Source organism: Panthera leo, chromosome C2 (genome assembly GCF_018350215.1).
Source record: "Panthera leo isolate Ple1 chromosome C2, P.leo_Ple1_pat1.1, whole genome shotgun sequence".
Taxonomy (NCBI): domain Eukaryota; kingdom Metazoa; phylum Chordata; class Mammalia; order Carnivora; family Felidae; genus Panthera; species Panthera leo.
Window position 1 is genome coordinate 4,397,922 of NC_056687.1, and position 112,260 is coordinate 4,510,181.

Here is a 112,260-nt window from a genome sequence, read left to right on the forward strand (position 1 = left end):
CCACTGCATGGTGGTTGGGAGCAGAGGCACCAGCACGTATGGAAATACCACGGTCACGGGCAGCCTTAGAGGCATCGGGGGAGAAAGGCAGACGCCGATTTTCAGGTGGGAGTGCGGGCAGTCATGTGGACTATGAACGGTGTGAACTTTGAAGAGGGAAGGTGGCCCAAAGACATGCTCGTAGAGGCGAGTCCAGGAGGAGGAGGACAGGGCTTGCTGGGTAGAGACTCAGGGCATTTTGTTGGTGTGGATGGAGCTCAGCCGTGGGCGTCCCCGCTGTATGAGGGTGCAGGGGTGTGGTAAGGGAGCACAGGACGTTTGAAGGGCACCACGTGTCGTAGCGGCATTCTGGAAACTCGTGCGATGGCAGGAGAGATTGGGGGCTCAGGGGAAACCGGCAGGAGGCCGCGGCGTCCAGCGGACTTTCGACAGAGAGATCTCGTCAAGCGAGAGCTGAGCTGGAAGGAGACGTGGCCTGGGCCTCACGACCACTGATTGGTGTACGAGGCAGGAGACCCAGCATCAGAGTCCCTCAAGGTCACTGCTCTGCGAGGGGCCGTCCTGGCAGGACCCCACACCTGAGCTCATTTCAACCCTTGATCTGAACTCCGGGGACGTGGGGCCTGTTTTCCAGGGGTGCTGGGTCATTCTTCGGGTGTCTGACCTCAAGCAATAAGAGTTCATCGTCCCTGGCCCCCCCAGTCAAAGCTCAGCACCCTTCTAGAATACGCGTGGACCAATACACGTGGAGAGCCCACCTGCCAGTCTCAGATCAAACATGCTTCCGTTTGAGGAACTCTGTTCTCTCCAAGGCAACTAGTTGACTATTTAAACTTCCTCACTGTTGGAAATTTGGTTTCCCGGGATTGGGTTACACCTGCCTTTCTGATACCGCTGACCGCTTTGATTCTGGCTGCGTCCTTTGGATTTACACAGACTAAACTGAATGTCTCTCGCACATGACAGTCCCTTCGCTACAGGCAAGCAAATCTTAGCTGCTGTCACGATGTGATTGTTCAGTGCCTAGCGTGTGTTGGCCACGGTGTTGGAAACGGACACACTTGGTCCTCGAAACAACCCTATTACTTTATTATCCCATTCCACAGATAGACTTGGGCAAGGTCTTCAACCCTAGCCGGGGCCTTTGCACGTCTCGGGACTCCTCTCTCCTGCAGGGACCCGGACACCTCCCCAGCCGTCCTGTCACATTAGGTGTGCACTCAGTCTTGTGCACCTGGGCCCGTGAGGTCCCCCACGTCCTCACCTTGGAGGCTGGTTTTGTCCAGGTGCAGACTTTCCGGTTTGCGCTGTCCCTCAGATTCCGTCTTACTCCTTTGGCCTCTGGAACTCAAGAACTATCGGAACGCTTTCTTGTATGCTAGTAAGCTAACAAAGCTTAGCTGTAAGAAAAAAGACAGAAAGAAAAAAAGGGACCCGACCCAATTCCTGCCCTAAAAAGTTTGTAATCTCAACCGGGACAATGAGGCATTCATAGAAAAAGAAGGATGCGGGCAGAACCTCTCCTGAGGTGATGACTCTGCCTCTGTGTGCCTGCACTGTTCCTGTGTGAATCACCACGTAGGCCTTTTGTACGATTGTCTTATACTCGTTCATGTTGACTTGCTTCTTAAACCCACCACTGTCCGATAATTTGCACCTAACAGCGCTTTGGATTTGGGGAGGGGGGGGTTAAACATTTTTTTAAGTTTATTTATTTATTTTGAGAGAGAGAGAGCATGAGCAGGGAAGACGCAGAGAGAGAGAGAGAGAGAATCCCAAACAGGTTCTGCGCTGTCAGATGCGGGGCTCGAACTCGCGAACCGCGAGGTCAGGACCTGAGCCAAAACCAAGAGTCGGACGCTTAACCGACTGAGCCACCCAGGCGCCCTATAACGGCACTTGTGATTTGACGCAGTGGTTGAGGCATAAAGGGGCTGTCCTTGATCATTTGTTCATTGGATAAGGAGTGTCTGTCAGTATTGCTCGCTTCGAAGTTTGAAGAAAGGGGTACAGGGGTCAAGGAAGGGGGGCCTCAGAAAGCAAATGCTTTCTGAGATTTCCAAAGAAGAAATGTATCGCTTGGAAATAGCTTCGTCATGTCACGGGGTGCAGGCAGGACTCCACGGCACGGTCCTGCCGAGCAGTGGCCGGGCAGGTGCTCGGGGTGACCCAGCTCTCTGCAAAGAGAGCCCCGAGTGACCGAAACCACCGTGTCGTGTTGTGTGACTCAAGTGGACCTTTCGGTGCCGGCGTGGGGAGCTGGCCGAGGACAAGGAGGGGCTAGGAGCTTGGTCACACATCTGCTCTTTGGTCACTTAAAGAGAAAAGTGCTTCGTTATGGCTGGGTTTCCGGAATCGAGGACAAGCATCTGTGTCCTTTAAATGATAGGAAAGGATGTTTGAGAAACCACGTCTCTCCCCATCTAGGCTGTCTTGCTCGGCTCAAAAACCAGTTGAAGAGCTTTGCTTGGCTGTGGAAATGCGTAGGGGTTTGTGTTTGTTTTGGTTTGTTGTGTGTTTTTGTGACACGTAACCTTATTTCTACACGTGCCGGTTTTGAAGATGAACCCGACCCCGTGTGGCCTCCGGGGCGGGGCTTCTTAGAGATCCAGTTCCAGAGTGAGACCCTGCCCCTTCCTTTCTTTTCAGCCAGAGAAAAGTACAGGCAGTGTGACTCCTGTCTTCTGTTCCAAAGTCCGGGGAGGCTGGTCTGGGCGCACCGGGTGTTTCTGGTTCTAAGGTTGTGTGGCTCGTGGGATCTCTGGATGAGATAGGATTATCCTGTCGTGACTTCTGGGTCCTGTGGCTTTTACGGGATCATTCATGGCTGTGGCCGCCTGGGCTCCTTCCTTCCCTGGCTTCCTCGTCTCTCTCTGTTAGGGATCTCGAATGAACAAGGAGCATGGATTTCGAGCGTTGAGTGATCATTCCTTTCAGAGGGCTCTCAAACCGGGAAAGACGCCAGAGGGATCAGATTTTCATTTCCTGAAACTTCACCCAAACCTATAACCGGTGAGACAGCTCAGAGGCGCGGGGAGCCGGAAACCAGAGGGCTGAGAATGTTTGCTTAGGCAGAGGGCTTCGCAAAGTAACCTTGGGGATGTGCTGTGATTTTTTTCCCCCAACTTGGACCAGAGGGGAGCGGGAGACACTGTATGTGTTGGGTCTTAGAGCCCTTGTCTTCAAGGGGCACACGTAGGACAGGTGGATTTTTTTTTTTAAGTTTACTTATTTATTTTGAGAAAGAGCCAGAGAGAGAGAGAGAGAGAGAGAGAGAGAGAGAGTCCGAGAGAGAGGGAGAGAGAGAATCCCAAGCAGGCTCTGAGCTGACAATACAGAGCCCAACTCGGGGCTCTGACTCACGAGTTGTGAGATCATGACCTGAGCCGAAATCGAAAGTCACTTAACCAACTGAGCCACCCAGGCGCCCTGGACAGGCGTTTTAATATGTGATCATCACACCATGTAGAGGCTTCCATGGGGACCCTCCCAAGTGTATACTGCTCAGGTTTCTTTCCTCGTATCTAGAACAGCGTTGCCCCCTTTTGATTTTTTAAAGTGAAAAAATCCCACAGCTATCCCTGTGGACTCACGCGTGTATTTTGGCTCTATGTGAACAGTAAAGAAATGACGTGGTGCCTGTTTATCGTGACCCGCTCAGGGAGGTTTCCCAAGATTACAAAGCCACCCTCACATTTTCCTTTACAGCAAGTTAACGTGCGTTTTGAGTTTGACAAGTCCAGTGATGATCGTGGGCCGGAGTGTCGCATCTCGCTCCCCTGGGGTTTCGGGGCGGGCGGACTTGGCCTTTGGGGAGAAGTACCCAAGGCAAGTCTGCAAATGCCTCCTCTCAGTCCCCAGCCCCCCAGCCCCCCAGCGGCAACATCTGTCAGCTTTATAATCACTTTTATTTAACAGAAATGTCTGCATCTCTGACCTTGCTGCAGACACCGAGGGCTACATCGGTATCCACTCATTTCACAGCTCATCAACCCGGTAGTGGGGGCTGCTCTGATCTCCTTTTGTGGATGAGGACGCTGGGGCATGGGAACGTTAGCTGAACTGCCCCAGGTCCCAGGTCCCGGAGGGGACGGGCTCACCCACTGCACTGTGCTGCCGGCCGCCGTTTGAGCACCTGCTGTGTGCCAGGCACTTTACAGGCCGTGTGAAGGCCAGAACTTTCTCACTGGGAGCACGGTCTCGTGGGTGGAGGGCTTGGAGGGCCATTTCTTGCAGTGTTCTTTGGCCATTCCGAGACAGCAGGGAGGGGCCCAGGGCAGCCCTTCCTGTGCCCACAAGAGGGAGGGAGTGATGGCCGAATGGGGGCTTTACTATAACGCATCCCGTGTGGATGGTGTTTCCAGAAATTGCTGTCACAACTGTTCACAAACCTCTGCAAACAAAAGCGCCTTCTTTTCATTACCGCCAACCTCAGAAACGATCAAAATGGTCAGTTCCGAAGTGTTTTTTTTGGATTCGGGGTAGTAGGTGGTGTAATGGGCGTGTGGAGGGTTTTTTACGTGTGTTTATTAAGAAGTGGGAGATTCCACATGGCTTATTTGGAAAGTCCGGTGTGACCTCCCTCGGGTACTAAGTTCGGGACCACGTGCTCTCCGGGGGACACCTACCTCCCCAACCCCCACCCCGTCCGCATGGGCGCTCAGCAGGAGCGAGGGAGGGAGCCTCTCCTGGCCAGCTGTCACTTGCTTGGGCCCCCTCATGAAATCCTCACGGGGGGGGGGGGGGCGCGCCTGGGTGGCTCAGTCCGACTTCCGCTCAGGTCACGATCTCGCGGTTTGTGAGTTCGAGCCCCGCGTCAGGCTCTGTGCTGACCGCTGTTCCGGATTCTGTCTCCCTTTCTCTCTGCCCCTCCCCTGCTCATACTCTGTCTCTGTCTCTCTCTCAAAAATAAGTAAACGTTAAAAAAGAAAAAAAAATCCTCACCGGAACGGGACTGTGCCCGACTCCATATCCATTTCTGTGCCAGATTCAGAGAGGTTCAGGCGCTGATGCAGTGATACCTCCAGGAAGGGGTATTGCCACGAGCTGACCCCAGGTCTCTGCCCCCCCGTTAACCTCGCCTGAACTTGAGGGTCTGAGAGGCACCTCGTGCCTGCTTCTATTGCTGGGATCCTCTGTTGCAAGAGGCAGCCTGGGAATGTCTGGCCAGAGCCATGTTAAGCGTCACTGGCCTTGGACCCTAAAGCAGGCAAGCACCAGGCTCCTTCCGCCCGTGCGCGGGGAAGAGGCGGGCGAAGGTGAGGGCCAAGGTGAACGGGTAGAACTTCTGTTTCTTCCGGAGCTAACTCTCACCTAGAAAGCCTTCTGGTTCTTTCCCCATGGGTCTCCTAAAAACTCACCGGTATGGAAGTACCACAGTCTTATCATTCTGTCTTCTAGGTCGTCTTGAACGTTCCGGATCTCTACCATTACCTGATGCTGCTGATAAACTCAGGATGGCTTTAAACTCAGTAAGTGGTTAATAATTACCTCCCCAGCCTTTTCTTCGTGCCCTTAATTCCTGCTGTTATTTTCTGAGGTGTGTGCTGGGCAGCATTTTAAGAGCTGGCCGCAGGGAATGCGTGTGCTCCATGGATGCTGGTTGGGCCTTCTCTCGGTGAGGCTGGGCGGGAGTGCGGACACAGCAGCTGCACCCCTTGAGAGCGCCCCAGAGCTGTGGGGCGGTTGTGGGGTATGTGCACTGCTCACTGGGGCCACTTCTTTTCCTGCCCTGCGGGTGGGTTTCAGGATAGGATGTGTGGAAGGAAAAGGGGCAGGAGGGTGCCGGGAGGGAGGCAGTCCCAGGGAAGGACAGCAGACCCCTGTGCAGCCGCGTGTCCTGATGACCCGGGGGAGGCTGTGACCGAATGGACCACTGGGCTGACCATCCCTCTCTCTGGACGCCCCCACCGCCAGCAACTCTGGAGACTAATGCAGTGTCCTTATCCTTGGTCCCCATTATCTCTCACTGATTTATCTTTTTTTTTCAATATAATAACTTTATTGTCAAATTGGTTTCCATACAACACCCAGGTGCCCTCCTCACTACCCATCCCCCACCCACCTCTCCCTCCCACCCCCATCAACCCTCAGTTTGTTCTCAGTTCTTAAGAGTCTCTTATGCTTTGGCTCTCTCCCACTCTAACCTCTTTTTTTTTTTCCTTCCCCTCCCCCATGGGTTTCTGTTAAGTTTCTCAGGATCCGCCCAAGTCTCACTGATTTATCTTATACCTGGGAATGCACCCGTTCAGGGCAGTTGTGTGTCATAACAGACATTTCCCGTATCTTCTATCTGGAGAATAGATCTTTACGCTTTTTCCCCTTTAGCCATTGCTGGTAGCTACTGTCACTGGATCCATTTAAAACTTCCTATCCGCTGCACAAGGCTCTGCGGGGACAGGCCACTGTGCCTGCTACAACCTTCCCTGGGTGGGACAGCATGTTCTTAGATGCTTCCGATAGAGACCAAACACGTGTGCTTTTTTTTTTTGCCTCTGGTGCCCCATTTAGATTAGAGATTACACTGTTTCCCTTTCTGTGCACTGCTCTGGTTCAGAGTTACAGTCTTTGAACTTCTGAAGGAGAGCGTCAGTGAGTTATTAGGCAGAGGTGAACCCTGAGAGCCCGCCTTTGGTGCATCGCTGTATAATCTCGCTTCCCTGGAGGCCCCGCTTAAAATGCTAAGCGTGGTGCCTCCTCTGCTCAGAATACCAGTCCTGTCGGAGACCATGGTCCACAAGAAATGGAAGAAATGAATGAGTGGGAAGAAGGCTAGGGGGGCACACGTGGCCTCCCAGCGTGGCCCAGCCGGTGGACGATTAAGGAGGACGGATACAGAGGACACGGTGGGGGTCCAGGCGGGGTCTTGAAGGGGCAGCCGGGAGAAGGCGGCGTTTAGGCAGAGGGAGAAGAGAAGGGCATTCGGAGAAGATGGAGGGAGCCGGAAAAAAAGCTCGGGCTGGGGCAGCCCCTTGCACACCCTGTGCGCTGAGACCCAGCGGTTGCCCTCAGGGCGACAGAACCCCTCAGGCTCCCTGCGGACGTGCGTGCCCACAGCCCCCATCCACAAGCTATTTAAATGTCCGTTAGTAAACAGTGACACGTCTCTGTAAGAGACGAGGAGATAGAAAAAGAACTTTTAGAATAGCATGTATAATGTGGACCCTTAGGTAAATTTCTTAGCCTCCATCGTTCACGTTCGTCTCTGCAAAATGGGCGCATCCGTCAGTCATCCCTGCACCATCGTCGGGGGGTCCTGCTTCCAGGAGGTCGTGAATGCAGGTGCCTGGCTGCCGCTCAGATATAGCCGGTACTGTTCCCCTGAGAATCTCCGTCCCTGGGTTGGGGTATTGACCCATTCCCAGACTCCTGCACGTTTTTTGTTTAATTCATATTTTATTCTTCACTAAATTGCGGCGTTGACTGTTACTCGCTCTTTACTTCAAAAAATGACTAGTGAGCAAATACAAAAACCGTTGACAACTAGCTGGAAGTTCTGGCTAGCTCTTACTGCAGGTAAGTTCCGTGTTCGGCCCGACAGGAGTCTGCAGCAGCCTTATCAGTACCTTGTCTGAGGACGCGGGTGGGCGTGTAACCTTTAGGGCAATTGGGGTTTTATGTGATTCATCTTCTTCTTCATTGTTCAGGGGCCCCGGCCAGGTGTCGGACCTTTCTACGAAAACCATGGATACCAGCCTGAAGGCCTGTACCCCCCGCGGCCCGCCGTGGTCCCCAGCGCCTACTCGGTGTATCCGGCTCCCTACTACCCGCCCGCGGTGCCCCAGTACGCGCCGAGGGTGCTGACGCACGCTTCCACGCCCAGCAGCCACACGCAGCCCAAGTCCCCGTCGGGGACAGTGTGCACCTCAAGTAGGACCCCTTTGCATCTACTTCCTACAACAGTCCAGGCGCTGGGGCCTGTCTTCTCCGGTGGCTCTGTCACTCACCGTCCTCCGTCTGCCGGGGCTCCCCTCTCCCTCGCTGTCCCTGCCCTTCTCGCCTCAGCCTCAGCCTGCTGCAAAGCCCTCTCTTCACTTTCCTTAACCCTCCTGTCGCAGCCTTGTCCCCACGCAGGGCCTCCCTGTCCTGCTCTTGCCTGCGGGGCCTGTCGCTGGGTCTTGCGGAATGAACGGTGAGCTAGGCCACGGGAGTCACCACCCACCCTGTCTTTGTGGTGTGGTTCCCTGGAACAGCGAGTCGTGTTTGAGATGCGGGACAAGGCCTCTGTGCTCAGCGAACGAGGTGGCTGGTGTGGTTGTATCTCGTATCTCGTGGCTTTAACGATCTCGTGGAGGGGGGGCGGGGGGCGGGGGCGGGGTGCTGGGTGGCTCAGTCTGTTAACTGGCCGACTCTGATTTGGGCTCAGGTCCTGATCTCACAGTTTATGGGATCGAACGCGGAGCCTGCTTGGGATTCCCTCTCTCTCTCTCTCTCTCTCCCTCTTTCTCTGCCCCTCCCCTGCTCACACACACTCTCTGTCTCGAAATAAATAAACACATGGGGCACCTGGATGGCTCCGTCGGTTAAGTGTCCGACTTCGACTCAGGTCACGATCTCGTGGTTCGTGGGTTCGAGCCCCGCGTCGGGCTCTGTGCTGACAGCTCAGAGCCTGGAGCCTGCTTCGGATTCTGTGCCTCCCTCTCTCTCTGCCCCTCCCCTGCTCACATTCTGTCTCTCTCTATACATATATATATAAATCTCAAAAATAAGCTAAACCTTAAAACATTTTTTTAAAGTACACATTTAAAAAAAAAAAGTAAAATAAAAAAGGATCCCGTGGACACAGCAGAGCAGGTGTAGACCAGGTAAACGAGTACGGGTATTAGTGACGCAACAATTCGCATTTTTGTCGACAGGGTTTTTGTTTTGCAAGCACGCATGTGCACACAGCTTGTACGGTCAAAGATTAGCAACAAAGTGCATTTCCACCTGCCCCCGCAGCACATCGCAAAGCACAGAAGTGAGTCCCCGTGGCCTGTGCTGCTCGAGGCTCCGCGTGCACGTCTCTGGACCCCTGTAGCCCTCAACCAGCGCCGTCACCCTTAATTCCTCCCCGACGCTTCCGTCTGCTTCCCCCACCCTTCGCAGATGGTTCTTGTTCCTTCCTCCTCTCGTCAACCTCTACTTTTTTTTTTTAATGCCAATTGTTGAGAGACAGAGACAGAGTGCGAGCGGGGGAGGGGCAGAGAGAGAGGGAGACACAGAATCGGAAGCTGTCGGCACAGAGCCCGACGCGGGGCTCGAACTCAAGCCATGAGATCGTGACCTGGGCCAAAGTCACATGCTTAACCGACTGGGCCCCCCAGGCGCCCCAACCTCTACTCCTTTTTATTCCCACATCTCCTACCCTTCAGTCCTCCTCCTCCTCCTCAGTTACCCCTTCTCCTTTCCTATACGGTTCCCTCTTTCCCTCCACTGGTTCTTCTCGGATCAAGGAAACGCCCGCCTCTGCACTGATGTCTTTCTGGTGGTAGTTGGGGAGGTTGAGACCGTGGTTCTTAATCGGGGCTGATTTTGACCCCCACGGACACTGGGCAGGGCCTGGTCGTTATAACTGGGGAGAGGCTGTGACTGGCAGGTGCCACGGATGCTGCTGAACACCTGTGGTGCACATGACAGCCCCCCGCCACGGAAGACCCGGCCAAGATGTCAGTAGAGCCGCGCCCAGAAGCCCCGGTCTTAGTTCATCATGGTGGTTGGAAGGAAGCCAGGGTGTAGACGGCTAGGGAACTCCTGACAGTGGTACCTGCCTCCCGGAAAAAAGGGGGTGGTGATCAGAAACCAAGGGTCCCCTCTTGAGGTCAGCACCTTGAAAGGGCAGGCAGACAAGGGGCGCCCACTCGCCTGACACCCACATTTCCACTGTTCTGGGGGGAAACCTGGTGATGACAGCCAATTGGACAGGAATCTGCATCGTCCTTATCAGTGACTTTATAAGGGAAGAACATGAGCCTACATGTGTGACTTTGCATTACAAAACTGCCCTTTAAACTCAAAACCAGCTGAGTGAACCTACCTTTCTATTTTTAAGACCTTTTTTATTGGCTTCTATAGATGCAACGGACATTTTATAAGTCTAATGTTTGGCCTTGGAAATGTTTTTTTAATTAGCAGACAGTTTTTTAGAGTAGTTTTTAGGCTTACCCAACAGCAGGGCGCAGTCCCTCTTACCCCTCTTACCCCCAAGTCTGTCCCCTCATCTTGCCGTAGCGGGCCCCGCTCGTTACAATCGATGAACCAATATGGATACATTGTCATTAAAGTCCATAGTTTTACATTAGGATCACAGTCTTTCCCTTGTGTGTCCTGTGGGTTTTGACAAACGTACAGTGGCCTGGCCGTCATCACAGGAAAGAACGGAAGTTTCAGCGCCCTCAAATAGCACAGATTCGGGAGTGCAAGGGCCATTTGGGGACATAATGCATCTCTTTGCTGTAGCAACGGTCCTAAATGTTTCACGCTGCGTCCCAGTGCGTGCACTGCTTAAAGACTGGGTTTTGGAGGAATCGAGGCCAACAGTCAGTGATGCACATGCTTGGTCCTGGGCTCGCTAGGGCCGAATCAACGGCAGACCGAATCGATAACGACGAAGGGGCATGGGCAGTGAGTTGTAATTAAACCCAATAGTAGCACGGTTGCAAACCAGCCCCGAGTCAGGTCTGGACCGACCAGACGCTGACTGCAGGATGCCTGTCCAGTGAAGGTGGGATCGGGGGTCCCGCTGCGCACCTGCTCCTAGTGAGAGGGGGGCAGGTTGCCCTCTGCCCCTTGAGAGGTTCAGAATACTTAATAGTGCCTAGCTCACCGGGCACGTTATTTTATCCTAGATCAAACAGCATACAGGGAAGCTCCCCGAAGCGAGAAACTGTCCTTGGCTAACGGGTCAAACTGGCCATTTGGAATTTCCCCTGTGAGCGTCCCCTGCCTCTCCGCCCTGCCCAGTTCTGGTAACTTCAGGGCTCTCCTCAGACCAGTGGCCTCCGCCTCCCTTGTGAGCCTGTTAGAATTGCAAATTCATGCCTCCCAGCCCCCAGTGGAATCCAAATTCCTGGTGATCTGAGGCCAGGAACGCTGGTCAGCAGGCTCCCTGGTGATTCCTAAGAACATGATAACAAGGTGAGAGGTGTGGCTTTGAGCCCAAACAGATGGGTCAGCCCTAGTCCACCTGACTCCAGAAGCTGAACTCTAGCCCCGGGTGACTTCCAGAAGCACAGACGTGTACAGGTGGGGTTCCCCGGGCCTCCCCCACCCTCCGGGACACCCAGGTGTCCCATAAACAGAGGGGGTCGGAGGGTCTGTTGAATGCCCTCTCCGCCTCCCTGCCCTCTGCCTCTCTACCCTCTGCTCCTCACCCCCCACCCGGAGCCACTAATTACTGGGTGTGCCGTGTCTGGCCCTGCCCTCTGAACCTTGGCTTACACTCTGACCAACAACGGGCCCCTCGTTTTGTTTTGACTAGAGAACGCTGATGACCCTCTGCAAATGACTTTATTCGTAGCTGAGGTGTGAGCTCAGTGCTCCTCCTCCAACCAAAAGGCTGATGTCAGCACTGCCCAATGGAACGTTCCGCAGTGATGGGAATGTTCTACACCTGCCCTTTCCGTACAGCCGCCCCCGGCCCCGTGTCTGTTGAGCATTTGAATTTACGGAACTGTTTAATACCCCTAATGATACGTAACTGAAGTGCAAACAGCCACGTGTGGCTGGTGGCTGTCGAACGGGACGCTGTGGGTCTGTGGCATCCATTCGCTGACCTGCCTTGAGTAAGACAATTTATTCTACCTTGAACACCAGCGCCAGGGAGGTGATAGTTTGGGGACATTATTACTGCTATCTTACGCTTGTATTTTTTAAAAATTTTTTTAAATATTTATTTTTTGAGAGAGAGAGAAAGAAAGTGTGCAAGCAGGGGAGGGGCACAGAGAGAGGGAGACAGAGAATCCGAAGCAGACTTCAGGCTCTGAGTTGTCAGCACAGAGCCTGACGCGGGGCTCGAACTCACAAACCGCGAGATCATGACCTGAGTCGAAGTTAGTTAACCGACTCAGCCACCCAGGTGCTCCTATGCTTGTAATTACTAAAACAAGGCATTTTCCCTCTTTGGGGCAATTTTTTACATTAATCACTTATGGGACTATTTTAAGAAGATACTTTTTTTTAAAAGAGCTTAACATAAGTGTATGTTACTTCATATCATGGCTTCCTGGTTTGCTTTTGTGCCCTAAATCGCATAAAATTGAGTGCGCGGAAGAGGTTGAGACCTCCCAGGATGCGTTCTTAAAATTAAAAGCCTCATTTTTAAGTGGATAAAAAGTTATCATGGGGCACCTGCGTGGCTCAGTCGGTTGGGCATCTGACTGTGGCTCAGGTCACCATCTTCTAGTTTGGGGCTTCGAGTCCCACAGCGGACTCTGTGCTGACCGTGTGGAGCCTGCTTGGGACCCTCTCTCTCCCTCTCTCTCCGCCCCTCCCCCACTTGGCTTTCTCTCTCCAAATACATAAATAAACTTAAACAAAGTTATTATCGCATGATATGCTGTACTATACAAGCAGTGGTGAGATGTGAGAGTGTACCTTCTAAGAAATGCTGTAACCACATGGTGTGCCCACCCCCCTTTCCCCAGAGGCGAAGAAAGTGCTGTGTATCACCTTCACCTTGGGGGCCGTCCTGGCGGGAGCCGTGCTGGCCGCCGTCCTGCTCTGGAAGTTCAGTAAGTGCAGGGGGGCATCCTCGTGGGGTGTCCCGCTCTCCGGGGGTGGGGCTCGTTGCTTCTGTTTGGTGACGGGGACGCAGAATCCCCGTCCTCCTCCTCCAATCTCACGGTCCCCGTTGTTAGGAGTCACTTTCCCGCTTCCTCCTACCCCATGGGTCGCGGGAATCCCATGCTGTTGGTGGAGTACTGACCACGGTGGGTTTACGTGGTGCTCTGGGGCGCTAGCTGCCGCCCCGGGGCCACCTATCCCCTGGATCTCTGTGCAGCATCACCTGCTACGTGCTGGGGCGGGTCTTGCCTGCAGCAGCTCTTTAACCACAGCCCGGCCTTTCCGTCCACCCGGGGCAGGGGACTCAGGGCATTTACGGATCCAGAGGTCACCTGAGGAAGGCGGGGGGTGCTGTCCAAGCCCAAGGCTGGGAGCCCCTCCCCGCCCCCCTGGAAGTGATGCACCAGGGCCCCCCCTGCCTCTGACGGCCAGCCCTGTTTCCTTTGGTAGATGATGGGGTCAAGGACGCATCCGCTCCTTATAAAGACAAAGGGGGGACGTGCTCTTCTCTCCTGCCGCTTGGGGCTCGGAGAGCGGACGTTGGCATTCGCAGTGGGTGTGTGAGGTTTTCCTGGTGTCCCCAGCTGACTGGGTCTCCCTCCCGTCTCTCTGCAAGTGGAGAACAAGTGCTTGGTGTCCGGGATCGAGTGTGGGTCCTCGGGAACCTGCATCAGCCCCTCTCACTGGTGTGACGGGGTCCTGCACTGCCCCAGCGGGGAGGACGAGAACCGATGCGGTAAGTCGCAGGACTGCGTGCGCCTGGGGACGCGACCGCTCTGCCCGGGGTGCCCCGGCTCCTGGTGTCCACCGCAGAGACCGCGGCCCCATCCTAGGCAAGATGGCCAGGCCTGTGTCCGGCACGGCCACCCGGGAGGTCACTGAACCGCTACCTGGAGGCTGTAGCTTTGATCTGACCGCAGATGAGGACCCAGGCTCAGAGAGGGTGTGCTCCTGGCCCAGAAGCACACAGCGGGGACAGAGGGGGACTGCAGGGCTGGGTCACTGTGACAGGGCGCCCCCAGCTGGCCCGGGGCGACACCTCACAGCCACTGCAGGAGCGAAGTATTTAACGTGGAGATCGGGGGGCGCAGTATGTACTTTCAAAGCCGGTTCGCCTTTAGAATCGTGTGTCTATCATCACAGAGCGGGCACCTGGCTTTGCTTTCGGTATTTTCTGTCGATTGTTGCAAGTGATTTCAAGGGTGGTGGCGTGGCTGTAATCGGAGATGGGGCCTGAGCGGGAACGGTGCTGCATCCACCGACAGCCACCCGCAGAGTGAGTCTGACCTCAGTCCGCACCGGCCGAGGGGACAGCACGCCGGCTGGTTGTTTCCCGGCCGTGCCCGTGTGGCCTGGGTGGGCGGAGATGGAGGAACGAAGCATCGTCTAAGGTGCAGGTAACTGAGCTCCACCCCTGGCTGGAGCTGGCTTATTTGTCTTGAAAAGCTTTTACGTTGCGGTCCTCCCGCGGAACATGTTAGGCAGTGTGACCCAGGCACGCGGGGACCACGGCCGTGGCGCTGTGATGCTACGTCCCCACGCCCTGGATCCTGCCGCACGCTCTGACACGTTTATATGACAACCACTTGTTTTTAAGCAAACAGAAGTTTCGGCATTGTAGCGTCAGGGGCATCGCCAGAAATCTCACGAGCGGCTTTACTCCTCTCCCGTCCTGTTTCTCTTAACTCCCGAGGGTTCCATTTAAACATGAGGCAGACTAGGGGCGCTTGGGGGCCTCAGTCGGTTGAGCGTCCGGCTTCGGCTCAGGTCATGATCTCACGGTTCATGAGTTCAAGCCCCGTGGCGGGCTCTGTGCTCACAGCTCAGAGCCTGGAGCCTGCTTCGGCTTCTGTGTCTCCCTCTCTCAAAAAAATAAACATAAAAACATTTAAACACAGGGGCGGAGGATGTGGGTCCCCTTTCTTCTCCTGGGCCTTCCAGGGTGAAGACAGCTTTCCTGCATGTCCTCTGAGCCAGGTCGTGGCACCTGTGCGGGACACGCCGCTGGCCCCGGCTGGTGGGACCCCCCCAGTGGGGAAGGCTGGGCCCTGGGCGCCGGCTCTGTGTGCCCCGTGGGGTGGCCTGTGTCCATGGCCGACACCTCGGTCCGTGAGCCCCCACAGCACAGCCTTGCCGGTATCCCAGAGAGCGTTTGCACTTGGCAGTGACCCCCCCCCCCCGCCCCCCAGCTCGTTAAATTTTCAACACACTGCCTTGCCTGTGTGTTGGTGACATATTTGTCGCCATTTTCCTAAGTAGGGGGCGTTGCGATTCAGAGCGTGGTGAAGCGATCCGGTGTGATCGCTTTTGGTGTTTTCATACGCGTGGACGGGCGCACATGGGCAACCCTGAACTCTAGCAAGACGAATTGTTCAAGTTCCTCTTCCTCCCTGTCTTCTTAATGTTTACGTTGTGTCTGTTTCCTTCAACACGTTGAGCTAACGTACCCGGGCAGATCAAAATCAGGAAGTACCCGAGGATGTGCGGGAAAACACAACCTCCCCCACCCTGCACGCACACGCGCGCGTGCGCGCACACACACACACACGGTCATGTGCCCATCCACCAGCCAATCACGTTTCTCTCTCAAGGGCAACAGATATGCATCTCTCGCTTCTCTTCCTGAGAGTTTTTAGGTGAAAAAGCAAATACGTGTGTGTGTATTTTGTATTGTCCTCACTTCCCAGTGGTCACTGCCCCGCTGACTGCACGGGCCTTGATGACACATCCTGGGACCATTTCTGATTGGGACGTGAGCCCTCGCTTTCCCACAGCCACACACTCCGTGCTCCTGGGTGTAGACATGCCTTGGGAGGCCTCTCTTCTGGGGGACCCAACATGCATGTTCCAGGCACAGGAGAATATTGGTAGGAAATACCTCCGGAAGCAAGATCGCTGGGTCAGATTTTGTAATTGGATAGACCCACCTTAACTTGGGATTATTTAATTTCCACATTGATCATTTATATAAAGCAAAACAGGTGACCGTGACATCGTGCGTGTCTTCTGCGTCGGATCAGAACACACATTTGATGTGCTTGCAGTTTGTCTACCTTGTGGGGCGGACATTATTTTCACCAAAATGCACATCTTCTGACACTAAAGAATACCGCCCGTCCGGTTGAAAACGTTCAAGTGTAGGCAGAGAGCGTTCTTTTTCCAGGGGTGCGTGTGTTCTTGAATATATATATCGAACGTATGCGTATTGTTAATGCTAGTCCGCTTTCTACATCCGTCGCCCTGGTTTCTGTGGCCATTAAATGTCGCCAGGGAAACTGGAGAACCACTCGAGGTGACCCAGTTACCGTACTGTTCTGTGCACTTGAGATCGGCTGAGAGGGGAGACCTTAGGTGTTCTCACCGCAGGAGAAAGGAAGGAAAAGAAAGCTGGATCTGTGCGAGGTGGTGGGTGCGTTTGATGGTGGCACCCGGTTCCCAGGGTACACACGTCTCAAAACACCAGGTCGTACCCCTTAAGTATGTGCAATTGTTATCTGTCCTTTAGACCTCAGTAAAGCCGAGAAGTTCCTGATACTTAAAAAAAGAAAGAAAAGAACTTGAGCTTGGGACCGTTTCCAGCTCTCTGGGGCGTCAGCTGTCGTGCTCTCCTAGTTAACATTTGTCTAAGTGTTTATTTAAACTGCAGTTGGTGCACATACAGTGTAATATTCGTTTCAGGTATACAGGACAGTGATTCGATAGTTGCATACATCGCCCCGTGCTCATCATGACAAGTACCCTCCTTAATCCCCATCACCTGTCCTAGTGAGCATTTGACTGCAGAGACACGAGATGGAAGGAAAAAAAAAAATCCCTAAAATTACCACAAACCAAAAAGGAAACGTCTCCTTCACTTTCTGCTATGCCACGGTGTCAGTTTTATTTTTAATTTTGGAATTATTTTTAATTTTGTTTCATGTTTATTTTTGAGAGAGAGAGAGAGAGAGAGCAGGGGAGGGGCAGAGAGAGAGGGAGACACAGAATCCGAAGCTGGTTCCAGGCTCTGAGCTGTCAGCACAGAGCCGGACCTGGGGCTCGAACCCACGAGCCGTGAGATCATGACCTGAGCCGAAGTCAGACGCTTAACCGACGGAGCCCCCCAGGCGCCCCAGGGCCCCCTGCCCTGCACACAGTGTGCCCTTATTTTTAACACCTTACATCGGTATGGGACTTTCATTTCAATTGATGAGCCAGTTATTAGTATGTCATTATTAACACAAGTCCTTAGTTCATACTTGGCATTGTGGACAAACGTGTAATGTGTTTGCATTTGGACAGCGGGTTAGAACAAATGTGCAATGACGTGTACCCACCAGTACAGTATCACACAGAGTATCCTCACTGCTTTGAAAATCCTCTGTGCTCTGCCCGTTCATCCCTCCCTCCCCCACCCCCTGCAACCACTCCATTGTTGTGCCTTTTCCAGAATGTCCTATGGTTGGAATCATACAGTTTGTAGCCTCTTCAGAACGGCTTCTGTCACCTGGTGATACGCATTTCAGTTTCCTCCCCGGCTTTTCCTGGCTTGATAGCTCGTTTCTTTTTAGCACTGAGTGATGTTCCATTGCCTGGATGGACCACGGTTTGTTTAGCCACCTCCGGGAGCTCGTGGCTAGCTCCCACATGGCGCGTGGGGATCACCCATCCAGGAAGCATTAGGAAATTATCAGACCACGGCTGGTCACGTCACAGGGAATGAGCCAGAACGTCCACTGAGTTGGGGCCACAGAAGCAGGGCAAGAATGAGGTCTGCGATAATCAGGTCCTCATTTTATATTTTAAGTCACATGTATTCCCCCGGAGCTCAGAGCATGGGCTCACATGCTTTTGCGCATCAGTGAACGTCGTACGTCACACAGCGTTTAGCAGCCTGCCCTCCTTCACGGCATGCCGTTTTCAAGGTCATTCGTATGAATATGTGACACCAGTTAATCCTCAAGCCATATGGGCGGGACCCGCTCTGTGGCTGTGCCCCTCCTGATCCAGCCGTTCATACATGGAATGTTCTCAGAATTCTGGATTGTGGTTACCCCTAGGGAGGGAGAAGTCACTGGCATAGAGAGAGGTTTAGACGATGTCTATGGTGTTTCATTTCCTTAAACACAAGCACTGAGGTCATTTGGGCAAAGTGTGACTGAATTTAGAGGCAGAACCTTGCACCAGGGGGGTGTGGCATGTCTCTGGTGCTCTGCCAGGATCCGGGGTGTTGGGCAAGAACGGTTGATCTGTTGTTCAAAATGATTGTTTAAAGATCATTTCTGGGGGCGCCTGGGGGGCTCAGTCAGTTAAGCGTCCGACTCTTGGTTTCAGCTCAGGTCACGGATCTCACAGTTCGTGAGTTCGCGCCCCGAATTGGGCTCTGCGCTGATGCTCGGAGCCTGCTTGGGATTCTCTCTCTCCCTCTCTCTGCCCCTCCCCCACCCACTCTCTCTGCCTCTCTCTCTCTCTCTCAAAATAAATAAATAAAACTGAAAAAAAGAACTTTTTTAAAAAAAAAAAACCCTTTATCTTTTTCATTTATTTTTAAATACTAGCTTTATCCAGATATGGCTCACATACCATAGAATTCATCCCTGAGAACATACAGTTCGGTGGCTTTTCTACGATCACCCCCTCCCCCCACCCCAGGGGCCCCCGCACCCACTAATCCACTGAGTGTTGCTCTGGATTCCCCACTCTGGGCCTTTCATACAGCGCATGGGCCTGCGTGGGCCTCCTTTCAGGGCCGATGACACTCCGTGGCGTAGATGGGCCACCTTGTGTCCATTCATCCGTCCACGGTCGCTTACGTTCTCCTGCCTTCCGGCTCTTGTCTGAACACCCGCTGCCAGTGCTTTGGGGGTAAGAGCACTTTAGAGCCGGGAAGGGGTGCGTGGTCAGTGCCGTGGGGACAGGACCCTTCGTGTCGCCGCCTCTGAGCCTTTGTGTGGGGGCGGGGGGGGGTTCGGGTGGTGTCGGGACGTCCCCCAGAATCTCACGGAGCGTGTCCTTCGCTGCAGTGCGCCTCTACGGACCGAACTTCATCCTCCAGGTGTATTCGTCCCAGAGGAAGTCGTGGCACCCCGTGTGTCAGGATGACTGGAGCGAGGGCTACGGAAGGGCCGCGTGCCAGGACATGGGCTACCGGTGAGTGCGGCCCCACCGCAGAAGCGGAGGGAAGATTCTCTCCGCCCTCCCCGGAGGGACCTCTGGCTCCTTCCCAGAGCTGGTCAGGGAAGCCAGCAGGTGCCCACCGCATCCCCCTGCCTCCCTCCCCTGCACCTGATGAGCAAGACTCACTACCCCCCAGCCCTGCCGCCTCCTGGACCTCCATCCACTCCCGGTTCCCCGTCCGCTCCCACCCAAAGCCAAGGTCGCCGAGGTCCAGGGTGCTGGCCGGGGACTCCTTTTCTCAAGGAGCTCTTAAGGAGCACTGAGGCCTCACCTCCTCAGGCCTCCCTGGCTGGGGGGGGGGGGGGGGCGGCGGGGGGCTGGGGGAGGTCAGAGGACACAGATGTGCAGACGTTCACTGCATACATGCTTGGGGGACGCACTGAGCCTTTGAATGGGGGACAGGTGGCATCAGATTGCCGTGGAAGAGAATTCAGTCCTGCCTGTGGCCACAGGGATGGGGGGAGAGGCAGGAGGGACCCTCCCTGGGGCTCCCAGCCAGGGGCTCCCCAGGGTATCCCTTGGCATGCATGGCAGCCGTCTGGCCGCACGGGGAAAGGCTGTGTGATTGTATTGTCACTATGTCTTCCTCGGGGTGTCTCTGTGTGACTTCTGCGCGGCACTGGGGGGTTCTCCATATGCCAGTAGTCAAGATTAATCACTGCTTGATAAGAAGCGTGACATCTTTGGGGGTGGGGCAGAGGGGGAAATGGGTGATGGGCATTGAGGAGGGCACTTGTCGGGATGAGCGCTGGGTGTCGTATGGAAGCCAGTCTGACAATAAATTATGTTTAAAAAAAAAAAGAAAGAAACTTGGCATCTTAGCCAGCGAAATCTCTCCAAATGCCATCCCCAATGGACATAGTAACGCCCCCATCGTGTTCAGGACCCGACGGGATTTTATAGCGGGGGAGTGTTTTAACATCTGTAAATTCTCTTAGGTTACATGTACTCACATCCCCTCTGTCCTTATTTCTCTATCCTCGCCCAAACTAGATTAGAAAAAGGCCCACGGAGGGCTTTCACCTGACGCTTCCGGGTTATTGGGTCCAAAGAGGATTATTAGACAGCGTCACTTGATCAGACCTTGTGGTTTTGTTTCCCACATGCTAAGGTGTCCCCCCTAATCCGAACACCGTACGAGAGAAGTATGGCGATACGGCCCAAGGATTTGCCGTCGCTTATCATGAAGCCATTATTTTAATTAAGGTTTTCCGTCTCCTTTAGGAATAGTTTCTATTCTAGCCACGGAGTAGCGGATGACAGTGGGGCCACCAGCTTTATGAGGGTGAACGCAAGTGCTAACCATATGGATCTCTATAAGAAACTGTACCACAGGTATTTGGTGATTTCTTTATTTTTCCTTTAAGAAGTTTTGTAACGAGAGCGAGCAGGAGACACCATGGGGAGTCACGGTCCCGAGGTGGCGTTCTTGGACTGAGATTCCAGTATCGCTGAGAGTTTCTCTCCGGGAGGAGATCGGACTCGGAGTGGGGGTGGTTCATTCTCGGGGAGCAGCTGAGGGTTATTTGCCATTGTCTTCGTGCCCTCTGCCCTCGGCCCTGGTGGCCCTAGAAAACATGGTAAAATGAAAACGGAGAGTCCTCCTGATCGCATTAAAATACTCCCCAGACATTAGAGACAGACGGACTGCGGGTCAAAGTATGTCTCCACGAACCCCCGAGAAACTCAGCGTCCCAAGGGGGGTGACCAACCCATCCCGCTTCGCCCGGGATGGTGCCCGTTTCAGCCCGGAAGTCCTGCTTCCCCAGGGGCCCCCTCGGTCCCCAGCAGCAGGGATGGCTGGTCCCCCGGCCCCCAAGCCACCCTGTCAGATGGCACCCGGCCGGGCGTGCGCGGCATCCCGGGGGGCCCGGGAGGGAGCAGCTAGTTCGGTTCAGCCCACGTGTCCTTTAGCTCGAAGCCAACTTGTGGCCTGTGGCGGGTCTCAGTGTGTCCAGTGGGTGGAAGAGAACCTGAACAGCAGATCGCAGGATTGGTGGCCTAGCTGGTTGGGAAGATGGGGGACAGGGGGTGCTTGAGCTGCTCGTTTTGTCTCGCGCGTGTTTAAAATGTTCACCGTCTCCCCAGACCGTCGTTGCTACCTGCCTGCTCTTTCATGTGAAAGTCGCACGGCGTCTTTGTGTGCGAGCCCTGGTCAGCTCCCAGGTCCCTATCGCTCATCCCCAGGTGACTGGCCAAGCCGTCACCTCCCCGTGGGCCAGGTGCCAGGGGCTGCCCTTGGGATGGGTGAAGTGATGTGGCACCCCTCCTTTCCTTTGAGCAGGCGGCCGGCGGCGGCTTTGCATTCCTGGTGGCCACTGTCCGTGGTGGCTGGGGGGCCGATTTCCGCCCAAGCTGCCCAGCCTGGCTGTCCCCAGGAACGTGACAGAGTGAGCCCAGGAGGAGGGCTGTGCTCACCAGGTGCACATCAAAACCGCAGGGCCGCGGTCTGCCTGCCCAGGAAGCTAAACACAGCTGCCTGGGCTCTTTGTCGACGCTGAGTGTTTCTGTCCTTCCCGGCGACACTCCCATGCGGGATCAGGGCTGCGCGGGGAGGGAGGGCCACCACCTCCGGGACTCACAAGGTGGCTGCCGGGTGGGGGTGGGGGGGCGGAAGGCTCCCTTCTCTTCGCTTTGATCCCCGAGTCGCAGACTCCATGTGACCACACGCTGGTGGCCGGACGGCGGCCCCTCCACATGGAGGAGAGTCAGCCTCGTGACCCTCAGAAAACATTTTCTTTTCATGGGAACGTGTCTTCTCTTGGCGTTGCCATGCCGCACAGCCGACGACGCCTGGGACACACAGTGTCCGTGGAACCGGGGGGCATCTCGATGTGAGGGTGTCAGAAGCTGACTTTATGTGTAGAACTCGGGCTTGTGTCGAGTCGTTTGGGGGAGGTTCAAGGAAGCAGGGCTCTGCTCTGGATTGGATGCTGTTGGGAAGCGAGGCGATTTTGCGATTGGGATCTTAATGCCTTTTTTCCTTCTAGAAGGGGGCTGGCATGAAGCCAGGCTACACGGAGATTGGCGGCCAGCAGAGGGGGCTGTTGGTCACTGTGGTCTAGACTAAGCTTCCGGTCAGGCCCCGGGGGGACCCCCTGAATGTGGTTACGTTGGGTGCAACCCACGACCAGCTACCTCTCTCCTCCACCATCTGTCAGGGGAAGAGTCACTCTGAGACGGAATGCGCTAGTTACTTATTTTTCAGATGTAACTTCACTTACCTCCCAAATGAGTGACTTAGCTTTTCTTTGGCTCCTGAGCCAACGAGGGGTCGTCTCGTTTTTCTGTGCAATACGTGTAAAGCAGTTACAGGAACCCGGAAAGTTACAGATGACTTCCTTACAAAATTAGAGGGTGATTTTCAGTTCTGGAAATAAAAATAATAGCTCATGTTATTGGGTGCTTACCCTCACAACCAGTCTATGGCCAGGCACTGTTATCCCACTCTACAGATGGGAGAAACAACGCACAGAGAGGTTAAGTAACGAGCCCGGGGTCACACAGCTGTGACTTGAAACCCGGGCTGGGACTCAGTGTCTGCTCGATGCCAGTGTCCCCCACGTGGATGTGCTCTCCTTTTTTGACTCTTCAATCGCGGGCCCTTCTGTGTCTGGGGAGGCAGGGGGGTGCGACCATGGGAAGAAAATGTTTATTTCTAAGTATTTTGAGGGTCAAGCATCTCGTGTATTCTAGTGACCAGAACACCCCCTGTTCTTTTGTAGTGATGTCTGTTCGTCAAAAACGGTGGTTTCTTTACGCTGTATAGGTAAGAGATTCCTGGTTTCCACCCCCCCCTCCTTTTTTTCTCCAAAGGGAGCACCCTGTACCTTCAGAAATGCATCCCCTGCGTCTGGGGAGGCGGGGTGATGGGGTGGGATGTGTCTGAGCCTTGCGCCCGGTCCGTACCCCAGCTCCACTCAAGGAACACCTTTCTGGAACTGCGGTGTCCTGGAGATGCCTCTGGCCTCGGGGCCAGGGACGCAGCCGTCCTGCGGGGACAGGCAATCTCAGGAAACTGACGGGGCGCTGGAGGCCGTGGGTCTCCCCGTCTGGTGTTTGGCTTGCTTCTGGCTTCCCAGCCTCTATCCGTGTGGAAGGCACCCTCCCCGTGCCCTCCTCTTTGGTCCTGTTTTCGAATGAAACACCGGTCCTGCAGCTCAGCTTTGCAGGGTGAACAGGTCAAACTAGCCGATGCCCCCGGGTGGACCGCGTGACCCGGGATCCTGGCCGTAACTCCCCAGCCAGGCTCAGCTCAGGCTCTTTCAGGCACCAGGAGGGCATGGTGCTCGCCCTGCCCTCCGGCCCTCACCGTCCTCCTCGTGGGGCAGGAGGCCCACCCCCTCGAGCAAAACCTCCAGGCAGCCCCCATTTGATGGACACTCGTGGAGCCCCGCCTCTTTTGCCCTGGCGGTGACGGGGACAGGGCAGACACTGGAGGGGCTCGGAGATTTACCCAGGGAAGCCCCTGGGACGTTAGCATCCCCTCCAACCTCCCTTTCTCCCTGGGTTCGGGTCCACTGTGAACTTCTGCCTGTGCCTCTGAGGCCCCTGCATCACCCGCCCGCACGACCAGGAGCCTCTGTCCTGTGGCTCCTTCCCCGCCAGCGCTCAGAGTTTCCAGAGAGGAAGCCTCCTCTCCCTTTCTGGCAAAGAACTTGTCACAAGTAGCAGCAGGCCAGGCCAGGCATTGAGGACTCACACTCGCTCTCCGTCCTCCTTCTCCTTCCTCCCTCCTCCCTCTTCTCTTCCCCTCCTCCTGCCTTCTTTCTCCTTCCTCCCTCCTCCTCCTTCATTCTCCCCCTCCTCCCTCCTTCTTCCTTCCTTCTTCCCTCCTTCTTCCTCCTCCCTCTTCCCCTCCCTCCTCCTCCCTCCTCTCCCTTCCCTCCTCTTCTCCCTCTTCTCTCCTCCTTCTCCTTCCTCTCTTCCCCTCCTCCTCCCCTCCTGCCTCTTCCACCCTTTCTCACCCTCCTCTCTTCCCCTCCCCCCTCCCTCACCTTCCTCCTCCCTTTCCCTCCTCCTTCTGCCTCCTCCCTCTTTGTTCCTTCCTTCTTCCCTCCTTCTTCCTCCTCCCTCTTCCCCTCCCTCCTCCTCCCTCCTCTCCCTTCCCTCCTCCTTCTCCCTCTTCTCTCCTCCTTCTCCTTCCTCTCTTCCCCTCCTCCTCCCCTCCTGCCTCTTCCACCCTTTCTCTCCCTCCTCCCTTCCCCTCCTCCCTCCCTCACATTCCTCCTCCTTTTCCCTCCTCCTCCCTCCTTCCTCTTCCCTTCTTATCCCTCCTCCTCCCCTCCTCCCTTGCCTTCCTCCTCCCTTTCCCTCCTCCTTTTCCCTCCTCCCTCCTTCCTATCCCTCCTCCTCCCCTCTTCCCTCCTGCCTCTTCCACCCTTTCTCACCCTCCTCTCTTCCCCTCCTCCCTCCCTCACCTTCCTCCTCCTTTTCCCTCCTCCTCCCTCCTCCCTCTTTCCTCCTTCTTATCCCTCCTCCTCCCCTCCTCCATTGCCTTCCTCCTCCCTCCTTCTTATCCCTCCTCCTCCCCTCTTCCCTCCTGCCTCTTCCACCCTTTCTCACCCTCCTCTCTTCCCCTCCTCCCTCCCTCGCCTTCCTCCTCCCTCTCCCTCCTCCTTCTCCCTCCTCCCTCCTTCCCACCCTCTTTTGCAACGTTCAGGAGTCTTGGGGCCCCTGAGTGTTCAGTCTGTCCACGACTCCAGCAGGCCCCAGGGCCTTTGCTCCCCAGGATGGCCGCCTGGGTGCGCAGGGGACACGGGTGGTGTCTGCGCTGAGCGAGAGGGGGCGTCAAGTGCCAGCGGAAGTGCTGCTTCCTGGGGCGGGGGGGGGGGGGGGGGGGGGTTGGGGGAGCGTCCCCTCCTCCCCTCAACCGGAAACAGACCAGGACGCATTCTCTGTAGTTCAGACCCCAAACGCGTGGGGTGGTCCCCCAGCCTGGCCGGACTTCGGGTGGAGGGGCCGGGCCCACCCTGCGGGGGCGGCGGGGCGGCCCCGCCCGCGCTCACCTGCTCCGCGCTGGTCGCCTTCAGAGTGCGGGGTCACCGCGAAGATGGGCCGCCAGAGCCGCATCGTGGGCGGGACCAGCGCCTCCCCGGGGGACTGGCCGTGGCAGGCCAGTCTGCACGTCCAGGGCGTCCACGTCTGCGGAGGCTCCATCATCAGCCCCGAGTGGATCGTGACGGCCGCCCACTGTGTGGAGGAGTGAGTCCCCGGGGGTGGGGGGAGGTGGGGGGGGAGGGGCGAGGGTTTGGAGGTGGCTCTGGGGCCGCGTGACCTGGGGCGGAGTCTCCGATCTCTTCAAGCTCCGGTGTCCTGGCCCGTGCGTGGGGCCCGGCGCCCCCTTCGCGGCGTGACCGGGGGGCCTGGTGGGCTGGAGCGCGGGGAGCGGGACCCCTTCCTGCCGCCGGCTTCGCGGCTCCTGCCTCTCTCGGGAGCCCCGTCCTTCTGGGAGGGCCGGACTCCCTGGAAGCCCGTCCTCACCACCGGAAGCCAGGGGGCTTCCCGCTGCCCTGCCCCAAGGCTCCCTGGGACCCACGGTCAAGCATCCCTGGCCACAGCGTGGCCCTCAGGACGGGGCAGCCGTAATTTACAGCGTCCGCTTTTGTGGACGACGCTGCCCCCTCCTTTCTCCTTAAACACAGACTTTTTTGGCCACACGCCTCCTTTGGAGGAAACCACTCGGCAGAGACGTCTTTCCGACTTAGCGTGACCTCGTGCAGGCTGCCGTCCTGGCCATGCCGTCCTCTGGCTGTGTGGCCCCCGACCGTTCACGAAAGGTGTCTGACTGCAGTGTCCCCTTTGCACACCTGCAGGACAGGTGTACCTGCCCCTCCCGAAGGCCGTTGGTGGGGGGGGGGCAGGGGGGAAGGAGCGACGTTTGTTACCCACTGGTGTTCCCTCCCTGACTTGCTTCCACCGGATTCCGATAGCTCCCGGGATCTGGGGTTCTCCTAAAAGGGAAACACCTAGACGAAGCTAATGCCCTAATGGCTGTGAGGCCTACAATCTAGCTATCTGTATGCACTTATTAAGCACCTGTTGGGTGCCAGAAGATGCCCTGATACATGAAGGCAAGTAAGACCCAGTCCTGCAAGAACGAGGTTTGGAACCTCAGGGAGGCATTCAGGCCAAGAAACAGCGTTCTTCGATGTTCTGAGGGTTTGCGGCTGGTACAGAAGTATGGGGGTGGAGGGGCTGGGTGGCTCAGTTAAACGACCCCCTCTGGATTTCGGCTCAGGTCACGATCTCACGGTTTGTGAGTTTGAGCCCCCCATCGGGCTCTGTGCTGATGCCCACAGCCTGCCTGGGATTCCCTCTCTCCCTCTCTCCCTGCCCCTCCCCTGCTCTCTTTCTCTCTCTCTCCCAAAATAAATAAAAACACTAAAAAAAGAGAGAGGCACAGGAGGAATGGACCTCATTGTCGAGGTGCAGGGGTGGGTGGGGCCACGGCGCAGCTCGAAGGGACAAGAGCCCGAGACCTCGCCGGCCTGGCCGTGTTGCTTCCAGAGGGTCATGGCGCCTCCGGGATGCCTGGCTCCGGCTTGTGACTTTGGAAGTCACCAGAGGAGTGTTTCCCATTTGCGTTTCTGAGGTGCTGAGTGGTCTTCGGCTTTACCTTCCAGACCACTGAACAACCCACGGCACTGGACGGCCTTCGTGGGAATTTTGAGGCAATCTTTCATGTTCTACGGACACGGGTACCGAGTGGGAAAAGTGATCTCCCACCCGAACTATGATTCCAAGAGCAAGAACAATGACATCGCTCTTATGAAGTTGCAGACGCCTCTGACTTTTGATGGTACGTGACCGCGTCCGTGGGGCTCGGGGGCGTGTGGATGACTTTGACCGCGCGTCCAGGGAAGATGGAACCAGAGGGAGGGGGGTTGCGCTGCGTGCGGGGGGCGTGCGGGAGGGCCGCACCTGTGTGCACCTGTGACAGGCTGGGGGAGGGAGTGAGCGGCACGCTTTTCCTCTACCGTCCAGAGTCGTGATTTAATCAACAAAGTCCAGACGGGCTTTCCAACCACAGCGCTGCTGGCCTTCGGGGTCGGACGGCGCTTTGGGGCCGTCCTGGCCTGGTCTCCATCCACCAGATGCCACTGGTGCCCTTCAGTTGTGACACGGATGTCTCCAGACGTCGAGAGACCTGCCCTGGGGGTGAAATCGCCTCTAGCTGAGAACCGCTGATCTAAAATTTGTCAGGACTTTACTTTTTCACATAAATCCTGAAAACAAGAAACTTAACAGTTTACAACAACGAAAAGCAAGCCATGGTTTCCCTTAGCTTGGGCCCCCATTCTAGTCCATCCAAGGGGTCCTCCGGAATGTTCCAGCCCACACGGGCAGAGACAGACCAGACCCTCATCTGCCACCACCCCCCCCCCCATCAAGGTGTTTGCATTCAAGTTGGGACACAATGTGGACCCAGAAGAACCGGTCCATGGGGGCCGCGTCCAGCATGGCCTCCGAGGCTCAGGCTGGGAGTGCCCGCCAGCTTCTCGAGCCTCACGTGTGTCCTCTCTGCCCCTCGTCCCCTGCCGACAGTGTATATTGTCAAATTTTTGTTCCTTGAAGGTTTAAGTTTGAAAAAAGCTTCACTACTGGCAGCCTCTTTCTTAGTTCTGTTTCTTGAAGAGATCAGTGTGAATTTCTAGAAGCAGAGCTAGCAAACAGTTCTGTTTCTAAGCAGCTTAACTTCCAGAGAAGGGAGCACCTCGCCTGTGAGAAGGAGGGGCCCGGCAGGGACAGAACGTGGGCGTGCGGGGACAGGTCGGGGTCTGGGACTCTCCTGGGTTGATGGTGGTGGCACCGGGCCCCGCGGCGTGCAGATGGGGAGGGTCCGGGCTGAAGACGGTCGCTGCAAAGCCTTCAGTTAGACTGGACTGGCTCACGCTGTTTTCTCTTCTTGGAACAGACAAAGTGAAACCGGTGTGCCTGCCCAACCCAGGCTTGATGCTCGAGCCGGAACAGCCGTGTTGGATTTCCGGGTGGGGGGCCACCCACGAGAAAGGTGAGGCTCTTGGCCACGCGGGTCCCACGGAGCCCAGCACCGGGCTTGGAAGTGGGGGGGGGCCGGGGGGTTGATCCCGGATCTGCTCCCACGCGATCAGATCACTTCGGCCACGTCGCTCAGGCTCCATGCCTCAGTTTCCCCATCTGCTAAATGGGAAAAAAAAAAAAAAAACCCGTGCCTGCCCTACCTGGCACTGTGTCCTTACTAAGACGCAAGGGAAGCAACGTGTGTGGAAACTGCTTTTCGAAGTGTAGAGGCCGCATCACTGTGCGATCGCGTCCCCTTGTTGCTAACGGCTTGCCCCGGAAGCCGGCCGTGCCCTCCGGGGGCTCAGGGACAGTGGGCTCGGTGAGGGTGGGCTTTCATGACCCGCGATGGCCAGCCGCAGGCCGCTGGAGCTGCGTCCGTCTGCCCCGACGCCCCAGAGAGGGGGGGAAGCTGCACAGTCGTGGTGCAGACCCGCTCAGCGGGCTTTGCTACGATTGACTTTCCTCTCCGAGAATACTTTCCCGAGAAGGGGAGCTTAGCGGTTCCACTTTTACGAAGCGTGAGAAGCGCTTGGTGGTACAAAGAGGCCTCTCACGCACTGTCTACGTCCTTCTGAAAAGTGTTCAAGGCAACACCCAAGAGACCCTTTAGAACAAGGCGGAAAGTACAAGAGCTGGGTGATGTGGGGGCAGATCGGGGCGACGGTGGCCGAGCCGGGCATCCAGGCACCTGGTGTAAAGGAAGTTAGCGCAGCTGAACCTTACCCTGGGCTCACAGTGGGAAAATCGACACGTGTTTGTGGAGCACCTCCTATGGGCTGGGAGGGCATCACCGCACAACATAAGACAGGAACATCTGCCCTCAGGAATGTCGCATTTCCTCGTGGATGTCTGGGGGGTGGGATGTGGTCAGCCAGCAAACAAAGAGCAGAACTGGGTGCTTTCAAACGGCAGAAAGTTGTCACGGCAGGGGCCTGGCTGCTTTGAAGGGGTGATCAGGGAAGGCTTCTTGTAAGAGGCGACACTTGAGATCTGAATGATGACACTGTTTAAGGAACAGAAGGGTCAGTGTGGCGGGGTGGGGGAGATGGCGAGTCAGGGGTGACCGTGTAGGCTGTGGGGAGGCCTCACAGGCTTTGGGGAGGACCCTGGCTTGTATTCTGCGTGAGCTAGGGAGCCGTCGGGAGCTTTTAAGGAGAATGGCATGAGCTGGCAGGCTTCTGGGGAGTCACAGGAAGGATGCAGGCAGGAGGGGGCTGACCCCAAGTGCAGGGGAATCATGTCTGGGACGCGCTGGCGGCTCAGCTGTGGGAGGTGGGCCTGGAGGCAGGAGACCATGTCTGGGGCAGACCCACCCCACCACCTTGCAGGTGGACTGAACATCAGCAGGGGGAGAGGGAGGCATCCAGGGCGGTCAGCTTCTTGCTTGGGGATCTGAGCCCCAGGGTGGGTGTGGTGCCGCTTTCCGAGCCAGGGAGGACGGGTGGTGAGGACTTGGGGTGGAGGGGTGCGGTGAGAGGCTCTGTTTTGTCACGTGAGGCCCGTGGCGCCTGGAAGAACCCCACGCGGAGGGAGCGAGATGGGAGGGAAGAGGTAGATGGACACAAAGGCCCACCCTGCTGTGGAGAGGTTTAATGGGCAGGGGAGCCGGGAAGCGGGACCGGATCGTCGGTGGAGCCCCGTGGGGTTACAGAAACACAGCCTGACCCCTGTGGGCCCGAGAGCGGTCTGGCGAGGATGGAGCCCCAGAACCAAGGCGCTGGGCGGAGAGGGAGGAAGATTCTAGAACACAGAGCGTTCCGTAGCTCCAGGGCCAGGAAGGCCTCCCTGATTGGGAAGAGCTGTGCCAAGTCCGAGCCGTCAGCTGTCGGGATGACCCGGCCTCCCTGGAGGAGGAGAAGGAGGAGGAGGAGGAGGAGGAGGAGAGGGGGGCCGTGGCCCCCGGTCTCGGGTGCGCACTGGCGCATCCCCAGGAGGGAGGCCACTGTTCCACGGGAGCCGCTGGCTGCACGGCCGCCCGATGCTGTCTTCCGTCTCAGGGAAAACCTCGGACCAGCTGAACGCCGTCATGGTGCCCCTCATCGAGCCCTGGCGTTGCAACAGCAAGTACGTCTACAACAACCTGGTCACGCCGGCCATGATCTGCGCGGGCTACCTGCAGGGGACCATCGACTCCTGCCAGGTGACTGGAGGCTGTCCTTGCAGCCCCCACGGACACGGGGTCCATGTCCCTGGCACGCGGGGGGTCAGCTCCGGGGTGGCCGTGGCCAGCCGCCATGACACTGACGGTGTAAAAGTACGCGCGTGCCCGGCCACCGGCCCCGAAGGGTTTTATTTTGTCGGCTTGGGAGCGGAACAGAAATAAGTTTTGCAACCGTTTTAAAATACGGCCAACAATTTACTTAGTAACTAACTGCTACCTGATGCAGGCTAAAAGTCGTCACTGGAAGAGTCTCTTTTGGGGATTATATTACTGTCCCTCTTGGTGGGGGGGGGGACACAAAACCCGCACACTGGGTCATAACTGCCACGGGGACCCCCACTCCGACCCCCGCCCTGACCCCATCCCCATCCCCCCGGGCGTGGCCAGTTGTGTGTGCGGGCTGTGGCTTAAACTTCCGCCCTTGCCGTGTCCCCCAGGGTGACAGTGGAGGCCCCCTGGTCACTATGAAGAGTCACATCTGGTGGCTGATTGGGGACACGAGCTGGGGATCAGGCTGTGCCAAAGCCAACAGACCAGGCGTGTATGGAAATGTGACAGTATTTACGGACTGGATTTATCGACAAATGAGGGTAAGTTCCTGTCCCCCTCCCCACCTTGCTCTCTACTCTTGTCCCAACGCCCAGAAGTCCGCGGGGTGTGGTGTGGCTGCCGGGGGCTCAGGCTGGCCAGGGCACGGAGGGACAGGGCCGGGTGGCGGGACAGACGGCAGAGGGAAGCCGGCACTGAGTAAGCATTTGCACCTTCATGGGCTGCGGTCGACTTGCCCCTCCCAGACGAGGCTACACGGCTCACTTGCGCACGTTCTCGCTCCTGCCCCGTCCTGCCCTGTCTGCCTGGAGCCCCTTCCTTCGGCAGCCTGAGTCCTTGACCGTTGCCCTGTAGGAAAAAAAAGTCTCTTGGCCCCGCTAAGCTTGCTGCTTCGGTTATAAGTCAGTCTAGGAGACAAAACGAATTTGCTGCCTTTTTGTGTCTTGAGAAAATAAAGCCGTTTCTTTTTTTCTCGTTTCCTTTTTGAACAGGCAAACGGCTAATCCGCGTGGCCTTTGTCCTTGACACCGTTCCACAAGAAAATGAAGGGGCTGATTTTTAATTCCCCGTGCGTGATGTGCTGTATTTTTAGAAATGATTCGAAGGTCCTTTCGTTGTTATTAAATAGTGTATTTGTCTGTCTTCGGCACTCTGCATAGTTCTGTGCAGGCCACAGGCCCACGCTCCTGGACCCCTGGTCTGCAAGGCGTGACCAGGCCCAGCGGGGTGTGGGCGCCCAGGGCCACCGCAGGGCAGAGGGATAGAGGCTGCCCAGTGGGGTCTTCCTTCTAAGCCCACTCGGGGGGCCGATGCACCTTTTGGATGTACCTGAGGCTGGTAACTTCTCAGCTGCTGGACGGCTTGAGACAGAAAGGGAAGAAAGCCGGGTGGGACTTTCAGGGTCAGCCTGCTGGGGTCACTGCTAGGGAGGGCCGGTCTCCCCCCGCCCCCCGGGGGTTTTCGCTGACCATTTTTTAGTGCCTTCTTAGCAGCCCTGGATGGTGGCTGAAAATAAAGGGACCAGCCCTTCATGGGTCAAGATGTAAAGGCAGCAAGAACCTTCTCTCCAGCTCAACAGGGTGAGAGTGTAGACAGACCCCTCGGGGAAAGGGAAGTCCTTGCAAACGCAGATGCCACTGTGTGCGGGGCTGGGCGCCCCCAGGGAGACCCAGCCCCACTCCCCCACCCTCTTCCCTTCAGATTGTGGGGTGCGGCGGAGTGGGGTGCTGTGCTGACCCTCTTGGGGCCTGCTGATTACATGGAAATTGAGGTCACCCCCTGGGAGGGGGGGCGGGAATCAGGGATGTGTGATTAAAGATACACTGTTTCCATGTAAAGTTCCTACGTGTTACTACCTCAGTGCTCCCGGAGACTTGGCTGTGATGTCTCTAAGTAGTTGCTACATTGGCTCTTTGACACTCTTGGCCTTGCCAAGTGGGCCGCGCGGGGGACTTGAGGCGCTTTCCAAAGTGTTCTGTGCCCGGGTGTGGCGTGTGCTGGCCACAGAGAGGAGAACTGTGTGTTCTGCATTCCCTGCGGCCCCTTCCAGCCCCTTCCAGCCCCTCAGGCTTCCCCGGGAGGGAAGGGCTGGGGTTGAATTGCCAAGCGTGGAGCCTAATTGTGTGCTGAGTCCTGCTTTGGGTGGGGGGGGGGGGGGGTGGGGGGGGGAGCTGCCTCCTCTCAAGCGCACTGGTTTCCAAGAAGGAAATGAACGATCCCACCGCTTAGGGCTTAGCCCCGAAGGGCTAGGGCTTAACCTTGAAGCGGGAGGCGGTGGCGGCCCCACTCCCCGGATGGATGCTTCCGTTCTGCGTGACCCGCCACACCGCGAGGTGCCCGCTCCCCGAGCCGGATCTTAAAATGCATTGTCGTGGCGAGAACGTGTTGCGTCCCTGGCTTCTTTTTATGTGACGCCTGTTTGTCCTCTGTTTTGTACCTTTTTTAAACTGTAAAATTCAATTGTGAAATACTGTACAAATAAATTATACATTTGTTTTCCAAGTATTTATGGAGTCTCTGCAAATGGGGATGGTGAGCAGAACCAGTCTGCACCTCCTTGGAGGGCGGTGATGCTGGGGGGGGGCGGCTGGGGGGCGGCTGCGTGGCGGGGGCAGGGGGGAGGGGGGCGGGGCTGAGGTGAGGTGCGGGGCGGGGTGGGGGGGGGCTGGTGGATGTGGTCCCGTCGGAGGTGTCCCATGGTAACTCCTTTTTTTTTGTTCCAAGTTTATTTATTTGAGAGAAAGAATGAGCAGCGCAGGGGCAGAGAGAGTGAGAGAGAGAATCCCAAGCAGGCTCCGAGCGGTCAGCACAGAGCCCGACGCGGGGCTCAAACCCACCAACCATGAGATCATGACCCGAGCCAAAGTCGGACGCTTAACCGACTGAGCCACCCAGGTGCCCCCGTCCGTGGTAATTCCCGCATGGCTGTCACCCATGGCTCCCGCTTCCCCCTGACTCAGACCCTGAGACCCGACTGTCTTCCAGATCTCTCTGCCCCGTATCCCACACATCCTCAGCCCCAGCCTGTCCAAACCCGCGCCCAGCATCTTGTACCCTGAAGCTGTCTCCCCAAAGTCCCTGTTATTTCTGGGTGACAGAGCTGCCTCCTCGGCTCTCTTGGGCGCCAGTCCCATGGAGTTGGGACTGGGACTGTGGGCAGGAGAGAAACACTGAGTGAGTTTTTTTCTCTGCCTGAGAACAGAACTCCATTCGGATCCTTTGCATCCCCCAAATCCTGCACCCATGATGGGTGATTGTTTTCATTATGTGTTAAAATTATGGAAAGACACGTGGGGCGCCTGGGTGGCTCAGTCGGTTAAGCGGCCAACTCTTGATTTCAGTTCAGGTCACGATCTCAAGGTTGGCGCGTTGGAGCCCCGGATGGAGCTCTGTGCTGGCAGTGCTGAGCCTGCTTGGGGTTCTCTCTTCTTCTCTCTCCCTGCCCCTCCCCCCCCCACTCGTGCTTTCTTTCTCCCTCAAAATAAATAAGTTTAAAAATTTTATGTTAAGACGTGTTAAAATTATGGAAAAAGTGCTCCTAAAAACAGGGAAAGCACACATTTTTGCTAGACAATACCCTTAAATACAGTGGATTCTCACTCATGGTAATTATGTTCCATAAACCCATCACGAACGCTGAATTCGTGAATGGGGAATCGTTGCTTTTGGGGGACAGAGACAAGGTCAGGTGCCGACGAGCCTCCGGTCTTTGTCAACCAATGGGTTCATGACCTTGTTTTGTGGGTGCTTCTGTTCAGAGACGCCTAATTGGATATATAGCTGCTGCACCAACACTGAGCCCGAGCAGATGGCACCATCACTCCCGAACTTGCTTATCTGCACGCGTGTTTTCCCCGTGAGGCACTTCACGGAGACCACGCTTCTCCACGACACCTGGGGCCGTGTCAAACCCAGAGATCACCAGCCAAAAGTGCAAAAATGCTGGAAACCTGGCACCAACCAGATCACAAAAGGACATTTATTGACAGCGAGAGCTGAAACGAGAAGGAGGACTCCACTGGGTGTCCTCGGCGAGGCCCCTCCCCTTTTTTTGCCGCCCCGCACGCCTGTCCGGCACGCCTGTCCGCCGTAGCACCGTGAGTGCTCGTTTTGGAATTACGAATAAATGTTAGCAGGTAGGGGGACTCAGAAATAAAGGATCTGCGAAGAGCAGTGAACCGTATACCTAGAGAGTCCACTTGGGACAAGGCAGTTAACAATCTTCAGTTGTATTTTTCACGCTAGAGTCGCCGGGTGAGTGGTTTTACCTTTGGATGAGGCTGATTGCACCTCAAAGATCTAGCCAGAACGCTGGAGCTAGGGAAATATTGATATTTTTGTCTTAAAGGCTTTATAAAAGATGTAAGTTAATTTGCTTGATGTAAATGAACCCCAAACACTCATCATTAAAGGGAAAACACAAGTATTAATAAAAGTGAATCATTTGTGCTGATTTGTGTCTCTCCTTGCCACTGGGTCAGTGGGTGGGTTTCCAGCACTGAGACATGTGCCCTCCAGGGGCACCTGGGTGGCTCAGTCAGTTAAGCGTCTGACTTCCGCCCAGTTCATGATCTCACAGTTGTGAGTTCCAGCCCCGCGTCGGGCTCTGTGCTGACGGCTCGGAGCCTGGAACCTGCTTCGGATTCTGTGTCTCCCTCTCTCTGTGCCGCTCCACAACTCGTGCTCTGTCTCTCTCTCTCTCTCAAAAATAAACAAGCATTAAAATAAATTTTAGAAGCATGCACCCGCCTCAATTTGTGTCTGGCTGAGCTGTCAATGGGGGACAGTCCTGCCTCGAACCCAGGTTCCGGGTCTGCTCCCAGCTCTTCCTCTGTCCCCCTGTGGCTTCCTTGCCCCCACTCCGATTTCAGTCTCTTCCCCTTCTGATCGACGCTTCCCCTTCCCCAGTGTTTTAAGAGAAGTGCTAGAATAAAGTGACATTTAAAGATTCACTGATGTACCAGCTGCCCCATGTTTAACGAACCACCCCCATAAATGGTGTTCGTCAGTCACTGCGACTACAGAGATGCATCTTATAACCAACCGAAATCCCACAGAACCGCTTGGACCTTTCTTCCTTGGAGAAACAGAACAGGTCTGACGGAAGCCGCGCTGGTGCCTCATTCCCTGCGACCTGGTGCAACATTCGCGGCCTGGATTCCTTTCCTCTGAAACAAAACCTGACATTTGGGGGAATTCTCTGGGTGCCTGATTGTTTGGTCCGCCTTTCCTCGAGAAGGACAGTATAACGGCAGGTGCTCTGGGGGCGCCCGGGGGGGCTCAGTCGGTTAAGCGTCTGACGCTTGACTTCAGCTCGGGGGGTGACCTTGAGTGGGGAAAGGGTGAACATTAGGCAGGGGGAGGTGAGGGAGAGGCAGTGGGCAGCTGCAGGTGGAAGGCTAGAGCGGCAGCGGGGTTTGAGAGGGACAAAAGGAGAAAGGTATTCCAGCCCCGCCTGGAGCCTCACGGACTTCCCGATCAGGTCCCCATAAAAAGTCAGGGACAGAAATGCTCGGCGGCTACCCAGTCGGGACCCCTCTCCCTCTTGAGAGCTTCGTGCTTTCTCTCATTGCACTCTGCCACTCTGCTCACTCTCTGTCGTGTGCGGGACTCGTGCTTCGACTCCGTGAGACCAGAACAAGCTCACAGCTCGGGAGTTTGGGGCTGTTGTGCTGACAGCGGGCAGCCTGCTTGGGATTCTCTCTCTTCTCCTCTATCCCTCCCCCGCTTATGAGCCCACTTGTGTGCCCTCGCTCTCTCTCTCTCACTCAAAATAAATAAACTTAAAAAAAAAACAACAGGTGCTCTGAAGCATCTTAGAAGATAGTCACGAATCCAGAAAGCCATTTGAACAAATGCCCAGCGTGTCCCGTGCCCCGCTCCCTCTCATAGCATTTATTAAGCACCGACAGCACATCAGACCCTGTGTTCTGGAAAACCCAGGCTTTCTATGTCAGTCTGCTCTATGTGGCCCCTCTCCTTGCTCTGCTCCAGACTCAGTGCTATCCTGTGGGCTCAGTAGAGCCCCAGACGTACCGAACGTGAAGGGTTCAGGAGTGGGCATCACGGATATTCTAGCATAGTCTTCACAGACGGATGGACCTTCCTACTAGTGCTGTAGGGTGGGCAGCAGAATCTGGAGACGCAGGGAGGCTCTAATCCTGGCAGTGTCCCTCATGGGTGGGGGCAGGGATGGTGGAGGGGAGATCGGGGAGCACGTGAACCCTTTGTCTGAGGCTGGCTGCCCTCGGAGCAAAGAAGTGACCCAAAGTGGACTCCAGGGCTCTCTCTCCCTGGGTCCTGAACACACGGGAGAAGGGACCGTACACTTCCCCCTTGTTGGTGGCGGCCTAGGACAAGCCTGGGGGAGCCCTAGACACCTGCTCTCTGGGGCCAAAGTGAAAGTGACCGCCAGCACCTCGTGAGTCCGCGGCAGGTGGGCAGCCCGGGGAGGTCCCTTCTTTGGAGCACATAGTCAGCCTTCTTCCCCCATCCCCCCTTCAGTCCCCTGCCAAATTGGAACCGCAGCAAAGAAGACCCCTTTGCGACTCCGGCGCCTCTGGCCGTCCCTGGTCCCGGCAGAATCTTCCTGTGGGCGGCGGGAGAAGTCACTCCGGCCAGGCCTGCGAGGGGGCCGGCTCCAGCCGGGGATTGCTGCGGTGGCTCCCGGCACCCCCGTGAGAAGCCGCCCACATCCCCCCTGCGCCAGGGGCACACGCCTCGTGCTGGACTCGGAGCGCCCGCACCACGCGCCGGCCTTCGCTCTTCCAAAAGCCCGTGCGTATTGCCGGAGCGTTTCCTTTCGGCCCCAGTGAAACTGCGCCCTGCGAGCCTGAGCGGCCGTGAGCCACCCCTCAGGTGTGGGGCTGACAAGAGGGGTAAGGCGCCGCGCCACAGTGGGCGCCGGGGGGACCCCGCCGAACGCCCTTCATGCTCCCGGCAGCCTCTGTCGTGTACAGATTCTCGGACGGCCCCTGAAACTACGGGGTCGCAGCGGCGTCGGTGGAAACGGGTTTATTACACATCAGCGAAATGCAGCCTCTAGGCACACGCACACAGCACCAAGGCTCCAGAAACATCAGGCGCGTGGTAGGAAGCGGCGCAGAGCAGGAACTAGGCCTTCCAGGGTGCTCCCCATGCGCTGGTCTCCGGCGGGAGAGGGAGAGGGGTCCGGAGGGACAGTCCCCAGGTGGAGACTGGTTTCTCCTAACCAGGGAGGCGGCGGCGTCCACCCAGGCTAACTCTCGTTCGTCTTAATCCTGACCTAAGTCTTCTCGCCAGGTCCCTGCCCTCGAGGGACAAGCACAGACCACAGACGGTCCCAGGAAAGACTGGCTAGTAACTCCTCGCGCCTGTGAAATGGGCCAGCGGGGAGAGGGCGGAGCTGAGGGCGGGTCCCTCCACGCGCCCGGGGCTGGGGGCGGGGCTGAGAGCGGGTCCTCCCACACGTCCGGGGCTGGGGGCGGGGCTCCCCCACGCGACCGGGGGCTGGGGGCGGGGCTGAGAGCGGGTCCTCCCACGTGTCCGGGGGCTGAGGGCGGGGCTCCCCCCCCACACACGTCTGGGGGCTGAGGGCGGGGCTGGGGACGGGGCTGAGAGCTGGTCCCTCCACGCGCCCGGGGCTGGGGGCGGGGCTGAGAGCGGGTCCTCCCACGTGTCCGGGGCTGAGGGCAGGGCTCCCCCCAAGCGTCTGGGGGCTGAGGGCGGGGCTGGGGGCGGGGCTGAGAGCGGGTCCTCCCACGTGTCCGGGGCTGAGGGCGGGGCTCCCCCCCTCCCACGCGTCCGGGGGCTGGGGGCGGGGCTGGGGACGGGGCTGAGAGCGGGTCCTCCCACGTGTCCGGGGCTGAGGGCGGGGCTCCCCCCAAGCGTCTGGGGGCTGAGGGCGGGGCTGGGGGCGGGGCTGAGAGCGGGTCTTCCCACGTGTCAGGGGCTGGGGCGGGGCTGAGGGCGGGTTTCCCCCTCCCCAACGCGTCCGGGGCTGGGGCGGGGCTGAGGGCGGGGCTCCCCCACGCGTCCGGGGCTGGGGCGGGGCTACGCCCCCCACGCGTCTGGGGGCTGAGGGCGGGGCTGAGGGCGGGGCTCCCCCCCACGCGTCTGGGGGCTGAGGGCGGGGCTGAGAGCGGGTCCTCCCACGCGTCCGGGGCTGGGGGCGGGGCTCCCCCACGCGTCTGGGGGCTGAGGGCGGGGCTGAGAGCGGGTCCTCCCACGTGTCCGGGGCTGAGGGCGGGGCTCCCCCCAAGCGTCCGGGGGCTGAGGGCGGGGCTGGGGGCGGAGCTGAGGGCGGGGCTCCCCCAAGCGTCCGGGGGCTGGGGGCGGGGCTGGAGGCGGGTCCTGGAGATGCGGGCGGGACAGGCAGCTGGACTTAACCGGGGAACTTGGCCAGGCGGCGCCGAGCCTGGGCCAGCCGCGCGAGCCGCTCCTTCAGGAACTTCCTCTTGTCGCTGGTGTCGCTGCGCTCCTTCAGGAGCCAGCTGTAGGTCTCCTTGTCCTGCAGCAGCTGCAGCATACTCTTCTGCAGCCGCTGGCCGTACACTTGCAGGATGAAGTACTGGATGATCAGGGGGATGTGGCTGGCGATACGGTTGGCGGCCTCCTGGCAGGGAAGAAGAGTTCACGGAGGGTGAGGGGCTGACGTCAGCACGCCGGCGTCAGGAGGGGCCGGGCCTGGCAGGTGCCGGTGCCCGCCTGGGTGTCTGGGTCTCGAGCCCAGCAGCGGCCTCTGAGCCAGAGGGCAGCCTGACCCCGCCTCCCTGCCGGGGCCACTTTCCTCGAATGGGCTTAATAAAGGTACGTGGACTGAGTACAAAAACCCCGTTTTCGAATTAGTTAAACTTTGCTGAAAAGATGTTGCAATTTTTTTTTTTTTTTTAATCAATGCTACATATTCAGCAGGAAAGAGGCCGGGCCGCCCAAAGCCACAGGGCGGAGGGAGCCCTCTGCGGTCTCTGCGAGCCCGGAGCTAGTTTCAAGCCCCCTTCACCCTCCCCACGCCCTGCCTGTTCGTAAAGAGCTCTTTCCTGAGATAAGGCTGATCTCTCGGGAAGCCGATTCGTCCGGTGCCTCAGCAATACCACTGCCCATAAAACAGTGGTAACATTAGCGCCCGGCCTCGTGAGACGGCTGAAAAGATTAAACGGACTGAAGGATAAAAAGTTTAAAAAGCTGCGGGGTGTGTTGGGGCACCTGGGCGGCTCAGTCGGTTAAGCATCCGACTTCGGCTCAGGTCGTGGTTCGTGAGTTCGAGCCCCGCGTCGGGCTCTGTGCCGACAGCTCACAACCTGGAGCTGCTTGGGATTCTGGGTCTCCCTCTCTCTCTGTGCCCCTCCCATGCTCTGTCTCTCTCTCTCTCTCTCTCTCTCTCTCAAAAATGAATAAATGTTAAAGAAAAAAAAAAAAAAGAGGAGTGCCTAGGTGGCTCAGTTGGTTGGGCACCCAGCTCTTGATTTCGGCTCAGGTCACGATCTCAGTTTGTGGGATTGAGCCCCGCATCTGACTCTGTGCTGACAGCACAGAGCTTGCTTGGAATTCTCTCTCTCTTTCTCTCTCTCTGTCTCTTTCAAAATAAATACACAGAAAGAAAAATGTCATGTCATAAAGATGTCAACTCTCCCGGTGCAGACTGATAATTGAATAGGATTGCGACAAGAATGCCCACAGCTCTTTTTTCATCACAGACAGAATAGGCTGATTCTAAAACTCCTAGCGAAACCAACGGAAGAAGAGGCAGGATAATTCTGCCTAACAAAGAAGCAGGGGCACAGACAGACACGTGGCCGTGTTCACAGCGGCGTCATCCAGGGTGGCCCAAAGGGTGCCAGCAGCCCAGATGCACACAGACAGGTGAATGAACACGCAAAATGCGGTCTCTCCATACAAAGGAGTATGATGCTACTTTTAAGAGGAAGGGCAGTCTGACGCACGTTACGGCAAAGGTGAACCTTGAGGACCTGACGCTAAACGAAGTCACACGGACGCGAAAGGACAGAGATTGCATGAGTCTACTTAGGCGAGCTCCCGGGAATCAGAAAGTCCACAGGATCAGAAGGTAGAATGGGGGCGCCGGGGCCGGGGGAAGGGCTGGAGAGGTGCGTCTCATGGGGGGCAGTGTCTCAGTTTGGGAAGGTGAAGAATCCCGGAGACGGAGGTGGGGACGGCTGCCCAACAGTGTGGACAGGCTTTGTGCCACCAAGCTGGGCACTTAAGGATGGTTAAGACAGTACATTTTATGTGATACGTGTCTCAACACAATGCGGAAAAGAAAAAGAGGAAGAGAAGTGGGCATTACGGGAACAGTTCTGGCTGCGCTAGACATTTAAACCTTGTATAAAAATCCGCTAATGCAAAACAAGGTATGTGAATGTAATCTTGTTGATGCTGACATATGAAAAGTAAACCAACAGAAAGAGAAACGGGTTTCTACTGGGCCTTGGTTTAGAGGCTTGCCGTTCCAAGAAGGTCTCTGTCCATGGAGCCTGTTAGAAATGCGAAACCTTGGCCCCACCTCACACCTGCAATCCACATCTAACCTGCAACCAGATCCCAGGAGATCTGTGCACATGGTCGGGTTCTAGAAACACTGCCTTACGACAGATGCTGGTGAGGACGCGGAGAAAGAGGAACCCTCTTGTACCGCTGGTGGGAATGCAAACTGGTGCAGCCACTCTGGGAAACAGTAGGGAGGTTTCTCAAAACACTAAAAATAGATCTACCCTACGACCCAGCAATTGCACGACTAGGCATTTATCCAAGCGATACAGGTGTGCCGTTTCGAAGGGATACATGCGCCCCCATGTTTATAGCAGTGCTATCGACAATAGCCAAAGGTTGGAAAGAGCCCAAATGTCCATCGATGGATGAATGGATAAAGAAGATGTGGTATATTTACAGTGGAGTATTACTCGGAGATCAAAAGGAATGAAATCTTGCCATTTGCAACTACGTGGATGGAACTAGAGTGTGTTATGCTAAGCAAAAGAAGTCAGAGGAAAACATCATATGACTTTGCTCGTCTGTGGAACTTAAGATACAAAGCAGATGAACATAAGGGAAGGGAAGCAAAAATAAGATCAAAACAGAGACGGAGACAAACCCTAAGAGGCTCTTAAATACAGAGAACCAACAGAAGGTTGCTGGAGGGGTGTTGGGTAGGGGGATGGGCTAAATGGGCAAAGGGGCATCAAGGAGGACACTTGCTGGGACGAGCTCTGGGTGTTACACGTAAGTGGTGAATCATTACATTCTACTCCTGAGATCATTGTTACACGCTCTGTTAACTTGGATTTAAATCTAAAAAGAAAAAAAAAAAGAAAAAGAAACACTGCCATAAAGCATCCAAACAGTGACCTGGTAGAGATATCTGATAAGCCAAAAGATGACTATTGGCTTTATCTGTCCAGGTTTTGACCTGTCTCAACGGCTCTAGCAGAGCTGTGCGTCCTTCCCCAGCGTGAATTAGACTGCTTTTTCACATGCTTGGAAATGTACAGTAGCCACAAAAGCGTGTGTCTCTGCGAGTGGCTCCTGCCATCGCGTCCCAACCCCGAGCCAAGGGCTCCACCCACGCTCAGCTGCCAGAGTATTCACGAGAACCCGGTGAGGAGGTACCGCTCTACAGGGAAGAAAGCTGAGGCTCAGAGAGGTCAAGTAACTTGGCCAGGGCCACACAGCCCGTCAAAACCAGACGTGAGTGACTCCGAGCCTTAGGCTCGGCTCATCCGCCCGAGGCTCGATGCTTCCACGGAGGCTCACGGAGGCCGGGCACACGGGGCTGGCTGACGGTCACCACACAGAGACCCGGAGACTTAGAGAGAGGCATCCACAAGAAAAGGAAAGGGAACGAAAGCCGCCTTTCCGAGGCGCCTGCGGACTTACCTGGCGGTAGGCCAGCAGGTGCTCCAAGATTTCGCACAAGGAGACGTTCCCTGAAGAAACTTCTTCAGAGATCGGACTGTTTATTTTTTTATTCCTCTTCTCATCCTCCGAAACCCTCTCCCTGACCCTCTGCAGCGCCTGCTGGTAGATCTGGTCCTGACAGTAGACAATCTGCTCCATTTGGAAGTGAAGTCGGATCGACTTCTCCGCTTCGTTTTCCAGTTCAAACTTAATGTCTTCGATTTTGGACTAGGGCAAAAGAGAAGCGGAACGAAGTTCGCTCAGAAACAAATCGCCGGGTCGAGGAAGGGGGTCCTCCCTGAAGCCCGCAGCCAACCGGCTCCTACTGGAACGCGCCACGGCCTTGCGCACCCCACGCTGGCTTATCTAGGACGGGGCGCTCCCTCCCCGGCGGGGTGTGAGGGGGCGGGCAGCGCGCCCAGACCCTGAACCCCCTGCCCTGAGCCTGGGGACCTGCACGGGCTCTGCTCGCGGGCCTCATTTCTCTTTTGGGGGCTTTCCCGTCTCATCAGGAGTATATATGCCCATCACAGAGACCACGGGGGTAAAACGGGGGCCAAATTGAAATCCATTCAATTCCGTAGGGTTCATGTTCCTGCAATTTACAGAAACTGGCTTCCAGAAGGTCTGGGAATAGATCTCTCGCACAGAAAATATCTGCCCTTCCCAGAGCCCACTGGGAGCCACCGACTATGATGCATAAGGCCAGGTGCACCCCAGACATTTTCTTCTGTGTTCATGACACCTTCCAAACAAGGTATTCTTAGTCGTATGTCGTGGATAAGGAGCCAGAGGCCCGGGCAGCTTAAGTCGCAGGCCCCAAGACCCCAGCCTGCGACAGGCCAAGCCAGTGTTCCCAGCGGTGCTGGGTGCCAGGGACCGAGAGTGTGTGTCTCCCCAAATCCGTTAAGTTGAAAGCTTAATCCCCAAAGTGATGGCATTGGGGTGGCGGGTTGGGAGATCCAGCCCATGAGAATGAAGTCCTTACGGATGATGCCAGTGTCCTTATGAGAAGGGACACCAGAGTGCTCTCTCCCTCCCTCCCTCTGGCTCTCTCTCTCCCTGGCTTGGGAGGATACGATGGTCCTGGCAGCGATCATGCAAGCCAGGAATTGGGCCCTCGGCAGATTCCAGATACGCCACATTGATCTGGGATTTCGGGTGAGCGGCCCAGCGGTGCTCCGCTACAGCGGCCTGAGCTGACCACGCCGGGGGAGCCCCTGCTCCTGAGGGTAGACGCTTCGGGTCTCAGCTGCATGACGTGGGGGGCCTCGCTTCCTCCTGACTCCTCACTCTCGGAAAATGCCGGGTGTATATGTGGCTTCCTCAGTGAGTTGCAGGGTTGGGGCCGTTTCCCTCAGACGAGGCCATTCTCCACGAACTCTGGCTCTCTTTTGTGATTTTAAATATTTATTTCCAGAGTCCGCCTCGCTTACTGCTTACTGCTTCTTCCCCTGGATCACTGGTGATGCCACTAATAAAGTTCGCCACTGAGCCTGATTCTCTGCTTCTCTGCGAAAGCAACAAAGTTGGGATGGTCTTCATCCAAGAAATCTATTTTCTAGCATCAGGCTTTTTTTTTTTTTTTTTTTTTTGGTTAAATCGCATGTGGTCAGTGTTACCTTGGTTGTTCTGTAGAGGTTGAAAAATTCATCAAAGTTTCCTTTCGAAATATTTGCAAAGGCAAGCTGGACCATATCTGAAGAAAGGAAAACAAGATTCGTTCAAAATCATAGATGGCTGGGGCGCCTGGGTGCCTCCGTCGGTGGAGCGTCCGACTTCGGCTCACGTCATGATCTCGCGGTCCGTGAGTTCGAGCCCCGCGTCGGGCTCTGGGCTGCCGGCTTGGAGCCTGGCGCCTGCTTCGGTTTCTGGGTCTCCCTCTCTCTCCGCCCCTCCCCTGCTCGCACTCTGTCTGTCTCTCCCTCAAAATGAATACACGTTAGGGGAAAAAAAAAGGGATTCAAATAAATAGAGTATTTTGAGACTGTGGAATAATCATCTCAGCTGCAGAGCCGACCAGAGGTGTGGACGATGAGAAAGGTGTATTTTGTGGGTGCCCCTGGTTCCTGACACCCAGCTCCTAAATCCCTTAGAAACTCCCGGGTGACAGGAGCATCTCTTGTTCTAAGAAGGTGACTCTTGGTGGGCCCCAGACTGCTTCAGGGTGAGGGCTGGTCACCAGAAAGATCGAGCCCGGATTAGAAGCCTGGAACTTTCAGCCCCACCCCCACCCCCCCACCCCCATCCCACCTCGCCGCCTCTGAGGAGGAGAAGATTGAGTTAATAACTGATTATGTCTTTGCGATCATTGATTCCACCTCATTAAAATCCCCTAAACGACAGGGATCAGAGAGCTCCCAGGCTGGTGAACACACCCACGTGCCCAGAGGGTGGTGCCCCCCGCCCCCGACTCCACGAGACAGAAGCACGTGCCCCAGGACCCCCCCCCCCCCCAGGCCTCATCCTCTATACTTCCCTTCACACCCTTTATAATAACCTGGAAAAGGGAAGTACATCCTTTAAAATAAACGAGTAGAGGTAAGTCGAGTGTGTTCCTGAGTTCTGTGAGCTGTTCTGGCAACTTATAGAACCTCGTGAGGAGGGGGCCGTGGGAACCCCCGAGAGCCTGTCCGGCAGGAGCACAGCCTGACGTGGGGGCAGTCCCCTGGGGTGAGCCCTTACACCGTCCGGTCGGCGCTAACCCGGTCAGTGTCGGAACTGAGTCCAAATGTCGAACACCCAGTTGGTGCCCCGGAGAATCAGAGAATTGACTGGGTTCTTGGGTACTGGAAAACACCCCGGGGAGGAGAGCTCTCACTGGTTTTGATCCAAGCCTTTCCCGGGCCTGGAAATAAAACGCCGAAAAGCCAAATCAAGAACTCACCAGTTACCGTGCGTAGCATGTCGACAGCCGGCTCCTCCAGCTGTCTGATTTGCTGTTTGATAATAATCTCAAACGTCTTGTAATTGACAAATCCCGGCAGCTCTCTGCCACGATACCGGTTTTCAAATTTCTCAATTTCTTTATATATCGCTTTGTACCCTGGAAAAGAACGGTGCTGAATTATTTTACAAAAATAACCCTGTGGGCTTTTCTTTTTCATTTCCTAATTTATTTTGAGATAGAGAAAAAGCATGAGTCGGGGGCAGAGAGAATCCCAAGCAGGCTCCGCACTCTCAGCACAGGGCCTGACATGGGGCTCGAACCCACATACCACGAGATCGCGACCTGAGCCGAAGTCGGACGCTTCACCAACTGAGCCACCCAGGCGCCCCACAGGTTTTTCGAAACACAATACCATTCTGGACTTTGTGAAAACACAGAGCCGCGTGGAAAAAAAAAAAAAATTCAAATCGGATTTATCGATGGAAGATAATTCAGGGATAGCAATAAAAAAACAGATCTCAAGATCATTTTCCTTAGTCGTGTCAAGATGGCAAGTACAGAGCCAGGGTATAACGCCAGGGGGCAGGGAACGCAGACGTTCCCTGTATCATATAAAAAATAAAAATGACCACGAATGCCATCCAGAATCAGCGACACATCACAGAGCATGAGTACAAAGTGTTTGTAATCAGCTTGGGATAGCGGACTAGCCAAGCCCGTAAGACCACATTCACGGGATCTGGTATCAGTGTTCGCTATATAAAACACTTTGTTGTTTCTTTATACTTTTGGAATTCTTTTTCTTCTCAACAAACTGGACTGTGGAGGACACTGGGGGGTGGAAATTCAGGAAGGCCCTAAGAACTAACCAGGAGGGGCGCCTGGATGGCTCCGTCAGTTAAGCATCCAACTTTGCCTTAGGTCATGATCTCACGGTTCATGAGTTCGAACCCCGCGTTGGGCTCTGTGCTGACAGCTGAGAGCCTGGAACCTGCTTTGGATTCTGTGTCTCCCCCTCTCTCTGCCCCTTCCCCCGCTTGCACTCTGTCTCTCTCTTTCTCTCTCTCAAAAATAAATAAACATTTTTTAAAAATTAAAAAAAAAAAAAAAGAACTAACCAGGAATCATGGTCTAGGTATCCTCTTTTGGTTGGGAGATATTTTCTCGTAGGAATTTTGTACAAACTGAGATAAAATTCACATGCTATAAAATTCACCCTTGGGGGGCACCCGGGTGGCTCAGTTGGTTGGGCATCCGACTCTTGGTTTAGGCTCAGGTCAGGATCTCACGGTTCATGAGATCAAGTCCCACGTTGGGCTCTGTGCTGACAGCATGGAGACTGCTTAGGATTCTCTCTCTCCCTGTCTCTCTGCCCCTCCCTTGCTCACGCATGCTCTCTCTCTCAAAATAGATATATATACTTAAAAAAAATTTTTTTTTAATTCAACCTAGTCAGGGCACCTGGGTGGCTCAGTCAGTTAAGCACCTGACTTCGGCTCAGGTCATGATCTCATGGTTCATGGGTTCGAGCCCCGCATCGGGCTCTGTAATGACAGCTCAGAGCCTGGAGCCTACTTCAGACTCTGCCCCTCCCCTGCTCTCTCTCAAAAATAAAACATTAAATCCAACCTAGTCAAGTGTAGAGCTCAGTGATTTGTTAGTACATTAACAAAATTGTGCAACTGTCCCCAGTAGCTTATTCTCAAACACTTCTATCGCCCCAAGGAACCCCACTCCCTATCAGGACTCCCTCTTCATTTCCCTCCCCCCACCCAGCCCCCGGAAACCACTCCTCTACTCTCTATTTCTAGGGACACGCCTGTCCCGGACATTTCATATCAATGGAACCAAAACACATGTGGCTTTCTGTGTCTCGCTTCCTTCACTCAGCACAGTGTCTTCAAGGTTCGTCCATGTTGCAGCACGTTTCGTCCTTCATGCTTTTCCATGGCTGAACATTTTCTATCATCTGCTGTCACAGGCTGAATTGTATCTCTCCAAAACTGGTATGTTAAAGTCCTAACCCCTAGCACCTAGGAAATGTGACTGTGTCCGGAGACGGGACCTCTGAAGAGGCGATCGCACTGAAATGAGGTCATTGGGGTGGACTGAACTCCAATCTGACTGGTGTCCTTATAGGAAGAAAGCAGGACACAGAGCCACGCAGGAAAGACCATGGAGGACACACGGAGAAGGTGATGTCTACGTGCCAAGGAGAGAGGGCTCCGGAGAATCGAAACATGCTGGCACCTTGATCTTGGATTTCCAGCCTCCAGAATTGTAAGAAAGAAAGTTTCTGTCATTTAAGACACACAGTCTGTTGTGCTCTATTGGGACGGCCCTAGCAGACCAATACACTGGTACGTTAACATACCAGCCACCCTAGTGCGTGTGAGATGGGGTCTCCCGTGGCTTTGGTTTGCATTTCTCTGACGGCTAATGACGCTGAGCGCCTACTCGTGAGCCCAGAAGCCATTTGTGTGTCTTCTCTTTGGAGAAATGTCTATTCTCATCCTTTGTCCACTTTAACTTGGATTATTTGGCTTTTTGTTGTTGATCTGTAAGAGTTCTTTGTATATTCTGGGCACTGGACCCTTGTCAGATGTGTGATTTGCAAGTATTTTCTCTGGTTCTGTGCGGGGGGGGGGGGGTGGCGCCCTTTGACCCACACATGTTGTTTATTCTGATGAAGTCCCCCTTGTCTGTTACTTCTCTTGTCGCCTGTGATGTCGTGTCCTGTGCAAACACCGCCTCTTCATCCAAGGCCACGAAGGTTAGAATCCAGGTTTTCTTCTAAGAGTTTTATAGTTTCAGTGCTCACAGGTTGGTTTCTGATCATTTTGAGTTTATCTCTGTACAGGGGGCGAGTTAGGGGTCCAAATGCATTTTCTTGCGTGCGGGAACCCAGTGGCATGCAACTGATAACTTGTTGGAAGGAATTTAGCATCTTAAAATGAGAGCTGTTTTCTCATGGGCCGCATGCCGTAATAAGCTTGCTGAGCCATGCACGAGGGGGGTTGCTGGAAGCGAAGGACTGTTGTCTTCCCGCAGCACGGTCAGCAGCTTGGGAGTGGTGCAGAGATGGCAAGTGGCAAGTGGCAAGTGACCGCCCCAGTCTTCTACCAGGGAACGCTGTCATTTATCTCGTCCTGCCCTCCATGCCCTCTGCCAACGAACAGACGACTGAAAGGCGTGGCCGTCGAATTATGTCAACGATGGCATGATGTATCCTCTCACGTTCATTACTCAAAGCCAAGGACAGCGGCCAGTCGGAACCTCCAGTCAGCTCAAGGTACATTATGGAACCCGCCACCAAGCTGCCCGAGTAGAAGCAAAGTCACTTAAAATTCCCCTCAGCTGCTGCCGCTTTATCACTGGCCAGTATATGATTGACCTCAAGCATCTTGAAATATTAAAAAAATTAACTTCAGGTCACACTCTCTACCTTTTTCGGACTCTTGAGAATTTGGTGGTGTAGCGATGGTGTCCAGGCTATGTTTCGTTTCCCCTGCGTCGCTGCTGCAGCTACAAAATCCACTGAGATACACACGGGCTTCAAGGCCACGGCCAGCTGACCACGAAGAGCATGAGGCAGTGGCAGGCGCCATGTTGACCCGCTACTCTTGCGGGAGGGCTGATTCTGGTCGAAGCCCTGGCAGACTTGGGCAGATTCCTCTGTGTGTTCTCTCTAGGTGTCCTCCGAAGTCTGCAGCAGGTGCTGGCTGGCCTGAGTTCAGTGACGTGGGGCGGAGCAAAGGCGCCCCCCCCCCACCCCTCCTCTGGCCCTCCTCGCCATCCGCACCGCCCTCCTTGACCCACCTCGCCAGGCCTACGGCGGTGCCTGGCACTCACCTTTCTGGAACTTCTTTTCAATCACGATGCTCCACTTGTGGAATTCATGTCTGATTTTGGTGAACAGCCGACTCTCACCCTCCCCCACAGACTCCTCCCCTTGTATTAAAGAGGTGATGTCATGATTAAACGCATTGATTTTCTGTTAAGAAGGAGAACGTACGTATAAGCGGAGATGTTCCAGATACAAGTGGGGTGGTCTGGAGGCCGTGTGTAGGCTGAGGGTGGGCAAGTGACTCCTCACCACGTGACAGGGGTACCAGACCCTCCCACGCCCCCAACCGCCCTCGGGGTCTCGGGTGAGCATGCGTGATAAGCAATCCATACGGCAAATGTGACCATCTGTCACTGCCCATTGTCCCTCCGCCCTGGCCCCTCTTTGGTGTTAAATGGGCACAGTGAGCCTGGGTCAGCTTTTGGGGAGTGAGAGAAAAGTGCATGAGGCACACGATCCCTTTCTGGACAATGATGTGTGAATCTCCGACTCGATGCTACGGGCAATACTCACATCTATCAGAAAAAACATTTTTTCGTGTTCGTCTTCTGGTACATCTGAGCCATACTTTTGTAATTCCTCTGTTATTTTCTCATGATTCTCCTTTATTTGATTCTCTAACAGGGGCAGAGATTTCTGAGGAAAACAGAAAAGAATGCAAAGACATAAATACGGACAGGGAAGGAGCTGGAGCCCCCAGGCCACCTGTACGGTACACCTGACCTCCTGGCTTGCTCTAGAGCGAAGGTGGAGAGGGAGGCACATTAGCGGGCACTGACTCCACCCAGGCCTCCCCACATTCCCACTCCTGGGGGGAGGGGGGACAGTCTCAGGGACACGCCAAGGTGGCTACTCTGCACGGTTCCTGCATCCTGTCCAAGCAACGCCAGGAAGAGCTCCTTCCACGATCTGCAGGGACATTAGAAAGGGCCACCTGTCTTGTGGGCTCTGAAAAAGCAGCAGTTGGGACAATTTGAGATTCAACAACTTTTGTTAACAGATTTAAAGTTTTCAGAGACTTCTGTCTCTGACGACACGGTGGACGGTGCATGCTAGCGCCCTCTTCCACCGCAAACATCAAAAAATGCTGGCTGGCACATCAAAAGCATCCCTTGAGGGGCGCCTGGGTGGCTCAGTCGGTTAAGCGGCCGACTTCGGCTCAGGTCACGATCTCGCAGTCCGTGGGTTCGAGCCCCGCGTCGGGCTCTGTGCTGATGGCTCAGAGCCTAGAGCCTGCTTCGGATTCTGTGTCTCCCTCTCTCTCTGCCCCTCCCCTGTTCATGCTCTGTCTCTCTCTGTCTCAAAAATAAATAAACGTTAAAAAAAAATTAAAAAAAAAAAAAAGCATTCCTTGAAGTGTATCCATGAGCTGGCAGGTACTCAGAGGCACAGACAGGTGACACGGGTGCCCGGGGGCGGATGGGGAGAGCGGGAGTACAGCCAGATTTGGCCTCGCAGGGCATTTGTAGGAAAGAAAAATTGAGGTGACATTTCAGAGCCTCACTTGGTGCTGGGGCAACGAATAAATCCCAGTGGGCTTGCTCGAGGCGGGGACTCTAACGAGCCAACGTCTTCTTACTCTACAAAGCTGGGACCCCAAAGAGCTAGGAACAACCGTGCCCTCTGTCCCCATTCCTGGGGACTGAACTCGGTGCTGAGCGGAAGGACATAAAATCTCTGCTGAAAATCTGTAACCACAAACCAGCCCTCAAACAGGTCTGCTGCCCAAATTCATACTCCCTGAGGGGTCCCCCAGGCCTCGAGCTGAGAATCTAAAATGATTCAGGCCAGAGGCTGCACCTCCCTGGAGAAACCGATTCTGAACCTGGGCTTCCATGAATACCCACAGATCAAGTTCCAGAAAGGATAGGCCCAGGGTCGAAACCCTAGTCCAGGTTATTGTGGGTGATGGCTACCAGGACCCAGTGCACCTGACACTCGAATCCTCGAGCGCTGCGTACAACAGAAATATGTGCAAAGGAAACCTTTTTAAGGGACCGCACAGGTGAAAGAGAAAGGGATTCTGTCCAGACAAACTTGAAAAAGAACCACGGAGAGATTTAAAATATGAAATCTATGACCATGACCGTTGTCAAGCCATTGCCATAGCGGCTGGCAACGAGGAAGGAACAGGTTCGTGCAGGGCGCATGAGATTTTAGGCCAAGCGGATGTAGTCTATCAGGTCCCGCCCAACATGTGGTGCCGCAGTCACACACCGTCCGGGAGCTTGCTCGAGGATCCCAAGCTGTGCTCCAGACCCGCCGAACCTGAGCCTGCAGCTTAACGAGATCCCCGGGGAGATGTGTGTGCGTGCGGACGGTGAGCGAGCCCGCGAGGGTTGGCTCTGGGTTTGTGGGACTCGAGTCAGAGAACGGACGCCTCTACATGTGCTTACGCAGATGTGCATGATGAGTTCAGTGGTCAGTCTGTCCGCCAGACAGGGCACAGTGGCCCTTCCTTCCTCCAGAAGAACCCTGCGGACAGAGAAGAGAACACGACATGCACAACCATGCTGGTGTGGCCAGAAAACGCAAGCCGGCTTTCTGCTGCAGGGAAAGGCAAGGCAGGTCGAGTTATTCCCAGGCGGATGGAGCGCCCTGCCGCGGGTACCCAACACATGTGCAGAATTGCCCTGCGCGGAACGAGGGCAGGGTCTTCATTATTTCGGACACTTCAAAAATGGCATAGAGTTGGAGAGAATTGTACACCTCAAGCTCATATAACACTGTATGTCAGCTGACCGGGACTAAAATAAAAAGCTTTCTTTAAGAAATGGTATAGAGGGATCCCTTCCAGCTGAGACATTAAATATGGCTCATGAGATTTGGAACACCTGGGTGGCTCAGCGGGTCAAGCGTCCCACTTCGGCTCAGGTCATGATCTCACGGTTCGTGGGTTCGAGCCCCGCGTCGGGCTCTGTGCTGACAGCTCCTTCGGATTCTGTGTCCCCCTCTCTCTCTGCCCCTCCCCTGCTCACACTGTATCTCTCTCTCTCTCAAAAATAAATAAACATTTAAAAACATTTTTTTAAATATGTCTCATGACATCTGACTACAGAACTGGTCTTTATAAAGATACGCTTGGTCACCTATGGATATGTTTTCATAACACACACACCCTTCTTCACGTAGGTAATATGCACATAAGTCTACGTAATGCATGTCAGCATAGGATTTCACAAAAATACCCCGACACGTACCTACGTAGGTGTATGGATGACATTGAACTATGGGACACACCCTTCCCCAAGACAAGAACCTAAACCATGGGCTGCTTGGAGGAAGGAAGGCCTATCCTCGCTGTATCCAAATCTGCGTTCGCCGAGTTATTATAGATTCTTTATAGTTTAAAGAACTTTTTAGGATAAAGGGCATGCCTGTTTGTGAAAGTACACTCACAGCTAGGCTCTGGTCTCCACATCTGTCAATTTTTAAAAATTGTGGTAAAAGGTACATAACATAAAATTTACAATTTCCCCCAGTGCCCCTGACTGATAAACTGATGTGGCCCGCGATCGGAAAGGCCACATTTATCATATAGGAAATGTATGTCTCTGGGTCAATTTCTGAGCTTTCTAATTATTTTTCTATTCTGAGGTATTTATGTTTTCTTCCGGTATTTGTGTTTCTATTTAATTTATTTTCAATTATCGTAGCCAGTTCCCTCCCCATCTGGCCGTGGACGTCTATTTCCTGCTGTACTTTGTCAGTTCCTCTTTTGTTCTCCTGGGCAAATCCCACGGGCATTGTCAAGGTATAGACACACTCACACACCCACTGCGAACGTCTGCTTTTGGGCGGCAGCCATGTTCCCCAGGAGAAATGGAGGGCCTACGTTTTGGTTTGCCCTTTGCGGAAACACGGCCCGGGTACCTGAAATGTGGGTGGTCCTCAAAGAAGACTCTCTCTTTCTCCAGAGCTTCGGCCAGGCTCAGCTGGTCCTGGATGTCCTGCTGGCCCCGGCACTTGACGACCATGTAGCCCTTCTTCAGGTGGCAGACGAGGTTTTGTGCCACGTCGACCACCTTGTCCTCGGTGCCTCTGTCCACCAGGTCAGGCTTTGTCAAGATGCCTGCAAGCCGGAGCCTTTCCATCAGAGAACGCTCACAGTTTCCTCTCAGCCTTGCTCGTGGGGACACGACGGCACCCCCAGCCCCCAAGTCCACGGTTTGAGGCGGAGCCCCTGGCCAGTGACAGAACTACAGCTCAGGCCCCAGGAAGATGGCAGGCCCCTCCAGGCAGCTGTGGGGGGCTTGCTTCACCCAGGGCTTGGCCCTCATGCCAGAGAGACAGCAGCCTGTGACGGCCATTAAATTTCCCTTCTACCCAGTCGAAGAGTTCATGCTCTATTGCGATGACTCTCCACCTCCCCAGTGAGGCACACTGGGCTGTCAGCCCAGAGCCCGACGCAGGGCTCGAACCCACGGACCGCGAGATCGTGACCTGAGCCCAAGTCGGACGCTCAACCGACTGAGCCGCCCAGGCGCCCCACTAGCATTTCTAAACATTCTCCAGTTACTTCTGGTGCAGATGGGGCTTGGCCCACGCTTGGGGAAACACGGGTCCGGCCGAGACCAGAGGCATCATTTGCTGAGCCCACGGCCAAGTAAAGCCCTCCTATGGTTTCTAGGTTCTTCCCTCTTCTTACCTATGGTCCTGTCTCCATCGGGGTCCACCTCCTGAGCCATGCTCAGGGCCTCTGTGGTGGCGATGTCCACATTGCAAGGGACCACCACCAGGTTGATTGTCTCCTGCTTAACGATGTACTTCCTGATGAGTTGCTTGGTCTGTGAGAAAATGAAGGCGTATGAGGGCAGGGACAGGTCCCGACCTTGCCCTTGCGTTGGGACCTCCACGTCCCAGGGGTATCTCCCCGAAAGAAACAAGCCTGCAGCATTTCTCAAGCCAGAGTTACAAGAAACCAAGTCTCCCGTGGCAGAAATGGAGCTCTGGGGTCTGGGGAAAACCGCCAGACCTTAGCTCATTAACTATCTCCCAGGATTCCACAGAGGACAACCACAGGGAAAGAGAAGATGCCACCAAGTGCATGACGGTGCCCTAGATCTTAATCTCTTGGGTAACATTTGCCAACATGAAAATGCCATCATATCTGTTGCTAATGCTTTCTCTCCCCACATAAAACCCCTTCCTGTACACGCCAGCTTAGATACGCCACAAAATGTAACTCTAACCAAAAACGGGTCCCCGTATAAAACCGAAACACCGTAAAATGGATTTCCAGTTCTGCCTCCTTGCCTCGCGCTCCCCAGAACATCTCCATCTGACTTGGTGGAGGCCACGGAGCCCACCCTTCACGCCTCCTGAGAGCTACCCTCCCAACTCAGCCCGGAACTCGCTGGTGTCCAGGGCACGGCCCCGGTCCCCCCCCAGACCGAGGTTGTACCTGGCGTCCGATGTCGGCCGGCTGATTGCCCACAGCCACCCTGGTGATGCCGGGGAGGTCTATCAGGGTCAGATCCGGGACGTGAGGGGAGCTGACCTCCAGGTTGATTAGCTCATGACTGATCCCCAGTCCTTCCCCAGCGATGGCATTCTGGGCTAGGGAAGGGGGAAACGAGAAAACCTGAAGAGAGCATACAGTACAAGCATCTCCCTATAGCAAATCCTCCGAAAGCACCTTCTACCTGCCGTGCTTGGATAAGGCATATCTGGAGCAGATTCACTTTTCCGGGGCTAAAAGGAAACTCAAAGGACAATTCAGGGTTCTCCCTGCCAGTGGCCAGAACTGTTTGTGGAGAGAGCAAGAGAAACGTCTCTAAAGGTGCACCTGCACCAGGCCAGAGCGGGGCCGACCTGAGCTCTTCCTGGCATGGCGCCTAAATCCTTCCCCTGACGTCACTAGGAGATTAACAACAAAGCAAAATGAAAGCAAATAAAAACACATGGGCACGCTGGGACAGGATTTGGGAAATGATGGAGGGGAACGTGCTAGTTTTGAGCAAAACGAGCCCTGGCATTGTCATCCTAGCAAGGGACCTCATTTGGCTCCTGCCTCCTTAACGATGACAATTTCAAGATCTAAATTTATTTATCGGTATTCCCTTCCATCACTGCACGCACGCTCCTCTCCAGGGTGACCTTCTCCCAACCGGAGAGTCTGTCCCTCGACCTCGGGCTTGCTCATGGCTGACAGGACATCACAGAATGGACTCCAGTAGAGATCGAGACCTTGCGCCTGGGGGATCCTCCTCCCTTCCTGCCAGGAACCCGTACGCCACCACGCAAAAAGCTAAGCCTGGCCTCCTGGAGGAGGATGGCCACCGCATGGGGAGAACGCCTGGTCTTTCCAGCCCAGGGCCTGGGTATGTGACCGAGGCCATCCTCGACGGTTGGCCCCAGCCAAGCCAGCTGGAGGGAAAGAACTGCCCGGCTGATCACCGAATCGCGAGAAACCAATGCTTCCAAGCCACTGGGCTTTGAGATAGCGTCGTTACACAGGAAGGGCGAGAGGTACACACAGCGGTTTTGAGCGTTCTGCCCCTGGAGCCAATCTAAGCCCAACAATCACACAATGACGTTCTGACTGTAAAAGCATCCTTCAACTTTTGTAAAACAGTCTATAAATGCGACTTAGTGCTTCTATCTTCTTTTTTTAATACAATTTATTGTCAGATTGGTTTCCATGCAACACCCGGTACCCATCCCAAGTGGCTGCTACCTTCTTAAGAGCCAAGCTCATTCTTTGCCACTTCTGCTCCCCAAATGACTGAGACTAGGCCGTGACACACTAGGAAGAAGCGAAGGTCCACGTGGCAGAGATTATCTATCCGCCTTGCTCACTCTCAGACGCAGCCAACCCTGCCACCACTTGTCCTTATGTCCTCCGCGTGTTATCTCTCCTTTCGGATGCTTCATGGGGACAGGGTGATCTCTGTCTCTGTGGCTGGCATTCACTGAGACGCACTGTAGGTCAACCCGAGCTGGGATTGTGCAAACACATGCAGAGAAAAAGGCCTATGAAATGCTTCCAGAGAGGGTTCGGGGATGGTCCAGGATGCCTTTCATGAGGCTAACGGGGAAAGGGGTTCCCTGGCCCCACACTCAATTCTTCTTCCATCAGATCTGTGGAGTGGGGAAGCCTTTGAATAAGGGACAGATACTCCTTGTTTAAATTTTAAAGTCCACATTACTCTCTGATGCTTGTTTACATACTAAGCAAGTAATTGCTGAGGTCAGATTCTGTCCAAAGCGCTGGTCTTACTGAGGGTAAAAGAAGAGAAGACACAAGGGAGCCGGGGCCTGATGCAGATGAGGGCCGGAGGGAGGCCCCCAGGAGAACAGGACAGGCCCAGAAGGGGAAGAGGGGGACAGTGACAGATGGACCCCTTCCTCCCTCACCCAGGTGGCCAGATGTCCAAACAGGTGATGGCGAACAAATGTGGGGCACTTACCTGTATTGATTGCCTCCTCCACCTCCGAAGGGTCTGAAATCTCCGTCTCGAAGTCCTGGTAGCTGACTTTGCCTCTCCATTCATCCTCATTCATGAGCTTCTTCAGCTTCAGCACCAGAGGACACCTTGTGACAATACCTGGAGGCCACGTCCGCATCAGTCCTGCACTCTGCTGTCAAGAGTCCTAGACGGTGGCCTGAGGTCAATGCTGCGCAAACTTTTCTATAATCATCTGGGCAGGCTGCTAAAAGCGCCTGGTCCCGTTGTGCGACACTCGGATACATTAGGTCTGGGGTGGCCTTAGAAATGTGCATTTTGAGTATGCATTCCAGGTAATTTTTTGCTCACTAATGCTTGAGAGCCACCACTTTCGGCTTCTCGCTTGAACTCACTGTTTTACCATCAGCTCGGGTGGCGCACTCTCGTAGGAAACCCCCAAACTCTGATAAATGTCCTCCGCTATCCCCCAGGATACACCCATACCATCAGGAACACATACTGCCCTCACCAGGCCCCCTGACCACGTCCCCCTGCCGTAAACTTCCAGACCCCACCCTCTCCTACATCTGACCTGTATTTCAAGGCCCATCTCAGGTCTGCCCTCTCTCCCCTGGAGCCCCACCGATCCCTTGACCTTGGCACTCAAATAGCACCACTAATCAGAGCACCAATCTTTACCTCCCATTTGGAAGGTCACCTCTTGAGAAGGGGCTCAGGAAAGACACCCACATGCACGTGGTTCTGGGCTGGGGGTGCAAGTACATATACTCAGACCTGCCATAATGCACAGGTTATACACAACCCACACAAAAATGTGCAACAAGAGGGTGCCATGAACTGACTCACGTCCCCCTCCCAATTCATGTGTTAGAGCCTCAGCCCTCAGTGTGACCACTGGGGCCACTCCTTAAAGGGGTAATTAAGGGTAAATGAGGTCAGAAGAGTGGGGCCCAAGGTGACTGGCATCCATACAAAAAAGGGAAGAGACACCAGACGTGTGTGTGCACAGAGAAAAGGCCATCTGAGGACACAAGGAGATGGTCATCTGCACAAGGAGAAAGGCCTCGGGAGAAACCAACCATGCCAACACCTTGGTCTTGGACTTCCAGCCCCCAGAACTGTGAGAAATAAGTCTCTGTTTCAGCCACCCAGTCTGTGGCATTTTGTTATGGCTGCCTGAACTGATTAAAACAGAGAGCAAGTTCTTACCGCTGCCTCTGGGAAGGGCGACCCCTGACAGGGCCTCCAGCACTGAGCTCTTGCCCGAGCTCTGGTCTCCGATGACAGCAATGGCAGGCAGGGCCAGGTCCTGCTCCACGCCCAGGGCACGAAGGGAGTCGATGAGGTCAATGCAGGGGCGCACTTTCTCCTCATACTGGCTACATAGGCTCTTCTCGAGTCCCTGAAGAAAGCAGAATCAAAGAATTCTGTCATGGCCTGCGGGTCATGTTCCATCAGAGACAGACAACTTCAATCAACCTATCACAATAGGTGAGAAGAGATCCCAAAAGAGAGTGGGAAAGGAACACAAAGAACTATTTAAAGAAATGATAGGTAAAAATTCCCCACACTTGAAAACAATTAACTCAAAGAACCAAGAAGCTCAATGAACCCCAAACATAAGGTACATAAACTACATCAAGGCAGATTATAGTCAAATAGCTCAAAACCCGCGACAGAGAGAAAATGTTTCAAGCAGCTGGAGAACACGTTCCACATTGAGGAGCAAAGATGAAATTTATAGCAGATTTCTCATCAGAAACAATACAAATAAGAAGATAGTGGAATAGCCTTTTTAAAATACTGGAGGGAAAAAAAAATCCATCATCCTAGAATTCTATACCTCGCCAAAATACCTTTTTTAAAAATGAAGGCAAATGTGGGGCGCCTGGGTGGCGCAGTCGGTTAAGCGTCCGACTTCAGCCAGGTCACGATCTCGCGGTCCGTGAGTTCGAGCCCCGCGTCAGGCTCTGGGCTGATGGCTCGGAGCCTGGAGCCTGTTTCCGATTCTGTGTCTCCCTCTCTCTCTGCCCCTCCCCCGTTCATGCTCTGTCTCTCTCTGTCCCAAAAATAAATAAAAAACGTTGAAAAAAAAAATAAAAATAAAAATGAAGGCAAATGAAGTTTTTTTCAGACATAAAAAAGTGAATGAATTCATCACCAGCATTGGTACTACAAGAAATGTTAAGGAAGTCCTTCTGCCAGAAGGAAAATGATTCTGAATGAAAATCTGAATCCACACAAAGGAATCTACACCAGAAATGGTAACTACTACATTTTTTAGAAGTAACTTACATATCCTTAAAAGATATATGACTGAACAAAAATAACAATACATTGTGGGGCTTATAAGTCAAATTAAAATTCATGACAAAATCAACATGAAGGCTAGGAGGAGACAAATGGAAGCATACAATTGTAAGGTTCTTATTTAAATATTAAGTTATAGGGGTGCCTGGGTGGCTCAGTCAGTTAAGCGTCCGACTTCGGCTCAGGTCACGATCTCACAGTCTGTGAGTTCGAGCCCCGCGTTGGGCTCTGTCCTGACAGCTCAGAGCCTGGAGCCTACTTCGGATTCTGTGTCTCCCTCTCTCTCTGCCCCTCCCCTGCTCATGCTCTGTCTCTCTCTGTCTCAAAAATAAATTAAAAAAACATTAAAAAAATTTTAAATATTAAGTTATTTACTATCACTTCAAGTTAGACTTGACAAGTTAAATATGTAAAATATAAACCCTAAAATAGGCACATTTAGTAAATCAACAAAGGAAATAAAATAGAATCATCAAAAATGTAGTTGATTAATTCAAAAGAAGGTAGAAAAAGAGGAAAGGGGAAATAAAGGACAGGGAAAATAGAAAATAAATAGCAAAATGATCTTCTCAAACTTCATTAACAATCACAATAAATATAAACGGTCTAAAACATTTTTAGAACAAACTGACTTTGAAAAAGAAGAACAAAGTTGGAGGGCTAACATTACTGATTTCAATATTTATTAAAAAGCTGCAGTAAGCAAAGCAATGTGATACTGGTATAAAATTGAGAAAGAGATCAAAGGAACAGAATATATGTTCCGAAAATAAACTGACATTATGTATGGACAACTGATTTTGACAAAAGTGCAAGGGCAATGCAGTGGAAGGATAAAGCTTTTCAACAAATGGTGCTGGAACAACTGGGCATATATATACCCCCCCAAAATAACCTTGTATCTATATTTCACACCATACTAAAAAAATAACTCACAACAGATCATAGACCTAAATGCAAAATCTAACACTACAGAACTTCTAGAAGAAAACAGGAGAAAAATCTTTATGGCTGTGAGTTAGGCAATGTTTTCTTAGATATGGTCCCCAAAGCACAGTTCATAAAAGAACCAACTGATAAATTGGACTTCATCAACATTGAAAACGTCTGGTCTCTAAAAAAGACTAAGAGAAGGAAAACAAGCCACCATCTGGGAGAAAATATTCACAAAACATATATTTGACAAAGGATTTGTACCCAGCATACATAAAGAACTGCCAAGAAATTCCTTGACAATAAGAAAACAAACAACATGATTAAGAAGAGACTATGAGAATATGCTTTATAATATACATAAGTTTTACTAGGTAGTTCCTTTATCTTGTGGTGAGAAGCTATTTATATTTTCTGCCAGGTCAGCTTTTGTTGTTGGGGTCTGTCCTATGCATTGCAGGAGATTCAGCAGAATCCCTGGCCTCTATTCATTATTTACTCTGAGTTGTGACCATCAAAATGTCTCCAGACATTGCCACATGTTCCAAGGGGCAAAAGTGCCTCTGGTTGAGAACCACTGCCTTACAAAGTACATGAGTACAAGAGTTTGTATACAGGCAATGCTGGCAGATTTCTGCAGGGGTGGGGGTGGGGGGTCCACACTGACAAGGGCCTCCTTGACCAAATGCTAGCAAGCCCTCTTTGACCACCTTGAGCCCTCTTCTCCACTTGGCTTCTCCTGGGCTGCTGAGCCCAGACTTAGCAAAGAATCCTTCTTAGCAAAGAATCCCCTCACCTTTAAAAGCTAATCAAGCTCTTTCTCCCGGTCCCCTTGATGATAACCTGTTCTTAGTCATTCTTTCTCCTCTCCCTCACCCTTCCTGCTGGCTGTAAATCCCCACCTGTCCACCCGTACCACCTTGACCTCAGTCTCTCTCCCTTATGGCATTAGGCTGGAATAAAATCCTCTTGGCCATTTTTTTTTAACAAGCGTCTGCTGCCAGTTTTTTCTATAACAAACTTCAGAAAGGTGTGGAGCACAGCTCCACAGGGAAAGCCCTATGGTACCAGAAACCTGGGTACACCTTCGTACCCACCAGCCTCCATCTCAGCCTTCCTCATGGGTTCTTCTTTGTTTTCATTTCTTTATATCACCTATTCCCAAGAGTTTATAAAACATGAATAATAGTACCAACCACCTGAATTAAGAAAACACATAACCCCAGCCCATTAGACACTCCACGCACCCTTCCCCATCACCTTCCTGCTGTTACCCCTTCTCCCCACCGAGGGTCTCTCCATCCTGAGGCTCGTGAGAACCACGTTCTTGTTCTTCTTCGCGGTTTTACCACCTACCCATCTTTCCCTAAGCAATACATTGCTTCTTGTTGCCTGAATTGGAACTTTGTATAAGTGGGGCCATACCATACATTTCTTCTATGACTCAAATTCTTTGTTTTGCCACTGTTTTTTAGATCTTGATGCTTTGATGCCCACTTCCAAGCAGAATTCTGCTGCATGAGCGTACCGCTATTGACACATTTGTCCACGGCTCACAGGCCCTTGTGTTGATTCTGGGTTTTGTTATCATAAACAACGCCATTATGAACATGGCTCTCAGAGGGCACCTGCAAGTTTGCATAGTGGTTTAGCACAAATAGAATCGCCTGGAAGCACTATTCGAACACAGATGTGGGCCCTACCCCTGGAGTTCCTAGTTCGTCAAGTCTGGGGGGAGGTGGATGTGTGGGCTAATCATGTACAGGTCAAACTTCCCAGGCCTTGCTGAGGATGCTGGTCTGGGGACCACACGCTGAAAACCAAGGTCTGTACCTAGAAATGGAATTTCTGGATTATAAGACAGCACCGTTCAGCATGACTGGAAAAGGCCAAGCTGCAGCCAAGCAGGTGGGTGTGAACGGGTATGAGTTCTTACTGCCCCATACACTGCCGGTTACAGTCAGGCAAGAAACACAGTTATATTGGGGACCTTCTTATTTTTCCGTGTGCTTCAATGTGGCTTTTAGTATTGTTTAATATTGTTTAGCATTTATTATGAAAATGGAGTCAACGTGAAAGAGGCTGATGATCCACGACTTTAAGACACACGACAGCAGTAAAGGGACCTCTCTCTCAACAGTCACAGAAGGCAAATTCTGTTATCATTCCCATGTTAGAGATGGAGAACCCAACTTGTACACCAGGGAGGAAGAGCCATCTTAGAAACAAGATCACACAGCTGGAAGTGTTTGCATTGGGATAAAATTCAGATCAGACCGATTTCAGAGGCCAAGTTTGGTTCCCATCAAAAATACGTTCTGGATTCTGGGGAAAAAACAAGGCCGCATGGCTTGACGGTGAGGGAATGGAACCATGTGTTGGGTGTGGGATAGCACGGTGGCCCTTGGGCCCAGAGCGAGGCCAGTTCCTACAGGAGCCGGACAACATCCCGCCCGGCTTCCCAGGCTGAAACTGCACCCCAACCAACCAGTGTCAGCTATGGCGAAACATCTACACTACACTTGGTGGCCAGATGGGCCCCAGAGGGACGAGTAGGGGATCACATCAGCAACCGCGGCAGGAGAGATCAAGAAGCAGGCGTCCCGGGTCAGGAGCATCGCCGTCTACAAGGACAGCCCTCAAACACGGCTATTTTCAGGCGGCAACTTACCATTTCCTGATTTTTCTCTGCCTTATCCGCAAGTCCATTTAGTAACAGATGATCGGATACAGGATCTGAGTCAGTCATCTTTCCTTTAGAATTAACCATCTCCGCCCTTTATCAGCTTAAAATCAAGCACATCGGGATTAACACAATTCAGAAGCCAGGTTCATTCAGTCACAGAATCACCAGTAGATACACTGGGCACACTGTGGCCTCCTTAACTCTTTAGGGACTGAAACGAAACAACAAGGAGCCAAATGATGGATGGAGGCAGCTTAGCCGTCTTCAGGAATGGGCTCCCAGACCGCAAAAGAGTCTTTAAAACTAGGTGTTTCCTATTACAATTTTAGGTTGAACGGCAAAAGTTTTTTCACCATCAATTGGAACAGTGGCAAAGAACGAAATTTCCGCGAATTTTTAAAATTCGCATGTAAAAGGAAACTTATTATAGAACCATTCCCAATGTTGCTGTGGGAATCTCAATATAATGGAAATTTGATACCCAAGCTTATAGTTGAAAAAAAAAAAATGCCTGAACTTTAAGTTCTTTTACTCTGTTCGTTTTGCTCCTGGCTTCATATTTTTATTCCATTTCCCCCCATACGAGTGTATCTTAATGACCTTCACTTTTTTCTATTTTTTCCAGTTTCATGGGTTTGATGGATCGACATCCATCACCGTGTACGTTCGAGGCGTACAGCATGAAGGTCTGAGGTACACATTTTGTGAAATGATCACCACGATGGCTTTGGCTAACATCCAGCTTTTCATATAGATATGATATCATTTTATTTTGAAAGAAGCTAATCGTCCACTTCACCATACTTGTCTGTATCCCTCCAGATCCGTACATATATGTCTGAAATTCATTTTTCAGAATTTCTGGGGGCGCCTGGGTGGCTCAGTCGGTTGAGCATCTGACTTCGGCTCAGGTCATGATCTCGCGGTCCGTGAGTTCGAGCCCTGCGTCGGGCTCTGTGCTGACAGCTCAGAGCCTGGAGCCTGTTTCGGATTCTGTGTCTCCCTCTCTCTCTGCCCCTCCCCCGCTCATGCTCTCTCTCTCTCTCTCTCTCTCTCTCTCTCTGTCAAAAATAAACATAAAAACATTTTTTTAATAAAGTAAAATAAAATAAAAAAATTTCTGGGACCCCATACCTCTAAATAGTAAATTTTACACATCTAATCATCTTGGGTAAAAGTGAGCGGGAATTTTTCTATGACTTGAAACAAATTATGAGAAATGTAAACCGCCTACTTACCTCCAACACACCTTCCTTTTCCCTTGACGATGCAACGTTGACTTGTTGGATAGAAACACGGAGCTCTTCTCCCACGCCTCCTTGAAATCACACAAAACTTACAAATTAGGCCAAAACCCAGGTGAATGTATGTGACGACTCATCAAGGTAAGGTCCCATTGTTAAGAACGATGCACAGAGGCCTCACGATGAAGCGAGTTCATGGTTCTCAGAACCCTTTTGGTAAATCTTGAGTATTTTAGTTCTAAGAGAGACCGATAAGGCACAGAGCCTTACTGTTAATTTACTGCCTGAATCAACGATATTTTCTGATGTTCTCTGTGCTTCTTTTCCAAGACCCTCCCCCAAGAGCTACGCGATCTTCCTTTAATATTGGGGCAGTTGAAAGGGACAGGTTAAAAAAAAAAAAAAAGGGAGGTGCGCTTGGGTGGCTCAGTCAGTGAAGTGTCCGACTTTGGCTCAGGTCACGATCTCTCGGTCTGTGGGTTTGAGCCCCATGTCAGGCTCTGTGCTGACAGCTCAGAGCCTGGAGTCTGCTTCACATGCTGTGTCTCCCCTCTCTCTGCCCCCTTCCCCACTTGCGCTCTGTCTCTCTCTGTTTCTTAAAAATAAATAAATGTTAAAAAAAACTAAAAAGAAAAAAAGGGGAGAAATGTATTCCTTTTATCGTAAAGTGGGAGAAAGGTGATTTGGAAAGGCAATCAATTAGAAAGAGTATGACAATCTGGAAATGTATTTCCTAACCTCCCCCCGACCAACCATGCCTTCGGAGATGCTTTGTGCGCTCAGGGAGTCCCAGACTGGGGCCCCACATTGAAGACCACAGCTGCCTCAGTTGGCCTTAGTGCACCCAGTCAGGTGGCATCATTGGTCCCCAGGTCCTACAGCCCCATGACCACGGGTCCAAATTCCGTCAACACAGGATTGTGTGAATACATTCCCCTCCTCTGTTTGCTTCATATAATGACATTCCTTGGACACAAAATCTTATCTGTGCATCTTAAATGTTTGTACCTTTCATAGATGATCTTTGAAGATCAGTTTGGAGTTCAGGGGCAGGACAATCTCAGGAAGTAAAGCCCGTTTCTTACTTATCAGTTACACTCGGCACCCGGCCGTCAAACCGAACCGAATGCAGTTGCCAGTTGTGGCCATGGTGGAGTCACGCTCTCAGCCCGCGTCTGCTCCTAAAACGTCTAACCCACACTGTGTGTTTAAGACAAGACTGTGGGCTGCTCTCCGAGGTAGGCACATCACCCGGAACCCCTCTCCGCTTTCACCTTCCTCCCCCCACCCCTGCCAGCGGTCAGGATGGGCTCTTCCCTCACTGCCAAGGTTGGGGCAGGGGATAGAGAAACTGCCCAGGGCGGGTCTGTGGACACTCAGGCCCCCCCTGTTCTCGGACGAGGCTGTCTGGCTGCCCCTGCACTTTGGATTTCAGAGGGTGGCTTCCAGACCCGGACACTATCCACCAGCGGCATCCCTGGAGAGTCTCTGCAGCAGAGGGTGGGGGCACCATCCAAGGGCGGTCCCGTGGGTCGCTATCCTTGTGGGAAAGCTTCCTCCAGCCCAGACCTCACAGAGGTCTCCCAACCCCTGATAAGAACCACCCACCTGTTGCGTCCTGCTGAACCCCTGACCCGGGCAGTCTGCCACTTGCCCAACACAATTGAGTCCAGTTTTTAAAATAATCCTCGTAGGACTTACACTCACGTTTTCTCTTGGGAGTCTTCTGCCTTGCAAAAACCCACTGACATTTAAATTTTTATGGTGGAAGGGGAGAACATTGTGCTCTTTAGACCTAATGCTCTCTACCAAACCACCCGGAGGGAGCTCAGTACCGGGAGGTGGGGAGAGGGAAGCCAAGAAGGAAATGGAGGGGCAGGGGGCATCCTGTCCACATGACAGGGGTTCCCGGCCAGCAGCTCTGTTCCAAAGTGGGAAAATGACACGGCTAGACATTCGAGGAGCCGTTTGGGACTGACCGCTAGGGGTTAGCATCACTTGAGCCTGCTTCTGACAACCACCTGATTTAAATTTGACCAAATGATTCCAAGAGCCCCCACATGCACAGCTCGGGCGGTCACGCGGGGTGGAGTGCAGGTGTCTCCGAGCCTGGCTCCCTCCGTCAGCCCCCAGGACGGTCTTAACTCCCTCAAAACTAGCCTGTCCCCTGCTCAGTCCCACCCCGCTGCGCTAGCAGCTGAGAAGCGGGTCCCTGGGCAGCCCCCCATTCCCTGGGTCGGGGGGGGGGGGGGTACGTTGGGCGGGGCACTTCCCCAGATGCCGGGCCCCTCCCTCCTTGCCCCTCCTTCCTACCCGGCTGCTCGTCCACTCAGGACGCCCCCTAGCGGGGACCCTCCACCCTAACCTCCCTGAATTCTGCAGGATAGTGCAGACCCCCCTGGTCTGCGCACTCCCACTGTGGACTTGTCTGGTTTTCACTCCCCAGCAATGTGAAAACCAATAAAATTACTAAAGTAGTGGGGAGGCCAGAAGGCGGAGGCTGTACCATTTCTCCTCAATCATAGGAAGAATTGTCAGTAACAGACCCCGACCGGAGACAATCATCAATTATAGCCCCCCCCCACACACACACACAGGGACAGGTGGGTACGTCATCTCCTACGGGAAACCGCCACCCCTGCCACTCAGCCGCCAAGAACCTGCCATCGCCATGACCTCTTGCATTTCTCCAGTAGACTAGGTTCAAAACAACCCTCCCCAAGCCCCTTCCAGAAAGCACTGTTCCTGTCCTTTGTTGGACTTGCCTATGGTTTTGCCATGGCTTGCGCGTCCCGGATTCCAGATCGCTGCTATTCCTGAAGAAGCCCACGTTTGCTGATCAAAGAACACATTGTTTTATTTTTAAGGTCGATAGCAGGAAATATAAACTGATACAAGCCATGAGCCACCTTCCGGGTGGGCTTGGAGGGCGCCCAGCACTGAATGTGAAACTTTCTCAGTGCACACCCCTGGGAGACCCCCTTGGGAGACTGGCCCCCTGGGAGACCCCCTTGGTCCCCCTGCCCTCCACGGGCCCACCTCCTCAAGCAGAAAAGTCCTCGAGGTGCGGGGGGGGGGGGGGGGGCTGTTTCTGATAAGTCATCCAGGAGTCTTAGCAGCCTGTTGGTCAGAAGCAGAATCAAGCGGGCTCTGAGCCCAGCCAGTATTTCCATCATCATCGTCACTGTCACCGTCACCATCACCATCATCACCGTCCTCACTATGACCAGCTTCTGCTCCCCCATGCGTCCAGAGAGCTTGTCTCCGCACCCAGCCCTCCCACCCCAGCCCCCCAGCTTGCAAGAAGGTGCTGCTATCCAGGAACGCGACCCTCACCTGTCCCCGCGCAGCTGCCAGGGCCCCTAGCCGCCGCCGCCGCCGCCGCCGCCGCCGCCGCCGCCGCCTCCCGGCTTTTATGCAGCGCCCGCTCCGCCCCCTCGCTCTCGTCGCCCCCGCCTCCGAGGAGAAACGAAACTCAGGGGATGCGAGGGAGCTAGATCCGCCTGGTGCAGAAAGGAAACCGAACCCATCACCCCCCACCGCCTCTCCCCACTCCCCCCACCCCCGCCCGGTGCCTGTCGGCTGCCGCAACTCCTCCCGGGGCTCCGCGCGCCCAGCCCCATCCCAGGCCCGCGCGTTCGTGTCTCTGCAAGCTGGGAGGAAATGCAGATTCTGGGGCCCAGACCTGCTGACCCAGAAACTCAAGTGCAGGGCCCAGGAAGCCCCCCACCGCTCCGAGAGCAGTCTGAGAACCGCTGCCCTACTGGCCTTGAGCCATCCGGAGCAGAATGCAGCCTTGAACCTAGACACGCCCATTCCCTTAAGCCTGGTCTTCCTTCCCAACCCTCTGATAACTGGCACCCATAATTGGGCGTCTGAATTCCTGCTAGCGGTTCACAGGGATCATTCCGGCACCAGCAGGAATTCCCAAGCGCTCTGCCAATGGCCAACTTCCCCTTCCCCATGCAGACAGCTATTAACCGTAAAAATAAAGGTTATTTTACCACCAAAAGATGGGTTTATTTGGGAACAGTAGAGAATTGCAAATTGGGACAAGCAAGCTGTGGCAAAACCACACGCGAGTCATTTTACGGAGAAGTTGGAGGAAGTTGGGACGTTTTGGCTTTTTTTAATGTTTATTTCTTTACTTTAAGTTTATCTTGAGACAGAGAGAGGGAGAGCGCAGAGGAGGAGCAGAGAGGGGGAGAGAGAGAATCTGAAGCAGACTCTGCTGCTGTCAGCGCCCAAGTCCAACGTGGGGCTTGAATCATGAACCATGAGATCATAACCTGAGCTGAGATCGAGTGCTGATGCTCGACCCACTGAGACATCCAGGTGCCCGGGGAGGAGTTGTTTTGAACGAAAGACTGTTGGAGAAGAGCAGGCATTGGGGTGATGGCAGTTTCTCCTTGGCTGAGCTGCAGGGGCGGGGCTTTCCGGTAGGAGATGCGGGGCACACGTGTCTCCCCGCTAGGCGCCCTCCGCCAACTGATGGCTCTGTCCTCCGGGGAGTCTTCCGCTGGGTCTGTGATTGATGACTCTTCCTGTCATTGACCCGGAGTGATGCCCCCCCCCCCCCTCCTAACCTCCCCAGCTAGCAGCCAAGTCCACTTTCGTGAGTTTCCCTTTATTCATTTTCGCCGGACCCACACCATCTTCCTCCTCGTCCTCCTGGAGCCCTCTCTGGAGTTGGGCTCACCTGATTTCTCCAGGAGAGAAATGGGTGGAAAGTGGAGGCTGAGGTCAAGCAGCCTCCAGAGTGGCCCTCTGTAGATGGAGAGTGACATATCCTTTTGGAAGGGGCTGGCCACCTACCTCCATTCTCCTTAGCTCAGCTCAGAGTCCCGGACAACAAGCTCCCCAAAACTGTGATTAGGAAGGGTCGCCCCCACTCCGTCCAAAGACCCAGAACCCACCCCAGCTCCAAGTCCTGGGGTCGGCCAAACCTAGATGGAAACAAATTCAGTGTGGCTCACCCCGAGAAGGGGAGGAGGCCCCACAATACAACTCTCTGGCTGAAGTCCCCTTGTTCTGCAGGGTCCATTGCTGGGTCCCGGCAGCCCCATCCAGGGTGGCCTGCTGGGAGACACATACTCTCCCCGTAATTAGCGAGGAACGTTTGTCCAGCCACTCATCACCTCTGGGCCTCAGTGCCTTTCTCACTAGGAGGAAGAGTGACACCCTTTCCTGATGGGCTGTGAGCAGGATGGAGGAGGGAATGTGCCATCCGTACACGGAAGAGCGAGAGCAGCAAGGCAGAGACACAAGACTTCACTGCGAGGAAGGATGCGACTTTTTCAAACCACGGGAGGCTCTCCCCAGCCCCCCTTGTTGAGGAATAAAACCAGAAAGCGCCATGGGCGAAAGCGAAAACCAAGTGGAACCAGCCAACGCCAGGGCCAGGGCTAGGCGAAGGTGAGTGGCGTGTCTGGTGTGCCAAATGTAAGGAGGCGCTCGCGCGCTCGCTCTCGGTGGCACGAGCGGCTACTTACACTGGCGCCCGGACGCTCCAGGAGCCTCCCTCTCATGACTCCACTGACTCCTGGTCTGAGATGTTGGTACCTCGCTGTTTCTAATTGGCTCCTTATATGAACTTCCCTGAAGAGCCCAGGGGCTTATTAGGGGTGAAATTCGGAAATAATAAAATAATAACTCATGTGCACCGTGGAAGTATGTGCTACGTGTCAGCCTGTGAGAATAAGTCACCTTCACAACCATCCTATGAGAGGAGTACGGTTATCACTCCCATGTGACACATGAGAAGACAGAGACCAAGGAATTAGGCCACCGTTGGGTGCCCTAACTAGGAAGCAGCCAGGAAGTGGGAGAGCTAAGATCACAGTCTAAGGTTTCACTCCCTGCGCTCTAGAATCTTCCCCCACCATCCTAAAATCAGCAAGATCCAGCTCCTGTCCTCCAGAAGCTCACAGCCTTCCCCCTGAATTGCTGACGATTCCTTCTCTACCAAAGAAACACTGATTACATTCTCTGAAGTAAGTGTCAAACCCTGAGCCTTTGAGAATTAGCCTTCAGGATCAGCACCCTACTCAGACATCCCTAAACGCGGCCGGCAATTCTGGTGGCCTGTCCTTCCCCCTAGGCTCCCGGAGACATTCTCCTGCCCTGCCAAGTCCCAACTGTGATGTTCTCTGTCTATGCAGCTGCCCCTGGGAGCTCCTTTCAAGCCTGGGTCCTTCATCCCGGCTCGCCCTCAGCTCCTGGGGCTCCCACCATGGCACAGCTGGCCCTGCCCTCTTACTATTGTCTCCTGTGCACAAAAATAATCTGGCAAAAACACAGCATCCACAAGGGAGCATAGTAGTAGGCAAACAGTCACACTGACCCCACCCCCTGCTGCCAGCGCAGCCCAGGGTGCCCAGGGAGCTCCAGATCCCTCTGGTCCTTGTCCAGCCCTCTCTCCAGCTGCCAGCCTGGCCCCGGGCCCGCGGAGGAGAGCTGGTGCTCATGGAAAGCTGTGACAGAAAGCTTCCACGCCATCACCCCCTACCTCCAATCCAGTGCATGTCCTCGACTCCCTGCGGGGAGTGGACAGCACCCTGCTTAAATGCTGCGGGGTCGCCCACTGCAGGGGTGGGGTGGGTGGGGTAGTCCCAACTGCTCAGCTCGGCGTGCCAGACCTAGCCTCGCCTGGCTCAGCCCCACCCCCACTGCTTCTTGTAACACCTTGCTCACTACACAGAACTCCTTCGGCTCAGGGGTGCTCCTCCTCCTACCCCTCCCTGCACACTGGGCTGCTTTCCAGGTCACAGCCTCCGGCCATCCTTCCCCAGACCCGGCGGACTTGCTTCCCGGGTGCCCCCCTGTTCCCTCCCACCCGCACCCACCCACCTAGCATAGTGTCAGCACACAGCCTTGACCTCTGTGAACGCCCATTTCTGCCCCCAGGTTGTCCACAGGGCAGCTCCGGGCCCGAAGTGTGGCTGTTGTCCTTGGGACCTAGCAGAGTTCGTGGCACATAGCATTTCAACGGATGTTTCTAGAATGAACTAATAAACGAATGAATGGTGACTCTGAGAACCGGCTCTGATCTTGCAGACCCGGTCCTCAGACCACCTCTGGCGAATTACCCTGAGCATCTCCTCCCTGATCTTCCGTTTCCCAGTCAACTCAGGTTCAGTTTCAGTTTCTTTTCTCCTTCTTGGTTCCCAAAAAAGGAAGTGAAGAGGGAGACTCTAAGATTCCAGGAACTAGAAAGAGACAGAGAGAGAGGAGGGGGTGGGCGGTGCCGGAGGCGGAGGGGCGGTGCCAGGGGGGCGGAGCCGGAGGCGCGGTGCCTGGGGGGCGGAGCCGGAGTCGCGGTGCCGCAGGCGAAGGGGCGGAGTCTGAGGCGGAGGGGCGGTGCCGGAGGCGGAGGGGCGGTGCCAGGGGGGCGGAGCCGGAGGCGCGGTGCCGGAGGCGAAGGGGCGGAGTCTGAGGCGGAGGGGCGGTGCTGGAGGCGGAGGGGCGGTGCCAGGGGGGTGGAGCCGGAGGCGCGGTGCCTGGGGGGCGGAGCCGGAGGCGCGGTGCCGGAGGCGAAGGGGCGGGGTCTGAGGCGGAGGGGCGGTGCCGGAGGCGGAGGGGCGGTGCCAGGGGAGGAAAGCAGAGACCAGGAGGGAGCTGAAACCCAGGCGGTGAGGGCGGTGAGGGAGGTGGAGGGAACCGAGACGGAGGCGGGGCGGATGGGCGGACGGGCGAACGGGGTGGGACCGGTGGAGGCTCTCCGGCTGGGGTGCCTCTCGAAGGCCCAGCGCAGCCTGGACACGGTTCTGGCGGTGCCGGGGGAGGGAGATGGGGAGGGGACGGTGACGGTGACGGTGACGGAGAGGAGGTTGGGGTTGGGGCGGCGCACGTGAGGCGGCCTCCGAACCGCAGAGGTCGCCGCGCCCACCTCTGACGCCGTCCTTGCTCGGGGGCAGAGCAGTGCGCTCCCGCGCGGCGTCCCTTCTGTGCGGCCCGGAGCGCGGAGTCCAGGGTACGTGGTCCCTGGCCCCGTTTTTGTTTTCTCCTCCATAGACCCTTGCCATGGATCGGTGCTTCTCAAAGGAGGGCCCAGCAACACTGGCTTCACCTGGAAGCTTGTCAGACCTGCAGGGTCGAGGGCCACCTCAAGATCACTGAATCCATCTGAGTTTCAAGAGGGTTCTCCAGATGATTCGTTTGCAGTTAAAGCGTGAGAACCTGGAGCCTGCAAGGTTGCTATTTATTTGGTCCTTAAGGCCAGGGTCCGATTTTGCCTTCTCCGCGGCCCTCTCCGTGCCAGAGGAGATAGAAACTGAAAAGTCTGGCGAAGCTGAGCTGGTTGGTGGCCCTGGGCCCCGGCTTGGTGTCGTGTGGCCCACCCAGCCTGTAACCACGGGAAGGCTGGTGGCCTAGCCTTTTCCTGGGATACAGCCAGCTGTCTTCTCTGGCATTTGCCTGGTGATCAGCGCTCTGTGAAAGCTTATCTTTCAGATAAAGGAGGAAATAGCGCTGTGACCTGCCCTCCCAGGACCTTTCCCAGGGAGCTTATGGGAATTGGCACAACCACTGGAGAATTCCCCCTAATTCTCAAATTCCACCCCAGGCCGCCTCCTTCCTCCTCTGCCTGCAACCAGGCTCAGTGTTTCATAGTCTAGAAAGTGGGGTGCTTGCTTCGGTGGCCGGTATATGGTGTAGGAAATGGAGAGACCCCCAACACAATACCTTTGTTAAAAATGCCACCTTGTGGCTGTGGAGCATTCCCCGGATATTGACCTCCCGCCCCCCATAAGATAGCAAGCCAATTTCTTTACACACATGGTCTATAGAAAAAAATCAGTCAGCTAGGAAATGGGGGCTCAGAGAGGTGGGTTCTTGGCCCAAATCACACAGCTAGTGAGAAATGGAAATCCCTTTCCACGCTTTCATGAGCCATACTGTTCTTTCTGTTGTCACTGCAGTCACCCGCCAGCCATCACTCATTGCCTCAAAACAGCACCCGCCGTGTGCCAGGTGCCCCAGGTGCCATGATGGAAACAGGCGCGTGCATTGAAGAGTCGTTGCCACACTACCTGTCTTCACACTCGCTTGGGCAACCTTAAAAAAAAGTCATTCAATTCTATTTACAAAATGCCATCCTGATCCTGATAATCCTATAGACCGTCCATGTGGGTTGCCATGTTGTGGTAAAGTCCCAGCATGCGACGTGGCAGAGAACTGATGTCTTTGGCCAAAGGCCACCCAGGGCCTGAGGCCTGTCCACAGACAGGAGACTGAGCTTGGAGCCCGTATCAGTTTCCTGCAGCTGCTATAACAAATTGCCACAAACACAGTGGCTTACAAAAACAGAAACTCTCTTACAATTCTGAGGCCACAAGCCCAAGGCCAGTTTCACAGGGCTAAGGTCATGGTGTTGACGGGGTCATGCTCCCTCAAGAGACTCTGGACAGAATCCTTCTGCTCGCCTTGTCCAGCTTCGAGAGCTGTGTTCCTTGCTCTCTTTAGCTCGTGGCCCCTTCCTCCACCTCCAGAGCTGGCAGGGTGGTCCCTTCCGATCTGCTCCTTCTTTGCTTTGCCTCCCTCTCATGAGGACACCTGTGATGGTGTCTGGGGCCCACAGGGACAACCCAGGGTCACCTTCCAGTCTCAGTCTGTAGTGTGCCCAGACCTACAAAGACCCCTTTCTCCATTTAAAGAACCTGACACCAGAGGAAGGAGGGTGAAACTAAGAGAAAACAAGAGCCTTATCTGGGGTCTCAGAATGACACCTGTGAGAGCACCGATCCCAGAGTGACCAGAAAAAGTGTCCCGCTTGGGTAGGGAAAGCAAGGGGGGGTTTTATGAGAAAGAAGAAGAATCTCCTATTTAGATAAACCAGAGAAGAGAGAAAACCTGTTAATTCCGTGCTAACCAGCTGAGCAGTTTTCAATCACCGCCTAATCGATTCTTCTCTGCCTGCAACCAGGCTCAGTGTTTCATAGCCTAGAAAGTGGGGTGCTGTCAACACAAACTGTTCCTGGCCTGCATTAGTTAACTCTTTGCTCTTCCTAAAGTTCTATCAGCAGTTTTGTGATCGAAGGCCAGTCGTTCTACAGGATGTGATGAACGACTGCTTGTGAAACAATTACAGATGCTGGCCTGGTTTGAGAGCTCATTGGTTAGAAAGTGAAATGGAGCCTCATCATGGAGCCTCTCAGGGCAGAGAGTTTGTATGGGTCCACATCGCTATTGCCGGCACCAGGGATTAGAGCCTGGCTATTTGGGGGGCCGTTATGCAGCCCACCACAGAAGCTGGACCAGCTCCGTGAGACCTCCCCCCACCCACACACCCACACACACACACACACACACGCACAGCCAGAGGCACCTGCCAGGGCCCATGTGAAGACCCGAAGAAACCAAGAGAGGAAATTTCGGGGGTAAAACTTGGGATAATTTGTGAGGTGACAATAGATAACCCACACACCATGTCACTGAGCGTGACCAAAGGGGCATTGGAGGCCCTCCCCCCAACCAGGGGTAGAAACAAGATGGGGGAATCCGGATTTGTTTATCCCACCGGGTGATACCTCTTCATGAATACCCTTCGGCCTCATCACTGCGGCGCTGATGGAAGGGAACACCACCCCCCTCCCTGCCGCCCCTGTGAGGAGCATCAGGGGGGGTGTAAAGATGGGGTTGTGGATCCGTGCACCGTCAGCCCAGACTGGGGTTACAGCATGTGTCACCTGCCAGGGCAGTCCTGCAGCACCAGGGCCAGAGAAGGGAAAAGTCTGAGAGACGGACTATATTCACACGGCGGCCAGACCATCCGTAAAAACAGAGCTCTTGCAACAATCTGTTCTCTGCTGTAACCGGCCCCAGGGGCCAGCCTCCTGGAAGTCAGACTTGCAGAAGGCAGACCGTTTCCTACCCACGATCTCGAAAGTGAAGCAACAACCTCTAGAGCAACTCGCCCCGAGGTGACCAGGGTTTGCTGAATAACTGACAGCTTCCCTCAAATTGTGTCCCTATTTCTGATTTAGGACCCACCAGAGAAAGCCGGATATATATGCCTAACCAGCCACAGGGGACGTCTGCTTCTAGCTCGCTGCCCTCAGCCCCCACCCACGGCTCATACGGAGCCTTCTCCCTGCCTGTGAGGCTTTGCCCAAACCCCCGAGCGACGCTGGCTGACCTCCTGCTCCTCGTCGTCATCAGCTCTCGCTAAATACCTTTGCTCCTTCCCCCTTGGGTGGTCTTCCTCTATTTCCGCACTTGTTAGGAACAAAACGCCAGCCCACAGGCGCATTGCAGGAGGAAACGTACGTGTGTGCATATGTGTGCCTGTGTGTGTGAGTGAGTGAGTGACCCCGGGATAAGAAGGGAGAGCAGAGAACACGCCTGTTCCTTTACTCCCGTGTTTTGTGCAACGAAGGTCCCCCACAGATGTAGGGGCGGGTGTGGCAACAGGCAAAGCCAGTCTCCCCTGTTGGCTCAGCTGGACCACATTTCCCAGCCTGCCTTGCAGTCCTCTACACATCCTCTACACTCTCCCGTTCCTCACCTGCTGGTCAGATGCAGAGGGTCTGGTGGGGACTCGAGGGAGCCGGCGATGGTGGGGCCATGAGGTAGAAGGATGCTGGTGGCCCAGGGACAGTGTGGCTCAGAACCCTGCCAGCCGGCCTAGGACATCCGTGATGTGAGCGAGGGGCACGGCTGGGTCGTGGTAAGCTGCGGAGGTCTTGAGGTGCTTGTGGTCGCCGTGAGCTTATTCCGATGGGAACGTGGGCCCCGCACTCAGCCCCACGCTCCGACCTGCTGGGAAGCCAGGTGTGGTGGGCTACCTCTTCAGAAGCCACGTTCAAGGGCTAACCCCCGGAGCCTCTACGGACCTAGAGAGTACAGAAGAGAGGTGTTTGAGGAGCGGGAAGAGTCGCTGGATTTGGGGACAGGTAGCTCGTAGAAATGGTTTCACTTAATGTTCCTAAAATTCCCCTGAAATTAACTATTGCTTAGCGTGACGAAGAAAATAAAATTAGCCGTAATCCTCCAATCTAGAGATGACCACTGGTAGGAAGCTCGACATTTTTTTAAAACATGTATTTTTCTGTGCGCCTGGGGGGCTCAGACGGTTGAACCTCCAACTTGGGTTCAGGTCACGATCTCGCGGTTCGTGGGTTCAAGCCCCACGTCGGGCTCTGTGCTGACAGCTCAGAGCCTGGAGCCTGCTTCGGAGTCCGTGTCTCCCTCTCTCTGCCCCTCCCCTGCTCACCCTCTGTCTCTCTCAAAAATAAGTAAACATTAAAAAAAACATTTTTTTTTCCTTATAAAACTTCTCTTCAGGGCTTCACATAGCAATGGGAGCTCATCGCAGCCAGAGAAACAGGACAGATGACAATCAGTATCACGCCGGCTCGTTTCTCCTGGGGGTTGTAAACACGACCGTGGTCAACAGTGGGGAGCAGGTGGCACAGCCAGATTCCTCTGAGAGTGACCAGCTCAGGGACACCGTCTCAAACGACCAAAGTCTGGAGCTAAGCCATAGCAGCCGGTCACCCTCATCATGCATTTGTTCAACAAGATGTCATTCATTAAGCAGCTACTAGGTAACAGGTGCCATGTAAGATCCCGGAAATACCAAAGAAGAATATGATACGGACCTCCCCGCTCTGGGGTCTTATAATCTGATGGTGGGGAAGATGAATTAACAAAGAAAGAGAGCAGTATTTGAGAACCCCGTAACTGGGGAGCTGTGGGGCCCAAGGCCCGGAGAGCCATCTCTCCCGGCAGAGGGGACCGCCCCGGGCGTGAGTGCCTGTCAGACCCAAACTCTGGTGCTGCGTGCAATCCAGCGAAGGTGGACAGGGAAGGCGACAGAGTGCGGTCCCAGATGTGGAGCCACTTCGTGGGCCATCTCACGGTGAATGCACGGCGGGAAACACCCCAAAGCATTGCTGCCCTTTTGTGCCTCCGCGCCCTTTAACTGGATGATTTCCGGAGAGCGTGAGCCGGTCAGTTTTCTCCTTAAGGAATCTCCTCTCGGTGGAGGCATCGCTGGGTTCCTGAAGCAGCCGGGAATAGTGGTCTGTCTCCTGTAGTATCTGCATCGTGGCTTTCTGTAAGCGAGTGCCCGTTTGCTGCAGCATGAATTGAATTACGAATGGGATCTGCTTGGCCAGACGTTTGCTGGTTTCCTGGAAGAGGGAGGAAGAAGGGTCAGCCGGAGGGGTCTCGGCCTGTGCTTGCAGGGAAGCCTTGGGATTCTCGGATGAGTGGATAGTTGCCTCGAGAGGTCCCGGTGGCCCCGTCCACCCCACTCCAGTGGTCAGCATCCAACCACGGCAAGGCGCTCTCTGTGCTGCCCTGAACTCTAGGATCAGGCATTCCCTCTGGCACTATGAACCCACCCTGTAAGCTGGCAAACCCATAGCACGTTCTGGACATCCCAGCCTTCACAGGAGCTCCTCCCCCTCCTCCACCCCCATGCCTGCTCCACCTCCCAGAGAGACCTCTGGGCCCCTTGATCCCCTGGCCCCTCCTGGGAGCTGATCAGGATGTGCTTCAAGGCTCACCTCGTTCCCTCTCTTCACAGGGATGCCCAGTTTGCCTGGCAGCTGGGCCCCACATCTGGGTAACTACTTTCTATTCTGATGAAGAAAAGGCTTCCAGAGTTGGGCTTCTTTGCGGGTTAAAAGCCACTTTCCGTTCTATGCACCCCGCGTGGGCGGAGGGTTGGAAACCTTGGAGGTGACTGGGCTACGGGATCGAGGGAAAGGGTTTTTCCTTCCTGTCTTGTGGACTCAGTGAGTTCGAGGCTGCTCCAGACCTGAGTGCCTTCTGAACCTCAAGGAAAACCAAATTATAACGAGTAAAGTTAGTGCTGGTTGTATTTTGCTGAATTCCAATAATAGTGGCTTGGTAATAGATGCATAGCATGAAATATAAAGAATTCTGCGGTTGGAATTGGTTTTGAGTAAATGCTTTGCCGCATCAAAAGCCTGATTCCGGGGCACCTGGGGGGGCTCAGTCAGTTAAGCTTCAGACTTCGGCTCAGGCCATGATCTCACAGTTCGTGAGTTCAAGCCCCTGTGTCGGGCTCTGTGCTGACCGCTCAGAGCCTGCTTGGGAATCTCTCTCCCTTTCCCTCTCTCTCTGCCCCTCCCCTGCTCTCTCTCATTCTCGCTCTCTCTCTCAAATATAAATAAACTTAAAAAAAATTTTAATAAAGAAAATAAAAGCCTGATTCCCGAATTAATTAAAAGTCCCTTGACAGGGTTACTGTTAAACTATAACTGAGATAATATGTGAGTATTTATCACTGCAGAAGGGATTTAATACACAGTAGTGGCCCCTCCCACCTTCTCTCAGTGACACAACTGTCAATCAGAGTGCCCGGCATCTGCTGGGCAAACACCCGTGGCACTGACCTACACGCTCACCAAGAAATACGCACTCACGCGCACAACTCGATCTCAGTGATGGGCGAAGTCAAAGACCGATCATTTGAGAAAGACCGTTTCTACTCAAGGTCCTGCACAGGATTGCCCACTGGGTTAAAAACCTCTTCCCGGGGGCACCTGGGTGGCTCAGTCGGTTAAGCGTCCGACTTCGCTCAGGCCACGATCTCACAGTCCGTGAGTTCAAGCCCCGCGTCGGGCTCTGGGCTGATGGCTCAGAGCCTGGAGCCTGCTTCTGATTCTGTGTCTCCCTCTCTCTCTGCCCCTCCCCCGTTCATGCTCTGTCTCTGTCTCAAAAATAAATAAACGTTAAAAAAAAAAAATTAAAAAAAAAAAAAAAAAAAAAAAAAAACCTCTTCCCGGACTCTGTTCAGAACCACGCGGTAAATCTGGTCTTGACAAAACCAGCTGTTCCATATTCCAAACTGAAGTCGGACCCGATTTTCTGCTGCCTCTGCTTGTTTCGTTTTCATGTCTTCAACTTTGTCCTGGTTGGATAAGAAAGAGAAACATGTTCCTTCTTTTCTCGCCCTTGTTTAAACATCGTAGGTTGCACTATTGTGCTGAGATGGAATTAAACACAATTCAAGTCAGAGAAGGCCTGGGATTTTACATGGTGACTTTAAGAAGGCCCTCGGCAGCCCATGCTGCTGTCCTCATCCGTCCTGTCCTCTGTCCCTTGCAGGCCCTGCCCTCTCCGCTGCCGTGGGGCCTCCTCTCCAGCCTGGAGAAATGATGATCCAGGACCGGGCCTGTCCCCCAACCCCTGGTGAGGCACCCGGGGGGTCAGACACAGCCCCTGGGAACAGTGGAGCTGTCATAAGTCAGGTATCATTTTTACCAACTGGCCAAAGAGATAAAAGACAGTCAGTTGTTGTGGGAAAATGGCAGAAATCCTTTTTCCTGCTCACCTGAGTTGTGGAATGAGATTCAGACCCACCGACCCAGGCCTGGGCAGAAGAGGGTTTTTATCTAGAGCGCAGAAGGAAGCTGGGCATCCCTGGCACCCCATTACTGAGAGGGGGATCAGAGTTGTTGAAGGGGAAACCCACACAGCTGTGGCAGTGTGTTTAAGTCCAACTTATAAAGATTTTGGAAGAGGACTAGTGGACAATTCGGTCTTTGTAGTAGATAAAGATTCAAAGAACGGGTCAGACAGCAGGCACAGTCATGTATTCAGAGGATCAGCACTAAGCCTACATCACCCTGTGCTGCAGAAGGTAATGCAGAAATGAGAACTCGGCCGGGTGCTTCCTTCCATCTCTCCCGGGGAGCACGAACTAAGTCCTCAGCAGGTGCAAAACAGCAGGTGCTCCTGGAGCGGCCAGCCCAGCAAGCCCGCAGCTATAACCTTGGCCTCAACTTTAAAAAATTTTTTTTTAATATTTATTTATTTTTGAGAGATAGAGATACAGAGTGTGAGCAGGGGAGGGGCAGAGAGAGAGACATACACAGCCTCTGAAGCAGGCTCCAGGCCCCGAGCTGTCAGCACAGAGCCTGACGCGGGGCTCGAACTCACCAACTGTGAGATCATGACCTGAGCCGAAGTCGGACGCTCAACCGACTGAGCCCCCCAGGCGCCCCCGTGGATAATATTTCTAACTGCAATACCAAACAAACCACCGTGGTGAATTCTATAAATTCCCCAGACATTTTAAAGATAGGAACTTTTTTAAATTTAAGTCTGGCTTACCCACTGTACCCTAAGGCAATGTTTCTAAATGGAGATTTTTTTCTTTTCTTTCTTTAAAAAATTTTTTAATGTTTATTTATTTTTGAGAGAGAGAGAGAGAGAGAGCATGAGCAGGGAAGGGACAGAGAGAGAGGGAAATACAGAATCCAAAGAAGGCTCCAGGCTCTGAGCTGTCAACACACGGGGCTCGAACCCCCAAACCATGAGATCATGACCTGAGCTGAAGTTGGACACTTAACGGACTAAGCCACCCAGGTGCCCCGAACGGAGGTTTTTTTCATAATGAGAAAAAATTTATGATCTGATAATGCTAATTTAAAGAAAACTGACTTTTTTTTTTTTTAATTTTCAAGTAGATTGCGTGCCCAGCGTGGAGCCCAATGTGGGGCTTGAACTCACGACCCTGAGATCAAGACCTGAGCTGAGATCAAGACTAGGATGCCTAACTGACTGAGCCACCCAGACGCCCCGAGGAAAACTGACTTTTAGGAAACCAAATTGTTATTCTATGAAAATACATTTCAGTTGAGGGTATTCACCCTGAGAGAGAAGCTGAGTGTTTGTAACTGGTAGAAAGCACTGGATTCGTTCAATGGAAACAGAAACCTGTTATTATAGCACTTACAGATCTCCCGAGAACACATCCAGACACAAAGAGTGCTGGTTTTATTACGTGCTAAAACAAAGATACAATGCACGCGTGCGCGCACATACACACACACACACACACACACACACACACACACACCCTCCTGGCATCAGGGCTATAGCAGAATGAAAGTTGGAACTTCCCCAGGCAAAGCAAGGACACTCTTATCAAACCACTGACCCGTGTGCTCGCTTCGGCAGCACATACGAAACCACTGACCTCTTCGGTCGGTCGTGCACTAGGGGTGAAGACAAGAAGGGAAGAGAACTAAGTCGAACTGTCCAGCCTCAAAACGAAGAAGCCAGAGAAAGTTGGAGGCGGTGGAATTGTCTCCTGGTGCGGGCGGGGCTCCGCGTTGGTGGCTGGGAAGCAGTTGTAGGAAAGCCTAAGGGGCCCCGTGGTCTCTCGCGTGGGCATGTTCATCTGTCTGCACGCTTCTTATGTGCCAGAAGTAGCTTCTGGTCTTGGTAAACATGACACCGTGTTTAGGCGGAGCCTCGTCCTAGGACTTGCCGTTTGGGGTATTGGCTGTAAGTGTGAGAACCCAGTTTTTAAACTCCTCCCTGATTTTGTTGTAGAAGCAGGTCTCGTTCTGCCTTATGACTTCTTCTCCTAACTTTCCGAGGTCCTGATTAAACACCTTAATTTTCCGAAAATGAGAGAGAGTCGTCGATCTGAGCCGTAACCGCACTGAAGAGCTGGGACCTGCCTGGGGCAGCAGCGTGTGGTGTTGGGCTGGGGGCCGCGAGAGGATCCCATAGGCCACCCAACCCTCCCATCTCTCAGGCAAGACAAATGGAGGGCAGCTCCTGCGTAACGGGGCGGCCAGCACGCCACAGGCAGGGACGCGAGGAGGGCCATCTTAGGACGTGCTGGCCACCAGGAAGGATGCGGCCGTCTAAAGGGAGCGGGTGACACAGACGCCAGTTTCCGTGCCTGTCACCTGGAGTCCCCAGGAATCCTCATGGATCAGAAAGAACATTTTATCCGCTTCATTGCTGGGGATGCCTCTCCACACAGGTGCGGCCTCTCTGTCGCCCTCCGGTGGCTCTCCCTTATTTGCTTTTCTAACGACGGGAGTGATTTCTGAACAAAACAATAGCGAACGATGACACTCCGCAGCTTGATGGAACTGGCTGACAGATTTCTTCCATACGTGGGCCGAACCCCCTGTGACAGCATTCGAGGGGGTCCGGAATTTCTATTTTTGTGCGAAGTTCGCTAAGACGGGCCCCTGTTGTGGCGCCTGGGTGGCTCAGCTGGTTAAGTGTCCAATGCTTGACATGGGCTCAGATTATGATCTCGCGGATTCGTGAGATCGAGCCCCGTGTTGGCCTCTGCACTGACAGTGTGGAGCCTGCTTGGGATTCTCTTTCTCCCTCTCTTTCTCTCTCCCTCCTCTCCACCTTCTCTCTGTCTCAAAATAAACAAACATTTGTAAAAAAATGTTTAAGTTTAAGATGGACACCTGTTAAAGAGCCCAAGGATGGCTCTGCATGCAATACAGCTCGAATGACCCGGTGTGCAGTTTTGTTATGTCACTGGAGTGGGGAAGTGCCAAGAAGCGGCCGGGCTTGGGTTTGGCTTCGCACTTTATTTAGAGAACAAGTACACTTGAAAATAACGTAAGCTTTCTTTACGAAAATGCTCTGTCAGTGATCATTTGAGTGTTATAAACTGATAAACGGCGCTTTGGTAGGGGACGTGGCCTGGATATTGGTGGCAGGCGGGGTACAGTCCTAACCAATCAATGATGGCGATGATAATGAAGGGGAGGAGAAGGAAGGACACAGAGAGGCACCACAGAGGGTTGTCTTTGGGCCAAGCACCCTCCACATCTCAGTTAAGCACCCCGCCCCCCCCAACTGCAGGACAAAGCACGTGGCTTGGTTGCTTCTCTGTTTTACAAGAGAGGAATCTAAGGCTCAGAGAGGCTAATGGCCAGATACCGTCACGGAGCGAGTCAGTGGTGGAGGGTCCCAGGGCACACCCAGCTCACCGCCTCCGCAGCCCGTGCAGGTGGACACGGATGCCTGAGTGCCCAGCGGGCCCAGCTTCTGCCTCGGCGAATGAGGTCCCCGAGCCAGGCGGGAGGAGTGTGTTGGGGTCTAGAGGCAGTTTGTGGATTAGTGTACCGAGGCCTCATAAAATGCGGATGACTTTGGATGATACCAGGAAGTCATAAGGTCTCACAGGTGCTTTGGAGGGGGGGAGGGGCAGTTTGAATCTATAGTCGGAAATGTATGAAATTGTTTCCTGATCCTTCAAATCATCATTATCATAATCGTTATGAATTTTTAAAAATTAACTTAAAATATCACAAATGTAAAATTAAAGTTTGAATGTAGACGATTTAAACATTGTGAAATGTACTATCAAAAACGGCTATCAAAATGCAACGTCTTTTTGCAAAACACCAAGGTTTTTGTCAGTTTGACAAGGTTGTGTCTTTTAGACAGGGATACGTCTTTCGAAGCCCTCTTCTGTGAACTGAGGGGAATCCCACTAGAGTTGGGGCTCCTCAAGGTATGTTCCCTGGATCACCTGGGAAGTTAGAAGGGCAAACTCATTGCCCCCTCATCCCCCCGATTTATTGACCCAGAAACTTGGGTTGGGACCCAGGAATCTGAATTTAAATAAACTTTCCAGGTGATTCTTTTTTTTTTTTTTTAATTTTTTCAATGTTTACTAATTTTTGAGTGACAGAGACAGAGCATGAGCAGGGGAAGAGCAGAGAGAGAGAGGGAGACACAGAATCCGAAACAGGCTCCAGGCTCCGAGCGGTCAGCACAGAGCCCGACGTGGGGCTCGAACTCACAGACTGTGAGATCATGACCTGAGCCGAAGTCGGACGCTTAACCGACCGAGCCACCCAGGCGCCCCCAGGTGATTCTTGTGCACATTGCAGTTGGAGAACCACTGGCTTCTTTCTTCCAACTCAATGTTCTTGGGAGTACGTGTTTCCTGGCTCAGAAGAATTCGTTGCTTTTGTCTGACAGGCTGGGAAAATAACTGGCTGTTTCACTGTCAAGGTCGACAAAGTGTGAACCTGTTGCAAAAGGATACATTTGCTGAGTCAGTGTTCATTCCTTTTGCCCTCCTAAATGGTTTATAGTTTTCTTCCTTCCCTTCTTGCTTCCCAGATTGATCGGCTCTTTGTTTCGACATTAGGCAGTTGTTACTTCCCAGTTTCGGAAGCTCCCCCTGTGAGCCCCTGGCCACAGCGATTTGGTTTCCAGAACGTGCTTGTTTCTTGGCTTGTGTGGGCAGCTCAGTGGGGTGTCTCAACCACCTCAGGACGGAGTGCCTTGGGTAGGCTGTAACTTTTGCAACTTGCAACTCAACCCATTGAAACTCAACCCGTTGACTCACACTGACAAGGCAACGTGAGCCCATGGGTAAGTCTTCCTGCCAGACGGGGCACCGTGGCCTTTCCTTCCTCCCAGGAGAGCTCGGAAACAAGACGGAGCACAAGGGCGTTCACGAGGGACCCTGGTGTTAATGCTCAGGGAAACCTTGCTGCAAGGGAGTCGGGAAGCCAGAAGGGGGAGCTCTCCCGCCATACCACTGTCCAAGAAGTGTCCCTTACAGGCCCGGCAGAGGACTCCTCAACAGGAATCATCAACTGTCGGCCCCAACAGGAAGAGACGTGCACAGCATCCCCTACAAGCGACCAACCACCCCTGCAGCTCAGCCAGGGAAAAGCCGTCAGCACCCTGAACGCGTGCTTTTCTCCGATGGACTGAGTTCAAAACAACCCAACTTTCTCCTTCTTCTGTATAAAATAAAATTCTTCTCCTTTGTTTGTGGGACTTGCCTATGGTTTTGCCATGGCTTTTTACCCCCCAAATTGCAATTCTCTGTCATTCCCAAATAAATTCATTTTTGCTGGAGAAATAAGTCACTATTTTATTTCTAAGGCCAACAACCTATGTGAGTGATCATTTTGCCAATTCTGGGCTTTATAAGTGGGTCGGTAAGCTCACCTCCCCAGGATGACACATGCCTTCAGAAAAGCCAGGTAGTGCATTAGGGCGACAGTTGCTAATTAGAGTGAGCCCAAACCTAAGCAAGCGTGGTGTTAGAAAGGCGAAATTTATTTTCTCTTTACCATCCCAATAAATTCATGAGGTATGTCACCTGTTTTATCTACAGGAAAACAAAACAAACTTAACTTCGTAGAGGTTATGTGACTTGCCCAAACTAGTATTTTATTTCTTGTAATACAGAATTATCTCCAAATAGCCAAATCAATCTTGATAAAGAAGAGTAAAGCTGAAGGCATTATACTTCTTGATTTCAAACAGATTGGACAAATCTACAGTAATTAAAACACTATGGTACTATATAAAGGTGGACATTCAGACCAATGGATCAGAACAGTGAGCCCAGAAATAAACCCACACACATGCAGTTAGCTGGTTTTTGATGGCGGGGCGGGGGTGGCGGGGGGAGGTCCAAGAATATACCACGGGGAAAGGATAGTCTCTTCACCAAATGATGATGGAAAACTGGAGATCTACATGCAAAAGAATGCAACTTACACTATACACAAAAGTCAGCTGAAAATTGATTAAAGGCTTGAATGTAAGACCTGAGATGGTAAAACTCCTAGAAGAAAACATAGGCTGAAATCTTCACGATATTGGTCTTAGAAATTATTTCATGGATATGATACCAAAAGCACTGGCCACCAAAGCAAAAACAGATAAGCTGGACTACAGCTTAGTGGAAGTGGAAAAGCTTCTCCACAGCCCTGGAGACAACGAACAAAGGCAAAAGCAACCTACAGAATGGGAGAAGATATGTGCAAACCATATAACTGATAAGGGGCTAGTTCCCAAAATACTTAAAGAGCTCCCACAATTTAACAATGATGACAACAATAAAATCCTAAAAACCTAATCAAAACTGGGCCCAATACTTGAATAGAGATTTCTTCAAAGAAGACATACAAATGGCCGATGGGTCACGACCTCATGGTTCGTGGGATCGAGCCCTACGCTGGGCTCTGTGCTGACGGTGTGGAGCCGGCCTGGGATTCTCTCTCGCGCTCCCTCTGCCCCTGACCCTCTCTCAAAAATAAATAAATATCAACATCTAAAACAAACCACACAAGTGTGAGCAAGGACGTGGGAAAATTAGAACCCCTGTACACTGTCGGTGGCAATGCAAAATAATGCAGCCGCCGTGGAAAGCCATAGAAATGTTCCTCAAAAAATTGAAATATGGAGCAACCGTATGATCCGGCAATCCCATTTCTGGGTATTTTTCCAAAGTAGTTTAAATCAGGATCTCAAAGAGATATTAGCACTCCTTTGAGGATGCTGGCCCCATCAGAAGATGTGGAAACAACCTAAGTGCCCACAGGTGGATGAATGGATAAAGAAAATACACACAAAGGAATAGGATTGGGCTTTTACAAAGAAGGAGATTCTGCAGCATGTGACAGCATCGATGGACCTCGAGGACGTTGGGCTGAGTGAAATAAGCCAGCTACAGAAGGACGAAGACTGGACGATCCCACTTACGCGAGCCATTTAAACAAGCCAAACTCACCGAACCAGGGGGTAGAATGAGGGTTGCCAGATGTTGGGGGAGGGGAAACAGGCAGTTGCTAATCAACAGGTGTGACATTTCAGTTATGCAAGATGAATAGGTCTAGACGTGGCCATACGACATCGTGCCTGTAGTTAACAAGACTGTATTGCGCACTTAAAAATTTGTTAAGGGGCGCCTGGGTGGCCCAGCCGGTTAAGCGTCTGACTTCAGCCCAGGTCATGATCCTGCGCTTTGGGGGTTCGAGCCCCGCGTCGGGCTCTGTGACTGCCTCAGATTCTGTATCTCTGTCTCTCTCTGCCCCTCCCCTGCTTGCACTCTGTCTCCCCAAAATAAATAAATATTAAACAATTTTTGTTAAGAGGGTAGACCCCATGTTAAGTGTTCTTACCCCAATAAAATTAAATTTTAAAAAATGTGCATGCTGTTTTCTAAGTGACGGCACAGTTCTAAGGGCTTTACAAATGTGAATGTATTTCATCAGAAAACGATTGATGGTAAAGGCCCAGAGAGGTTACGTGGCTTGCCCAAGGCCACACACCAGGCAGTCTGGCTGCAGAGTATTTGTTATTTACGTGAACTCAGGGAGGATCGCTGGGGCTCATTTTTCCGACACCGTTCTGAATGCTTCTCACGTCAGCGGTGAGTCCCCAGCACCTGGGCCCTCAGGATTTACAACCGGACGCACGATGACCGACCACTTCAATGCATTTGCTCATCCAAGCCTTGACTTTCCCAAAGACCTTGAGTGGTGGTTTTCAAAGTGTGGTCCCTGCACCAGTAACATTGGCCTCAACTGGGAACTTGATAGAAACATAAATTCTTGGGCCCCACCCCAGACCTGGCATGACTATAAAACTTGTATAATTTTATCTCTATCACTTGGTAACCTTACCTTGGCCGGTTCTGGAAGGCAGGGCTGGCTCCCACGGAGTTCTGTTCTAGGACCGTCCTGAAGAATGTCACCTGAAATACCGATGTGTCTGGAAGAACATTGCTTCCTTCGTTGCCTCCGCCAACGTCAGCTTGTTCGTGATCTGATCTCCTGCCGGCTCCGCACGTCGCTATCCCGTAACCCTTCTCAAGACGGGACGTGATATTCCACACCACACTCACGACAACTTTTTTGGTGCCTTGCCCGCTACATCTGCTTTGGTCGGGATTCCTGTGAGATGGTTAGCGAAAGGCAGTGGAATGTTCCGTTTTCTCCTCAAATATACTTGAAGGCTGCGAGGCTCTGGGATCCTTCTTTGGCCAGGACCAGAGAAGCCTTCTGTTGCGATGGCCCCGCGCCTGACACCCTCTCGGTGCGTTCCATCGCCACCCCTCTTATCTGCGTGTTTATTGTTCTTTCGCTATGCAATTCATTAATTGCCTTGTGGGATTTATCGAACAAACGTTCCCGGGCACCTGCTGGGTTCCAGACACCAGGCAGCGCGCATCATCGTTACTGACTGACGCCCACCGGATTGCCCGCAAGGGCTCAGTCCCTGCTGTGCAGAAGGTCGGTGCCCCTCTCAGGTGTCTCCTGTCACAGAATCACGCTGCCCTCCTCCTGTGGGTGCCTCCATTGACATTGTCCTCCCGGCCTCCCTGTCTCCCCGCTGCCCCCACATACCCTCCCACTTGGATTGGATCGAAAGCTTTGAATTCTGAGTATTTCTTTCGATTCTTGGGGCATCAAATGGCCACTGCATGTTTCTGTTTGTTTGTTTGTTTATGTTGGGAACCGAACGTCATCTTCTGCTATTTTCGTCCTTGTTTTTAATTTGTGGTTAAGTCTGGCCATCTGGCCTATCATTTCCTGAAACCTTCCTGGCCTCTAAGCAGCTGAATGTCTGTCTCTCTGTTTTACCTTCCTATTGGCAGAAGTTGTCCTTCCTGTTACTAACAGAGCTGACACATCTCTGAATGTACGCCCGCACTTCCCAAAGGAAAGGAGAGGACCCTCCAGTGGGAGAAGAGGCAGCAAACCTGGGGAAGCCCCTCCTGGGAGCCAGCAATCATTCAGGAATGCCTACATCCCTGTCCTTTATCCTGAGAAAAAGTGGGAAGATAATAAAGAGTGAGACTTGCTATCAGAATTCACGCTAGGGGGTGCCTGGGTGGCTCGGTCGGTTGAGCGACAGACTCCGGATCCCGGCTCAGGTCAGGATCTCACCCTTTGGGAGTTCGAGCCCTGCAGTGGGCTTTAAGCATCATCTAATATCCCAACTATTGCGCCACAGAGAAGGGAACGGTCACCCGTTTTTAGATGCTTTAGGGTTTTTTTTTTCTCTTTTTAAATTAACTCCTTCCTGCATACCTTGCACATTCATATGGAATTGAAAGATGCTTATTAAGCACGCTACTTTAGTTGAGGAAGCAGCAGTGAACAAGACTGCAGAGTACCTGTTGTGTGACTACCCCGTCACCTTCCATCGGGTAAAAGCCAGATACATTAGTCTTGTGATTTGCGAGAAATAAAGAAACATACCTTGAGAGTAACGCTATTGAGAAGCGTTACGCAGAGAAGTGACATCCGGTCATGTGCCGGCAAATGAGTGCAGGTGGGGGTGGGTGGTGCGGTGCTGGGCTGAGTGGACAGAAGGCCTCTGGGAGGGTAGCGTTCGGGCTGAGATCTGCACACCCAGCCCTGTGAGGAAGGAGAAAGAGCATCCCAGGCCCTCGGGCTCACAGCTACACTTAAGGGTGGTGGGAAAGGCAGAGTGGAAGGGAACCATGCGCACAGAGGCGGATGGAGCCAGGTCACAGGAGGGTTTGTCGTCCAGGAAAGGAGCCTAGGGTTTGTGTACGTGGCGTGGACGCATTAGGGTAGAAGCAGAGGAAGGGCGTGACTTCATTTACCTGTTCAAAGGTCAGTGGAGGGTGTACTTAGGGCAAGGTGAGAGCCAGGAGGCCAGCAGGAGGATGCTTGAGTAGTCCAGGCAAGAGAGGAAGGGGGCCTGGCCTACGTGGTGATGGAGCGTGGTGGACAGATGTGGTCTTGGTTTTGGGGACAGAGTCATCTGGACTCTAGGTGAATTAGAAATGGAAGCAGGGGAAGGAGGAATCAAGTGTGACTCTTAGATTTAGTTCTAGAACTGGGCAGGCAGATGTGGTGCTGGGAATAGGGGGAGAAGCCTTGGGAGGGAGGAGGACTGAGGCAGGGTGGGGTATCAGGAGCTATGTTTTGGTCGCACGAGATTGGAGACCTTTGACAGACATCCAACTGGAAATGTCAAGTCTAGGGAAAGGGAAGGATCACAAATTTAGATCTGGGAGTTGCCAGCTGATAGAGATGAGCTCACCTGATAAGCTTGCCTAAAGAGCACGTGTTGACGGAGGGAGGATCTCAGAGCAAAGTTTTGGCTTTCCGACTTTAGGGATCAGAGAACTGAAGAAGCAGCCAGACCAGGAGACTAAGAATGTGACCTCCAGTGGCCAGTGAAGGAGGAGACCGAGGGAGAATGGTGAGCCAGAAACCAGCAGGCTGTGTGTTACAGCAAAGGAAGGAAAGACTTCAGGAAGGAGGGAATATGGTCAGCCATGTTGGCTGAGGTCAAGAAAGATGGGGACAGAGAAGTGACCACATGTTTGGCAGCACGGAGGGCACTGGTGACCCTAACAAGTGCCATCGCTGTGCCATGGTGGCGACAGGAGTCGAGCTGGAGCTGGCTGTGTAGACAGTGTGCGGTTAGCAATGGACGGGTGGGGAACCAGTCTGGTGGAGAGTTTGCAAATATACTGACTCACAGCTCTTTTTGTAACTTGGTATTATATAAACCACCACTCTATTAGTCACCAAATTTCGTTTTCACCCTTTTGGAAGTACTGTATAGATAATCCATTTAGCTTCCTATTAAAAAAATTGTGGTAAAACACACATCACTCATGCGTACAAGAGAATCATTCAGCTAATGAAAGTATGATTCTCCTGCCTTCACTCCACCTTCAGTTACCCTGGTTTTGAAACTTACGTGCGTTTTAAAAAATTGTGGTGAAATAGGCATCACATACACGTTACCGCCGTAGCGACTTTAAATTGTACTCTCATTGTTGTGTGACCATCCCACCAGAATTTTTTTCATCTTGCAGACCTAAAACTCTGTACTCGTCCATTAAGTCCCAAGTGCCCCACCCCACCCCGCTTCTACAAAGATTTTGATATCCAGATAGCTCTCCCTCCCAGACCGATGATATTACCTACTGTGGCCATCAGTAAAACACCCTTCACGACTTAGGATTGAGAGGGGAGAAAGAAGGTTGACCTACGATGACTGATGACCCAAAGCCTGAGTGTTCTCTCTGGCTCAGTGCGTTTGTGATGCTTGGAGAAGTCAACAGCTAACAGGCCGCAAGCGTGGTCCAGCGCGTGGTGAAACGTTATACTTGAGGGGTTTGCCCCTACTGTTTATTTCTGTCCTTACTGGAAAACCAGGCATCTATGTGGGAAGAAACGGGAAAGGCGGTTATATGACGAGTGTGCATTCAGTCAAGGGAAATGACCTGCAAGGTTCCAGGAAGGTCAACTCGACGGGTAGGTGGGATGGCTGGTGGAGAAGGGATGTTGAATGGTAATATTGCAAATTAAAAAACATAGCAGCAACCGTTTGTTGAGAAAATACTATGCGCACAGACCTAAGTAGCATTGTGTACAGTATTTCTTCATGGAATCCTTCCAACAAGCCAGCACATAGGTACTTACTGGGAGTACCGTTTCATGGATGAGGAGACCGAGGCCAGGAGAGGTTAAATATATTACCCAAGGATATGTAGCCAGAAAGTGGTAGAACAAGGACTCAAACGAGACAGTGTGTGCTCTTAAACCAAGTTCCCTGTCATGCCTTCCAGGGTGACTATTTTTTTTTTTTTTTTAAGAAATTTAGGAGACCCCAGCTGCCTACGAATTCTGCTTGAATATACATTCTGCAGGCCCTCTTGTTCCAACATCGGCCCAGTAGAATGTTCGCTGAGACCTTATAAAGGTGCTTTCCATGCACCAATGGGTCCCAAGAACTTTACCTGTAGCAAGGCAGATCTGAAGGGCCAGTCACTTTCTCCTTTCCAGACCATTGTGGGATAGCAGATAAGGTAGTTCTCGCCCCTACCCCATCCAGGATGGTTTGTGAATGCAAATGAGGGGCAGAGGAAGAAGGGTGAGGAACCCCCAAATTCTGGCCACGCCTCTAACCCTGTGAGTGGAGATACCCATCCACAGGGTGTGAATGCATCCTGAGCCCATGGAGCTTCTCCTGGGAAGAGCTCTTGTCTCTAACGGTGCTGCATTAAGGGACCTTCTAAATATATAAGAAGTCTCCCCCTTCTTACCCGTCTTCTGGAAGCTAGGTTCTTTCTTCTTACCTCTGGCCCTGTCTCCAACGGGGTCCACCTCCCGAGCCATGCTCAGTGCCTCTGTGCTGGCAATGTCCATGTTACAGGGGACCACCACCAAGTTGATGGTCTGTTGCCCCTGGATGTATGAGTGCCTTGATCTGATGACAAAAAAAAAGAAAAAAGGCACACAAAGGAAGAGTACATCTCTGGGCATCCAACAATACGGCCAGACAGGTGTGATGGTGGAAAACCGGTAACTGAGACCATGACCTGGTTTTCATACTCCTGGGCGTTGGCTTGGCCAATCCCTTCCACAGGAAGGCCTGCCCATCTGCCTTTACTATGTTCTCTGTTGATTTCCTACTTTTCTTCAAAACCCACCACTGGTGGGGCGCCTGGTGACTCAGTCGGTCAAGCCTCTGACTCTTGATTTTGGCTCAGGTCATGATCTCACGGTTCTTGAGTTTGAGCGTCAGGAAGTCCCTGCACCGAAACTGCTTTGAATTCTCTGTCTCCCTCTTTCTGGCTCTCTCTCTCTCTCAAAAATAAATAAATGTTAAACTTTTTTTTTTTTTAACCCACCACTGGTATTTCTTCTTTCCCGAGGACTCTGCCTCCTGTAGCCAGACGAGACCTCTCCTTTTCTAAATCTCTCCTGTGATGCTTCTAAGATTGTGCCTTCTATGACAGTGTTTGTGTACGTGTTGTATTTGCCCCAAAAGCCCAGGGGTGCCTTTGTGACATGTCATGTGCCATCTCAGTGTCCCCATGCAGTCCCGCAGAGGTCCCCAAGCCACAGGTGCTCTGTGCCTGCTGTGATAGGATCTGATGTCAATAAATGTCTCTACATGTGCTCATTCCTAATATTAAATACTTTTTCTGGAGTCTGTTCTTGGAAGGGGTCACTCAAATTAGAGAAATCCAATAAAATTTCTTAGAATCTGCAGAGAGAGATATGAGCAGATAAGCCTCACACACCAAATTTCAATCATGTTTTTGCCCACAGACAATACAAACAAACAAGGAAAGGCTGACATCTAGGGACATATTTTTAAAAATAGTTTGCTACAGGGGCTCCCGGGGGGGTCTCAGTCAGTGAAGCGTCTGACTTCGGCTCAGGTCATGATCTCACGGCTCATGAGTTTGAGCCCCACATCGGGCTCTGTGCTGACAGCTCGGAGCCTGGAGCCTGCCTCGGATTCTGTGTCTCCCTCTCTCTGGCCCTCCCCCACTTGTGCTCTCTCTTTCTCAAATAAAAATAAACATTAAAAAATTTAAAAAAATAATGAAATAAAATAGTTGCTCCAATTGACATGTGCTTTAGCTCTCATGATGTCCCATAAAATTATGTTAAGCTGCACCCAGAAGATAATACTGCACAGCCACAAGTAGGAAATTTGCATCACATAAGCACAAGCTAGCATCATATAAACAATTAAGTGCCGGGGCCAGATAAAGACGACAAATATAAACAGGCCAAATTAAGTCCTAACCATGGGAAAACTTCACCGAGGAAAGTTATAGTCGACTTCGGGAAGTGAATTTTAACGTGAACTGTCCTTCAGTTAAAAGGCATCTTCTCGTTGGTCTTTATTCCCCCTGCTACCCCCATGCGTAGCACGCGGTCTGATGTCTGTGAGTGAACAGACCATCCAGCGTTCTCCACCTCAGCACCATGGACAATTTGGGATGGATGGTTCTTTGTGGCAGGGGCCATCAGGTGCATTATAGAAAATCTAGCTCCATTTCTGGTCTCCACTCACAGGATGCCAGTAGCAAACCTTCTTTCCCAGGTTGTAACGACCATAAATGTCTCAGACGTTGCTATTGCCGACATCCCTGGGGATGAAGTAGGCTTGGGGTAGAGACCACTGTATGAAACACATATCTTCCCATGCATTTTGACAGGGTCTTGGGGAGTGGTAACTGCTCCCCAGAATGTCTGCCAGCAGAGAGAGACCCCATAAAGATCACCTTCTAGTCATGCATCAGTTACGGGCACTCATAGGCATTAGGTCCATTCCAGGGTCTGGAGATTCACTATTACGCACACAGGCACTATCCCTCAGGGGTTTGTGCCCCAGGAGGTAATGTAGACAACAGACACAAGGACCAGGTCCAGGGTATCGGGCATCCCGGAGAAGGTGGCATTTGTCAGAACTTTGAGGGAAATAGAGAACGTGCCATGTCAAAGCTGGGCAGGGAGAACGTTTCAGAGAGAGGGAAGAGAAGGTACAAGGACCTTCTGGTAGGTTCGAGGACCACTGAGGATTCAGGTGTGGCTGGAGTGGATGAGGGGTGGGGCACAGTGATGGGTGTGGCCAATGAGCGAGTGGGGCCAGAGCACATCAGCCGCTGGATGCTTTTATTTGTAAGTTAATTTCTTTATTTTGAGGGGGAGAGCACAAGTGGGGGAGGGGCAGAGAGAAAGAGGGAGAGAGAGAATCTCAAGCAGGCTCTTGCTGTCAGCTCTGAGCCCGACACAGGGCTTGAACTCACCAACCGCAAGATCATGACCTGAGGCAAAATCAAGAGTCAAACGCTTAACTGACTGAGCCACCCAGGTGTCCTGGCCATTGGAAGCTTTAATGATGATGGACATGGAACCACACTGGAGAGTGTTGGGGAGTGATAGCCTCTAACCTGTGTCCTAATAGCTCTGCCCCGTGCCCTGGGCACTGCTACCCCAGTCTCCTCCCCAACCACTCAGCGCAAGGGCAGGGGAGGCACACCAGAAGCCCTGCTGCTGCCCGCAGAAACCTAGAAGTCTCCTGAACTTCAGCTTGGCCCACTCCCAAGTTCTAGAAAGACCTAGAAATCTCCCGAACTTCAGCTTGGCCCATTCCCAAGTTCTAGAAAGACTTGCCTGCAGTCTGATGTCCTGGGGCTGGTTTCCCACGGCCACACTGGTGATGCTGGGAAGATCAATGAGGGTCAGATCCAGAACCTCAGGGAGATGATCTCCAGCCTGATGAGCTCATGGCTGATGCTAACTCCAAGGCCAGCTATGGTGTTCTGGGCTGTGGAGGCCCAGAGACGGGAAAGCCAGCCTTCAGATTAATGACCCATCCGAGGAAAAGCAGTGGTAGGAGGCTCCAAATGTCTCTGGTGCTTAGAAAACACTTCACAGAAGCCTGGGGAGTGGTCTCTGAGGCCACTAGTGTGACCATCAAACACAGAGGTAGCATAGATATTCACCTTCCGAAAGCCTGGAGGAAAACATACCGATACGTTCATGGTGGGGTTACAGAGGGATTATGTTCTCTTTCTTTATCCTTCTTGATATTTGCCAGTGACCGCGGCAGTGGCTTGAAATACACCCACAAATTCTTCTACACTCTTCCCTCCGAAAGGTGAAACCTTGAGCGCGAACCGGACATAGGGACTTCTGTCTAAAGATAGATATGGCGGAAGTGACCGTGTGGGACTAGCAGTAAATGTGTCGTGACTGCCTCTTGCCTTCTCTTGCATGGCTCGCTCTGGGGGAGGCTGGCAGCCCCGTCCTGAGGACACCAGGGACCGACGGAGAGGTCCACAAAGTAAGGCACTGAGGCCTTCCGCTCACGGCCATGTGAAGAGCGGCTCACCAGCCACAGTCGAGCCTTCAGCCGATGCAGACGCCGACAATATCTCAACCACGGCTCCCCAGGGACCCTGAGCCACAGCCCCCCAGCCGAGACCCTGCAGTTGCTGACTCTCACACTGTGGGAGAGAACAAATTCTGTCTTCGAAGTCACCAGGTTCGGGATAATTTGTTATGCAGCAAACAGATAACGCACACAGGTATATACTACTTTTATGAGAAGATAAACACAGACACACACACGCTAACAAGTACACAAAAGCACGTACCAACACACACACATAAACGCACACTACGAACACACACAGTCAATTGTGTGTTTAGCACAGCGTGTTTCTGGGTGGCGTAGACACCCCTCTACTTCCCGATACTTAAGGAAAAGCCCATCTGCCTGCTTCCTGTCTGTTGGAAAGGGGGGGCCGATCGGAAGGCCAGCGGTCAGTCTGGAGCTAAGCAGACCCCTGAGAAGAGGGGACCTCCCAGGGTCAACCCCCGGCCACCCCAGGGTCTGCCAGAGGGACGGCAGAGGAACTCAGGAGTGGGACCCCTCGGCCGAACAAGATCACGTAAGCAGACACACCGTGTCCGTAGTACCCGTGTCCCTGTTTAACACCACCTGCCACTTCTCTTAGGTCCTGGAACGTTTTGTAGGAATCCCCCTGCACTGTCTCTTGGGGGGTAAGAGGTATGGAAGGAAGGGATGGAGAAAAGGAAGCAGAAGGAAAGCAAGATTATTTCTTCCCTTACGTTCATTTTTGCAAGTAGATTATTTCTATAGAGTCTTCACTGGAGGTTCAAAGGACTTTTTGAGAACAGCATCTAATTTAGGGGATACCGAATATGTACCCCAGCCTACACGTAAATCATATACAGTGATGGGCATCTGGGCGGCTCAGTTGGTTAGGTGGCCCAGTCTTGATTTCAGCTCAGGTCATGATCCCGTGGTTTGTGGGTTCGAGCCCTGCGTCAGGCTCTGTGCTGACAGCCCGAAGCTTGCTCGGGACTCTCTCTCTCCCTCTCCTCAGCTCTCTCTCAAAACAGGCAAATAAACTTAAAAAATACTCAGTGATTCCATCCTGTGTCTCAGATTCCTCCTTACTGTGGAACCGATGGCGACCTTTAACCTGCGTGGGCGGGAAGGTCTACTTGTGTCCGGGTTCTATAAGCTGCCGATTGTCCTAAAAGTTTTAAAAAAAACAGTTATGTCATAGATATGACAGAAACAATCTATAATAGTGCTCAAAAAATGAAAAAAAATTTATCCTTGAGCTGGACTTGAGCCTTGTCCGTGGGCAGGACAGTTCCTGTTCTAGAGGATGGCCAAAGGATAGGGTCCCTGGGCCACAAGTCCGACGGCGTGCACACTTGGTAACAGAGACCCAAGTGTCAGCAAAGATGGCCCCTCAGTGCCATCGGCAGGGACCTCCCATCACATCTGCAAGCCAAGTCTCGGTGCAGGGGCGAAGGACAGGCGTGGTAGTGGAGAAGTGACAGGCAGATTTGGGCCCCGGGGTTCTCCACGAGAGCTTTGCAAAGCAAATCTCGAGGCCGGAGGAAGGAGATATAGACAGAGCTAAGAAAGTCCCCCCACCCACCTCACTTCTCTCACCCCCTCCCAGCTGCCCGGCTCTGCACGCACTTGGCTCGGCTGCTACTCACAGTGATGTCCAAGTGGCCTCAGGCCCAAGGGGGCACCAGACATGCCATGACGTGCTCTTGGGAGCAAGCCCCGTAGGTGAGCTGGAAAAAACGGGAGTCTTCCCCCGGGTTGCTTTTCAAAACCAGAAAAGGGACCAACGAGGATATTTTGTGCGCACACACTCAGAACCAGGACTAATCCCGCGGAGCCCCATGTTCGGAAGGGTCCCCTCCTGGTTTGCTGTCTGCTTTCACCATCTTGAGAGTCTAAGTCATTTCGAACGAGGGGTCTTGCTGTTTTATTTTGCTCTGAGCCCCTAAGTCGTGTAGCTGGCTCTGCTCTGAGCCTGGTTTCTCAAACTCGAGTGCACACGACCCATTTTGGAGCTCGGTTCAAGTCCAGATTCTGACTCAGCAGGTCTGGGGTGTTTTTCCCCAGCTATTTCTGCAAGCCTCCAGCAGAGGAGGTCACACTGAGGGGCCAGGGGCTAGGGGACGATCTTGAAACGAGATGATGTCCAGGATGATCTAGGTGAGGGGAGGGTATCAATGGCAGAAATCAGATACGTGGGGCACGCGAGCCAAGGACAAGACAAGGACAGAGGTCATTGGTTACCAGCTCCAGCGTGGAGACATAAGGACGATGCTCCCCAGTCACCTCGTCTTGTCCCCGTGGGTGTCCTCAGTCCTCAACACCTCCCGGCATCCCTCTTCCTTCTCCTCTTGGAATTAGCCGCCGATCCACCCAGGAACAGGAAGTGAGTCCTGGAAAATCTGGCCTGGAAGATCCTTCTCTGTCCAGCAGCCTTGTGGGGTGGTCATCCATATTTGGGGGTGAACACAAGGACTGGGGGCAGGACTTCTCCATTCTGGAGGGGGTCTCTCTGCTCAGCCATTCGAGGCCTGCAGACACGGATTCTCAGGGAGCTGAGCGCGGGAAGCCACGGAAAGGCCTCGACCCCGGACGCTGTGTTACCGGTCACATGGAGCCCCGCGTCCCACAGGGCCCGCTTTCATCATCTCCAGAGCAGTGCCCCAGGACAGCGGTGACCAGGACAGCCGGGAGTCCCGCGGGGGGCTTTCTCAGAGGAGGACCAGCACATGGAAAAGCCTGGAAGGAAGAGGCAGCGGGCTCCCCGGTGGGGACCGAAACACTTGGTGGGGACCAGGCAGCAGAGGAGGAGCCAGGACAGTGAGGGAGCGGCCATCAGAGCCTCACCTGCAGAAACCCCGTGCCTCCCACCTTCAAGGATCTCCTTCCTACCTGGGAGGGGTCCTGACGACGGACGGTCCTGAGGACCGGCCGGAGGAAGCCGATTCTCTCAGTACCAGGTCACAGGTCCTGAGCAGTTTTCCAAACATTCCAAGTTCGCAGGTGCCCTGTCCTCTCACCCCCCAAGGGAGCTGCCCCAGTGTCCCCAGAGTCCTGGACTAAAATTTCTGTCCCTGTCCAGGGCTGGGAGGTGATGGGGCCGCCTGGACTGGGCGGGCACAAAGGAGCACAGGCCCGGGGACAGAGGCATCGGCAGCGGAGTGTCTCCAGGCCGACCGTGGCCACGTCCCCACGGTGCTGCTCTGTCTGCCACACGAGCCGGAGTTGCGGCTCAGTGTCTGAGGGCCCCCAGGACTCCCGGGCTGGAGACAGGCCTCGGGCTTTGGCCACAGGACCTGCATTTGTCCAGGTGGCGGCTGAGGAAAGGGGACAGATGGAAATGTGGGGAACAGGGGGATCCATGCGTCTCCAAGCCCCCTCACAGTTGCGGACGGTGGGTGCAGGGAGAAGGCAGCAAGAGCCAGGGCAAGAGTCTGGACGTCCGAAGGAGGGGGTTCAAGGGAATTCTCAGTGGGCAGTTTGCACAGCCGGAGCTCAGAAAGGCTGGAAGCGCCCTGGGCTTCTTGGGGCCGGGCGTTCCTGTCGCCGAGTCCTGAGCACTGATGTATCCTTTGTATTGCTGGCCCTGTAAGGGCGTTTATCGTCTCCTCCAGCCTGGGGACATGCCCAGGGGTCACATGCCTGCCACCGGCAACCAGACCCTCCACCATGTTGCCCCCTCTCCCCAAAATGCCGACCCCGCGGCAGAGCAGAGGGACGACTGCCCCGGATCCTTCCTCTCTGGTGCATCAGGTGTTCCGCCGGGCTGACTGGGATCCCACAGGACCCCCTGGGATCAAGGACTGGGCTGCCAGTGACCTGGAGGGAGCCCAGGCCGGGGCATCTGGCGAGGCAGCTGCTGTTGGGGGCTGTGCAGGATCTGGGCAGCCCACTGGGGTCCCCACACCCTCCTCTGTGCCCAGGGCGGGGGGCGGCCCTGGCAAGACGGCGTCGGTGGTGCCCAAACCCTGGGTTCTGGTTGGGTCTGGCCTCTGACAGCACTGGCAGGAGATGGGACCAAGGGAAGGGACCAGGACGGAGCCTCCCCCAACCCACGAGGAGGGTACTATCTCCTTCCTCCCTTTTTTCCTTTATTTTATTAAATCGTAGATGTACAAAATCACTTTTTTTTTTTTTTTTTTTTAAGGAAAACATCGTGTCTTATCACGCTATGACCCTGGCTAATCGCTTTTTCCAAACACTGAGAAAATTCTTCGGAACGACTTCACACGGCACCTGAGACTTACAAGCTCGGTGTCATCAAAGACATGCCTGCCACAGACCACTGGACAAGGTCTGGAGTCAGGGCTGGGCCGTCAGGTTCCGGGCCCCGACGGACACAGGCCCAGCGACGGCTAAGGATGCGAAAGGGGGTCAGAGACCTGGGGGCAGCCCAGGCCATGCCCGTAGACCTAAGCCTCCCGGGGCCAATGTCTGAAACGCCTGGTACCCCCAGGATGCTTTGTGGCCCGCGGGGAGAGCAGAGCCGGCCCAGCTCTGCCTACCACTGCCTCTGGGGAGGGCGACCCTGACAGAGCTTCCCGCAGGAGCTCCTGCCCCAGCTCTGGTCCCCGATGACAGCGATGGTGGCCGGGGCCAGGTCCCGCTCCGCACCCAGGGTCTGCAGGGAGCCGATGAGGTCAGTGCGGGGGCTCACCTTCTGCTCGTACTGGCTGTACAGGCCGCTCTCCGGCCCCGGAAGAGGCAGACCGGACTTCACGGCCTTGGCCTCTGATCGGAGTCCCATCATCATCCTTGGGAATTTGGGGCAGAATTTGTGCCTCTCCTGATGCTGGGCTGCAGACGGGAGGTGCGTGTGCCTCTGGGAGGTCCCTGTGTTCTTGTCCCGCACAGGATTTGCTTCTGCTGATGTGGGATGTCTGGCGGGGGAGGAGGCGTCTCACTGAGCAGGGAGAACGTACCCAGGGTGGGAGCTCCTGGCCAGAGAGAGGACAGGAGCCAGGCCCTGGGCTGCTGAGCAGGGGTGGGGTGGGGAGTGGGGTGGGTCAGCAATGGTCACAGTGATAATAGTTGCAGGGAGAGCTCCCAGGAGGGAGACCCCAGCACCTGGAAAAGAAGCCCCCATACTTGCTGCCCCAGAGACCGGGCGCCCCTGGTGCATGTCAGAGGTGCCTGGGGGACTGCGGGGCACCAGCCGCACTGTTGGGGTTAGACCACGCTTGCAGGTTTATGGCCGCGGTTGGGGTGCTCGCCTCTGGCCGGCAGCTGGAACGCACCCTTCCTGAAGGTCCCTCTACGTGACTTACCTTTGCCTTCCGTGGGCCCCTGCTTCCTCCTGGCTGCTGAAGGTTCAGCGTCGGCAAGTTGAACTTCTTGGTGAGCTAAACTGGGTCCTGCCGTCCCACCTGCCAGTCTGGGGGATACATCATGTGCCCTGCTGCTGTGCCGGATGGCGGTGGCTGTCGCTGGACGAGATTCATTTCTTTTTTTGCACATTGTCAGGAAAAGAAAAAAAAGGAAACAGACTGTGCCTCGGGCACGGCCAAGAACCGTGGGCCTTAGGCATTAGCTGTCATTCAGTCCGAGCTGGTGGGTGGGTTCCCCGCTGCTCAGCACCTCCCGTCTCCTTCACGAGCTCTGCAAAGACACAAGTTGGCAGAGTGGCCCATTGTCCCCAGGCGGTCCCCTCCCAGGCTGGACCTTTGCCAGCCCCCCCTCGCCCAAGCCCACACAACCCACAGACACAGGGGAGACTGGCAGCCCAGCAAGGCCCCAGTCCGCAGGAGAGGCCGCCGCAGTAAACAGGTGCAGCTCACAGCTGGGGTCTCGGCGGCCCCCGGGGCGTGGGGACAGGGGCAGAGAACTTCCTGTCATGTATTGGTTTATTATGCTTTTAAAGCCACCTGTTTACGAGTTACGGGAAGCTATTTAGATCTAAGGGTGCGTTTACTTACATAGAGGAAGCTGTGTTAGGACGTCATCCTTGACATCTGTTGTCACTAAGCAGTCGCTCAGCAGCTGACGGGCGCCACTGGGGACTTACGGATAAGAATATATGGACAGGTGTGCAGAACGCAGCGGACATTGAAACTTCAAATAGCGAGAGTTTGTGAGGACCCACGGAGAGTGTTCTGTCTGGGCAAGGCTACCCTTTGCTGAGCTCGAAAGCTCTCTGCAGACCTGGGGGCACTGGCTTCTGGAGCAGCAAGGCCCCTCTTTGCTGGCAGGGGTGAAGGCCGTGCAGTGGCCCCTCCAAGGGGGCCATCTTGCCCGCCTCCCCCCGCAGCTCTGCTCCCCAGCGCCATGCTCTGGTATCAGGGGACTTCTGCTCTGTGCCGGTGGCTGGACATCAGCTCCTGGTGGGCTAACTGGATCGACTCTTCCAAGAACCAACTTGTAGAAAGCAACCTCAACTAAATTGGGACTTTGTTTCTGTCCCCTTTGCTTGGACCAGTAGGGTAATCAATCTATCACTAGTTTGGAGTATGTCATTTCTTTATTGGCCTATTAAGAGATACCGTCCTGGGACTCCTGGGTGGCTCAGTCGGTTAAGCAGCCAGCTTCGGCTCAGGTCATGATCTCATGGTGCGTGGGTTCGAGCCCCGCGTCGGGCTCTGTGCTGACAGCTCGGAGCCTGGAGCCCGCTTCGGATTCTGTGTCTCCCTCTCTTTCTTCCCCTCCCCTGCTCACGCTCTGTTTCTCTCTCTCTCTCTCTCAAAAATAAATAATAAACATTACAAATTTTTTAAAAAGAGAGAGAGATTGTCCTGTATGCTGTAGGCTTGTCCCCTGCAAAATATTTCTATAAATTGTAAGTCCTGAGTTACTGGCAAAGACAATGTGAGCCTCTGGGCATAACTCCGCATTTCCACAGAGGGGGTCGAACGTTCCTCTAGAGAGGTGGGCTCTGTGTCACTTGTGGCTGAGGACCAGACAGGAGACCATCAGGCAGGAAGAGATGGGAGGTGGTATCTTCTCAGGCCCTCTGGAAGCTAATCTCTGCCCGGCCCTCACTGGTTCTCGCCCAGACTCGTCTGGAAAAGGTGGGTGTTTGGTCTCTCGCCCTTGAACGTCCATGGCTGATGATCACATAAAGTCAGCACTGTTAGAAATAGTCGGACTCCCGGCCTCCCCAGTGCTGCTCCCAGGCTCTTGTCTCCCTTGTACAGCAGCCTTGTGTGCTAGGTCCCTGTTGGACCTTCCAAGCCAAGAAATTAAGTGCCAGGGCCCCCGGCTGGCCCAGTCAATAGAGCACTTGACTTTTGATCTTGGGATCGTGAGTTCAAGCCCCACTTTGGGCAGAGAGCTTACTGAAAGAAAAAAAAAGAAGAAAACAGATTGAAGAGTGGGGGGGGGGGGGGGTCAGCTACTGGTCTAAGTCAGGACTCAGACCCACCCTGGGCCACTCCCCGTCACAAACCCTTCCCCGCTATGACCTACACGGCCCATCCTTCCGGGAACAAAGTGGCTGCAGTAGGTTGAATGGTGTCCTTGGAAGAGCGAACGTGACCTTATTTGGAGAAAGAGTATTTGTAAGACCTGGACGTGGGGCCTAAACCGAGCCACAGGTCAGAGGAGGCAGAGGGAGACTGGAGACACAGATCCGGGGAGAAGGGAGAGACCAGTGTAGACGGAGGTGGGTCTAGACTAATGTGGCCCCAAGCCGAGCATGCCAAGGACCTCAAGGAGCCACCAGGAGCTGGGAGAGGCCTAGGTCCCTCCTCAGAATGTCCAGAGGCACCAGCCCCACTGATGCCTCTATCTGGACCTTCTGGCCTCCAGGCTGTGAGAGGGCACATCTCGGTGGTTTTAAGCTGCTGAATGTGGGTAATTTGTGAAGACAGACTGAGGAAGGTCACAGAGTGGGGACGGCCTGGGGTCTCCAGGTGAACCGGCTGGGCTTTGGGAAGTCCGCTCACGCGCCTCGCCCAGCTGGACTCCTTCCGCTCAGCCCAGCCCCTCCGTCCTCGAGACACTGGGCGCAAGTGTGTTTATTTACCGCACCTGCCTTCTTCCTAAACCCCCGGCCTCGTCCCATCTCTCTGTGGGTGACCTGATGGATGTTTACACAGGCAGGGAGAGCAGGCGGCGTGGACGGAAGGCAAGGACGTGAGGAGGCACGGTCGTCAGCCAAAGCCAGAGTCCCAGGATCGGGACTGACGGCCACCAGGACCGGGACCCAGAACCCTCTCACTTTCAGCGTTCCGTCTGTGTGCCCTGCAGGCTAAGGCACGGATTTTCACCGCCACCCTGTGCCTGCGGGGTTCGTGATTCACAGACCGGGATGCAGAACTGCAGGGAAGTGAGGCGCTCACCAGAGGCCACCAGCTGCTAAGTGGTGGAGTTCAAACCCAGGCGAAACCAGGAGTTGGAGGATGGCGCCCAGTCCCAGGTAGGAAGACACGGGTGCGAGCGGAAGACACGGGAGCCGCGTCCCACCACCTGCGCTGCCTGGGCTTACCTCGCCCTCCAGGCGCACAAGGGGTCTCTCTGAAGCTGCAGCGGGGCCGCCAGCCTGCACCCGCCTGTACCTGCCCTGCACCCGCCCTGCTCCCAGGTATGCACCCACCTGCACCTGCCCGCACCTGCCCTGCTCCCAGGTATGCACCCGCCTGCACCTGCCCTGCACCCGCCCTGCTCCCAGGTATGCACCCACCTGCACCTGCCCGCACCTGCCCTGCTCCCAGGTATGCACCCGCCTGCACCTGCCCTGCACCCGCCTGCACCCGCCCTGCTCCCAGGTATGCACCCGCCTGCACCTGCCCTGCACCCGCCCTGCTCCCAGGTATGCACCCACCTGCACCTGCCCGCACCTGCCCTGCTCCCAGGTATGCACCCGCCTGCACCTGCCCTGCACCCGCCCTGCTCCCAGGTATGCACCCACCTGCACCTGCCCGCACCTGCCCTGCTCCCAGGTATGCACCCGCCTGCACCTGCCCTGCACCCGCCCTGCTCCCAGGTATGCACCCGCCTGCACCTGCCCTGCACCCGCCCTGCTCCCAGGTATGCACCCACCTGCACCTGCCCGCACCTGCCCTGCTCCCAGGTATGCACCCGCCTGCACCTGCCCTGCACCCGCCTGCACCCGCCCTGCTCCCAGGTATGCACCCGCCTGCACCTGCCCTGCACCCGCCCGCACCCGCCCTGCTCCCAGGTATGCACCCGCCTGCACCTGCCCTGCACCCGCCCGCACCCGCCCTGCTCCCAGGTATGCACCCGCCTGCACCTGCCCGCACCCGCCCGCACCCGCCCTGCTCCCAGGTATGCACCCACCTGCACCTGCCCGCACCCGCCCTGCTCCCAGGTATGCACCTGCCTGCACCTGCCCTGCACCCGCCCGCACCCGCCCTGCTCCCAGGTATGCACCCGCCTGCACCTGCCCGCACCCGCCTGCACCTGCCCGCACCCGCCCGCACCCGCCCTGCTCCCAGGTATGCACCCGCCTGCACCTGCCCTGCACCCGCCCGCACCCGCCCTGCTCCCAGGTATGCACCCGCCTGCACCTGCCCGCACCCGCCTGCACCTGCCCGCACCTGCCCGCACCCGCCCTGCTCCCAGGTATGCACCCGCCTGCACCTGCCCTGCACCCGCCCACACCCGCCCTGCTCCCAGGTATGCACCTGCCTGCACCTGCCCTGCACCCGCCCGCACCCGCCCTGCTCCCAGGTATGCACCCGCCTGCACCTGCCCTGCACCCGCCCACACCCGCCCTGCTCCCAGGTATGCACCCGCCTGCACCTGCCCTGCACCCGCCCGCACCCGCCCTGCTCCCAGGTATGCACCCACCTGCACCTGCCCGCACCCGCCCTGCTCCCAGGTATGCACCCGCCTGCACCTGCCCGCACCCGCCCGCACCCGCCCTGCTCCCAGGTATGCACCCGCCTGCACCTGCCCTGCACCCGCCCGCACCCGCCCTGCTCCCAGGTATGCACCTGCCTGCACCTGCCCTGCACCCGCCCGCACCCGCCCTGCTCCCAGGTATGCACCCGCCTGCACCTGCCCGCACCCGCCCGCACCCGCCCTGCTCCCAGGTATGCACCCGCCTGCACCTGCCCTGCACCCGCCCGCACCCGCCCTGCTCCCAGGTATGCACCCACCTGCACCCGCCCGCACCCGCCCTGCTCCCAGGTATGCACCCGCCTGCACCTGCCCTGCACCCGCCCACACCCGCCCTGCTCCCAGGTATGCACCCGCCTGCACCTGCCCTCCACCCGCCCGCACCCGCCCTGCTCCCAGGTATGCACCCGCCTGCACCTGCCCTGCACCCGCCCACACCCGCCCTGCTCCCAGGTATGCACCCGCCTGCACCCGCCTGCACCTGCCCGCACCCGCCCTGCTCCCAGATACGAACCTGCTTGCACCCGCCTGCACCTGCCTGCACCCGCCCGCTCCCAGGTATGCACCTGCCTGCACCTGCCCTGCTCCCAAGCATACACACAACCTGGGGGGGAGCACAGAGTTAAGCCCCTTGAGGCAACCTGTGACGCGTGCCGGCTGTGACAACTTTGCTCTTCTCTCACCTCTCCGATGTGCACGTTCTTGCCCAGCTCCCTAGGGAGCCCAGTGGCCCGCGTGGGGTTGGCTGCACCCACCCAGACCCTACACCTGCTCCCTGGGAACCCCTCCCTGCAAATCTCCGCACAAGGTCCTGTCTTAGGCTCTACTTCCGGGAGGCGGCGACTGAGTCAAAGCAAGGAGAATCAGAGAAAAGCAAGCGGCAGTGCTCTCTCTTGAAGATAAACTTCATGGTCAGATTTCGGGATACATCATTAGAAACCAGGATTAGCTCTGGTGTCGCTCAGCATGGAGGAGGCATCCGGCTCCGGCACCTGGGGGCCGGACTAGCTGTGTGGGTGAGCTGGCCACATCCCTTCATTGTGACACCCCGTGAGGGTGTTAGAGGGCTGAGGGTTTATGCAAAGGCGCAGCACCGGGCCAGGCGCAACGTGGCTCCAAGAGTGAAAGCCGGTGCCGGCCTTGTCATTTTCTCCTTCTTGCCACCCCCTTCCCGGGCGCCAGACCCCAGGGCGGGAAGGGCTGCTCCGGCCGAGGAGAAGGCCCTGGGCTCGGTGCCGGCAGACCGAGGGTTCTCCCCACACTTCCTTCCCGGCTGCCAGGGACCCCCGGGGAGGAGGCCCCCCCGTTTCTGTCTTGCTTTCTGTTCTTTTTCATTTTTGTTTTAAACTTCGGAGTTCAGAGAAGCAAGGTGTGACGGGAGGCTCGGGGCCAGCCTTTCTCTGTCTCTGAAGCTCCCCCCTCCCCCTTTCTCATGGAGGGGGTGCTCAGAAAGCCAAGCCTGGGGGCAGCTCCTTTAGGGGGCGAGGGGGGCCTGGCCCCCGGGTGTTGTCGGAGCCAGAAATGACACCTGGGCTTGGGCTGGAAAGAGGCAGGGAAGGCCCTCCTATGAGGGGTCGGTCAGTCCCACTGACCTGGAGACCTCACGTGAGGAGGGATCCCCAGGGAGGGGCACCTACAAAGTCGCTGTCTGTTTACTTGTCACCCATCACCTCATGACAGCAGCTACTGTGCCTTCTGCACTGCTGAGTCCCCGCCCCAGGCTGGCACCGGGCACGTGGCAGGTGCCCCCTAGACTTTGGCTGCACGAACGAATGGGCGGGGGGACCGATACTCCCCTGCGGGGGCTGCGAAGGCTGTTGTTCTAGGGGAGGATTTAGGGGTTCCTCATCCCCTCTCAGAAATAAAACTGGTATCACGCTCCTCCCCCCCCACCCCCCCCACCCCACCTTCCCATCCCAGTTCAGGCCACTTCCGACCTTCCCGAAGCCCTGGCCAAACGCCTCCCCAGCCGCTCTGCCCATCAGCCCCACAGCCCCCCCTCGGCAAACACGTGGACTCTGCCTTCGACGCGTCCAGCATCTGATCTCTCACCACCTTGACCCAAGCCACTGTGGATCACATGATCAAGCCATCTCAATCACATGCTGACCTGGCCACCCAGCCTGGTGGCTTTTTACCAGAAGCGGCCACTGACCCCACAATCCCGGAAGGGACCCCGCTCCCGGGGGCCCCCGTGAGTGCAAAGCCCCCGCCTCAGCCGTGCTCCCCCACCCCCCGGCCATCCCTCCCCACCAAGCCTACTGGCAGTGTGCTCCCACCAAGCCTACTCGCCGTGCCCCACCCCCCGGTGGCCCACTGCCTGTCACGGCCTGGCCCCTGAGCCCCAGCCCTCCGCTTACAGGCAAAGGCAGAAGCAGAAGTGACGAGAGTCTCCCCACCTGGAGCTCAGTAGCTTCTGTGCACCGTGCGGTCCTGCCAGCCTGGTGCTTTCCTGTTTGCTTTGCATCCCACGCGGCTCGCAGCCTGCGCCACCTCCCTGCCCCCCTACGGAGGAAAGGCGACCGTGAGGTTGTTCAGCAGGGACTCAGGTACTCATCACGCCCAGGTCCCTTCCCGCAGCCGGTGCGTCCTGGGCTGGAAACCCCTGGCCGTGCACCTGTCAGAGGAGTCGCGTCGCCGGGCACCAGCTTCAGAGAAACGGGCTCCAAGAGAGCCCCTCCCTCTGATGGGGGACCAAAAAGAAATCCCGGTTATTTAGAGGGATTTTGCGTCTTCCAGTTTTCCTTCATTTCTCTGAGTTTTAGCCTTTGATAGTGTCAGCATCCTACGGTTTCCTACTTTAACACGTTACCATCTTATCCGGGCCCCCCCACCCCCCACCGATCATTTGTTTTACCAGACTGCCACTCCCCGTCGTGCCTGCCCTTCAGCCAGTGTCCAGACACGCTGTCATCCCATGTCCACTGACACCAGCTCCGGGCGGGTTCCCGGACCCAGTCCCAGCGTGGGGGTCCCCGCACAGGACCAAGCAGTTCTCGGGCACCAGCGGGGGTTGAGCTCTGACACCGGCTGGGAGGAGACAGCAGGGGACCCCACAGGCTCAGGGCTCAGCCCCACAGGGCCGCCCTGCCCCCCACTCCAGACGCCAGCCGCGAGCCCCGGGCTGTCCTCTGTCCTTGTGACAACCACGCTGTGACAACCACTGGAGGCTCCAACGGCCTCCTCCTCGGAGGCTTCTACATCACCAGCGCAGCGAAAGGAACTCTGGGAAACCTTCACTGTTTCCGGTTTAGTAAAGGATGTGATAAGGGGCACCTGGGTGGCTCAGTCATTCAGCGTCTGACTCTTGATTTCAGCTCAGGTCGTGATCTCACCACGCTGAGCATGAAGCCTGCTTGAGATTCTCTCTCTCCCTCTCTCTCCCTCCCCCCTCCCCCCACTCTCTCTCTCTCAAAAAAAAAAAAAAGGGATGTGATAAATGATATGAATGAACAGCCAGATGAAAGATGTGAAGAGTGAGGTCCCCAGAGAGGGCCTGGAGCTCCCCCGCCCCCCCCAACCCAGACACCATTCACCCACCCCTTCACCTGTTCACTAGCCCAGATGCTCCCTACTCAGTCCTCTCGGGGGTTTTATGGAGTCTTCATTACTCAGGCATGACTGACTGAGTCCTCGGCTATTGGTTGACCCAACCTCCAGCCCGCCTCCCCTCCCCGGAAGTGGGGGTGGGGTGGGGGCAGAGCCGGAAGTGCCAACCCTCTCCCCTCTGGGCCTCCCTACACCAGCACCGGCCCCAGGGTGGGGTCCAGAGGTCACCTCCATCAATAAATAGAAGACACCTTTATCACCCTCAACGCTTAGGAAATTCCAGTGGCTTTTGGAGCCGTGAGCCAGGAACTGTGGACGAAGACCAAATATATATAAAAAATACATTCCGGTCATCAGAACGGCCAAATATATGTTTCTTATGAATCATAATATCATACACGTAAAAGATCAAGAGTCAGACACTCAACCGACTGAGCCACCTAGGCACCCCTGCTTTTTTGTTTAAGTAAAACTGCCATCAAGAACAAATCCAACGACTTATTTAACCTCCTTAAATAAGGAAATCATGTAAGTTATATTAACCTCTATGAGACAAAAATACAGTAAATTACTTTGCAGAGGGCCAGACTGGAGACGTTCTCCCTCCTGGTGAATCGAGTGCCCCCTTACTCCAGAGAGCAGGGCACACCCATCTGTGCAGCCTGGCCCTTGACAGCAAGGAGGCTCACAAGCAAATCACCGGCGGTCGTAGGGTCGTGGGCCTTGCCGTGCTCCATGGCTTTGTCCCCAGAGTCTAACCAGGTTTCATTCTTGTTTTATGGTTTTGCGAGCAGAAGGAGTTAGGGGTCTCCAGGAAAAGAAAGATGAGACATCGCTTTCTTGACATTAGAAAAGTCGTTTTGGGCCCCGGACATCCTGCGATCCTGACCGCTGCTATTTGCCCAAAGCACATTTTTGCAGAGCCTCCTGGGATATGTTGGAACTCCAGAACAGCCCCCAGCAGTTAACCATTTCCAGGGAAGAACGAGCAGCCACCATCAGGCCAGGAGGCTGCCTTAATGGCATCAGGGACGATCCATCAGCCCCCGCGCTGGTTCCAACGTGCAGACTGGCCCCACACGTTCTTGAGTTACCAGTGCAGGATCTAAACCCCTGTGAGTCTCACTAACACTCCCTGCTTTACACCTAATCTGTTCCCCACAAAGGCCACTCTTTGCCAGGAAGTCTTGGCATCAGGGTGTAAGTAACACTGTGAAGGCACCACACCACACTACGTGCCATGATACAAGGTAGCAAATGCTAGAAGGCAGGCGCCCTCTCCTCTCGGGGGCCAGTTTCCCAGCACCCCACTCAGGTGGCCCTGCGCCACCAGGGTCACAAGCAAGCAGGCACCTGAAGTCCCAACACCAGGCTTTGGGGCTCGAAGTCTGACACCAATTCCAATACATGAGTTTTTTTTAATATTTATTTATTTTTGAGAGAGAGAGAGAGAGAAACAGAGCATGAGTGGAGGAGGTCAGGGGGAGGGACCGGAAGTTCCAACACTAATCATAGGCCAGCCCCACCCTTAGATGCTTTCCAAAGTGACCTTATTAGCATAACAAAAGACCACACTATCTCCTTGTTGGAAATTCCCAGGGTTTTAGGAGCTCTGTGCCAGGAAGGAAGACTAAATTTTATGTGCGTGTGTGTGTGTGTGTGTGTGTGTGTGTGTGTGTTTTCCTAGGGGCATGTGGGTGGCTCAGATGGTTGAGCATCTGACTCTTGATTTCTGCTCAAATTATGATCCAAGGGTAGTTGGATGGACCCCTGTGTTGATCCCCCCCCCCCCCCCCCGCCCCCAGTGTGAAGCCTGCTTAAGATTCTCCCTCTGTCCTCTCCCTGGCTCATGCTTTCTCTCTCTCTCTCTCTCTCTCTCTCGCAAATAAATAAATTATTTTTTTCTGATATTTGTATATATGGCAAAATGATCACTGCAATAAATCTAGTTACATCTGTCTCCATACATAGCTTCATTTTTCTTACCATGAGGACTTTTAAGGTCTACTCCCTAAGCAACTTTCAAAGATGCAATGCAGTGTTATTAGCTACCCTATTACAAACTCTGGGGAGGTAATATATAGCAGCGTGACTAGTGTTAATATACCTTATAATCACAATATCACAGGGGCACGAGCTCCCACCCCACCTCCAGACGCGTGTCCACCATCAACGCCGAGCAAAGCGTCCCAGAAGCCACCCCTTTGTGGCCACGGGGCTTTTGGTCAGATTCAGGATGGGGGGCTGCCCTGGGCCCCCAGGCCAGCCGCCTCTTCTCTAGAACGCACTCTCTGCGTCAGCGGGCACCAGCACAGGCCTTTCCAAATCTCACGTGGGGCAGCCTCGGAAACTTGCCTTTTTGTCCCCTGCCTGCCAGCACAAGCCACCCTTCCTGGGAAGTCCTTTGAAAAGGCCAATTGCTGCATGAGGATGTCATGAATTCCTCCACCCCCCCCCCATCCCCGCCCCAACCCCACGACCCGGCCCTGCTGTCACCTGTGCACCTTCAGGACAGAGACCAGGTGAGTCACCCGCCCTTCTTCCCTTTGCTCCCACGTGGCGTGTGGACCCCTCCTCCTGAGCGGCAGTGAGAGAAATGACCTGACACCAGGCCCCAGAAATGAAACTGTAGAAACAGCACCCTCCCCGGTGACTCAGGAGGAGGTCCTCAGCCCCCAGCTGCACATCGGGGTCTCCCGCGGGGCTTGGGGACACAGGGTCTGCTGCCCAGGGAAGTCGGATGCCTGAGAATCTGCATCGCTGATGAGTTCTCAGGGGAGGCTGGTGTCGGGCCACAGTCGGGGACCCAGCGACTTAGAGCAGCCGTGTCCTACAGGACATCCCGCGACGGTGGGAACGTTCTGTTCTTTGCTCTCTGATACAGACGGGCGCCACTCTGGCTGCTGAGCCTGAGGACCTGAGCGTCTTACTCTGTTTCATTCTAATTCACTTAAAGAGCCACTGAGCGTGTGGCTCCCATACTGGACCGTGCCCGGCAGGCCTCTGATCTAAAAGTTCTGAGCTGCCCCGTGGCAGCACGCCTGAGCCACCCAGACAGTTGTCACCCTCTCCCCGTGTTAAGGGCTGCAAACCCAAAGAAGGGAAGTCCATAACCCATTCGTGCAACAACCCATCTGCGCAGTGCACACCCTAGAACCCCTGGCGGGTCCCCCGCTTGGAGAGCTCTCCGCGGGGACGGGAAGAGAGCTGGGTCCAGACTAAAGGCGGCTGCCGCCCAGGAGCTCAGCTTTGAGCCGAGCCAGTTGACCTTCTGGTCCTAGGTTGTGTCACCTGCAAAGGTGCAGGCGTGTGCCCCAGAGGTCCTGAAGGCTCCCCGTTCTGTGACGGAGTGGAAGTGAGTGTGGACTTCCCATCCCGAGAGCACGGCTGTCAGGGAAGCCCAGGAGCCCTCGGGATGCCGGGGCTGTGCAAGAAGCGGGGTGCAGGCCTCAGTCTCTGATCCTCCCCCCAGAACGAAACATTAGAAACCACGGGGGAAAAAATCCCAAGCACTTCTTGGTTCGTTCATTTGACTTGCTGCCTCTGTGGGCGAGTTTTCCTTTAAAGAAGGAATTTAAAGGCTTAACAGATGTTTTTAGAACGCTGGCACTGGGAGCCTTCGAGATCTGTATGCTGTAGGCTCCGAGGCTGAGCTGAGTAACTCCAGAGCCCCCCGGGGGAGGGGGGGACCTGGCCGCCGATTTGCAGCAGGCGCTTTCCTGTTTCCCCGCTGACGCCTTGTAGACAGCTTGGGGCGCGTCTGTAGCTCCAGGAAAGGCACAATGAAGGCACCGCTCGGAGAAGCTGGACAGAGCGGCTCCAGCTTCTGCAGGGGCAGCGGGGAACCCCCGTCGGTGTCCAAAGAGCACCCCCTCCTGCCGGCTCCTAATCCCAGTGGCCTCTCCAGGAGGACGCGGGGGCGCCTGAGTGTTCAAAGTGCCGGGCGGGGGTCCTTGCAGCCCGTGGATGGGGACGTGCCCAGCTCACGGGGGGTGACAATGGAGCCCCCACCCCAGGGTGGGCGGGCACGAGGAGTGGTGGAGGGTCCACAAGCAAGCGGGCTGGGCACATGGGACAGCCTGTCGGCCCTCACGCAGGGTGCCGTCCGTGGTGGACTGGCCCGGGCCGGCAGTGGCAATGTGTGGGCCAGATGGGACAAAGGTCCACTAAGGGGCTGGTGCATCCCAGCTGGCGACGCCCTTTTCTCCAGGAAAGGCTTGTTCAGGAGTAAGCTCCGTTCTCAGTTTTGTGGTGTTCGGATCAGACGCATCTTTTTAAAAAAATTTTTTTATGTTTACTTTTGAGAGAGAGAGAGAGAGACAGA

The 112,260-nt window shown here is 54.4% G+C and overlaps 3 protein-coding genes across 4 annotated transcripts; 1 reads left to right on the top strand and 2 right to left on the bottom strand.

Moving 5' to 3' along the window:
* Nucleotides 1-5,404: 5,404 nt before the first annotated feature.
* On the top strand, nt 5,405-32,666 carry TMPRSS2 (transmembrane serine protease 2). The gene is made up of 13 exons (XM_042956092.1): nt 5,405-5,471; nt 7,647-7,869; nt 12,624-12,710; nt 13,379-13,498; nt 18,762-18,888; nt 20,140-20,250; nt 22,641-22,684; nt 24,948-25,119; nt 26,541-26,716; nt 27,833-27,928; nt 29,958-30,100; nt 30,559-30,711; nt 31,162-32,666. The coding sequence occupies exons 1-13, from the start codon at nt 5,457-5,459 to the stop codon at nt 31,171-31,173; spliced, it is 1,479 nt and encodes a 492-aa protein (XP_042812026.1). The 5' UTR covers nt 5,405-5,456; the 3' UTR covers nt 31,174-32,666.
* A 5,811-nt stretch (nt 32,667-38,477) lies between these two features.
* MX1 (MX dynamin like GTPase 1) lies at nt 38,478-66,768 on the bottom strand. 2 transcript variants are annotated; one of them, XM_042956045.1, is made up of 15 exons: nt 66,720-66,768; nt 63,378-63,457; nt 62,125-62,239; nt 57,420-57,612; nt 56,211-56,348; nt 54,203-54,357; nt 53,447-53,585; nt 52,672-52,870; nt 51,195-51,273; nt 49,312-49,434; nt 48,804-48,945; nt 44,949-45,107; nt 43,684-43,760; nt 42,041-42,289; nt 38,478-38,762 (listed from the first exon to the last, which is right to left on the bottom strand). In XM_042956045.1, exons 3-15 carry the CDS (start codon nt 62,221-62,223, stop codon nt 38,532-38,534), a joined length of 1,983 nt encoding a protein of 660 aa, XP_042811979.1. In that variant the 5' UTR covers nt 62,224-62,239; nt 63,378-63,457; nt 66,720-66,768; the 3' UTR covers nt 38,478-38,531. The 2 variants fall into 2 exon arrangements, with proteins under 2 accessions (XP_042811979.1, XP_042811978.1); XM_042956044.1 differs by having other exon boundaries at nt 63,378-63,454; nt 66,720-66,750.
* LOC122198361 (interferon-induced GTP-binding protein Mx2-like) lies at nt 66,697-100,592 on the bottom strand. Its single transcript, XM_042902974.1, is given in 25 exon segments — nt 66,697-66,839; nt 69,892-69,966; nt 71,272-71,468; nt 74,887-74,961; nt 76,242-76,516; nt 77,762-77,774; nt 77,846-77,853; nt 78,133-78,267; nt 78,980-78,990; nt 80,635-80,771; nt 81,087-81,129; nt 81,132-81,253; nt 86,647-86,732; nt 86,734-86,813; nt 90,991-91,148; nt 93,727-93,736; nt 93,859-93,951; nt 93,954-94,016; nt 97,610-97,796; nt 97,973-98,204; nt 98,837-98,944; nt 99,095-99,319; nt 99,321-99,469; nt 99,857-100,032; nt 100,505-100,592. Coding segments are annotated over 24 exon segments (2,799 nt in total). The 5' UTR covers nt 100,031-100,032; nt 100,505-100,592.
* Between the last annotated feature and the right edge of the window lie 11,668 nt (nt 100,593-112,260).

What these genes read in the sequence shown, in the direction of transcription:
- MX1 (XM_042956045.1), bottom strand. Translation starts at nt 62,223, where the DNA reads ATGGTTAATTCTAAAGGAAAGATGACTGACTCAGATCCTGTATCCGAT. An exon ending in AACTCATCATGCACATCTGC is followed by an intron (nt 49,435 to 51,194) that starts GTAAGCACATGT and finishes TGTTTTCCTCAG; the next exon opens with AAATCTCTGCCCCTGTTAGA. An exon ending in ACCTCTACAGAACAACCAAG is followed by an intron (nt 42,290 to 43,683) that starts GTAACACTGACC and finishes CTTTTGCCCTAG; the next exon opens with TCCAAAATCGAAGACATTAA.
- TMPRSS2 (XM_042956092.1), top strand. An exon ending in GGAGGACGAGAACCGATGCG is followed by an intron (nt 13,499 to 18,761) that starts GTAAGTCGCAGG and finishes CCTTCGCTGCAG; the next exon opens with TGCGCCTCTACGGACCGAAC. An exon ending in GACGCCTCTGACTTTTGATG is followed by an intron (nt 26,717 to 27,832) that starts GTACGTGACCGC and finishes TTCTTGGAACAG; the next exon opens with ACAAAGTGAAACCGGTGTGC.